This window comes from Pelobates fuscus, chromosome 11 (genome assembly GCF_036172605.1).
Source record: "Pelobates fuscus isolate aPelFus1 chromosome 11, aPelFus1.pri, whole genome shotgun sequence".
In the NCBI taxonomy this organism is placed as follows: domain Eukaryota; kingdom Metazoa; phylum Chordata; class Amphibia; order Anura; family Pelobatidae; genus Pelobates; species Pelobates fuscus.
In genome coordinates this window covers 2,722,701-2,866,879 of record NC_086327.1, presented here as the reverse complement: position 1 = coordinate 2,866,879, position 144,179 = coordinate 2,722,701, and the positions used below count along the sequence as shown (strand labels likewise).

Below are 144,179 nucleotides of genomic sequence, written 5' to 3'. Positions count from 1 at the left end.
TTATAAGGTGTTGGAACAGGTATGTGACACCACCTATATAATTGCCCCATGTACTGGAGCAGGCGGTAGACGCATGCTCCACGTTAACATGCTGAAACCCTATCACGAGCGGACCGAGGAAGTAACTGCTATATGTGCCTCAGCCGCCGAGGACCCAGATAATCTACCCCTACCAGACCTATTAGCTCAAGCGGGGGGCAACCCAGAATTAGGAGAAGTACAGCTAGGAGACAGGCTGAGTACTAGAGAGCGAGCTCAAATACTAGAGCTGATCCGAGAAAAAGGGGATACATTCTCCAACCAGCCCGGGTATACCCCGCTAGCTACCCACAGGGTAGAAACCCCAGGACAACAACCCCTTCGACAAACCCCCTACCGCATACCAGAATCTGTAAAAGATAATATGCGGAAGGAGATTGACGAAATGCTACAACTAGGAGTGATAGAACACTCAGATAGCCCATGGGCCTCTCCGGTGGTGCTGGTACCGAAGCAGGACGGGAGCACCCGCTTCTGTGTCGACTACCGGAAACTTAATGATAAAACCATTTCAGATGCCTACCCCATGCCCCGAATCGATGAGCTTTTAGATAAAATGGCCAGGGGCCAGTACCTCACCACAATAGACTTGTGCAAAGGGTACTGGCAGATCCCATTAGCCGAGGACGCCATCCCAAAGTCCGCTTTCGTCACCCCGTTTGGGCTATACCAATTTAAGGTGATGCCCTTCGGGATGAAGAATGCGCCGGCTACTTTCCAGCGGATGGTGGACCGGTTACTGGACGGATCCCAGGAGTATGCTTGCGCCTATTTAGATGACATAGCAATATTTAGCAACTCCTGGGACGAGCATTTGACCCATATAGGGGCCATCCTCGACCGCATCAGGGAGGCAGGTCTCACGTTAAAACCCAGCAAGTGCCACGTAGGGATGGCCGAAGTGCAGTACTTGGGCCACAGGGTAGGCAGTGGGCAGCAAAAGCCGGAACCCGCTAAGATAGAGGCCGTAGCTAAGTGGCCAACCCCTAGCGTTTTTAGGGACCGCCGGTTATTACCGTAAATTTGTACCTAATTATAGTGCCCTAGCCAAGCCCCTTACTGACCTCACCAAAAAGAACTTACCCAAAGTAGTGACCTGGAGCCCAGAGTGTGAGAAGGCATTCCAAGAACTGAAAACTGCTTTAATTCATGCCCCTGTACTGGCCGCTCCCGATCCAACTAAACGCTTTCTCGTTCATACAGACGCTTCTATGTTTGGATTGGGAGCAGTGCTGAGCCAGATCGGGCCCGATGGCGGCGAGCATCCAGTCGCTTACTTAAGTCGGAAACTACTACCCAGGGAAGTAAGCTATGCCGCCATCGAGAAAGAATGCCTGGCGGTGGTGTGGGCGCTCAAGAAACTACAGCCCTACTTATATGGACAACAATTTGCCTTGCTCACAGATCACAACCCGTTGGTGTGGCTAAACCGGGTGTCAGGGGACAATGCTAGACTACTGAGATGGAGCTTGGCACTACAACCATTTGATTTCACCATCCAGTATCGCCCCGGGAAACAAAATGGTAATGCCGAAGGGTTGTCCAGACAGACAGAACTCGAGAAATGATCTGTGAGCACTCCTCCGGACATCCCCAAGCCGATCCATTGGGATCAGACTGTGTATGCCGGCTTGGTTCTGGGGGAGCATTGTGGCAGAAGCAGCCACAAGAGACTGTTGCAAGTATTACATTGTACTTCAACTGTATGTCTAATGTAATCGGTCCCCGAACCAGAAACTCTTAGCCGGTTCGGGAATCGATTGAAGTACCGAAAGAAAGACCACCCTGCTGTGGTTTCAGCAGGTTTCAGCTGCAGCACGCACGGGTCAGTCGCTTTGTTGAACAGCACCACTTCACCACCAATGAGTGGGCCTCCATGCAAGCCCTGATGCCATGTTGCACTGTTTCGCGTACTCCACCAAAATGGCCAGTGCCGATGACGCCGTTCTCAGCCTTACTATCCCGCTTCTATGTCTCCTTGAAAAAAAAACGCTTTGGGCAATGATGGAACAAGATGTGGCACAGGAGGAAGAGGAGGAGGAAGAGGGGTAATTTCCACGGTTATCAGGCCAGTCATTCACAAGTGGCTCAGAGTGTGGGTTCCTGCACCAGCATAGGCCAGGTACACAATTGTCCAGCATCTCCACACTGTCCCATGGAAGCGTTCAGCTGTCCATCTCCCAAACACTGGAGAGAAAAAGGAAGTACCCCCCTTGCCACCCGCGATCCCTGGCCCTGAATGCCAGCATTTCAAAATTTGTGGCCTTTGAAATGCTGTCATTCCATCTGGTGGAGACGGACATTTTTAAAAACCTGATGGCGTTATTGGACTGCAAGAAATGCACTGCAGGCCACAAATGTTTCCTTTTTTTTTATGTAGTGATGTCCCGAACGGTTCGCTGGCGAATAGTTCCTGGCGAACATAGCATGTTCGCGTCCGCCACCGCGGGCGAAAACATGCGGTGTTCGGTCCGCTCCCTATTCGTCATCATTGAGTAAACTTTGACCCTGTACCTCACAGTCAGCAGACACATTACAGCCAATCAGCAGCACACCCTCCCTAGCAGACCCTCCCACCTACTGGACAGCATCCATTTTAGATTAATTCTGAAGCTGCAACCTTTTTTTTTTTTTATTATTTTTTTGTGCATATAAATGTTACAAGCAGATACTCCCCCCAGACACTCTGTATTACTGCAGATACTCCCTCCAGACACCCTGTGTTACTGCAGATACTCCCTCCAGACACCCTGTGTTACTGCAGATACTCCCCCCAGGCACTCTGTGTTACTGCAGATACTCCCTCCAGACACTGACACAGAGCAGAATAGGGACTGTTCCCCCTACAAAGGGTCACTTGGCAGATATGGATTGACACCTATCCTAAGGATCCCTGATAAACACTGACACGGAGCCCTCCATGGGTGAAGATGGATTAATTTTTTTTGCGCTCGGGTTTTTTATTTTATTTTTAAGTTCGACGGGTATGATGGTGTGGCAGAAGCAGCCACAAGAGACTTTTGCACTAAGTATTACATTGTACTTAAACTGTATGTCTAATGTAATCGGTCCCCGAACCAGAAACTCTTAGCCGGTTCGTGAACCGATTGAAGTACCGAAAGAAAGACCACCCTGCTGTGGTCGTGTGCCTCACCTTAGTGGAAGGCAACAATGTTGCAAATATTAGTAATTGGGTTCGTGTGTGGCCGTAGTTCGTATACCGAACACGTGGCGGCGGCCATCTTAACTCCCGAACAGCGGTGTTTGGTCGTCGAGCGTCTGGAACTAAAATCGGACGCTCGACTACCCAGACACCGCTCAGACCTCCAGAACAACGGAAACGTACGATTCAAACTACCGAACGGCCCACCGTTCGGTAGGATGAATTCCCCAGACTAGGGGATTCATCCGAACGCAGAATTAGAGCCGGATGGCTAAATGTTCGGTACTTTTTGTTCATTGAAATAGACCGACCGCAGGGCCAGAATTCATGGAGCTGTTTTCGGCTACCAAATCCCTGCGGTCGGTCAAAACTTTAACTGTCTGTAACTCCCGAACCCCTGGTCCGATCTGGGTGAATTTTGAGTATGTTGCTCACCGAGATCAGACCTACCAGGGGACCCCCTATTTGTCCCCGTATCCCCTGTATTTAGGGGACATCCAGAAAATGGAGAAAACTCTGTTCCCACTAATGAGTTTAACTGTTAATCTAAGGGGAGGAGAGGGAGAGGAGGTGACCACGATAGGATTGGATACTGTAAGTTACCTCCCTTGCATGGAAAAAAGACATAAAAGCAAATGTGTGAATAAAGCTGACAGTTGACTCCCAGACTATGTGTCGTCTAGTCCTTGGGGAGGTGGATTATGCTGTGTTCCTGTGATTTTGTATGCTGAATCTTTGTTCCCAGTGGAGAGCCATTGGAAAAGCCCCTGCCCCTCCGCTACAGATGGCTTTTTATTTGGCCTTTTTGGGGGCTGAAAAATAAAGATTTTAGAAAAAAGAAGACGTTGAATAGTAAGTTGAATTTTACTTTACAGGGTAGTAATTTTATTTCCCCCTCACTATTTTTTAGGGTAGGTAGGGGCTTTTTTATTTGGTTCTGTGACTAGGGGCTTGGGGACCTCTAGTCACCTTTGATGGGGGAGGGGGGGGATTTTCATTTAGGGCCCCCACACACTGCACACACTATACACACACACTATACACACACTGCACACACTGCACACACTGCATACACTATGCACACTCTACACACACTGCATACACTATACAGACACTGCACTAACTATACACACACTGCACACACTATACACACACTGCATACACCCTATACACACACTTCATACACACTATACACACACTGCATACACACTATACACACACTGCACACACAATAAACACACTGCATACACTATGCACACACTATACACACACACACTACACACACTGCACACAATATACACACACTACACACACTGCATACACACTGCACACACTATACACACACTATACACACACTGCATACACACTGCATACACTATGCACACTCTACACACACTGCACACACTGCATACACTATACACACACTGCATACACACTGCATACACTATACACACACTGCACTAACTATACACACACTACACACACTATACACACACTGCATACACTATGCACACACTGCATACACACTATACACACACTGCGCACACACTATACACACACTGCGCACACTATACACACACTGTGCACACTATACACATACTGTACACACTATACACATACTGTACACACTGCATACACTATGCACACACTATACACACACACTGCACACAATATACACACACACTGCATACACACTGCACACACTATACACACACTGCAAAGTGTGTGTTTATAGTGTGTGCAGTGTGTGTATAGTGTGTATGCAGTGTGTGCTTACTATACACATACTGTACACACTGCATACACTATGCACACACTATACACACACACTGCATACACACTGCACACAATATACACACACTACACACACTGCACACACTATACACACTATACACACACTGCATACACTATGCACACACTGCACACTCTATACACACACTGCACACCCTATACACACACTGCACACCCTATACACACACTGCATACACTATACACACTCTACACACTGCACACACACTGCATACACCGCATACACACTATATACACACTGCACACACTATACACACACTATACACACAATATACACACACACAATATACACACACTATACACACACTGCACACACTATACACACACACTATACACACAATATACACACTATACACACACGCTATACACACACAGCATAAACATACATTTAAAAAAAATTGCAGTTATTTTTTTGTGGGAAGGAAACTGACTGACTAAGACAGACCAAGACACACCAAGACAGACCACAGATTTTTTAAAAAAATTAACCCTTAAGGGCAAAAAATAAATAAATACAGACAGTACAAATGCACTGCTGTAACAGATCTGGCAGGGAAGGGGTTAAAAGGGGATTTTTATTCACTGCTGATACTTTTTACAACTCTCTGGAACACCTGCTGCAACAAACTATCACCATCTCTGTCTCTCTCGCCTCACAAAACGCTACAGAGGAGAGAGGGGCAGAAATCAGTGTCAATGTGAGTGTTTGTAACACCCACTTTGACAGCAGCCAATTGTGAGCGATCGTGGCTGTTACTATCTGCCTGGGATGCCGGGCAGATAGTAAGAACGGGATTTCGGCGGAAGCGATCTCTGATCGCTCCCGCCGCCCGTTTTCCATTATGACGGTTCAGGATCTCTTTATATCCAAGGCCGGATCGAATGTTCAATTAAAGTCTCCACATACTATGGTATTGTCAGGATCGGGACAGGGATCCAACACGCAGAGTACGAACAGGAGAGGAGTACGTATACCGGACCTTAGAATGGCCGGACTAACGTAAGGAGAAAGCAAAGAATGGTCAGAGACAAGCCAAGGTCGAGGGACCGAGAGAACAGGTAAGCGAGAGACAAGTCGAGGTCAAAGGACACGAGAGGTAAACAGGAACGATAGTACAAGCCGAGTCAAAACCAAATAGAACAATAGACATAAGAGCACTGAGGAACTAGACAAGCTAGAACCACGACAGGGCAATGAACCATTACACACATCCCTCTTTTATACCCTGGTTCTCTAATTGATAACTCCGCCCTTGCCGAGCCCTGATTCGTTTTTCCGAACTAGATTGACAGGTCGGGATGTGATTGCCGTCATGACGTCGGCTCCTGAACGTCGTGTCATAAAAGGAAGCGGGGCTATCGCGGCCGGCGTGGGAATGACTAAGAGAGGTGTGAGGATTGGATGAATCAGCCCCCCTGAGAGAACGGCCGTCGGGAAGTCTAACCTCCTCCGAGGTAGAGACTTCAGGTACCCTGACAGGTATGTCCCTTTTGTAAGGGGGCTATCTTATTTAAGGCTCTAGTTAAAAAGATAGTTTGAGAATTATTAGGTGCATAAATTGAAGCGATTGGGTTGTTATAGAAACAATATAATAGGCAAGGGTTTTCTTTTTATCAGAAGATAGTGTGTTGATTCCCAAAAATTGTTTGGATACCAGGGTTGGGCATAGATTAGTGTAAATAAACGCTGTTGTTTGGGGGTGAGGGATGTGGGTAACCTGTGATAACTTAATCGAGAAAAAGAAAAAAAAAAGTATGTAACTTTCCAAAACACCATAAAACCTGTTAATGGGGGGTACTGTTGTACCCGTGAGACATCGCTGATTACAAATATGTGCATTTTGTTGCAGTAAAACCTAACAGTATTATGACATTTACAGCTAAAATGTGAGGTGGAACTACAAATTAAAAAAAAAAAATCTAATTTCTCACAGTTTTTTTAATTTTATTCATAATAAATTGTTTCATATATAAATATTTTATATGAAATGAAAGCCCTGTTTCTCCTGAACAAAATGATATATAATAAGTGTGGGTGCATTTAATATGAAAGAGGTGAATTACGGTTGAACAGACATTTAGCGCAAATTCCAGTTTTTGTTTATATTTTGTTTTGATCAGAACGTGCACTATTGACTCCGTCCTGAAGGGGTTATCAAAATGACCTAACTATGTAAAATTATTACATAAATATATACGTAGAATTATATATATATATATATGTATATAACATTTTAAAATTATTTTTATTTATATATAGGTATATATATAGTGATATATACGTATATCTTCTTGTATATAGATATATATATATATATATATATATATATATATATTATTTCATTCTACAAGTATTTTGATATCAATATATATATATTAATTTTGAAATACAGGTGAGTCTCCATACCGCGATCCCTGGCGTGGGACCGCCTGCGGACGGGCAAGTACATAAGATCGCAGGGCGTTCTATGCCGCCCTACGGCTTTTAGAGACATTTAAATAAGGACGGCATAGAATGCCCTGCGGTCTTAAGGGGTTAAACATGCAGACGTCCAGCGTTGTTCTGACATTGTGATATCTGGACAGAATTCTGGCTTGGTCCGAATTGTTAAATCCAGACATTGTTAAATAGTATGATCAATGTCTGTATTCACAGCCTGAAGGAACTGTATCATTTTGCCATTTAGTACAGGGTCTTTGGACTTTAGAGAATAACCCTGACATTATTTGTATTATAGAATTATTTTTTGAACAAAAATATCAATTATTTTTAGTGTACCAATACTTTATTTTTCGTATATTTATTTCAGCAAAAACTGGTTTGGGCGCTGCTCCAACTGCCCTTATAGACAGGCTTCCACTGAACCACGCAATATGCAGCAAACAGAACAGAGAGAGACAGAAAGCAGGTCACACTGCCCTCATATCAGACGTGTTATCAGACTTTCTAAAAACACAGATTATCTAAACAGGTCACCTTGGAAAATGCTGCCAGTTAATGCCCGTCCCATCACCAGATGACGATAGGACATTGAAAATGAATATGAACTACGACCTTTATAGGATGAAACAAATATAAAAAGACCAAAGTATAAAAAGCTAATTACTGTATAGCAGCGACCTGTACAAATCGATCCAGGGTCCAAGATTTCACATCATACAAGGTGAGTTCCAAAATACTCAACAGACAAATAAAATGACAGCTGTCACCTCCTGGAAGACACATTCATCTAAAGGGACTCTTTATCCAGAACGGCTTTTCTATCATTTAAACAGGAAAGCGAGACAGAATAATAATAGTGAAACAATCGGCATAAAAAACAAAGAAATGATCCTGATGACGTTTGTGGGTATTTACGTTTCAGTGATTAGTCATAAAATAAGGAATTTTCATGATAGGAAATACAAACTTGCAAAAAATCAGGCTAGCGTTGCTGGGTTTGACAGGTTTATTCCAAAAAAGTAGATAAAGGTTCAGGCACTCCAGGATTAAAAAAAGGCAATTTATTAAACCCACAGCCAAATCACAATGTTTCGACCTATACGGTCTTTGTCTATATAACAATGTAACTATATAACTGTGAAACGTTGTGATTCGGCTAAGGGTTTAATAAATTGCCTTTTTTGAAACCTGGAGTGCCTGGACCGTTTTCTATTTTTTCTACTTTTTTGTTCTATCAAGCAATTGGTCTCTTGGTACTGGGACCGGCCTGGTTGCCCCCAGATTTACATTATCATGGGGATTGAGTGCAGTTCCACACCCCTATTTCTTGGCTAGGTTTTTCCATAAAGGCACACTGTAGCGGTTATGTAGTGTGGTGCCCTGGTGCCATCCCACAGTAAGTCGTCAAGCTATTGTAATACGGTTTGGCAACTTATCGTAGTCTTGCTAAAGCCTGCAGCTTCAACCCCTACTGCCCTACAGAGCTGGGCCATTCTCATTGGCCCCTCAGTGGGAGCAGAGACTATGGCTGCAGGCACCCAGATGGGACCTTGGTAAGGTGTACTAAAACACTAAGATATTGTAGTTATGGTGCTTGTGGTCTTCCATTAACAGGTATTTTGGGACATATAGCGTAGCACTGTTTGGACATGTTATTCTCTCAATATACTCTAGAAGTTATTCCCAAATAATAATATGCCTGTATATGTTATGGTGGCTGTAGAAAATCGTACTGACCGCACTAAATTCCCTATTAGAAAATTACAGATTATAAACAATCAATAGCAATGATTATTTCAGTATTCAGTGTTTTATTTTTGTAAATCACTTTTTACTATGGTTTTACAGTAAAATAGAGTGCAGAGGGGAAAAACAAAAAAGAAACATAATATTTATATAACGAAGCTTAGAATATAAACATTGTTATAGACACACCACATAGCAAATGCTGTCCATATATGATATTGGGAGTTTATGGGAACTTATAGCCAGGTTAATTGTTAAGGAACGCATAACATAACAATCAGTGTCATTACGAAACATTCCCTGTCTGTACCCTACATGGTACAACTTGGTTATCAATGGAGTAATCTCGACCTGTCAGTCTAGTGAGTGTTTTGTCAAAAGAGGTAAGAGAGAATTAATGGGAGAATTATGGATATAAAGTTACAATGCCCCCTATATTGTGTATGGGGTGGATTATATTTATCAATACTTTTAATTTGACAGCCAGCTATGTCTAAATATCAAACATTTTATTATGCAGATTATAGAAATAATATTTACTAATGATAAAAAAAAAAAACACAGAGCAATTCCAAATTTTCTAACATGTAACGCATAAACTCGACAAATACCCCAAAGAGCTTGCAATCTTTCTCTGTTTCCTTTGCTGTACGTTAAGATACTCTTCCTGATCTGTAACATACCGTGGGGTTACTGTATTCCAGATCCAAGATTGGAAAGATGAAGACAAACACAGTCTTTCTGCTCCTGGGTGTAGGTGAGTTTTATGAAATTCTAATATTGACGATGCAAATCTGGGGTTTTAAATGTGTTCAATAAATAATCAAAGTAGCAAAAAAAAAGAATTCTTTTAATCAATCTTAACATTCATTTCACCGTGTATTTTGTTCAGATATGTGATTTTAAAGTAATGACAAAATACAGTTTATTTTAAATGAAGCAATTTTCAGAAAGGTAATTTAAATAACTCTGACATAGCAAGAGGCCGAGGGATTAATTAAACATTGTTTGCAGTCCCTCTGAGAGCACTGCCTGAACTTATTCTAAGATACATTTATGTAACAGGAAGTCGAAAATGAAAAATAAAGTTACTTTCTCTGGTAACTAATATATCACATACTATTGTCATTAAGAAAATAGTCACCATGTTTATTCCTTAAAAAAGATATTTAACACACTATAGTCACCCAGATCACTTCAGCTCAATGAAGTTGTTTGGGTGCCAGGTCCCTCAGGTTTTCACCCTGCAGATGCAAACATACAGGGAGTGCAGAATTATTAGGCAAGTTGTATTTTTGAGGATTAATTTTATTATTGAACAACAACCATGTTCTCAATGAACCCAAAAAAACTCATTAATATCAAAGCTGAATATTTTTGGAAGTAGTTTTTAGTTTGTTTTTAGTTATAGCTATTTTAGGGGGATATCTGTGTGTGCAGGTGACTATTACTGTGCATAATTATTAGGCAACTTAACAAAAAACAAATATATACCCATTTCAATTATTTATTTTTACCAGTGAAACCAATATAACATCTCAACATTCACAAATATACATTTCTGACATTCAAAAACAAAACAAAAACAAATCAGTGACCAATATAGCCACCTTTCTTTGCAAGGACACTCAAAAGCCTGCCATCCATGGATTCTGTCAGTGTTTTGATCTGTTCACCATCAACATTGCGTGCAGAAGCAACCACAGCCTCCCAGACACTGTTCAAAGAGGTGTACTGTTTTCCCTCCTTGTAAATCTCACATTTGATGATGGACCACAGGTTCTCAATGGGGTTCAGATCAGGTGAACAAGGAGGCCATGTCATTAGATTTTCTTTTTTTATACCCTTTCTTGCCAGCCACGCTGTGGAGTACTTGGACGCGTGTGATGGAGCATTGTCCTGCATGAAAATCATGTTTTTCTTGAAGGATGCAGACTTCTTCCTGTACCACTGCTTGAAGAAGGTGTCTTCCAGAAACTGGCAGTAGGACTGGGAGTTGAGCTTGACTCCATCCTCAACCCGAAAAGGCCCCACAAGCTCATCTTTGATGATACCAGCCCAAACCAGTACTCCACCTCCACCTTGCTGGCGTCTGAGTCGGACTGGAGCTCTCTGCCCTTTACCAATCCAGCCACGGGCCCATCCATCTGGCCCATCAAGACTCACTCTCATTTCATCAGTCCATAAAACCTTAGAAAAATCAGTCTTGAGATATTTCTTGGCCCAATCTTGACGTTTCAGCTTGTGTGTCTTGTTCAGTGGTGGTCGTCTTTCAGCCTTTCTTACCTTGGCCATGTCTCTGAGTATTACACACCTTGTGCTTTTGGGCACTCCAGTGATGTTGCAGCTCTGAAATATGGCCAAACTGGTGGCAAGTGGCATCTTGGCAGCTGCACGCTTGACTTTTCTCAGTTCATGGGCAGTTATTTTGCGCCTTGGTTTTTCCACACGCTTCTTGCGACCCTGTTGACTATTTTGAATGAAACGCTTGATTGTTCGATGATCACTCTTCAGAAGCTTTGCAATTTTAAGAGTGCTGCATCCCTCTGCAAGATATCTCACTATTTTTGACTTTTCTGAGCCTGTCAAGTCCTTCTTTTGACCCATTTTGCCAAAGGAAAGGAAGTTGCCTAATAATTATGCACACCTGATATAGGGTGTTGATGTCATTAGACCACACCCCTTCTCATTACAGAGATGCACATCACCTAATATGCTTAATTGGTAGTAGGCTTTCGAGCCTATACAGCTTGGAGTAAGACAACATGCATAAAGAGGATGATGTGGTCAAAATACTAATTTGCCTAATAATTCTGCACTCCCTGTAGTTTCAGAGAAACTGCTATGTTTACATTTGGGGTTCAGCCAGCCTCTAGTGGCTGTTTTCCGGACAGCCACTAGAGGCACATTGCGATGCTGGAGGAATATTATGCCTCCATCGTGCAGCGCGTCCATAGGAAAGCATTGAGAAATGCTTTCCTATGGACACTTTGAATGCGTGCGCGGCACTTGCCGCACATGCGGATCCGCTGACGTCAGTGGGGGAGGAGAGGTGTACCTATCAGCAGTGTACCTATCAGCTAAGTTTTTTATTATTATATATTTTTCTTCACGGGTGTCCGTGTGTTTGTTATCTGGGGAGGAGAGGTACCTCGGCGCTGGATTAAAGGACCACTATAGGCACCCAGACCACTTCAGCTTAATGAGGTGGTCTGGGTGCCAGGTCCAGCTAGATTTAACCCTTTTTTTAAATAAACATAGCAGTTTTAGAGAAACTGCTATATTTATAATAGGGTTAATGCAGCCTCTAGTGGGTGTCTCATTGACAGCCGCTAGAGGGCTTCCGCGTTTCTCACTGTGATTTTCACAGTGAGAAGAAGCCAGCATCCATAGGAAAGCATTGTGAATGCTTTCCTATGGACTGGCTGAATGCACGCGCGGCCCTTGCCATGCATGCGCATTCAGCCGGTGACGGAAGAAGAGGGAGGAGAGGAGGAGGAGAGCTCCCCGCCCCGGCGCTGGAGAAAGAGGTAAGTTTAACCCCTTCCTCCCCCCAGAGCCCGGCGGGAGGGGATCCCTGAGGGTGAGGGTCCCCCAAGGACGACATAGTGTCAGGAAAACGGGTTTGTTTTCCTGACACTATAGTGATCCTTTAAGAATAAGTCTATAAAATATGGCGTATCACGTTGTCGCCTCTTTGACGTGTACTTATCATAAATCTTCTGACAATTTCTAAACATTCATTAGGTTCTGTGACAGACCCCTTTTGGAGTAACAGATACCATCTCGGAGAATTGCCTTTTTACCTGGATTATTGTGGACTTCGGGTACTTCTGGATCTGTACGGTATACACAGCCACGTGGGGAGAACATTGGGTCGCGGCCATTTTGACCGCACGAACTAGTGTCCGAACACTCACGAACTTTGCACACGACGATTTTCCACTTTACCGGTAACTTACACCCATGCTGTTCGACAGATCCAGAGTACCAAACTAGAGACACCAGATCCACGAGAGAGTTTTCGTTTATGTTATGTGGTTCCAGAGTAAATGGTGCAAACGTGTAGCTAGCGAACGGCCCAACCGATCTAGAGGATTTTCACGTATATTGTTCCCCTAGATCCCCGTTCCCTAATACACGTAGCACATTGTATTTCCGTTACATATTGTGTGTATTATTAAACATTATAATAACTGTGAAATATTCTGCCCGGTACAGTGGGAGGGATTCCCACTGTAAATGTATTATCTCCTCCGGATACGGGGAGGAGTTGTTGTACGGCATAAAAGCCCGAGCTGCAGAATAAAGATTATTCCTACTTTGACCCTCAACACAGAGTCTCGTCTCGTGCTTGGAGGGGATGGTTATTATACTGATTCGTATTCTCTGGAAACGTGTTTTGTTATAGCTGACTTCATCTTGGGGGAAAGGACACCTTCCTAGCGGCGTAAACCCCTACTACTCCGGGGTGCCGCTACAGGTTCACTCTGGCAGCCATGTTTCTATTGACCTTCAATAAAGTGAGGCAGGACAAGCAATGTTACAAGAGTAAAATCATTGAATTGGATAATTACTGTTCGTCTATTATTCTATAAATGAGAAATTCGGTACCGTTCACTAGAATTACAATTGTAGAGAATCTCTAGTTAAAGCTGCTGAACTGGACGCAGAGCTGACGGGGAGAATATTTTCTAATTTGACTATTTTGGCTGTAAATGTGAAATTCACTAAGAATTCCTGACGATTCTCGTTTTAGTAAATAACCGTGTTTCTATTTTCTCTGGATACCTGGCAATGCACAGATTATTGAATAACCCTGTAAGTTATAGCTTTTTCTGTATCTATCATTCTACAAGTGATGATGTCACTAACAGCAAAATGGCCACCCCCTGTACACGGATATTGTAACTTTCACAAAGGATTCTCACAGCATTTTGTAACTAATTCTTATTAGGTGTGATTAGTCTCTTCTGAGGTTATATTAGAATCAGATCTGTAAATGAGCAAGCTGTACTTTCATTATTGGGTTTGTTTAAGCATGCAGTGTTATTGCCGTCTGTATAATAAACTGATCTCCTGCTCTTTTAGTTCTGTGTCTGGCGCTGGTAAGTCAAGCTAACGAAGTAACAGGTAAGGAAATGTCCACCTATTAAACAGCACTGCTGAGATTATTCAGCAAAATCAATCAATCTATCTATCTATACAGTATCTCTCTCTCTCTCTCTCTCTCTACACATTATCTATCTATCTATCTATCTCTCGCTATCTATACATCTCTCTCTCTCTCTATCTATACAGTATCTATCTCTCTCTCTCTCTCTATCTATACAGTATCTCTCTCTCTCTCTATTTATAAAGTATCTATCTCTATCTCTCTCCTTTATTATCTGTCTACCCTCCTCACTTTAATTCTCCACTTCTTCTGCCTATCCTCTATAAATCCTGACGTCTTCCCTTCCTCACTTGTTCCCCCTCCTGTCTCTAATTCTTCATTTGTCCCCCTCCCCTCACTAATTCCCCATGTGTTCCCTCTCACCTCTCTAATTACCAACATATCCACTCTCACTTCCCACTTCTTTTACATTCTTCACCTTTATTACTCCACACTCGCTCCCCCTCCCCTCTCTAATCTCCTACTTGCCCCCTCACCTTTCTAACTCCCCACTCTAATCCCCTACTTGCTCCCACCCCTCTCTATTTCCCTACTTGCCCCCTCACCTTTCTAACTCCCCACTTTAATTCCCCACTTGCTCCCCCTCCCCTCTCTAATCCCTCACTTGCTCCCCCCTCTCTAATTCCCTACTTGCCCCCTCACCTTTCTAACTCCCCACGTGCTCCCCCTCCGCTCTTTAATTCCCCACTTGCCCCCTCCCCTTTCTAACTCCCCACTTGCTCCCCCTCCGCTCTCTGATCCCCTAGTTGCTCCTCCTCCACTCTAATTCCCCACTTGCCCCTCCCCTTTCTAACTCCCTACTTGCTTCCCCTCTGTTCTCTGATCCCCTGGTTGCTCCTCCTCCCCTCTCTAATTCCCCAGAAATTGAATAACCTTCCTAGCTAGTACAAAGGGAGAAAAGGCTGTGCCAATAAGAAAAAAGTCTCACTAATGTAACAGGATAAAATAGGGTGCAATCCTCAGGAGTTGGTAGTTGAAAAATTAAAATAAAATAAAAGTCTCACTAAATAAGAGGATAAAAGTGGGGGGCTGATCCTCAGGAGTTGATCCGTCCGGATGGTTAAAATATCCATATATATGAAAAGACAAAGGGAGATAAAAACAACCAATGGTGCAATACGCCAGAGTCCAGAAGTGGTATTGTAGAAATGACAGGTAATACACTCACATTTAGTAGAGCCATAACCAGCTCTGGCGTGGAGGGCGTGCAGTTGTTTGATTCCCACTTAAAGGATATACAGGAAGGGTGTGGTCATCAGTACAGTCTGGGTATCCACGGCTCCGAATAATAGTAAGAAAACAACAATAGTGCTCTCAATATGGTAAAAAATTAGATATAAATAATTAAAATTATACTCACAAATATAGAGCAGACATGACAGGTGTATAGTCGTTATTTGGGCAGTCGGAATCCAGGACAACCAACCCCATATCCTAACCCAATAACACACAGACACTAGGGAATATGGGAAAATGTGTCCACAGCTTTATTAACCAAATAATAATAATAACAATAACAATAATAATAATAATAATAATAATAACTTAACAAGTAAAACATGGGTCATTGCCCCCCATACTCCGACTCGCATCCTATTCCTTCTGTTAATATATAAAAGGCAATGACCCCCATATAAATAACACACACATATATATATATATATATATATATAACATACACCAACAATAATTCAATACACCAACTTAAAGTGCCAACCATCCATTAACCACGGCAGGGGTATACCCGGATACCCCTACCCACCAGGTTCTGAGCCAACGACAGGACTCGAAACCTATCAACTACCGATGACCACAACTTGTTTGTTTTCCATCACGTTCATCCTGGGGAGCCTATTTCTTCTCCTTCAGCTCCCCATCCCGCCGCTGTGAAAAAACGGGATAACCCCACACGTAACAAAACCAGGGAGGGTGGGTGGGACAAACTCAACCAGGTAGGAAATTAGAAATGACTCACCTAAAATGGCTGCCCATTTAAATAGCCAAACCTACTTACCCATAGCTCCACTCCTTGCTTACTTCCTCCTAACCCCTGTCAAGGCCTTTTTTCGCTTAGCTGCGCTCTAGCTACATGGGGCTACAATACTGCTCTATTGATAAGGCGTTGGAATGATCCCCACCTAGGATTTATTTGAGTGCAGGAACAGATAAAATAGCCAGGAAGGATAAAACTAAGTAAGAATGAATGTAATATACAACAAAAAGAAAATTGGTACAGCTTAGGTGACCAAAATACTTTTATTGCTAAAACACATAAATTAAAACCATAACGCGTTTCACCATATGTGGCTTCTTCAAATGGAGTAAAAACAACAACCTGGCAAACATTGTGTATATAGGAACATAATAAGATTAAAATTGGCGCCTAAAATTCAATTAGCCAATGGAAAAATAGGATTTGGGTAAAATATCAAACATAAATAAAAACCATACAGATTATTAGGAAGATACATATTCATATAGCTTTATTTTTTGTTTGAAACGAGCATTGGATGTATTAGAATTTAATGGTAGTAATGGGACATCTGACCTATGAGTCACAAAAGTCCCAGGGAGTTATGGGTAGTGTAGTTTATCTGGACGGGATTGCTTCCGCCCATAATTTTAATAAGCCGCCCGCACTCATTATCTGTGTGGTCGGCTAGCAGAGAAGATTGAGCACGTGATCAGTTTACATATACCTGATCATGTGTAGAGCATAATATATGCCGGACGCGTACTGAGCATGTGCGGCCGGCTAAGGGGGATGGATGGCGGAAGCGCCATGTTGTGGTTGGCGGCGAGAGCTGCAAACCACTTCCAAGGGGATGAATGGCAAAAAAAGCCATATTGTGGTTGGCGGCGAAAGCCAAAACCACATAATGGGATGCTAATTTAGTGTCGGTGGCGGCATATAGATAGGGGTAGTTATAACAAGGAAGGGGGATTTGTTTAAACTATAAACCTTATACATATAACTATCAGAATACATATAGTAGGATACGTATTGAACATATTTTAAGTGCATAAATATATAAAATAAAGCATATTAAAACATAATAATGAAATGGGCAGCCTGGTGGTAACATATAATAATCACAGTAAAAACCTTCCTCGCTATCCTATGGTCCCTAACTATCCCTTCTACCCCTGCCAGCCAATCAATGGCTAGTGATGTCACGAACCCGAAATTTTCGGTTCGCGAACGGCGAACGGGAACTTCCGCAAACGTTCGCGAACCGGCGGACCGGGCGAACCGCCATTGACTTCAATGGGCAGATGGATTTTAAAACCCACAGGGACTCTTTCTGGCCACAAAAGTGATGGAAAAGTTGTTTCAAGGGGACTAAAACCTTGACTGTGGCATGCCGGAGGGGGATCCATGGCAAAACTCCCATGGAAAATTACACAGTTGATGCAGAGTCTGGTTTTAATCCATAAAGGGCAGAAATCACCTAACATTCCTAAATTGTTTGGAATAACGTGATTTAAAACATCAGGTATGATGTTGTATCGATCAGGTAGTGTAAGGGTTACGCCCGCTTTACAGTGACAGATTAAACTTCCCGATGAACGCACCGCAAACAACCGCAAACAGTCCATTTGCACAACTGCAAACTCCCCATTTGCACATGTTTTAGTGCAAACTAGTCTAACTACTAATATAGTTGAAACATGCTACTTTTATTCATGCCAGACAACCATGCAGGCCAGACTAACAAACATGCCAGGGCGAATCATAGTCAGGGGCGGACTGACCGGTCGGGCACTTCGGACATGGTCCGAGGGCCCGGCCGGGAGGGGGGCCCGCCATCAGGGGGGCCCGGCCGCCCCTTTAAATGCTGCAGCCGCCTGAGCGCTCTCTTAAGAGCGCTCAGGCGGCTGCAGCTTCTCACCTCCCCTCCCCGTAGCGTGGCCGAGCTGCTCTGCGTCCGCGGTGCCGGCCGGAGTGATAGAAAGGTGCACACACACTGAGTGTGCACCTTCCTGTCAGTCCGGCCGGGTACAGGAAACAGAAACTCCTGTTCCGCGCGGAACAGGAGTTTCTGTTTCCTGTACCCGGCCAGACTGACAGGAAGGTGCACACTCAGTGTGTGTGCACCTTCCTATCAATCCGGCCGGCACCGCGGACGCAGAGCAGCTCGGCCACGCTACGGGGAGGGGGTAAAAAGAGAGAGGGAGGGAGGGGGGAGTTAAAAGAGAGAGGGGGCGGGGGTAAAAGAGAGGGAGGGGGGGGAGGGGGGGTTAAAAGAGAGAGGGGGTTGTTAAAAGAGATGGGTTAAAAGAGAGAGGGAGGGGGGTTTAAAAGAGGGAGGGGGGTTAAAAGAGAGGGAGGGGGGGTTAAAAGAGAGAGGGGTGTAAAAGAGAGAGGGGGGTAAAAGAGAGAGGGGGGTAAAAGAGAGAGGGGGGTAAAAGAGAGAGGGGGGTTGTTAAAAGAGAGAGGGAGGGGGGTAAAAAGAGAGAGGGGAGTAGGGGGGTAAGAAGAGGGGGAGGGAGAGGGGGAGGGGGGAGTAAAAGAGGAAGGGGAGAGTAAGAAGAGGGGGGAGGGGGGTAAGAAGAGGGGAGAGTAAGAAGAGAGGGGGGAGTAAAGGGGGTAAAAAGAGGAAGGGGAGTAAGAAGAGGGGGGAGGGGGGTAAGAAGAGGGGGGAGGGGGGTAAGAAGAGGGGAGGGGGAAGTAAGAAGAGGGGGAGAGTAAGAAGGGGGAGTAAGGAGAGGGGGAGGGGGAGTAAGAAGAGGGGGAGAGTAAGAAGGGGGGTAAGAAGAGAGTGGGAGTAAGAAGGGGGTAAGAAGAGGGGGAGGGGGGAGTAAGAGGAGGGCAATTGCCCCCTCCCCTGTCCGCAGGCACCGTGCGGGCAGCCGTCAGGGGAGGGAGGAAGAGAGGACCCGGGAGCTCAGCCTGCAGCTCCTCTGGGTCCTTCTTGCGCGAGCACAGATCGTTGCCGCGGTTACCACGGCAACGTTACGGCTCTTGCGAGAGTAAACTCTAGCCCTGGAGCTACGGGCTAGAGTTCACTCTCAACACTGTGACCACCAGGTATTCCTGGTGGTCGCAGTGGTGAGAGTGAACTTTAGCCCCATAAACACACTGCCCCCACACACCATACACATTCACACACTGCCCCCACACACACACCATACACATTTACACACATTGCCTCACACACACACACATACACTGCCCACCCATACACACACAGCCCCCCATACTAACATTGCCACACACATACACAGCCCCCTCGTACACACATTGCCCCACACACCCTACACATTCACCCACTACACCCCCTCACACACACTGCACCCCTTACACATTGCACCACTGCTCCTATACCCTACTACAGCCTCATATCCCAGCAGACCCCAGGTAAGTTGTCAAACTGTTCTTAAACGGTTTGACTACTTACTCTGGGAGGGGGGCCCGGCCCTCCTGGCACCATAACGACTACACAGAGTAGTAGTGGCTATTGTGCATGGATTATTTCTTTAAATAATCTACGAGTGCCCCAGTAGCCAGCAAGCCAGCCAACCAGCCCACAGGCTGGCCAGTAGACAGCCAGCCAGCCTACAGGCCACCAGTTAGGCTTAAAGCCAGCAAGCCACAGCCAGCCAGCAAGCCACAGCCAGCCAGCAAGCCACAGCCAGCAAGCCACAGCCAGCAAGCCACAGCCTGCCAGCCGCAGCCAGCAAGCCCACAGCCAGCAAGCCGCAGCCAGCAAGCCCACAGCCAGCAAGCCGCAGCCAGCAAGCCCACAGCCTGACGGCAGTAGCCAGCAAGCCCACAGCCTGCCAGCAAGCCCACAGCCTGCCAGCCGCAGCCTGCCGGCAGTAGCCAGCAAGCCCACAGCCTGCCGGCAGTAGCCAGCAAGCCCACAGCCTGCCGGCAGTAGCCAGCAAGCCCACAGCCTGCCGGCAGTAGCCAGCAAGCCCACAGCCTGCCGGCAGTAGCCAGCAAGCCCACAGCCTGCCAGCAAGGCCACAGCCTGCAGCCGCAGCCAGTAAGCCCACAGCCTTCCAGCAAGCCCACAGACTGCCAGCCAGCAACAGTAATTAAGGTAAGAGGAGCCAACTTGGCCTAGGTATCAGCTATGTTGTGTTGCTATATTGTGAATAGGAACCAGAGTGTTGGAGAGACCCCCCTCCAGGCCCCATTAGACTCCATTGTAGTCTCTAATGGGACCTGGAGGAAATTCTTTCTAACACACTCTCTAAAGGACACTGAGATAGCCTCTGCTAGAATGCTCCCCCCCTCCATGGCCCATTAGCCCTCAATTGTAGTCTCTACTGGGGCCTGGAGGCGACTGTTTCCAGCAGGGACACTGAGATGGCCTCTGTTAGAAAGACCCCCTTCCAAGTCTATTAGACTCCATAGTAGTCTCTAATAGGGCCTGGAGGGGATTCTTTCTAACACACTCTCTAAAGGACACTGAGATAGCCTCTGCTAGAAAGACCCCCCTCCATGGCCCATTAGCCCTCAATTGTAGTCTCTACTGGGGCCTTGAAGGGATTATTGCACTTTTGTTCCTTGTGTCTAAAGATTGTGTAGGGTGTGGCTGGAGGCGGTGCATGGAGGCGGGACATGGGTGGCGCTTGCTGCGGAGTATGGGTGGGGCCTGTAAGGGGGCCCTTGATTTATTTTGCCCGGGGGCCCTGAGGGTTCTCAGTCCGCCCCTGATCATAGTTAACCACCTCAGATAGTAACATGGCTCCCTCTATATACAGAGTAAACATGGCTCCCTCTATATACAGAGTAAACATGGCTCCCTCTATATACAGAGTAACATGGCTCCCTCTATATACAGAGTAACATGGCTCCCTCTATATACAGAGTAACATGGCTCCCTCTATATACAGAGTAACATGGCTCCCTCTATATACAGAGTAAACATGGCTCCCTCTATATACAGAGTAAACATGGCTCCCTCTATATACAGAGTAAACATGGCTCCCTCTATATACAGAGTAACATGGCTTCCCTCTATATACCGTGTAAACATGGCTCCCTCTATATACAGAGTAAACATGGCTCCCTCTATATACAGAGTAACATGGCTCCCTCTATATACAGAGTAACATGGCTCCCTCTATATACAGAGTAAACATGGCTCCCTCTATATACAGAGTAAACATGGCTCCCTCTATATACAGAGTAAACATGGCTCCCTCTATATACAGAGTAACATGGCTTCCCTCTATATACCGTGTAAACATGGCTCCCTCTATATACAGAGTAAACATGGCTCCCTCTATATACAGAGTAACATGGCTCCCTCTATATACAGAGTAACATGGCTCCCTCTATATACAGAGTAACATGGCTTCCCTCTATATACAGAGTAAACATGGCTCCCTCTATATACAGAGTAACATGGCTCCCCTCTATATACAGTGTAAACACGGCTCCTCTCTATATACAGAGTAGCATGGCTCCCTCTATATACAGAGTAAACATGGCTCCCTCTATATACAGAGTAAACATGGCTCCCTCTATACACAGAGTAAACATGGCTCCCTCTATATACAGAGTAACATGGCTCCCTCTATATACCGTGTAAACATGGCTCCCTCTATATACAGAGTAACATGGCTCCCCTCTATATACAGAGTAACATGGCTCCCTCTATATACAGAGTAACATGGCTCCCCTCTATATACAGTGTAAACACGGCTCCTCTCTATATACAGAGTAGCATGGCTCCCTCTATATACAGAGTAAACATGGCTCCCTCTATATACAGAGTAAACATGGCTCCCTCTATACACAGAGTAAACATGGCTCCCTCTATATACAGAGTAACATGGCTCCCTCTATATACCGTGTAAACATGGCTCCCTCTATATACAGAGTAACATGGCTCCCCTCTATATACAGAGTAACATGGCTCCCTCTATATACAGAGTAACATGGCTCCCCTCTATATACAGCGTAAACATGGCTCCCCTCTATATACAGCGTAAACATGGCTCCCCTCTATATACAGCGTAAACATGGCTCCCTCTATATACAGAGTAACATGGCTCCCTCTATATACAGAGTAACATGGCTCCCTCTATATACAGAGTAACATGGCTCCCCTCTAAATACAGAGTAACATGGTGTGGCGAAACCAACCTCGCCACTGGGCCCTGGAGAAGCCTGTTTGCTAGCCTCCTACCTGCTGACTATGGCCCCTGGGTTATTTGGGGCATATTGTACTGTATATTGCTGCTACTGGCCCTTTTAACAGCATCTATGGACATATTGGGACTTTTGGGACTACTGTCCCTTTAAGACTGTGATACATATTCTAGTGTACTGCCTGTAATATTATATGTGTATTAAGTTTAACCTGGGATATGTATGCAGCATTCACTGATTGTTCGGTAGAATCACTCCATTTATTATATTGAGTGAAACTACCGAACAACCAGACCACCCAGGAATAAGTGTGCCTCCAATTACAGTTTGCAACAATGTTGCAAACGGGTAATTGGCAATCATTGTAATGTATTCTTTGTCCTCTGGGTGGCCGCCATTCGGGAAACAAACACGTGGCGGCGGCCATCTTAAACTACCGAACAGCGGTGTTTTGCCGTCGAGTGTCTGGAACTAAAATCGGACACTTGACTAGGCAAACACCGCTGAGACCTCCATACTTCCAGAAATTCGTATGGAAACTACCGAATGACCCGCCGTTCGGTAGAAAGAACCCCATAAACAAGGGAATTCATTCAAACCCTCTCCAGGCTCTATAACACAGGCAATTCGCCTGTTTTCATTCCCTTGTTTGTGACCGACCGCAGGGCCAAAATGCATGGAACTGTTTTCGGATACTTTACCCATGCGGTCGGTCAAATCTTTGGAACCCCATATCTCACGAACCATTCATCCGAATTACTTGAATTTTGGATATGTTGTCCCCCTGAATAAGGGCTATCCAGCGATGCTGGATTTAAAGGTGTACCCCCGGGTTTTGGGGTACATCCAGAACTTGGCTGAAAAAGTGTACCGGATAATTGAGTTTAATGTTATCTGAGGGGAGGGGATGTGTGGGCTGAACCATGTATGTGATTGGTTATTTTATGCCTCCCCCTGGGTGTGGCCTGTATGTGGATTAGTGTAATAAAAGCCAGGCTGGATGAGCCAGTCCAGAGTTCCTGTTTTACCCTCAAAGTGATGTGTCGTCCCATTATTGGGGGAAGGATTTATTGCATGCTGTTCCAGTTGACTGCTAGGAGTACAAGCCTATTCGTATGGTTCCTATTCAATGGTCTACAGCATTCATATGCTTGGGAGAATTTAAAGGTTTCTCGGATTCGGTGATTGTGGTGTCTGCCAGAGTGCTTGGAGTCCTCAGGAAGCACTAGGAGCATCCATTAACGGAGGTACCCAGTCGGGGTGCCAGGCGATCCGTTACATTGGTGGCAAGCGGTGGGATGGCGTCCTAGTGTGAGGTAAAGCAGCTCGGAGACACAGTGCGTTTGGATTTACAATTGAGGGCGACGCTGGTGTGCATACAGCATCCCTGTTTACATAAAGATTTGGGAAAATGGGGTTCGTAGACCCCTGGGCAACACACACACCTGAGGAAGAGAGTGAATTAGAATGGAGAGATAATGCCCGGATAGAATTATGGTACGATGCCCTGGAGGAAGTCCAGTATCAACGGCAGCAGCGCCTTCCTGGTGTCGCATACCGGTTGGAGGAACAAATGGCCTGGCGGATGCCGCTTCTGGGAGACCAACCTGGAGGGCAGCGGGTAAGACAACTCGAGTACCTCGTGGAAAGGGAACTGAGCTTGGACACCTCATACCGGGCACTGTGGTGGTGCACTGTCCAGCCAGAGACGTGGAGGGCAGAGGGCATCCAGCCAGAGGGGGAGAACTACACGAGCCCTGGCCTGTTGTGGAAAGCCTTAGTGGAGGATGTCGACTTCGGCAGTCCAGCAGAGTCACGGTACTGGGCTATCTTTCATTACCAAGGTGAGATGATACAGGGCCCGAGATCTATTGGACTGGGACAAGACCTCCGCCGTTTCACTGCCATGGAACGAGAGCTGGAGATGGACTATGTAGAACTATTAAATTCCTGCCAGCCGCAGAGCAGGGACGCAGACCGGGAAAACTGGGTGGCAGACCCAGACCTGCTAGCCTACAGCTGGGAAAAGGTGGCTGAGGTACCCCCTGCTTCACTACCAGCTGCAGAAGTTGGGGACCTCATAGACTGGTCCTGGAGAGACCCACAGATGGCAGGTGAAGATGGGACCGAGATCTCTCTACCGGCCCTACAGGGATGCTGGGCAGTTGGCCCAGATCCCCAGCGGCAGTCTACGGTTCAGGGAGAGGAGCCTGTTATTACCTCTCCCCAGCGGCAGCACAGCTCACCAAGGGGAGACAGTAAGCCCCTCACCAGCGCAGATGGGACTGTGGTCTCTGCGCCCTGCCTACAGGGAGTACAGAGGGTCAGCCCTGATCCCCAGCGGCAGTCTACAGTGCAGGGAGAGGCGCCTGATACCCCCTCTCCCCACCGACAACCTAACCCACCAAGGGGAGACAGAAAACCCCTCACCAGCGCAGATGGGACCGTGGTCTCTGCGCCCAAGTTACAGGGAGCTGAAGGGGCCGTCCTCCCTCCCCAGCGGCAGTGTGATTTGTTGGGAATTGGGAGCCCAGTCTCCATTCCCCAGCGGCAGTGTGAATCACAGGGAATTGGGAGCCCAGTCTCCATTCCCCAGCGGCAGGCTGAGTTACAGGGGGCAGAGGTAGTTGGTCCTTCCCCCCAGCAGCAGAGTGATATGCCGGGAAGGCAGTGTGAAGTGCAGGGAGAGGAGAGCAGCGTCCTCCCTCCCCAGTGGAAGGCTGAGTTACAGGGGGCAGAGGTAGTTGGTCCTACCCCCCAGCAGCAGCATGATTGTTTGGGAATAGAGAGCCCAGTCTCTATTCCCCAGCAGCAGGACACTGAATTGGGAGGAGAGACAGTCGGTCTCCCTCCACAAAGACTGAAAGTAGGCATGGGAGAGGAGATTGTTACCACCTCTCCCCAGCGACGGATCATCGATGGGCAGAGTGTTCTAATGGGAGAGGAGCTGGTTACCACCTCTCCCCAGCGGCAGCTTAATGTACCAGGGGGAGACTGTAAGCCCCACACCTGTGCAGATGGGACCGTGGTCTCTGCACTTCCAGCACAGGGGGTAGGGACGGTCGGTCCTGCCCCCCCACAACAGGGCTGTTTAGCCAAAGGGGAGACAGTCTGTCTCCAGCAGCAGAGCTGTGTAACTAAAGGGGAGACAGTCGGTCTCCAGCAGCAGAGCTGTGTAACTCAAGGGGAGACAGTCGGTCTCCAGCAGCAGAGCTGCGCAGCTAAAGGGGAGGCAGTCGGTCTCCAGCAAGGCTCCAACCAGACTACTCCCGGGGTAGTGCTGGCACCAGGGCAGAGTACCGCTGGGCTCTGCCCACTCAGCAACCCACCAAAACAGCCTACCAGTCCCCCACACAGCCATGGTGAGGCACCTGGACCTGGACAAGTTTTTCTCTTACTCAGGTGTAGTAACCATTTATTGTGGGTGGGCTGTACTGCTGTTTTTGTTTTGTGGGTGGGCTGCTGGACTAACAAGGGCACTGACCGGCAAGAGGTCAGGTACCCTGTTAGTCTGTTTGGAAAAGGGGAGAAATGTGGCGAAACCAACCTCGCCACTGGGCCCTGGAGAAGCCTGTTTGCTAGCCTCCTACCTGCTGACTATGGCCCCTGGGTTATTTGGGGCATATTGTACTGTATATTGCTGCTACTGGCCCTTTTAACAGCATCTATGGACATATTGGGACTTTTGGGACTACTGTCCCTTTAAGACTGTGATACATATTCTAGTGTACTGCCTGTAATATTATATGTGTATTAAGTTTAACCTGGGATATGTATGCAGCATTCACCTGATTGTTCGGTAGAATCACTCCATTTATTATATTGAGTGAAACTACCGAACAACCAGACCACCCAGGAATAAGTGTGCCTCCAATTACAGTTTGCAACAATGTTGCAAACGGGTAATTGGCAATCATTGTAATGTATTCTTTGTCCTCTGGGTGGCCGCCATTCGGGAAACAAACACGTGGCGGCGGCCATCTTAAACTACCGAACAGCGGTGTTTTGCCGTCGAGTGTCTGGAACTAAAATCGGACACTTGACTAGGCAAACACCGCTGAGACCTCCATACTTCCAGAAATTCGTATGGAAACTACCGAATGACCCGCCGTTCGGTAGAAAGAACCCCATAAACAAGGGAATTCATTCAAACCCTCTCCAGGCTCTATAACACAGGCAATTCGCCTGTTTTCATTCCCTTGTTTGTGACCGACCGCAGGGCCAAAATGCATGGAACTGTTTTCGGATACTTTACCCATGCGGTCGGTCAAATCTTTGGAACCCCATATCTCACGAACCATTCATCCGAATTACTTGAATTTTGGATATGTTGTCCCCGTGAATAAGGGCTATCCAGCGATGCTGGATTTAAAGGTGTACCCCCGGGTTTTGGGGTACATCCAGAACTTGGCTGAAAAAGTGTACCGGATAATTGAGTTTAATGTTATCTGAGGGGAGGGGATGTGTGGGCTGAACCATGTATGTGATTGGATATTTTATGCCTCCCCCTGGGTGTGGCCTGTATGTGGATTAGTGTAATAAAAGCCAGGCTGGATGAGCCAGTCCAGAGTTCCTGTTTTACCCTCAAAGTGATGTGTCGTCCCATTATTGGGGGAAGGATTTATTGCATGCTGTTCCAGTTGACTGCTAGGAGTACAAGCCTATTCGTATGGTTCCTATTCAATGGTCTACAGCATTCATATGCTTGGGAGAATTTAAAGGTTTCTCGGATTCGGTGATTGTGGTGTCTGCCAGAGTGCTTGGAGTCCTCAGGAAGCACTAGGAGCATCCATTAACGGAGGTACCCAGTCGGGGTGCCAGGCGATCCGTTACACATGGCTCCCTCTATATACAGTGTAAACATGGCTCCTCTCTATATACAGAATAACATGGCTCCCTCTATATACAGAGTAACATGGCTCCCTCTATATACAGAGTAACATGGCTCCCCTCTATATACAGTGTAAACATGGATCCTCTCTATATACAGAGTAACATGCCTCCCCTCTATACAGGGGCGTACCTGGAGCATTTGGCACCCGGGGCGGATCCTTCATTTGGCACCCCCCTCCCCAACTTTGAAATGTAAAAAACAGCTGCAATTTTTTTTAAATGTATGTTTACGCAGTGTGTGTATAGTGTGTACAGTGTGTGTATATTGTGTGTTTAGTGTGTGTATAGTGTGTGTATAGTGTGTGTATAGTGTGTGCAGTGTGTGTATTGTGTGTGCAGTGTGTGTATTGTGTGTGCAGTGTGTGCATAGTGTATGCTGTGTGTGTATAGTGTGTATATGTGTGCAGTGTGGGTATATTGTGTGTTTAGTGTGTGGGTATATTGTGTGTATAGTGTGTGCAGTGTGTGTATAGTGTGTGCAGTGTGTGTAGTGTGTGTGTATAGTGTGTGCATAGTGTTTTCAGTGTGTGCATAGTGTGTATATGTGTGCAGTGTGTGGGTATATTGTGTGTTTAGTGTGTGGGTATATTGTGTGTATAGTGTGTGCAGAATGTGTATGCAGTGTGTGTAGTGTGTGTGTGTGTATAGTGTGTGCCTAGTGTATGCAGTGTGTGAATATTGTGTGTATAGTGTGTGTATAGTGTGTGTGTATATTGTGTGTAGTGTGTGTATAGTGTGTGCAGTGTGTATATAGTGTGTATAGTGTGTGCAGTGTGTGTAGTGTGTGTATAGAGTGTGCAGTGTGTATGCAGTGTGTGTGTATATTGTATGCAGTGTGTGCATACTGTGTACAGTGTGTGTATAGTGTGTACAGTGTGTGTATATTGTGTGTATACTGTGTGTATAGTGTGTGTATAGTGTGTGTGTATAGTGTGTGCAGTGTGTGTATGTAACGGATCACCCGGCACCCCGACTGGGTACCTCCGTTAAAGGATGCTCCTAGCGTTTCCGGAGGACTCCAAGCACTGCAGCAGACACCACAACCACCGAATCAGAGAAGCATATGAATCCTCTCAAGCCTCTGAATGCTGTAGACAGTTGAATAGGAACCATACGAATAGGTTTGCACTCCTAGCAGTCAACTGGAACCGCATGCAATAAATCCTCCCCCAATAATGAGACGACACTTCACTTTGAGGGTTAAAACAGGAACTCTGGACTGGCTCATCCAGCCTGGCTTTTATTTCCATCTCACACATACAGGCCACACCCAGGGGGAGGCATAAAATAACCAATCCGAGATATGGTACAACCCACACATCCCCTCCCCTTAGCCTGAGAGATAATCCACTTATTATACAGTTTAAAACATAACTTTTACACAATATCTGTAACTTCAAAACCATACATCACATTCACATAAAAATACATATCCACAATCAATCCATTCAGGGGAACAACATATTAAAAAATGGCATGGATCAGACCTGGGGTTCAAAAGTTAGTAAAGTATCTTTTAAAACCCCTAGCTTTCCAGGTTTACAGGGCCTTCTCTGTGCTGGAGAAGTAATTCAATTATCTCCCAGCACAGAGACAGACTCCATTAAGCACATGGGGACACAAAGACAGTAAAACACTTTAAAATACATAAATTCACCTTTTACACATAACACACAGACATTTCACCTATCCCCAGATAGCTGGGATCTGCGCGCACAAAACTACCGAATAGCGCGCATATCCTACTCACACAGTACAATTGCCATGGAGCTAAAGTCTTTTCCATAGTCTTTCATTATATGAATAGGCTCCATGGTATAGCTATCTGGGGTATCACATTCCCATAAAGTCTGGTCCATAGTCCAAAGGCAAGAGGCGGGCAATCAGCCCCCTCCAAGGACACGTGGCGAGGTCGGTTTCGCCACAATCCCCAAAAGTCCCAATATGTCCATCGATGATTTTAAAAGGGCCAGTAGCAGCAATATAAAGTACAATATGCCCCAAATAACCCAGGGGCCATAGTCAGCAGGTAGGAGGCTAGCAAACAGGCTTCTCCAGGGCCCAGTGGCGAGGTTGGTTTCGCCACAGTGTATAGTGTGTGCAGTGTGTATAGTGTGTGTGTATAGTGTGTGCATAGTGTGTACAGTGTGTATAGTGTGTGCAGGGTGTGTATAGTGTGTATATAGTGTGTGCAGTGTGTATAGTGTGTATGCAGTGTTTACGCAGTGTGTGTATAGGGTGTATTCAGTGTGTGTATAGTGTGTGTATAGTGTGTGTATAGTGCGTGCAGTCTGTGTATAGTGTGTGCAGTGTGTATGCAGTGTGTGTAGTGTGTGTATAGTGTATGTAGTGTGTGCATAGTGTGTACATTGTGTGTATAGTGTGTACAGTGTGTGTGTATAGTGTGTGCAGTGTGTGTATGCAGTGTGTATAGTGTGTATGCAGTGTGTATGCAATGTGTGTAGTGTGTGTGTATAGTGTGTGCATATTGTATGCAGTGTGTGCATAGTGTGTACAGTGTGTGTGTATATTGTGTGTATAGTGTGTGTAGTGGGTGTATAGTGTGTGCAGGGTGTGTATAGTGTGTGTGCAGTGTGTGTATAGTGTGTATGTAGTGTGTATAGTGTGTGTATAGGGTGTATGCAGTGTGTGTATAGGGTGTATGCAGTGTGTGTATAGTGTGTGCAGGGTGTGTATAGTGTGTGCAGTGTGTGTATAGTGTGTATGCAGTGTGTGTATAGTGTGTATGCAGTGTTTATGCAGTGTGTGTATATGGTGTATGCAGTGTGTGTATAGTGCGTGCAGTGTGTATAGTGTGTATAGTGTGTATGCAGTGTGTATGCAGTGTGTATGCAGTGTGTGTATAGTGTGTGTATAATGTGTGTATAGTGTGTGCAGTGTGTATGCATTGTGTGTATAGTGTGTATGCAGTGTGTGTATAGGGTGTATGCAGTGTGTGTATAGGGTGTACAGTGTGTGTATAGTGTATGCAGTGTGTGTAGAGTGTGCATAGTGTTATGCAGTGTGTGTGCAGTGTGTGCAGTGTGTGTGTATAGTGTGTGCAGTGTGTTTATAGAGTGTGCAGTGTGTGTATAGTGTGTGCAGTGTGTATGCAGTGTGTGTAGTGTGTGTATATTGTGTGCAGTGTGTATGCAGTGTGTGTAGTGTGTGTGTATAGTGTGTGCATATTGTATGCAGTGTGTACAGTGTGTGTATAGTGTGTACAGTGTGTGTAGTGTGTGTATAGTGTGTGCATAGTGTGTATGCAGTGTGTGTATAGTGTGTGCAGTGTGTGCAGTGTGTGTGCAGTGTGTGTGCAGTGTGTGTGTATAGTGTGTGCATAGTGTATGCAGTGTGTATAGTGTGTGCAGGGTGTGTATAGTGTGTATAGTGTATGCAGTGTGTGTAGAGTGTGTATAGTGTATGCAGTGTGTGTGTGCAGTGTGTGTATAGGGTGTATGCAGTGTGTATAGTGTGTGCAGTGTGTGTCTAGTTAGTGCAGTGTGTATAGTGTATACAGTGTGTGCAGTGTGTATGCAGTGTGTGTAGAGTGTGTATAGTGTATGCAGTGTGTGTGTGTAGTGTGTGCAGTGTGTGTATAGTGTGTGCAGTGTGTATCGTGTGTGCAGTGTGTATGCAGTGTGTGTAGTGTGTATATTGTGTGCAGTGTGTATGCAGTGTGTGTAGTGTGTGTTTATAGTGTGTGCATAGTGTATGCAGTGTGTGCATAGTGTATGCAGTGTGTGCATAGTGTATAGTGTGTGTGTATAGTGTGTACAGTGTGTGTATATTGTGTGTATAGTGTGTGCATAGTGTGTGTATAGTGTGTATGCAGTGTGTATAGTGTGTATATAGTGTGTATGCAGTGTGTGTATAGTGTGTGCAGTGTGTGTATATTGTATGCAGTGTGTGCAGTGTGTATAGTGTATGCAGTGTGTGTATAGTGTGTGCAGTGTGTGTATAGTGTGTAGAGTGTGTGCAGTGTGTGCATAGTGTGTGTGCAGTGTGTGCGCAGTGTCTGTAGAGTGTGTATAGTGTGTGCAGTGTGTGTGTGTAGTGTGTGCAGTGTGTGTATAGTGTGTGCAGTGTGTATCGTGTGTGCAGTGTGTATGCAGTGTGTGTAGTGTGTGTATATTGTGTGCAGTGTGTATGCAGTGTGTGTAGTGTGTGTTTATAGTGTGTGCATAGTGTATGCAGTGTGTGCATAGTGTATGCAGTGTGTGCATAGTTTATAGTGTGTGTGTATAGTGTGTACAGTGTGTGTATAGTGTGTGTATAGTGTGTATGCAGTGTGTATAGTGTGTATATAGTGTGTATGCAGTGTGTGTATAGTGTGTGTATAGTGTGTGTATATTGTATGCAGTGTGTGCAGTGTGTATAGTGTATGCAGTGTGTGTATAGTGTGTGCAGTGTGTGTATAGTGTGTGCATAGTGTGTAGAGTGTGTGCATAGTGTGTAGAGTGTGTGCATAGTGTGTGTGCAGTGTGTGCGCAGTGTCTGTAGAGTGTGTATAGTGTGTGTAGAGTGTGTAGAGCGGCGGGTGGGGGCCCTAAATGAACCCCCCCCCTCCCCCATCAAAGGTGACTAGGGGTCCCCAAGCCCCTAGTCACACAACCAAATAATAAAATAAATAAAGCCCCTACCTACCCCCCTCACCCTAAAAAATAGCGAGGGGGGAATAACATTTCTTTTTTCTAAAATCTTCATTTTTCAGCCCCAAAAAAGGCAAAATAAAAAGCCATCATACCCGTCGAACTTAAAAATAAAATAAAAAACCCGAGTGCAAAAAAAATTAATCCATCTTCCCCCATGGAGGGCTCTGTAACGGACCGTTTCACTTACAAGAGGATAAAACCCAGTTTAGGCGATAATCCCCTTTCCAGATGCACAGGCAGCTACTGTAAACACCATTCTCCCGACTGGAACCACACGAACACTGGAACAGCTGAACAAGAAAAGCAGACATCGGCTTACACTCTTGGCAGTCAGCATACAATCCCATTCCCCCAAAGACCGAGACGACACATCGCTTTGAGGGTTAAGCAAGACTCTGGACTGGCTCCTCCAGCCTGGCTTTTATTACAATAATCCACATACAGGCCACACCCAGGGGGAGGCATAAAATAACCAATCCGAGATATGGTACAACCCACACATCCCCTCCCCTTAGCCTGAGAGATAATCCACTTATTATACAGTTTAAAACATAACTTTTACACAATATCTGTAACTTCAAAACCATACATCATATTCGCATAAAAATACATATTCACAATCAATCCATTCGGGGGAACAACATACTCAAAAATTGCATGAATCAGACCAGGGGTTCAAAAGTTACTAAAAGTATCTTTTGGGCCCTGGCTTGCAGCATGGCACAATCTGGCTCAAACAGAAGTAAAACATCCCCACAATGCACCCCGGCTTCCTCCCTTCTGCCCTGGAGATAATTGGAGAAGTAATCCAATTATCTAGGACTAGAGTCAGACTCCATTAACCACATGGTTGCAAAAAGACAGTAAAAGACATAAAATTACATACTGATACATTTAACACATAAAACACACATTTCTACATATCCCCAGTTTAACTGAACACATAAATACCTACATAATATTAAGCAGGGTTAAAGTACCATGTTCTACAGTCTTAAAGGTACAGTATCACAAAAGTCCCAATAAGTTCACGGATGACCCTTAAAGGCCCAGTAGCAGTAATATAAATCATTACATGCCCAAATATAGTTTTTATAGAGCAATGTGTCCCGGGGCCGTAGTCGCAGGGCAGGAGGCTAGCAACCAGGCCTCTCCAGTTCACAGTGGCAAAGCTGGTTTCGCCACAGGCTCCGTGTCAGTGTTTATCAGGGATCCTTAGGATAGGTGTCAATCCATATCTGCCAAGTGACCAGGGCCGGACTGGCACACCGGGATACCGGGAAATTTCCCGGTGGGCCGCGGCACCTGGGGGCTGCTCAGGCAATGTATGTGCCACCGGGTGGCCGGTCCGGTGGCACATACTCTGAGGGGGCCGGCCGGCCGGCTGGCCGGCTGGCCGCATTGCACGCTGGAGCCGCCGGACCGGGTGGCAGCCTCGCTGGTCCGGCGGCACTCCTAATGCTGGGGGCTGAAGGAGGAGGGAGGAGCATGTCTCTGTACCATGCTCCCTCGCGGTTCCCACAATTCACAGCACAGGAACCGCGAGGGAGCATGGTACATTGACATGCTCCTCCCTCCTCCTTCAGGCTCAGCCCCCAGCATTAGAAGTGCCGCCGGACTGGCGAGGATGTATCGTGGAACGCGCTGCCCCCCCTGACTCCTCTCAGGTAGGGGGGTGGGGGGGCAAGAAAGAGACAGATGGGGGAGGGGTGTGTGCAAGAAAGAGACAGAAGGGGAGGGAGAATTGGGGGGGCAAGAAAGAGACAGAAGGGGAGGGAGAATGGGGGGGAGGTGCAAGAAAGAGACAGAAGGGGAGGGAGAATTGGGGGGGTGCAAGAAAGAGACAGAAGGGGAGGGAGAATGGGGGGGCAAGAAAGAGACAGAGGGGGAGGGAGAATGGGGGGGTGCAAGAAAGACAGAAGGGGAGGGAGAATGGGTGGGGGGTGCAAGAAAGAGACAGAGGGGGAGGGAGAATGGGGGGTGCAAGAAAGAGACAGAGGGGGAGGGAGAATGGGGGGGGGTGCAAGAAAGAGACAGAAGGGGAGGGAGAATGGGGGGGGTGCAAGAAAGAGACAGGGGGGGAGGGAGAATGGGGGGGTGCAAGAAAGACAGAAGGGGAGGGAGAATGGGTGGGGGTGCAAGAAAGAGACAGAGGGGGAGGGAGAATGGGGGGGTGCAAGAAAGAGACAGAAGGGGAGGGAGAATGGGGGGGGGCAAGAAAGAGACAGAAGGGGAGGGACAATGGGGGGGTGCAAGAAAGAGACAGAAGGGGAGGGAGAATTGGGGGGGGGGGGCAAGAAAGAGACAGAAGGGGAGGGAGAATGGGGGGGGCAAGAAAGAGACAGAGGGGGGAGGGAGAATGGGGGGGTGCAAGAAAGACAGAAGGGGAGGGAGAATGGGTGGGGGGGTGCAAGAAAGAGACAGAGGGGGAGGGAGAATGGGGGGGTGCAAGAAAGAGACAGAAGGGGAGGGAGAATGGGGGGGGGCAAGAAAGAGACAGAAGGGGAGGGACAATGGGGGGGTGCAAGAAAGAGACAGAAGGGGAGGGAGAATTGGGGGGGCAAGAAAGAGACAGAAGGGGAGGGAGAATTGGGGGGGCAAGAAAGAGACAGAAGGGGAGGGAGAATGGGGGGGCAAGAAAGAGACAGAAGGGGAGGGAGAATGGGGGGGTGCAAGAAAGAGACAGAGGGGGGAGGAAGAATGGGGGGGCAAGAAAGAGACAGAAGGGGAGGGAGAATGGGGGGGCAAGAAAGAGACAGAAGGGGAGGGAGAATGGGTGGGGGGGTGCAAGAAAGAGACAGAGGGGGAGGGAGAATGGGGGGTGCAAGAAAGAGACAAGGGGAGGGAGAATGGGGGGGTTGCAAGAAAGAGACAGAAGGGGAGGGAGAATGGGGGGTGCAAGAAATAGACAGAAGGGGAGGGAGAATGGGGGTGGTGCAAGAAAGAGACAGAGGGGGAGGGTGCAAGAAAGAGACAGAGGGGGAGAGAGAATGGGTGGGGGGGTGCAAGAAAGAGACAGAGGGGGGGTGCAAGAAAGAGACAGATGGGAGGGAGAGTGCCACAGGGAAAGGAGGGAGAATAGAGAGACAGAGGGGGGAGAATAGAGAGACAGAGGGGGAGGGAGAGTGCCACAGGGAAAGGAGGGAGAAAGAGGCAGAGGGGGGAGAATAGAGAGACAGGGGAAGAGATATGTGGGGGAGAGAGAGAGAGAGAGAGACACATGGAAAGGGGGGGAGAGACAGAGGGGAAGAGATATGTGGGGGAGAGAGACAGATGGGAAGAGATGTGTGGGGGGAGAGAGACACATGGGAAGGGGGGAGAGAGACAGAGGGGAAGAGATATGTGGGGGAGAGAGGGGGGAAGAGACAGAGGGGAAGAGAGATGTGGGGGAGAGAGACACAGGGAAAGGGAGGAGAAAGAGACAGAGGGGAAGAGAGATGTGGGGGAGAGAGAGACACAGGGAAAGGGGGGGAGACAGAGGGGAAGAGAGAGACAGGGAGAAAGGAAAGAGACACACAAGGGGAGGGGGAAGAGAGAGACAGGGAGAAAGGAGAGAGACACACAAGGGGAGGGGGAAGAGAGAAACAGAGGGAGAAAGGAGAGACACACACAAGGGGAGGGGGAGAAAGGCAGAGGGGGAAGAGAGAGACTGGGAAGGAGAGGGGAGACTCCTCCCCCCCCACGAGGCTCTCCCCTGGTGGTCGCAGTGTTGAGAGTGAACTCTAGGCTCATAGACACACTACCCCCACACACACACCATACACATGCACACATTGCCCCCCACACACATTCACAGCCCCCCACACACACATTCACAGCCCCCCCATACACACATTTCCCCACACACCCTACGCATTCACACACTACACCCCCCCCCCCCCCCCACACACACATACACGGAACCTTTCACACACACACTGCACCCCTCACACATTGCACCACTGCTCCTATACCCTACTACAGCCCCATATCCCAGCAGACCCCAGGTAAGTTGTCAAACTGTTCTTAACCCCTTAAGGACCAAACCTCTGGAATAAAATGGAATCATGACATGTCACACATGTCATGTGTCCTTAAGGGGTTTTAAACGGTTTGACTTCTTACTCTGTGAAGGGGTCCCGGCACTCCTTGCACCATAACCACTACACAGAGCAGTACTGGTTATTGTGCATGGATTTTTTCCCCTCCCGGGATCAGGCTCTGGATCCTCCAATGGTATATGACATGTATATTAATGTGTGTATTAGTTATATACATATATATACATACAGAAATATATGTTGTACCTTGCACACAAGCTAACCTTCTTTAGCAAATAAAACCGGGTGCATTACCAGGGCCAAATGTCCATAAATCCAAAGTAAATGGCTGATTGAATCCTGATGAAAGTCCACAAGAGGGACTGAAACGTCGATTTTTATGGAACTGGAATAAAAGTTATATTTTAAAACGAAGTACCCGTAAGTGCAGCCATTTACTTTGGATTTATATATATACATATATACATATATATATATATATATATATATATGTTAAAAGGCCTGAACTTGTGGAGGCCTGAATTTGTGGGAGGAGTAAGTCCCCTACTTAAACTCCCAGCCCCTACTCACCTCTGCCTTTCAGCTGATTGTTTTGTCCCCATAGCAACCAGCACTTCCTGTCCAGCTTCCCTCCAGAATTTTTTCCTGTTTCCAGCAGTCAGACGTCCTGACCAGTCCTCTGTCCGTTTGAGGCCTTCCACTCGGTTCCCAGTCAAGGTACCCGGTTTCCGGTCACGAGACCGGCACGTTCACGTAAGTTAGGCGTAGGAAATAGCGCCCCGCTATTTCCCGCCCATTCGGGCCTAAAAACGTAGGGGTAGGCTCCCTCTATCATATTCGTACAAATACTCGCTTTTTTAACCGATTTCAGTGTTCACGCCAAAACAAACGAACGCTCGGCACTTTATCACTGCTTTTACATATTCGTACGGAAACTACCTAATCTATTATTATTTATATACACAGTAATATTATTACGGGCATTCTCTTATTTCCGTTTGGTCACCCAGGACCAATCTGTTTCGTACGATTAAAACACAAACACCTTGCTCTAAATCCATATTCGGCTAGTTCTTATTCAAATAGGCTACAGTATGCACTAAGTTCTATTTCACGAATTCTACTTTTCGTTACGTATATTCCCTGTTCGGTCATATTGCTACTGATACCTTTTTTTGTCAGTTTGGGGATATAATTAGCTTGTTTAAAAATCTGCCTTGTAATTTTCTTTCTATGTTAACCAGTTAATTTGTTTTACTACTTTTTAAAATATCCACGTCTATCATAAACGTACGGTTTCTATACACTGTGGCAGGATGGCCAGGCTCGTCACAAACTTCAAATGCAACAGTCAGGATAAAATAGTACTGCAGTTTGTCACTTTCCACAATATATACAAGGTTGTGCTCTTCCACAAAATAAAACAAAAGAAAATAAATCCTACTCCAACTTGGAGACTTACTAAACAACAGTATTATAAACTATTCAACTGGCCAGCTAATCTAGTTCCCAGTTTTAAACAAAATGAAATACAGCACTTTAAGCAGGTTTCACACAGTACCTTTGTCTCAGGCTTAACTGCCTCCTCTCTCCCAGCTGTTAGACTCTCTGATGTCTTCAGAGGCTAACCTTTTAAAACCCTAGTGCTGGTTAATTACATTCACCTGGTATATAACATTCAAGGGGTGACTCCCACCAATTAACCCCATCATGCTGGGAATAGAGAGCACTCCAATCTATTACTAACATAGAAAGCCTCTCTGACCTTGCCACAACACATATTTACCTATTAAACACTTCATTTTGTCACATATACTAATAAATACTGTTTATAAACACAATATCCGGCACATAAACGTCTGTACTATTCATTTTCCATATAATCACGCTGTCACATATTTTTGGCTTTACAGACTGCATCGGTTTCTCGCTTTTTCTGCGCTAAAGTTGTTTATTTCAAGGTCTTTTATTACAGGAACAGGTATTGTATTTTATCACTTTGCATTATAAAGCCATAGGCCTAAAATGTTTACATATTGGGTTTTATTACTTACCTCCACACCTGTCGTTAACTATGGAATTTTTCTTCGGTTAACCCTTAGCTCCAGTATTAGTCTAGGCTTCCCCCGGTTCTACACAGTTAAACCGTTTCGCATAACGTAATTTCTTTATGTCAAACCAAGGTATAGTTCACAACTCGTTTGTTACTACACCTCATATAAAACCTATCACGGTCTCAAGTTCATTACTACTTTTCCACAGGCTTACGCCCACGGTACGTTAATTCTTTACTATTATTTCTACTCAGACATACGGTCATACAGCCATCAGGCTCCGGAAAACACCAAAACCTGACCCGGTACTCAGCCATACCTTCAGGTACTTACGTCTATACCCAAATACGTCCAATCGTCACCCCAAGGCCTCATCCAGCCTTCTCACAAATATCTATTTCAGCCCAGACACACACTTAAACCTTCCAGATCCCTCAATGCAGGATCTCACGTTGCGCCCCTAACAAACAACCTACTCCCAATTCAAATCATACGCCACCACGATACGCATAAATACGTCAACATCTGTCTTAAAGCCTCAGGACTCTTCCTCAAGGACAGCATTAGACGAGACTTACCACACTTATTACCACCAGAAGGTTCCAGATACCATTCGCAAGAAGTCAAGGTTAGTATCTACACAACATTCCAGTCCTTTCACCTTATCCTTAAATATACAATCGAACTGGCTACAGGGTCTAGGCTAATGCCTTAGCGCACCCTATCAGAAAACCCGTCCCAGCGAGGCCTTCCATCCCCCCCCACCTCAACACGGAGGTACGGCCCCACGCCCAAATCATAGCTACAAGCCTCGCATGCCCTACTACAGGGCGCTAGTCAGGGCCTCACCTGTCACGGCCACACGTTTTGATTTCTCTCTACTGTCACCGAGAGGCCAACATCCCGCCACCACGTCTGTGGCAACTACGTCATAAGCCAAATCATAGGTAGAGCCTCTCACCGCCACTTGGCATTAGCAGGGCCTCACCTATCCAAACATTCAACAGTTAAGTTTTTCGCTTTGGCATCTAGCATTACAGTCCAGTTCTTCCATATACACCACCCCACATACCCCGCCTACTTACCTTACGCCCCTTCTAATATATCTTTCACATAATCATTCCTTTTAGAATGTCCCAAGAACCTATTCCAACCAAAGAATTGACAGAAGAAACTCCATTCACGCCTACCAGACCCGGGTCTCCAGGCGAATCACTCACTCTTTCAACCCCCACGTCCTTGAGAGCATGGACTATTCCCAAAATTACGACCGAGCTTAGGCTCAGGGGAATCCCCTTTCCGGCCACAGCTAGGAAGGCTGAACTTTATAGGCTACTTACTCACCAAGCCCCCGAGCCCAGGCCAGGGACTAGCTCTCAAGGACAACCACCAAGCAACAGCACGGCCACCCAGGATACCCTGGCAGAGATCTTGGCCAATCTACAGACCCTCAATAGCAGGCTATCTAAGGTGGAAAGCGCCATCTCCTCCCCAGGTACTACCACGGTAGTCCCAGTCGCTTTCACGGCTGTACCTACTATACCAACATGCCCTCCTATACTCCCCCCTCCAGCACCGGGCACAGCCATTACACCATTTGAGTCACCAGCACACTCCGTCCCTGACTCTATCAGGAAAGATATCCTAGACGGGAAGGATGTGTGTCTGGTGTCCTTGCTCATAGCCTCACAGGATGTACTTGAGAACAAGGCATTCAATTACGGTGATATCTCTGTGGTGCTCAAGACAAGGGATCCCAGGCTTAATCATCTGGTGGATTATCTCACCACAGGGTTCACTATAGGGTTTCTCACGGGTATTGTAGCCATTCCCCCAGGTACACTAGAATGCCCTAATCTCCAGTCAGCACGTTTAGACCCAGTCTCCATAGACACTCTCATTGCCTCTGAAATCATCAACGGTTTCATGATCGGCCCCTTCACCTCTTCACCATTCTCCTCCTGGCGCACTAACCCCATTGGTATTGCTATTCACAAATATTCTAAAAAAAAACAAAACAAACAAACAAAAAAAAAAAAAGTCTAATTATTGATTTATCGGCACCGCACTCCTCTTTTGTTCCAAGCATAAATGCACTCATTCCAGCAGACGAATTCTCACTTCAGTACGTAACCATCGACGACGCCATACAGTCCATCATATCATCTGGTAATCGACCCTGGCTTAGCAAAACGGACATCACAAACGCGTTTAAATTACTACCCATGCACCCCTCACTCTGGCACTTACACGGTGTTAAATGGCGAGGGAAATATTACTTCTCTACACGACTCACTTTCGGTTCTCGAAGCAGCCCCAAACTGTTCGACATTTTCGCAGAGTCACTATGCTGGCTGCTTCTGAACGTCACCAGGTGTCACTCCATTATCCACTACCTCGACGACTTTTTACTAATAGAGCCAGGGTCACCTTCACCCACAGCAATCAGAAGCACTACTGCACTATTTTCCACACTTGGAGTCCCTTTGTCCACAGCCAAAACTATAGGCCCCACAACTAAATTGACCTTTCTGGGGATAGAACTGGACTCGGTTAACCTCAGAGCTAGCCTCCCCCACGACAAACTGTCACGTTTGAGAGGGGAGATGACTTGTTCCTGCGGAATGATGTTTGCACTAGAAAATAACTTCAGTCCCTTCTCGGATCCCTGAACTTTGCGATGCGCATCATTCCGCAGGGAAGGTCTTTCATATCCAGACTCCTTTGCCTGCTGCACGGAGTTCCGGACTCTGGCACAGTTTCTTTGGACCCCCACGCCAAGGCTGACTTAGCTATGTGGGGGAAGTTTTTGAAGGACTGGAATGGAATCTCCATGTTTATTCCCCCTCTCTCCACCTCTTCACCCATCATCCACACAGACGCAGCAGCCAATACCGGTTTTGCAGCCATTTTTGGGAACCACTGGTTCAGGGGCCATTGGCCCACTGATACGGATGCCTTGCCAGGATTCAGAGAGACCTCAGCACTATTTGAAATTTATCCCATTGTGGTGTCCGCACACACCTGGGGTCATCTCTGGTCTGGCAAGGCAGTCAAATGCTACTCTGATAACTCGGCAGCTTGCGAAATCGTGAACAAAGGGCGATCATCTTCCCTGACCATCATGCGGCTGATTCGCAAGCTGACCTGGTTGGCAGTTTCACTTAGTTTGTTTTCACATCCCGGGTATTCACAACACGGCCGCTGACGCTCTTTCTCGTTCTCAATTTCAGGCATTTTCTCAGGCACTCCCAACGGCTCACCTACAACCATCCAGGACACCACGGTTCCACGATCTAATCCTGGATTAAGCACACTCTTGAACCACGCTAGAGCACTCACTCACCAAGCATTATCACCAAACACGGCTATCACTTACAATAGGGCTCTTAATATATTTAATAAATTCACAGCAGAGTTCGGTTTACAAGGTGACTTCTCTATTCAAACCATGGTGGCTTTTGCCTCTTTTTTCCACCTACACCTTAAACTATCTCACAACACCATTAAACTATATCTCACGGGGGTCCAGCACCACAGCCTCACCTTTTTTTCCTAACAACACACCTTTCCTGTCTTCATACCCCGTCAAAAAGGTTTTGAAAGGAATATCAAAGGTTTCACCTCCACTCTCTACCATTAGATTACCTATAGATGGGCCTATCTTCAGGTCACTTAGCAATCTCCTTGACACAGCCCCATTCGACATCGGCACAAATACGGTGATCAAATCTGCTTTATATCTCGCTTTCTACGGTTTTCTCAGACCTAGAGAGTTCACCGTAATTTGTCAAGGAGATACGAAGCTAAGACTTAAAATATCACACCTCACTAAAATAGAGGATCACTACCAACTTTCGATCCCTACAACTAAAACCAACCGGTCACTACACCCTACTATAATTCCTCTCTTCCCTACTGATAATGCCTGGTGTCCGGTAAAAGTACTAGACCACCTACGGTCAACTCTGCACGGTCACCTACTGGACTCTCCGCTCTTAACACTACAAGGGCACCCGTTAACCACAGCAAAATTGATGGTTCATATCAGAATTCTGTTATCTAAGCTCGGACACAACCCGATTGCATTCTCTAGGCACTCCTTCCGTATAGGAGCAGCCTCTAGCACTAACACACCGGTCCATATCATCAAGAGACTGGGGCGGTGGAAATCCTCCATATATACTGCATATATTCCACAGCCGGAGAAAGAGCTTCGCCAAGCTTTCAGCAACTTGGTTTTGTAAAAAATGCAATAAAGTGTGTATCTTTTTGCCCTCTTTTATTTACAGGCCCACTCGTACGTTGGTTTCGGCACACCACAACCAACTTTGCTCACAGTTACTATCCATTACGTATTTAAATTCCGAGCACAAATATATATATATATATATATATATATATATATATATATATATATATATATATATGTCACAACTAGTAATGTGGTCCAGCACGCAGAACTTATGTAAACATATACATAAGTAAGAAAAGGAAAATAATAGGATAGAGCGTAAACCGGACCTTAGAATGGCCGGACTAATACGCTAGAGACAGAGAATGGTCAAAGGGAAAGCCGAGGTCAAGGAAGCCAGAAAATACTCAATACCGATAAAACAAGCCAAGTCAGGGAAACCAGAGATCAGAATAACCAGGGAAACGCCAAGGATCAGGATACCAGGAAATCAGAAACACAGAATCAGCACTCTCAGGAAACCAGGAAACTGAAACCACGACATGGCAAAGTACTAGGGTGAATTAGGGGTTTAAATACCCCTCTCTAAGCTATGATTGGTCAGAGGGCGACCTCTGACCCCAGAACGTGCGTGTGCGTTGACGTCGTGACGTCACGCACACGTTAGTATAATTCTCGGGGGCGGGGCTATCCTTAGACGCGACCACGTGGTCGCGCCATATTGGATTCGGGCGTGATGCCCGGAAGAACTACACGCGCGGTTCCCGGCTCGCCGACGAGCAGGTAAGCTCGTGTAGTCGGAGCGGTCGTGCCGGTCGGGCACGACCGTGAGGCTCGGCGGGCCGGTGACCGCAACAGTACCCCCCACTCGAAGACCGCGCACCGAGCGGGAAGGACCCGGCTTAAGAGGAAAGCGGTTGTGAAATGACCGGATAAGACGGGGCGCATGGACCCGGTCAGCAGGAACCCAACAACGTTCCTCGGGACCATAACCCTTCCAGTCAACGAGATAGGACAAGACACCTCTGGATAATTTGGAGTCCATGATAGAACGGACTTCGTATTCCTCTTGATCACCCACTACCAAGGGCGGAGGAGGAGTGGATACCCTTGTGTAGCGATTGCAAGTAAGGGGCTTGAGCAGAGACACATGGAAAGTATTCGCTATTCTCATATGAGCCGGTAGTGCCAAAGTATAGGTCACTGGATTAATACGTTGGGTAACTCGAAAGGGACCAATGTACCGAGGGGCAAATTTCATGGATGGGACCTTAAGCTTGATATGTCTTGTGGAGAGCCACACCCTGTCACCTGGAATATAGATAGGATTAGCGCCCCGTTTCTTGTCAGCTTGGACCTTCGCTCGTAATGAGGCTTTTTGCAGAGCTGAATGGACGGAATCCCAAGTATCATGAATCGAATCTAAACGGGTGTTCAAAGCGGGGATTTCTGTGTCTGAGAATGCAGAAGGAAAAACAGTGGGGTGATAACCCTGATTAACAAAGAATGGACTGTGATTAGAAGATTCATGAGTGGCGTTGTTTCTGGCGAACTCAGCCATGGGTAAGAGCTCGTACCAGTTAGATTGATTGGCATTTATAAAACAACGTAAATAGGCTTCTAAAGACTGATTCGCCCTCTCTGCTGCTCCATTTGTTTGAGGGTGATATGCTGACGAAAAGGAGAGTTCGATGCCCAATTGTTTGCAAAAGGAACGCCAAAACCTAGAAACAAACTGGGTACCTCTGTCAGATACTATGCTTTTGGGTACACCGTGCAACCGAAAGATCTCTCTCAAGAATATTTGAACTAGATCTTGAGCAGATGGTAATTTTTTAAGTGGGACGAAATGTGCCATCTTCGTGAATCTATCAATGACCATAAGGACTGTATTAAACCCGTTTGAACTGGGTAGATCCACAATGAAATCCATGGCCAAGTGGGTCCATGGAGCACTAGGTATGGGCAGTGGTTGTAATAGTCCAGGAGGTGACCTGGGAGGAACTTTAGAAACAGCACATATTTGACATGCCCCAACATAATCTTTGACATCGTTTCTAAGAGCAGGCCACCAAAATCTCCTGGAGATGGCAGAGAGAGTTTTATGGACTCCAGGATGGCCCGCTGTGAGGCTGTCATGGAACAAATCTAGTACCTTCTTTTGAAACTGAGGTGACACATACAGTTTGTCCGGAGGTTTACCCACAGGTGCCTGAGTTTGATCTGCTATTATGGCACAGAAGAGTGGAGAAGACACTTCGGAAACTGTAGTGGCAATGAGGCATTCAGGAGGTACAATAGGATATATCACCTGTTCCGGAACTTCATCTGTCTCAAACTGCCGAGAAAGTGCATCTGCCTTGGTGTTTTTAGTACCAGGTCTGTATGTAATTACGAAATTGAATCGGGAGAGGAACAATGACCACCTAGCCTGACGAGAGGACAGTCTCTTAGCGTCCCCAATATAAGCCAAATTCTTATGATCAGTAAAGATCAAAAGTGGCTCTTTGGAACCTTCCAAGAGATGCCTCCATTCCTTAAGGGCAAGTACAATGGCCAAAAGTTCCCTATTCCCTATGTCGTAATTCCTCTCTGCAGGTGTGAGTTTGCGAGAGTAAAATCCACAGGGATGTAAAGGCGTATCAGGACTCTCTCTTTGAGACAGAATGGCTCCAACTCCTGTCTCTGATGCATCCACCTCTAGGATAAATGGTTTGGATGGATCAGGATGGGTCAGGACAGGTGCTGAGGAAAATAAAGATTTTAATCGTTCAAATGCCTCTCTTGCTTCTTTGGGCCAAGATATACAATTTGCTCCTTTTTTTGTTAAATTGGTTATAGGGGAAATCACGGAGGAAAATCCCCTTATGAATTTGCGGTAGTAATTCGCAAAACCTATAAAGCGTTGAGTAGCTTTAAGGCCCTTGGGTAATGGCCACTGTAAGACTGCCTCCAGTTTACGAGGATCCATCTGGAAACCAGACGGAGATATAACGTATCCAAGGAATTGTATCTCCGTTTGGTCAAACTGGCATTTCTCCAGTTTACAGTAAAGGCCGTTCTGTAACAGGGTTTTCAGTACAATTCTCACATGTTCGTGATGTGTCTCTAGGTCTGGGGAATAGATGAGAATGTCGTCCAAATACACTAGAACGAACATGTGAAGGTACTCTCTTAGGACATCGTTGATAAAATCCTGGAATACCGCTGGAGCGTTACATAATCCAAACGGCATAACCAGGTATTCGTAATGTCCCATTCTGGTGTTAAATGCGGTCTTCCATTCGTGACCGTCCTTAATTCTGACTAGATTGTAGGCACTACGGAGATCGAGCTTGGTAAAGACTCGAGCTCCCTTTAATCTGTCGAATAGCTCTGATATAAGGGGAATAGGGTAGGCATTTTTTATGGTAATCCTATTCAATCCCCTATAATCAATACAAGGGCGTAGGTCTCCTTCTTTTTTAGAGACAAAGAAGAATCCAGCCCCGGCTGGTGAGGAGGACCTACGGATATGACCCTTTCTGAGAGCATCCTTAATATATTCCTCCAAACAAAGATTTTCCTGGGGGGACAAGGCATAGACTCCTCCCTTGGGAGGCATAGTCCCTGGTAATAAGTTTATAGTACAGTCATAAGGTCTATGAGGAGGTAACCCTTCTGACTGGACCTTGTTAAATACCTCTTTCAAATCCATATACTGCTGTGGAATTTGTGTGGTCAAGGGAGGTGTAACAGGAACATTAATGGTGCCAATAGGTTGTGGGATTTGCTTAAAGCAAACACCTTTGCATCTCTCACCCCAACTCACAATCTCTCCTTCAATCCAATCCAAATGTGGATTGTGTTTCAGGAGCCAAGGGAAACCGAGTATTATCGGAACTGTAGGTGAAGATATAATTTGAAAGGTCATTTCTTCAGAGTGGAGAATACCCACTGAAACAGTGATTGGCAGAGTTTCGTGTGTGATGAAAGGCTGGGTAAGAGGCCTTCCATCAATGGCCTCGACTGCTATAGGTTTCTCTTTATGTCTTAAGGGCAGGAGATGTTTTGCAGAGAATTCTTTGTCTAGGAAATTCTCCGCTGCCCCAGAGTCAATCATAGCCTCACACTGAACAGTAGTGTTCTTGAAAGATAAGGTTACTTTGACAAGGAAACGGTTCTTAGTCAATTTAGGGGACATATACATCACACCTAAGGTCGGTCCCCGTACGTGCCTTAGGTGTGCAAGTTTTCCGGCCGAACCGGGCATGACGATCTTAGATGTCCCTTCTTGCCACAATACAAACATAACCCCTCGTTACGTCTGTGTTGTCTCTCTGCCTCAGTGAGTTTAGCGCTACCCAATTGCATGGGTTCAGGTTCCGGAAGAGGCGTTTGGCTACTCACCACTGGGTTAGAGAAACGAGGGGCTATGGACAAATTAGAACGTCTGTTACGTTGTTTGTTTTTCTCTCTCTCTCTGAGCCGGTTATCAATGTCTATCATGTATGCAATAAATTCGTTAAGATTAACCGGAAGGTCTCTAGCTGCAGTCTCATCTTGTATACTCTCAGCTAGACCCTCAGAGAAAGCAGCCACCAGACCACTATTGGTCCAATCAACCTCAGATGCTAATGTCCTGAACTCTATTGCATAATCGGCTACAGAACGACTGCCTTGCTTGATTCTCATAAGGGCTTTGGCAGCGTTCTTCTCCCTGCCTTTAGGTTCAAGCGTAGCCTTAAAGGCCGTAAGAAAAGTATTGTAATCACGGGCTACTGCGTCACCACTTTCCCATAAGGGGTTAGCCCAGGTTACGGCCTTTCCTGTTAATTGGTTCATCAGATAGCCAATTTTCGATCTATCTGTTGGGAATGAACCTGGGGAGGCCTCAAAGTGGTATTCAATTTGGTTTAAAAAAACTCTGAATTCCTTGGAATCACCTCCATAGCGAGGGGGCGGTGACAAGGTTATGGACGGTGGTTTATGTGGTACGGGAACCACTACAGGTGGCGGAACCACAGGTGGTACCGGAGGAACCTCTAAATAGGCAGTCCTCTGGAGCAAGGTCTGAAATGCCTGGGCAAATTGGTCTAACCTGTGGTCCATATCCTCCACCCTACTCTCACATGCGATCATATGCTTGCATAGTTCTGCAGGATCCAAGGCCATGTCGTAATGTCACAACTAGTAATGTGGTCCAGCACGCAGAACTTATGTAAACATATACATAAGTAAGAAAAGGAAAATAATAGGATAGAGCGTAAACCGGACCTTAGAATGGCCGGACTAATACGCTAGAGACAGAGAATGGTCAAAGGGAAAGCCGAGGTCAAGGAAGCCAGAAAATACTCAATACCGATAAAACAAGCCAAGTCAGGGAAACCAGAGATCAGAATAACCAGGGAAACGCCAAGGATCAGGATACCAGGAAATCAGAAACACAGAATCAGCACTTTCAGGAAACCAGGAAACTGAAACCACGACATGGCAAAGTACTAGGGTGAATTAGGGGTTTAAATACCCCTCTCTAAGCTATGATTGGTCAGAGGGCGACCTCTGACCCCAGAACGTGCGTGTGCGTTGACGTCGTGACGTCACGCACACGTTAGTAGAATTCTCGGGGGCGGGGCTATCCATAGACGCGACCACGTGGTCGGCGCCATATTGGATTCGGTCGTGATGCCCGGAAGAACTACACGCGCGGTTCCCGGCTCGCCGACGAGCAGGTAAGCTCGTGTAGTCGGAGCGGTCGTGCCGGTCGGGCACGACCGTGAGGCTCGGCGGGCCGGTGACCGCAACAATATAAATAGAAAAATATGCCTTTTATATTTACACTAACATATTTAAAATGAAGCGCGCACCCACAGGACTTCAATATAAATAAGATAACGTAAATTTTTTACAGTTGTGCCGTACATACATTCACTATTTCAGTCCCATTACCAAGCTTTCCTTAATATGTCAAGGTAGTTGGACTGAAACATTGATTACATGCACGTCTGCTTAAAATAAATCTGCACTTTTGTTTATTTTGAAGCCTATGAGTGCTTTTCTTTACGTTGGAGTAATAGTTTTTAATTTTAAGTTATCTTTTCTAACTCTGTATCTGCACACTATGCTGGCGCGATGCATTATGGGGCTGGTAAATATTTTTTTCCAGGGCTGCTTTTAATTCCCAGTCCGTCCCTGCAAGTGACCCTATGTAGGGGGAACAGTCCCTATTCTAGTCTGTGTCAATGTCTGGAGGGAGTATCTGCAGTAACACAGAGTGTCTGGGGGGAGTATCTGCAGTAACACAGGGTGTCTGGAGGGAGTATCTGCAGTAACACAGGGTGTCTGGGGGGAGTATCTGCAGTAACACAGGGTGTCTGGAGGGAGTATCTGCAGTAACACAGGGTGTCTGGAGGGAGTATCTGCAGTAATACAGGGTGTCTGGAGGGAGTATCTGCAGTAACACAGGGTGTCTGGAGGGAGTATCTGCAGTAATACAGAGTGTCTGGGGGGAGTATCTGCTTGTAACATTTATATGCACTAAAAAAAAATAATAATAAATTGAAAAAAAAAAATGGTTGCAGCTTCCGAATTAATCTAAAATGGATGCTGTCCAGTAGGTGGGAGGGTCTGCTAGGGAGGGTGTGCTGCTGATTGGCTGTAATGTGTCTGATGACTGTGAGGTACAGGTTCAAAGTTTACTCAATGATGACGAATAGGGGGCAGACCGAACACCGCATGTGTTCGCCGCGGTGGCGGACGCGAACATGCTATGTTCGCAAGGAACTATTCGCCAGCGAACAGTTCGGTACATCACTATCAATGGCTATTAGAATGGTAATGTCCAAAATGGTGGCAGTAAAATGGTAGAAAGAGAGTGGACACGGCTATTCCTTCAGCATAGACGCACAGTAAAAAGCAATGCTGACACAAAGGGAAAAATAACCAATATGTTATATGTTTGGGAGTGAAGGGGTTAACGTGCTTTGTAACACATAGGTTTACATTTAAAATTGTTGAATAAGCTCTACAAATGATTTAATATTTATGGATAGACTTTTAAAATGATTAAATATGAAATCAAGGCGATAATCATATAGTCACACAGTAAATATATAAGAATTCTAACAGTCCTTTCTACTCTTTCTTGCTCCAAGATGCCCACACCTTTTATCAGACCGACCACTTTATCATGAGAGTAAATTCAGTTCTAGCCATAAGCAATAAGAACCCAGCTCTGAAACAGGTAGTTAGATTTGTTCTTCCTCTGTCTCTAGAGACCCCCCTTCCCTCTAACTTTGGCGATAGATTTCATGGCTTTCATTTTCATTGCTCAGTTTCATGTTAATACAATTATATTAAACATAACTCCCATATTTACAACCTCTTAGATCCTTACTATATCCTACAAATATCCTTTGTGTCTGTTTTGACAGTTATTGTCTATAATGCATTCTTCTGTTTCAGTACCCTGTAATCAGCCTAATGTAATTTATAAAACGTGCGGCACGGCTTGTCCAATCACATGTGCAAATATGAACCACCGGCCAGCAGCGTGTACTTCACAATGTGTAGAAGGTTGCTTCTGTAAAAAAGATTACTATGCAAACAGTGTGCGAAGGTGTGTCCGAAAAAGTGAGTGCAGCTAAACAGACTGCGCGCAGAGGGTGTGGCCAGCAACGCTGATGAAAGTTCCCAAGAATAAAGATATGTGGATTAAGGATCTTACAACACATTAAAATGCTAAAATACAATAGAAATCCTTTGTATTGTTTTCTGCTTTAGATTTATGAGAGTTATGAATCTGTGTAATGATGTTCTGCGAATGACAGTGGATGTTCTATCTCTGCTCTAAACCACTAAATAATGCTTATTAGAGCGCAAACCCTGGGATAAGACAACGGGTCCACGTATTAAATAAAACAGCAACAAACACATCTTCTGTCCTTATATCTACACGGTCACTTATTTTGTAAAGTAACAATGTAGATATAATGCTCTGTATTGCTGTGTGAAATGTATGACAAGCACATACAGTGAGTTAATTAAACGAGGTATAACAAGTATCATTATATAGGTTATAGTCCAATATGTGCACATATATACGCACTTTAAAAATTGAATGGATAATGGTTCAGCTTTCAAAGAACCTCAGATAGAAAAAAACAAACAGTTAATGCCACGTCAAGTTATAAGTAAATTATAGCGAACTAACTCAGAGCTCTGCTGTATCGCACTAGGACGGTACAATCCTCCGTTTTAGGATACATGAGTCTGAAGAAGCCCTGTTGGTAGAAAATTACTTCTCAATAAAATTAATTAATTGTTTGATATATCAAAGTCCTATGTATTATTTTAAAGCTGACTAACTTCCTCTTTCTCTATAGTGAGGATTATAACACCAAGACTTTGCACTACCAGAGCACATTTTTGTTCTAAAAATTTGAAATAGGATAAAAAAATTTGTAAAGATATAATTGTATTTACATACTACACCTTCACATTTTCTTTGGTTTTACTTCCTATATATTGGATTTTTACTGAATGTATTCATCATATACCACAGTGGATCTTTAAATATCCTGAGACGGTAATTGTACCATCAAACTGATATACAGCAGAGCTCTTAGTAGCTCAGCAAAGTGTGAGTTAGTTCTCTATATAATTTAACGATAACTCAAAGTCTGTTTGTTTTTTCCTTCTGAAGTTCTTTTGACAAAAATAATCATATATACAGGCACTCTTTTATCCGTATTGGTGCAAGGCATCCAGCTAGCCCATTAACCGCCTAATAATCATAAAACAATAAATGATACCGCACTCAATAATTTTGAAAATGTTATGCTCTATTTAATAATTTGTGAATTTCATAAGTATTTAAATATGTACAAAAAAAGAGAAAAAGTAATAATTTCATAAGGACAATGTATCCTGTAGCAACCAATATAACTCCATGTATAAAAAATCCCTCCAAGAGCTAACTCACTTATACACATCAAATGCTGAGCTGCATTATATTATTGGAAAATCCAAAATTGAGGTATAGATGGTTCTGACAAGAAAATATATACAATAGTGGAAAAAATTTAAAAAAAATTAAAAAATGATTTATGTATTCATCATATACCACAGTGGATCTTCAAATGTCCTGAGACGGGAATTGTACCATCAAAGTGATATACAGCAGAGCTCTTAGTAGCTCAGCAAAGTGTGAGTTAGTTCTCTATATAATTTAACTATAACTGAAAGCCTGTTTGTTTTTTCCTTCTGAAGTTCTTTTGAAGCTGAACTATTATCCAATGCACACATACAACTTGCACACATAGAACTTGCCGATATTGCAATATTCTCTACGGCTGTGATATACCTGTTGGTACTTGTATTCGGTTAGTTCCAGATATGTTCAGTCCAAGTCACACCAGGAACCTGGATGTGTAAACAAACATAATGAACCAGCCTTTATTAAATTGCAATGTCCCAATCATACAACGATGGAACCGATGTACGGAGTTGCAAAATGATAATAAATTGGGCAATTCATGCAGGCCCTGCTTGTTTAGGGACCAGATTGGGATCCATAAAGGGTTATAACTATTACAAAAGATCATGAACTTAATTCCAATGTAGTGAAAGAAAAATAAAACACTTTAATACAATATTAAAACATATATATGTCATTTAGCTTAGCCAATTAATGATGGTGAGCAGCTGATAAGAGTAAACACAAACCCCCCCAAGACACCTGCAAGCGGTCAGTACTGACTATTTAGTTCCTGGCAGCTCTTTAAGACGGTCACTAAGCTGTCATTATTTCTGTGATCTCACTGCTATCAGCAAAGGAAGCTAAATGTTACACTGAACAATGTTTTTATTTAAAAATAAAATCTGTAAAAATCGTTTTAGAAAATAATGATAAGGCCATGCAGACGAGACGTGTTCAGTTAGAGCTCCTGTGTCTGATTCTGAATATTGGGGACTATTCCTGGGCCACTCGTTTTTACCAACTGCAGTCAGCATTCCTCCTGTCACACGGACATTGCTGCATCTGGGGATACCTCTTATACCTCTTATGGATTGTCCAAATTAAGGCCTGTGGCCTACACGAGTCTAAGCCGTGGGGAGACAGCTGCTGATGGAGAATGAATTGTTTTACCGATGCAATGCTTAGTGAATAGACATACAGAGCTATACATATATATATAGATGTATTGCATACTGAGACATGGATTTAATAACATATATTATCCTGTATTTACAAATACCTGGACAGGTCTTCCTCGATGGCTTGTGGTGGGAGGGGGCGAGGGAATAGAAGTGAAAATGGAGGTAAAGGTCCACAGGTGTAATTAGTACATCTGGAGATACTTTGCCTAACTCTCATCTGCAGTACCAGAGAAAAGGGGACTTGGCATTGATACAGGTAATTAAAGGGTTTAAAAAGCGCCTTTTTCTTGGTTAAGTCTTTCCACGTCTGCAGTGGTTAAAAGTAAGAATTTTCTCTCTTGGCTGCAATTGGTACTCCCCTTTTTTTTCTGTAGATTTCCTGTAATACATAATGTTATATGAGAAAATTATACTGTTTGCACAGAACGTCTATAAATTGGTTAATTATGTCTTCTGTTGGATACACCCCTATGTAAACTGTGTTCATAAATACGCTGTACCTGCATTAAAAAATAAATTACTATTTTTCTTGAACTTCATAATGACTGGTGTACATGAATTGTTCTCTGCAATGAACATACAAAAAGATTAAGGAAAGCAGTATGTGTTATGGCATAAGTCCATGGTAGCATAAAGGTTGCACACCCTGTAAGATTTGCAGCCTAACAAGTGGGGGCTCGTCCGAGGACGAGGATTGTGAACCAGCAGTAAGTACAAACTTATTGACTTCTTTTGTCTTTCTTTGTCTGCTCACAGTTTTCTTTCTTGAACCTGTCTTAGGCTGAAAGAAAGATCTGTCTGTTGGACAGATAGTGAGAGGTTGATAACAGGATCGTCCATTTGACTCTGTACCAGATTCAATATAGACTCAGGATTTCTTGAGATCTTGAGATCTGGATGAGAGAGAGCTAGCTCTGTGGAAGAGGGGGATTTATAAGTTTGGTACACTTTGTTCCCTGTCAAGAAGTGGGTACGGGAGCTGCCCCCTGTAGCAGAGCTTCCTGTACCGCGGTTGGGTACCTCTGCCGACGGATGCTCCTAGTGCTCACTGAGGACTCCAAGCACTCCACCAGACACCATCAGCACCGCAGTCCCCACGCACAGTATTACAACTTGGCTGGGAACTTGCCGCCCTCCGCCATTCTGAACCCAAGACCAGGATCCAGCTTCCAGTGGCTGAAGCTCTCCTACCCCAGAGAGGGTAGCAGGAACAGCTCTTAAAATCCCAGGGGAGTATAGGGATATAGCATTCCCCAGGGTAGATGCAGCCTTTTTCCCCAAACATGAGCTGAGGCTCTATGTTGAGGGTAAACAGGAACTCAATTTTAATGAAGGCACATTGGCCTTTTATGCAGGTTTCCCAAAAAAGGTGACGCCCAGGTGGACCTTGTTGTGCACAGGGACACAAAGTGAACAAGCCAATAAAAACAATGTGACAATGAATGACACTCCCACATATAGTACACAAACCCTCCCCTCTGCCTGTGATATAATTAAGGCAGATAATGCATTAACATAATTATCCCCAGGCAAAAAACCCAACATATTTTACAAAGTATAAAAAGTACCCCAAAATACAACATTTCCCCATACATCCCCTGATAGCTCTGATCTGGGTGAACAACATATCCAAAAATCACCCAGATCAGAACAGTGGATCAGGCAACTCCTAGAAGTCTCTTTTTGACTGACCGCACACATGGTTTCATGCTCAAAACAGTTCCAGAGAATTAGGCTGTGTGGCCGGTCTATTTTAAACAGTCAAAGTACCGTTCAAATTACCAAACGGAATGGTGAATGACCATAGTCAATCTGTGTCCCTTGTTCGTGGGCTTCGACTCACCATACGCCATTCGACTTCCGTTCAAATAGTCGAAGTTCCATGGAAGTGCCACTTAGAAAGCTTGAATTTGTTCCTGTGAGTAGTCCAAGAGGCAGAAACAATATCTTTAACCCACAGTTCACCACAGGGCCTTAGTCATAGAGTAGGAGGCTAGCAAACAGGCCCCTCCAAAAACTAGTAGCAAGGTCACTTTCGCCACACCTCCCATCTTGACATCAATCTAGTCAGTCAGGGAGACTCACAGTGAGTCTATATATGTATTTATTGTCTGTTTAGCTAGTTAGGGGGGACTTAAAGTTAGGTACACTTTGTCCCCTCATTGGATTCAGTGGAGAAGGGATCTCCTACGTTAAAAGTGTATATTCATGCTATTTTCCATGGTCTCTGTAACAGAGCTCCCTGTACTGGGTACCTCTGCCAAGGACCGCTTCCTAGCTGGAACAGAGGACAAACCGCAGCACTTCTGCCTACAGTCGCTGTGGCTTGACTGGGATCCTGGAACCGCTCCCTCCTTGAGGGAACTCACTCTATTCACCCACAGGCATTAGTCTTTACAAGGACTTTTCCTGTTGAATCCTCCACACTGGAACAGTTAGCCCTTTCCCCTCCCATTAACCAGACAACACATCGTTCTGGGAGTACAAGCTGGAATATGTTTATTGGCAGCTCTTATGTGCAGGTCCCCATGCAAGGGGCACTCCCCCCTGGACCTGAGAGTAGACCACAGTAAAAACATACACACAATTACATTGGCTTTCAGGTCCAGGACACTCCCATACAAAACAAGATAATCCCTCCCCTCTGCCTGGGAGATAATTGAGTTGGGGACTGTACAAAACTCAATTATCTCCAGGTACAAAAAACACACATTTCCCAAACACCCCAAAAGTACCTTAAAAATACATAAACACCCTTAAATGTTACATCCCCTAATAGCACCGATCTGAGTGACCAACACATCCAAAAATCATCCAGATCAGTTTAGGGGTTCAGGATTGTCCTGGAAGTCATAATTTGACCAACCGCACGCATGGCCCTATTGTCATGGCAGTGACCCCTACACGCAGATGTAAATTAGAAAGTGACGTGTACCGGACCATAGAATGGCCGGACTTAAACGCCAAGGAGTAGTCAAATGCTAAGAGTCAGGGGAGTACGGAAAGCAGGCACACGAGAATAACCAAGCCAAAATCAGGAAACCAGAGAGCAGAATAGTCAGAAGGAAAAGCCAAAACTCAAATACCAGTAAATCCAATAAAGGATCTCAAGAACACTAAAGGGAACTATCAAGAACCACAATAGGGCACTGAACAAATGAAAAAGGCACCTTTTTAAAGTGTGTGTCATGGCACAGCCTGAGCCCTGCAGACAGCAATGCATGGGGACCCCTTTAAAATACCTGGCTGGGTTTGAACTCACAGCTCCAGCATCCCAGTCAGGTTCTCTTCCTTGATGTCCACCAGGGGGCTTCAGTTTATGTTTGCATTATTCTGCTTCCTGACCCCTTGCCTGGATTAACCTCTTCAGGACTGGACTGTTTTTGCGATGTTTGTACGTTAAGGACCAGAGCTTTTTTAACACTTTTGTGGTCTTTGTGTTTAGCTGTAATTTTCCGCACTCTCATTTACTGTTCCGATACAAATTATATATTGCTTTTTTCAGGACAAAAAGGGCTTTCTTTACATACTATTATTTTTATCATGTCATATAATTTAGTTTAAAAAAATAAAAATAAAATATGGTGAAAATAAAAAAAAAAAACAAGTTTTCAACAAGACTTCTACTTAAAAAATATTTTACTGATCTACAAAATCGAATGAAACAAACTGCTAAATAGATTAAAAATGTTGTCCTGAGTTTAAAAACACCCAATGTTTACGTGTTTTTGTGCTTTTATTTGCAAGTTATAGGGCTATAAGTACAAGAAGGAAATTGCTGTTTTAAAATGTACATTTTTCAAATGTATCAATAGTGACATTGTAACACTGTTATGTCATAAATCTCCAAAAAACACCCCACATGTATATATTTTTCTTAAACTAGATAACCCAGGGTATTCAGCTAAGAATATTTTGATACTTTCTATGCAGCCATTTTACCACAAACCTTTGCCAAACGTTGCATAGGTAGTTTATGTTTTTTTATTTTTTTCACATACATTGCAATTCAGGTATAAATTCACAGATTCTGTTAGGTGTCACTACCAAACAACACCCCAATATGTGTTCAGCAACATCTCCCGAGTACAGGGATACCCCCCATGTATAGGTGTGTTGGGTTGTTTGGGGGCTAAAAGGCCACATTTTGCAGGTGCGCATATCAGCTTCCCAGCTTGGAATTTTGACATGTAGTCAACCTGCATGCATGTCCTATTTGGGACATTTTTTAAGCCGGCCAATATATTTTACCCCCATCAAACCATATATTTTTGAAAAGTAGACACCCTAGGGTTTTTCACATGGTGGTAGAGTACAGTGATACCCCCATGTATAGGGTTGCTGGGTTGTTTGGGGGCCAAAAGGCAACAATCAGAACTTGTACATGTCAGTTTTTCAACTTGATATATACGTATGCTTGGACTATCTTCAGTTTGACATATTTTTGCACCCCCCAGTTAATGGTACCATCATAAAAGTATATATAGTATATATTTTTTATAAAGTAGACATCAAAGGTTATAGAAGATGGGGTGTTTTGACTTCTTTCCCCCAACCATTTTGCCCCCCAAAAAAACAGAGAAATGTAGTGGTAATTTTTTAATTCTGTTTTTTATGCATACGTCATCTGGTTTTGGCCAGCTGGTTATGTGTTACTGACAGAAAACTTGTTAGACCAAAATGTGCAGGTAGCAAATGTACATTTAGCAGCAATCTTTAAACTGACTCCTTCAAATAGAATCTAACTGGAGATTTGGGGGAAGGAAACTGACAAAAAATGTAAAATAAAAATTCAGGAACACTTCTTACAACTGTTCTGTGTGGTACAGCTTGAAACATGTTCCTACACACAGTCCTGGTTTCGAAGGGCAATCAAAAAAGGGGTGTCGAAAAGAGGTGTCTGTCCATTTCCCGGTTTTAAAACAGACCTGGCAACGTTTCTGGGGTTTTTTTTTTCTAGCAGTTGGCGGTAACTTAAAAATAAAATGTCTGGACTCAGCTTGCACCGTTGTTGGAACTTGTCCATCTCCATAAATTGTTAAAGAAATTATTTTCAACTGAAATTTGAGAAAGGTGGTTTTCCCTGGATAATTTTTTTTAAAAAGCAAAAATGAGTTGTGGGTTGCTATTTGCATCAGATAGATAGCCACCTTTTTATACCATGCTTTGGTTTTTCATAAATAAGATATGGCTGCATCAGCTGATCAGCCAAATCAACACCCCCCATGTACTTATTATATGCCCTGATGCAAACCGGTTTGGACTCTACTCTGCCCCGGACAGAGACGTCTGACATGCGTTCGTCATGAATGGTGGTTAGCATGTTGACATCCTTCCTGTCCCTAAATTTTAGTGCAAGCACTTCAGCTTTGTGAAATGCTTTACATTCGCCTTTATGTAATTTTGCCTCTATGAGAGATCGTGGAGAAGTCTTTGGAATTTTTTTTGGCAGTGCGGCAGGCCAGTGTCTGTAAACCATAAAGTGCTTTAAACAGATGGACACTACTATAAAAAATATCCACATAAAGGTGGTAACCTTTATTAAACAAGTGGTTTAGTAGGTCCCATACAAGTTTCACACTTTTCCCCAGGGAGTCAGGACAGCCAGGAGGGTCCAGTTGATTATCTTTCCCCTCATATACACGAAAGGCAAACGTGTATCCACTTTCGCTCTCGCATAGTTTGTACAGTTTTATGCCATACCTAGAGCGCTTTGAGGGGATGTATTGTCTGAACCCTAATCTCCCTTTGTATTTCATTAGCGATTCATCTATGGATAAATTTTGTTAGGGGGTATAAACATCCGAAAATTTGTCCTGAAAATGGTCTAGCAGTGGGCGTATTTTATGAAGCCTATCGTATTGGGGGTGATCTGTAGGGTGACAGAGGGTATTGTCACTGAAATGTAAAAATCTCAGCAGTAACTCATATCTGGCTCTAGGCATAGTTTGGGAGAATACTGGACTAGACATTATTGGGTTGGTGCTCCAGTATGAGAGAATCGATGGCTTCTTTATAATCCCCATGAGCATTGTAAGAGCCCAGAATTTTTTAAGCTCTGGGACATCTGTGGGATGCCAGTCATGCTCTCTGACTGTATAGCTACCTGGATTGTTATCAATAAATTGGGTAGCATACAAGTTAGTCTGGGAAGCAATCTCCCCCCAGATGGTATCCCCTAAAAATAGTTCTACATACTGCATTGGGGAGAAGCCATCCACATTAACATTAATGCCTGCGTTGGCACTAAAAGGGGGGACGTTGGACTCGGCTAACGTGTCAGAAAACTGACCTGGGTCAAAATCTGACGCAGGGTCAGTGGCGTCAGAGTCTGACGCCAAGAAGGCATATGCCTCCTGCAAGTTATACATATGCTGCATGTTTTACACACGACTAAAACAAATTACAAACACACACATTTTTTTTATACTTTTTTTTTTTTTACTAAAACAGACTAAACAGCAATCCCTAAACTAACTCCTGTCACAAAAATCTAATGGAGATTTGGGGGAAGGAAACGGACTGACTAAGACAGACCAAGACAGACCAAGACAGACCAAGGCAGACCACAGATTTTTAAAACAAATTTAACCCTTAAGGGCAAAAAAAAACAAAAATACAGACAGTACAAATGCACTGCTGTAACAGATCTGGCAGGGAAGGGGTTAAAAGTGGATTTTTATTCACTGCTGATACTTTTTACAACTCTCTGGAACACCTGCTGCAACAAACTATCACCATCTCCGTCTCTCTCGCCTCACAAAACGCTACAGAGGAGAGAGGGGCAGAGATCAGTGTCAATGTGAGTGTTTGTAACACCCACTTTGACAGCAGCCAATTGTGAGCGATCGTGGCTGTTACTATCTGCCTGGGATGCCGGGCAGATAGTAAGAACGGGATTTCGGCGGAAGCGATCTCTGATCGCTCCCGCCGCCCGTTTTCCATTATGACGGTTCAGGATCTCTTTATATCCAAGGCCGGATCAAATGTTCAATTAAAGTCTCCACATACTATGGTATGTCCCTTTTGTAAGGGGGCTATCTTATTTAAGGCTCTAGTTAAAAAGAAACTTTGAGAATTATTAGGTACATAAATTGAAGCGATTGGGTTGTTATACAAACAATATAATAGGCAAGGGTTTTCTTTTTATCAGAAGATAGTGTGTTGATTCCCAAAAATCGTTTGGATACCAGGGTTGGGCATAGTTTAGTGTAAATAAACGCTGTTGTTTGGGGGTGAGGGATGTGGGTAACCTGTGACAACTTAATCGAGAAAAAGAAAAAAAAAGTATGTATAAGAACTCTCGAAAAAGAGAGTGTACTGTGGAATGGAATAGAAAGCCATTCTATATAGCCTCCATTAAACACTCCAATAGGAGGTCGTGTGGAGCAAGCCATGCTCCAGAGCCAGCATGTATGGTTTAGTTGATCTTCCCTTTATATATTTTTTTTCTTTTTTTTTTCTTAGTTTGTACACAAAACATATGTGTGGGATCCCGTGTCCCCCAGAGCCCTTACCCCACCACTCATTAAGGACGTTTACATTGAAAAAAAAAGTGTTATTATTAAGTTCCTAATATTAGGGATTAATCCCCAAATCATAATTTAAAGCAGTTATACCTCAGTTTGTGCATCAGCCTGTGCGCTTTTAGATTATGGTATCCCTTTAAACGAAGGACAGAGATCGGTTAACAGCTCCTTTAAAACTATAAGGGTTTACCTTAGTTTTTACTGTTATATTATGTGCTAAGCCAATAGTCATCTATTAACTTTTTCAACTAAGCTTTTGCATCAGCTGCACTGTACATTTATATTTAAGGTGTTCAAGTTTATATATATAGCCCAAAGAATGTATTTACATATTTACAAAGTATGTTTGTGAATTTACCGGTCTTGTAAGCTTCATTCCATCTTCTTGTTGCAAGCGGTACTCTCAAGCTGGTACAAGGGCACTTATACGAGTAAAATCTTTTTTTTTCTTTTTTTTTCTTCCTTTTCCCATAAGGTGTTAGCTTCTTCTAGAGTCTGTCATTAATACTCAAAGCCCACAATGTCCACAATGACTATAAAATCAAAAAATGAGATAGAGGAGTGTGAAGTTTTAGTGCTTCAATTACAACACTCCAGGGTTTATACAGCCGAGCTTCATAACTTTTCTGTCGACTTTCTCTTTTGGCTTTTTCATGATTCTTACTTCAGTGATGATGGTGGTTGTCCTGCCAGTGTCCATTCTGGACGGATTTTTTTCAATGAAGATTTTAGAGTTTTTAAAACTGCATGCACAGAGCTGGAGTTAAAGTTTGAGAGTCTTGAGAGTTCATAATGCCCCATTCCCTGAGGGTATCAATACCATTTTCAGGGTCGGTTATAGTGGTAAGTTTGCCGTTTCTCCATATTAATAATTTAGTGGAGAACCCTCACCAATTTTCTCGCAATGTTTTGCTTATTACAGAGAATTCCTTCCTTCTGACCATAGTCAGAGCTGATATATCTGCAAATATAGATATTCCAGCACATGGAGACGGTAGCGTCGGAAGGGCTCTGACAGCCTTGAGAAGTGTCTCCTTAGATTTAAAATAATAGAAACGAACTATCACATCATGCGGTGTTTCCACTGCAAGGTGAAGGGATCTTGGAAGTCTATGAGCCCAATCCAATTCCCAAGCCGGACCTATAAACGCTGGTTCCAGAGTTGAGCACATGGATACAACAAAAGCTTGAAGCTGGTGTATTTTGACCTATTCCTCTATACCTGGAGGATCTGTCCTCCATGTCTGCCATTTTATTCCAGAAGTTTGAAGTTTTCCAGTTCCAACTTATGGAGTTTGTCCGTCACCTCCTTATGGGCGATGCATAGTTCATCCACTTTATGCTCTAAAAGATCTGTGTGATCTCCAAGCTCAGCCAGCTCTTGGTGGATGCCGGAAGTAATGGCTGTGAAGTCCGCCCTTATCGTGTCCCTTAACTCACGGAGTGCTTGTTTAAGGTAATCTTTTGAGATTTGGCTATCTTCTGTGTCACATTGCGATAAATCTGCTGGTTGCTTAGTGATCATGTCTGGCGATTGAGCAGGGTCGGGGGATTGAGCTTAAATACCCTTGTTTGCCTGTCTCTGTCGTTTCTTCCTATTTTGCCGAATCTGGCCGGTGAGTTTGGTCTGTTTGGAAGGTGGCATTTTCACAATCCCTTGTCAACCCACCTTGCACCACCACACAAAACTTGTCGGTCTAAAAATTAAAAAAAAAATATGTGGTTCTGTGCTTGAATTATGAGCTGGCTCAGTACTGGCTCAGTGAAGCACGGAGCTCCTACTCCATGCGTCCGATCAGACCAGAAGTCAGACAGAAGTCTTGTTTTCATTCCATATCACTTTGGATCTGAAGACCCCATGAAGGTAATGCTCCCCTATTTGTTGAATGAGCCTGGGCACCATTAGATCTAGCAACAGAGGACCTTATAGTCAATGAAGAAGGAGAAATATCTGTGGATCCAGTTGCTGTAGTTCCTCCAGTGGCGGAAGAAACAAAATGTTAACAGATTGTCAGAGCCTGTGTGAAGAGATTCCTTTCCATTTAGAAAAGATACAACTCTTTTGTAATGTCCTCCTTTATCTTTTGTAATGTCCTCCTTTATTTTTTGTAATGTCCTCCTTTATTTTTTGTAATGTCCTCATATTGTGTTCAGCTACATCTGCTGAGTATAACGATACCCCCATTGTATGTCTTTGGCACTATTCTGTAAAGCTACAGTGCCATATAGGAGACAAGGCTAGTTCAGTTTCTATAGTTAGAATTTTCGTAGATGGATTTGACGGCCTATGTCTCATTTTAGGGTATTATACCAATGTGACTGTTCAAATACCCCACAAAGGGCTTTTATTTGATAAAGCAGACACCCCAGGGTATCTTATATGTTGTAAATTGTGCCTTAACTTGTCACCATTTTCTCACCAATTTATGTCAATGTTTATGGTGGGGGAGTGGGGGTGGCATTTTTACATATATGTTGCATTTTGTTGAGTATTTCTTACATTTAATATGTACCACTGTCATAAAAATCCCCAAATTATACTCAGTTACATCTTCTGAGTAAAACAATATGCCCAATGTATGACCTAGACACTATTTTGTGAAGTTACAGTGTTGCAAAAGAAACGTGACAAGTTCAGGTTTTTAAGTGTGAATTTTCATGGAGGGTAGGGGTTAAACACTTGCTCTTCTCACTGCCAAGGGTTTCTTTTCACTACTTGCCTGCTGGGTCATAGTGTGACCAGCAGACAAGTAGTTCAGAATTTTTTAACCACTTTATAAATGTACAAGTTGTGATCAAAACAAAACGTAAACAAAACCTGGCATTTGCGTTATATGTCTGTCCAACCGCAATTCACCTCTTTCATATTAAATGCACCCACACTTATTATATATCATTTTATTCAGGGGAAAAAAGGGCTTCCATTTAACATCAAATATTTAGGTATGGAAGATAATTTAATATGAATAAAATATAAAAAAATGGGAGAAAATAAGATTGTTTTAAATTTTCTTAGTTCTGCGTGACATTTTAACTGTGAATGTCATAATACTGTTTGCTTTTACTGCAATAAAATACACATATTTGTATTCAGCGATATCTCATGTGTAAAACAATACCTCCTATGTACAGGTTTTATGGTGTTTTGGGAAGTTACAGGGTCAAATATAGCGTGTTAAATTTTTCATTTTTTTCACATTGAAATTCGCCAGATTGGTTACGTTGCCTTTGAGACCATATGGTAGCCCAGGAATAAGAATTACCACCATGATGGCATACCATTTGCAAAAGTAGACAACCCAAGGTATAGCAAATGGCGTAAGTCCAGTCTTTTTTAGTAGCCGCTTGGTCACAAACACTGGCCAAAATTAATGTTAATATTTTAAAAATGCAAAAAACTAATTTGAACGCCAATTTTGGCCAGTGTTTGTGACTAAGTGGCTACTAAAAAAGACTGAACATAACACATTTGCAATACCCTGGGTTGTCTACTATTGCAAATGGAATGCCATCATGGGGGTAATTCTCATTTCTGGGCTACCACACCGTCTCAAAGGTAACATTACTAATCTGGCAAATTTCAATGTGAAAATGGAATGTTCTATATTTGACCCTGTAACTTTCCAAAACACCATAAAACCTGTTAATGGGGGGTACTGTTGTACTCGTGAGACATCGCTGATTACAAATATGTGCATCAATCCTGGGCTACCGTACGGTCTCAAAGGCAACATAACCAACCTGGCGAATTTTAAAGTGAAAAAACTGAAACGCAAGCCTTATATTTGACTCTGTAACTTTTGAAAACACCATAAAACCTGTACATGAGGGGTACTGTTATACTCAAGAGACTTCGCTGAACAAAAATATTAGTGTATCAGAACAGTAACACGTATCACAACAATTATATTGTCAGTGTAAGTGCCATTTGTGTGTGAAAAATGCAAAAAAACATATCACAGTCACTGAAGATATCGTCGTTGTAATACATTTTACTGTTTTGAAACACTAATATTTGTGCTCAGCGAAGTCTCCCGAGTAAAACAGTACCCCCCATGTACAGGTTTTATAATGTCTTAGAAAGTTACTGGGTTTAATATAGTGCTAGAAAATTCCCTGAACTTTGTCAGGCAGGCCCTGCAAATTGTAATTAATAAAATGACCTAATTATGTAAAATTATTACATAAATATATACGTAGAATTATTATATATATATATACACGTCTGTATATATATATATATATATATATATATATATATAACATTTTAAAATTATTTTTATTTACATATAGGTATATATATATATATATATATATATATATATATAGTGATATATACGTATATCTTCATGTATATATATATTAATAATTATTATTTTATTCTACAGGTATTTTGATATCAATATATATATATTAATTTTAAAATACAGGTGAGTCTCCATACCGCGATCGCTGGCGTGGGACCGCCGGCGACCGGGCAAGTACATAAGATCGCAGGGCGTTCTATGCCGCCCTACGGCTTTTAGAGACATTTAAATAATGACGGCATAGAATGCCCTGCGGTCTTAAGGGGTTAAACATGCAGACGTCCAGCGTTGTTCTGACATTGTGATATCTGGACAGAATTCTGGCTTGGTCCGAATTGTTAAATCCAGACATTGTTAAATAGTATGATCAATGTCTGTATTCACAGCCTGAAGGAACTGTATCATTTTGCCATTTAGTACAGGGTCTTTGGACTTTAGAGAATAACCCTGACATTATTTGTATTATAGAATTATTTTTTTAAATTGACTCTTAGAACAAAAATATCAATTATTTTTAGTGTACCAATACTTTATTTTTCGTATATTTATTTCTGCAAAAACTGGTTTGGGCGCTGCTCCAACTGCCCTTATAGACAGGCTTCCACTGAACCACGCAATATGCAGCAAACAGAACAGAGAGAGACAGAAAGCAGGTCACACTGCCCTCATATCAGACGTGTTATCAGACTTTCTAAAAACACAGATTATCTAAACAGGTCACCTTGGAAAATGCTGCCAGTTAATGCCCGTCCCATCACCAGATGACGATAGGACATTGAAAATGAATATGAACTACGACCTTTATAGGATGAAACAAATATAAAAAGAACAAAGTATAAAAAGCTAATTACTGTATAGCAGCGACTTGTACAAATCGATCCAGGGTCCAAGATTTCACATCATACAAGGTGAGTTCCAAAATACTCAACAGACAAATAAAATGACAGCTGTCACCTCCTGGAAGACACATTCATCTAAAGGGACTCTTTATCCAGAACGGCTTTTCTGTCATTTAAACAGGAAAGCGAGACAGAATAATAATAGTGAAACAATCGGCATAAAAAACAAAGAAATGATCCTGATGACGTTTGTGGGTATTTACGTTTCAGTGATTAGTCATAAAATAAGGAATTTTCATGATAGGAAATACAAACTTGTAAAAAATCAGGCTAGCGTTGCTGGGTTTGACAGGTTTATTCCAAAAAAGTAGATAAAGGTCCAGGCACTCCAGGATTAAAAAAAGGCAATTTATTAAACCCACAGCCAAATCACAATGTTTCGACCTATACGGTCTTTGTCTATATAACAATGTAACTATATAACTGTGAAACGTTGTGATTCGGCTAAGGGTTTAATAAATTGCCTTTTTTGAAACCTGGAGTGCCTGGACTGTTTTCTATTTTTTCTACTTTTTTGTTCTATCAAGCAATTGGTCTCTTGGTACTGGGACCGGCCTGGTTGCCCCCAGATTTACATTATCATGGGGATTGAGTGCAGTTCCACACCCCTATTTCTTGGCTAGGTTTTTCCATAAAGGCACACTGTAGCGGTTATGTAGTGTGGTGCCCTGGTGCCGTCCCACAGTAAGTCGTCAAGCCATTTTAATACGGTTTGGCAACTTATCGTAGTCTTGCTAAAGCCTGCAGCTTCAACCCCTACTGCCCTACAGAGCTGGACCATTCTCATTGGCACCTCAGTGGGAGCAGAGACTATGGCTGCAGGCACCCAGATGGGACCTTGGTAAGGTGTACTAAAACACTAAGATATTGTAGTTATGGTGCTTGTGGTCTTCCATTAACAGGTATTTTGGGACATATAGCGTAGCACTGGACATGTTGTTCTCTCAATATACTCTAGTAGTTATTCCCAAATAATAATATGCCTGTATATGTTATGGTGGCTGTAGAAAATCGTGCTGACCGCACTAAATTCCCTATTAGAAAATTACAGATTATAAACAATCAATAGCAATGATTATTTCAGTATTCAGTGTTTTATTTTTGTAAATCACTTTTTACTATGGTTTTACAGTAAAATAGAGTGCAGAGGGGAAAAACAAAAAAGAAACATAATATTTATATAACGAAGCTTAGAATATAAACATTGTTATAGACACACCACATAGCAAATGCTGTCCATATATGATATTGGGAGTTTATGGGAACTTAAAGCCAGGTTAATTGTTAAGGAACGCATAACATAACAATCAGTATCATTACGAAACATTCCCTGTCTGTACCCTACATGGTACAACTAGGTTATCAATGGAGTAATCTCGACCTGTCAGTCTAGTGAGTGTTTCATCAAAAGAGGTAAGAGAGAATTAATGGGAGAATTATGGATATAAAGTTACAATGCCCCCTATATTGTCTATTGGTTGGATTTTATTTATCAATACTTTTAATTTCACAGTCACTATGTCTAAATATCAAACATTTTATTATGCAGATTATAGAAATAATATTAATTAATGATAAAAAACACCACACAGCAATTCCAAATTTTCTAACATGTAACGCATAAACTCGACAAATACCCCAAAGAGCTTGCAATCTTTCTCTGTTTCCTTTGCTGTACGTTAAGATACCCTTCCTGATCTGCAACATACCGTGGGGTTAATGTATTCCAGATCCAAGATTGGAAAGATGAAGACAAACACAGTCTTTCTGCTCCTGGGTGTAGGTGAGTTTTATGAAATTCTAATATTGACGATGCAAATCTGGGGTTTTAAATGTGTTCAATAAATAATCATAGCAGCAAAAAAAAGGAATTCTATCAATCAATCTTAACATTCATTTCACCGTGTATTTCGTTCAGATATGTGATTTTAAAGTAATGACAAAATACAGTTTATTTTAAATGAAGCAATTTTCAGAAAGGTAATTTAAATAACTCTGACATAGCAAGAGGCCGAGGGATTAATTAAACATTGTTTGCAGTCCCTCTGAGAGCACTGCCTGAACTTATTCTAAGATACATTTATTTAACAGGAAGTCGAAAATGAAAAATAAAGTTACGTTCTCTGGTAACTAATATATCACATACTATTGTCATTAAGAATATAGTCACCATGTTTATTCCTTAAAAAAGATATTTAACACACTATAGTCACCCAGACCACTTCAGCTCAATGAAGTGGTCTGGGTGCCAGGTCCCTCAGGTTTTAACCCTTCAGATGCAAGCATAGTTTCAGAGAAACTGCTATGTTTACATTTGGGGTTCAGCCAGCCTCTAGTGGCTTTTTTCCGGACAGCCACTAGAGGCACATTGCGATGCTGGAGGCATATTATACCTCCATCATGCAGAGCGTCCATAGGAAAGCATTGAAAAATGCTTTCCTATGGACACTTTGAATGCGCGCGCGGCACTTGCCGCACATGCGGATCCGCTGACGTCAGCGGGGGAGGAGAGGTCCCTCGGCGCTGAATTAAAGGACCACTATAGGCACCCAGACCACTTTAGCTTAATGAGGTGGTCTGGGTGCAAGGTCCAGCTAGGTTTAACCCTTTTTTTAATAAACATAGCAGTTTCAGAGAAACTGCTATGTTTATAGTAGGGTTATGCCAGCCTCTAGTGGCTGTCTCATTGACAGCCGCTAGAGGGCTTCCGCATTTCTCACTGGGATTTTCACAGTGAGAAGACGCCAGCATCCATAGGAGAGCATTGAGAATGCTTTCCTATGGACTGGCTGAATGCGCTCGCGGCCCGTGCCGCGCATCGCATTCAGCCGGTGACGGAAGAAGAGGGAGGAGAGGAGGAGAGCTCCCCGCCCGGCGCTGGAGAAAGAGGTAAGTTTAACCCCTTCCTCCCCCCAGAGCCCGGCGGGAGGGGGTCCCTGAGGGTGGGGGCACCCTCAGGGCACTATAGTGCCAGGAAAACGAGTATGTTTTCCTGCCACTATAGTGGTCCTTTAAGGTAAGTGGCTGAAGGGGTTTTAACCCCTTCAGCCCAGCGGGAGGGTAACCCTGAGGGAGCGGGTCCCCCAAGGATGACAGTGTCAGGAAAACGGGTTTGTTTTCCTGACACTATAGTGATTCTTTAAGAATAAGTCTATAAAATATGGCGTATCGCGTTGTCGCCTCTTTGACGTGTACTTATCATAAATCTTCTGACAATTTATAAACATTCATTAGGTTCACTCTGGCAGCCATGCTTCTATTGACATTCAATAAAGTGAGGCAGGACAAGCAATGTTACAAGAGTAAAATCATTGCATTGGATAATTACTGTTAGTCTATTATTCTATAAATGAGAAATTCGGTACCGTTCACTAGAATTACAATTGTAGAGAATCTCTAGTTAAAGCTGCTGAACTGGACGCAGAGCTGACGGGGAGAATATTTTCTAATTTGACTATTTTGGCTATAAATGTGAAATTCACTAAGAATTCCTGACGATTCTCGTTTTAGTAAATAACCGTGTTTCTATTTTCTCTGGATACCTGGCAATGCACAGATTATTGAATAACCCTGTAAGTTATAGCTTTTTCTGTATCTATCATTCTACAAGTGATGATGTCACTAACAGCAAAATGGCCACCCCCTGTACACGGATATTGTATTTTTCACAAAGGATTCTCACAGCATTTTGTAACGAATTCTTATTAGGTGTGATTAGTCTCTTCTGAGGTTATATTAGAATCAGTTCCTGTGAATAGGCAAGCTGTACTTGGGGTTTGTTTAAGCATGCAGTGTTATTGCCGTCTGTATAATAAACTGATCTCCTGCTCTTTTAGTTCTGTGTCTGGCGCTGGTCAGTCAAGCTAACCAAGTAACAGGTAAGGAAATGTCCACCTATTACACAGCACTGCTGAGATTATTCAGCAAAATCAATCTATCTATCTATACAATATCTCTCTCTCTCTCTCTCTCTCTCTCTCTATATATATATATATATATATATATAGTATCTCCCTCTCTCTCTATCTATACAGTATCTCTATCTCTCTATATAGTATCTCTATCTCTCTCTATCTATACAGTATCTCTCTCTCTATACAGTATCTCTATTTCTATACAGTATCTCTATCTCTCTCTATATACAGTATCTCTATCTCTCTCTATTTATACAGTATCTCTCTCTCTCTCTATTTATACAGTATCTCTCTCTCTCTCTCTCTCTCTCTCTCTCTATCTATACAGTATATCTCTCTCTATTTATACAGTATCTATCTCTCTCCTTTATTATCTGTCTACCCTCCTCACTCTAATTCTCCACTTCTTCTGCCTATCCTCTCTAAATCCTGACGTCTTCCCTTCCTCACTTGTTCCCCCTCCTGTCTCTAATTCTTCATTTGTCCCCCTCCCCTCACTAATTCCCCATGTGTTCCCTCTCAGCCCTCTAATTACCAACATATCCACTCTCACTTCCCACTTATTTTACCTTCTTTCTCTAATTCTTCACTTCTCCCCCCTCCCCTCACTAATTCCCAACTTGTCCCACCTTTTCTCTCTAACTCCGCACTTGCTTCCCCTTCCTTCTCTAATCCCCAGTTGTCCCTCCTCCCCTCTCTAATTCCCTACTTGCTTACTCACCTTTATTACCCCCCACTCGCTCCCCCTCCCCTCTCTAATCTCCTACTTGCCCCCTCACCTTTCTAACTCCCCACTCTAATCCCCTACTTGCTCCCCCTCTCTAATTCCCTACTAGCTCCCTCACCTTTCTAACTCCCCACTCTAATTTCCCACTTGCTCCCCCTCCCCTCTCTAATCCCCCACTTGCTCCCCCCTCTCTAATTCCCTACTTGCCCCCTCACCTTCCTAACTCCCCACATGCTCCCTCTCCTCTCTTTAATTCCCCACTTGCCCCCTCCCCTTTCTAACTCCCTACTTGCTTCCCCTCTGCTCTCTGATCCCCTGGTTGCTCCTCCTCCCGTCTCTAATTCCCCAGAAATTAAATAACCTTCCAAGCTAGTACAAAGGGAGAAAAGGCTGTGCCAATAAGAAAAAAGTCTCACTAATGTAACAGGATAAAATAGGGTGCAATCCTCAGGAGTTGGTAGTTGAAAAATTTTAAAAAAATAAAAGTCTCACTAAAAAAAAGAGGATAAAAGTGGGGGTGTGATCCTCAAGAGTTGATCCGTCTGAATGGTTAAAATATCCGTATATGTGAAAAGACAAAGGGAGATAAAAACAACCAATGGTGCAATACGCCAGAGTCCAGAAGTGGTATTGTAGAAAAAACAGGTAATACACTCACATTTAGTAGAGCTATAACCAGCTCTGGCGTGGAGGGCGTGCAGTGGTATGATTCCCACTTAAAGGATATACAGGAAGGGTGTGGTCATCAGTACAGTCTGGGTATCCACGGCTCCGAATAATAGTAAGAAAACAACAATAGTGCTCTCAATAGGGTAAAAAATTAGATATAAATAATTAAAATTATACTCACAAAAATAGAGCAGACATGACAGGTGTATAGTCACCATTTGGGCAGTCGGAATCCAGGACAACCAACCCCATATCCTAACCCAATAACGCACAGACACTAGGGAATATGGGAAAATGTGTCCACAGCTTTACTAACCAAATAATAATAATAACAATAATAATGATAATAACTTAACAAGTAAAACATGGGTCATTGCCCCCCATACTCCGCCCTCGCATCCTATTCCTTCTGTTAACATATAAAAGGCAATGACCCCCATATAAATAACATATATAACATATATATTATTCCAATACACCAACTTAAAGTGCCAACCATCCATTAACCACGGCAGGGGTATACCCGGATAACCCTACCCCACCAGGTTCTGAGCCACCGACAGGACTCGAAACCTATCAACCACCGATGACCACAACTTGTTTGTTTTCCATCACGTTCATCTTGGGGAGCCTATTTCTTCTCCTTCAGCTCCCCATCCCGCCGCTGTGAAAAACAGGATAACCCCACACGTAACAAAACTAGGGAGTGTGGGTGGGACAAACTCAACCAGGTAGGAAATTAGAAATGACTCACCTAAAATGGTTGCCTATTTAAATAGGTCTAAAATGGTTGCCTATTTAAATAAAATACTTTTATTGCTAAAACACATAAATTAAAACCATAACGCGTTTCACCATATGTGGCTTCTTCAAATGGAGTAAAAACAACAACCTGGCAAACATTGTGTATATAGGAACATAATAAGATTAAAATTGGCGCCTAAAATTCAATTAGCCAATGGAAAAATAGGATTTGGGTAAAATATCAAACATAAATAAAAACCATACAGTTAGATTATTAGGAAGATACATATTCATATAGCTTTATTTTTTGTTTGAAACGAGCATTGGATGTATTAGAATTTTATTGTAGTAATGGGACATGTGAACTATGAGTCACAAAAGTCCCAGGGAGTTATGGGTAGTGTAGTTTATCTGGACGGGATTGCTTCCGCCCATAATTTTAATAAGCCGCCCGCACTCATTATCTGTGTGGTCGGCTAGCAGAGAAGATTGAGCACGTGATCAGTTTACATATACCTGATCATGTGTTGAGCATAATATATGCCGGACGCGTACTGAGCATGTGCGGCCGGCTAAGGGGGATGGATGGCGGAAGCGCCATGTTGTGGTTGGCGGCGAGGGCTGCAAACCACTTCCAAGGGGATGAATGGCAAAAAAAAGCCATATTGTGGTTGGTGGCGAAAGCCAAAACCACATAATGGGATGCTAATTTAGTGTCGGTGGCAGCATATAGATAGGGGTAGTTATAAAAAGGGAAGGGGGATTTGTTTAAACTATAAACCTTATACATATAACTATCAGAATACATATAGTAGGATACGTATTAAACATATTTTAAGGTGCATAAATATGTCAAATAAAGCATATTAAAACATAATAATGAAATGGGCAGCCTAGTGGTAACATATAATAATCACAGTAAAACCCTCCTCGCTATCCTATGGTCCCTAACTATCCCTTCTACCCCTGCCAGCCAATCACTGGCTATTAGAATGGCAATGTCCAAAATGGTGGCAGTAAAATGGAAGAAAGAGAGTGGACACGGCTATTCCTTCAGCATAGACGCACAGTAAAAAGCAATGCTGACACAAAGGGAAAAATAACGTGCTTTGTAACACATAGGTTTACATTTAAAATTGTTGGATAAGCTCTACAAATGATTAAATATTTACGGATTTATGGATTAAAATGATTAAATATGAAATCAAGGCCATAATCATATAGTCACACAGTAAATATATAAGAATTGTAACATAGTCCTTTCTACTCTTTCTTGCTCCAAGATGCCCACACCTTTTATCAGACCGACCACTTTATCATGAGAGTAAATTCAGTTCTAGCCATAAGCAATAAGAACCCAGCTTTGAAACAGGTAGTTAGATTTGTTCTTCCTCTGTCTCTAGAGACCCCCTTTCCCTCTAACTTTGGCGATATAGTGCATGGCTTTCATTTTCATTGCTCAGTTTCATGTTAATACAATTATATTAAACATAACTCCCATATTTACAACCTCTTAGATCCTTACTATATCCTACAAATATCCTTTGTGTCTGTTTTGACAGTTATTGTCTATAATGCATTCTTCTGTTTCAGTGCCCTGTAAGCAGCCTAATGCAATTCATAAAACGTGCGGCACGGCTTGTCCAATCACATGTGCAAATATGAACCACCCGCCACCAGCGTGTACTTTTCAATGTGTAGAAGGTTGCTTCTGTAAAGATGGTTACTATGCAAACAGTGTGCGACGGTGTGTCCGAAAAAGTGAGTGCAGCTAAACAGCCTGCGCGCAGTGGGTGTGGCCAGCAACGCTGATGAAAGTTCCCAAGAATAAAGATATGTGGATTAAGGATCTTACAACACATTAAAATGCTAAAATACAATAGAAATCCTTTGTATTGTTTTCTGCTTTAGATTTATGAGAGTTCTTAATCTGTGTAATGATGTTCTGCGAATGACAGTGGATGTTCTATCTCTGCTCTAAACCACTAAATAATGCTTATTAGAGCGCAAACCCTGGGATAAGACAACGGGTCCACGTATTAAATAAAACAGCAACAAACACATCTTCTGTCCTTATATCTACACTGTCACTTATTTTGTAAAGTAACAATGTAGATATAATGATCTGTATTGCTGTGTGAAATGTATGACAAGCACATGCAGTGAGTTAATTAAACGAGGTATAACAAGTATCATTATATAGGTTATAGTCCAATATGTGCACATATATACGCACTTTAAAAATTGAATGGATAATGGTTCAGCTTTCAAAGAACCTCAGAAAGAAAAAAAACAAACAGTTAATGCAACATGAAGTTATAAGTAAATTATAGCGAACTAACTCAGAGCTCTGCTGTATCGCACTTGGACGGTACAATCCTCCGTTTTAGGATACATGAGTCTGAAGAAGCCCTGTTGGTAGAAAATTACTTCTCAATAAAATTAATTAATTGTTTGATACATTAAAGTCCTATGTATTATTTTATAGCTGACTAACTTCCTCTTTCTGTATGGTGAGGATTATATCACCAAGACTTTGCACTACCAGAGCACGTTTTTGCTCTCAAAATTTGAAATAGGATAAAAAAATTGTAAGATATAATTGTATTTACATACTACACCTTCACATTTCCTTTGGTTTTACTTCCTATATATTGGATTTTTACTGAATGTATTCATCATATACCACAGTGGATCTTCAAATGTCCTGAGACGGGAATTGTACCATCAAACTGATATACAGCAGAGCTCTTAGTAGCTCAGCAAAGTGTGAGTTAGTTCTCTATATAATTTAACGATAACTGAAAGTCTGTTTGTTTTTTCCTTCTGAAGTTCTTTTGAAGCTGAACTATTATCCATTGCACACATACAACTTGCACACATAGAAGTTGCAGATATTGCAATATTCTCTACGGCTGTGATATACCTGTTGGTACTTGTATTCGGTTAGTTCCAGATATGTTCAGTCCAAGTCACACCAGGAACCTGGATGTGTAAACAAACATAATGAACCAGCCTTTATTAAATTGCAATGTCCCAATCATTCAACGATGGCACCGATGTACGGAGTTGCAAAATGATAATAAATTGGGCAATTCATGCAGGCCCTGCTTGTTCAGGGACCAGATCGGGATCCATAAAGGGTTATAACTATTACAAAAGATCATGAATTTAATTCCAATGTAGTGAAAGAAAAATAAAACACTTTAATACAATATTAAAACAAATATATGCCATTTAGCTTAGCCAATTAATGATGGTGAGCAACAGGTAAGAGTAAACACAAACACAAACACAAACCCCCCAAGACACCTGCAAGCGGTCAGTACTGACTATTTAGTTCCTGGCAGATCTTTAAGATGGTCATTAAGCTGTCATTATTTCTGTGATCTCACTGCTATCAGCAAAGTAAGCTAAATGTTACACTGAACAATGTTTTTATTTAAAAATAAAATCTGTAAAAATCGTTTTAGAAAATAATGATAAGGCCATTGTCAGGGTACCTGTGGTCTCTACCTCCGAAAGAGGTAGAGACTTAGCTGTTCCTCCATCCAGACGGTCTGATGGCTCCCTTCCCCGCGGTCTATCCGGTCATGCTAGGCCGGCCGCGAGGGAGTGACTGCCTTTTACAGCATCTAGGCAGGAAGTAGTCATCAGGACACTCCCCCGGAACGACCTGTCAGTCAATTACTGCAGGACCAATCAAGACGCCTCGGAGGCGTGGTTACTGCTCTGAACAGGGTATTTAACAGAGCTTCTTTCATTAGCTCATTGCCCTGTCGTGGTTCTAGCTTGTTCTAGTCACTCAGTGCTTGTGTATTCTATTATCCCTTTTGGTTTTGACCCGGCTTGTTTACCTTACTCTGCTTATCTCTGTTACCCTTGATTCGGCTTGTCTCTTGCTTACCTGTCTTCTGTTACCCTCGACCTCGGCTTGTCTTTGACCATTCTATACTGTGCTACTTACGTTAGTCCGGCCATTCTAAGGTCCGGTATACGTATCTGGCTACTGTTTGTACTCTGCGTGTTGGATCCCTGTCCCGATCCTGACAGCCATGCAGACGAGACGTGTTCAGTTAGAGCTCCTGTGTCTGATCCTGAATATTGGGGACTATTCCTGGGCCACTCGTTTTTACCAACTGCAGTCAGCATTCCTCCTGTCACACGGACATTGCTGCATCTGGGGATACCTCTTATACCTCTTATGGATTGTCCAAATTAAGGCCTGTGGCCTACACGAGTCTAAGCCGTGGGGAGACAGCTGCTGATGGAGAATGAATTGTTTCGCCTATGCAATGCTTAGTGAATAGACATACAGAGCTATACATATATATATAGATGTATAACAAACTGGAGGTATAGGCGCTCACTATATAGTAGAACAGGCTGCGGTATACAATACAAGGATTACCAAAAACCTTGTGTGGTGAGATAGACAAAAACAGGATATAGCGTATACTGCGCCTAAATTTTATACATACATACATAGACCTTGGAGGAAGCGTAGTGAACCTCAAAAAAAGAAAAAAAACAGATGATAGTGCAATGCAGTATAATACAATTGAGAAATCAAATGGAAAGTAACTATAGGAAAACCACTCACATACGCTAGAGCTATTAGAGCTCTGCTATATAACGCGTGGACGGTATAATCCCCGTCTAAGGATGTATGGTGGCAATGGTGTTGCTAGTCTTCCAATTGATGGTGATATATGCAGGAGACATAAACAGGAACTCCAATGGTGCAGTAAGTACTCATATATATATAATAAGAAAAATGTGAAAATGTACTTACATTTTCTAGAGCAGAACCTGCTCTAGTATAACAGCATGGGTGGTATAATCCCCACCTAAGGATATAGATGATGGCAGGATTCAAGCCAAAGAAGAGGAAATGAATAAATAGAATATAAGATAGAAATGAATCCAGAGACAAGGTGCAAATAGATATAATCTATAGGTGAAAAGCTGCCACTCAAATAGGCTCACCCCAGTAAAGCCTAAGAAACAAAGGATAAGAACAAAAGGGGAGGGTGCAAATCCCCCCTAGTGAGGGCGCTAATCAATACTGACAAGTACGTAAATATATAGAAGTATCAAAATTTATTACCATAGAAAGAATACAATGAAATAAAATACTGGGCAATATAAAACAGAGAGTAGTAACAAAAAAAACGTGCTATAAAGGCGCTCAAATAATAATGGAATGAAGAACCTAGTTCAACTAAGCAGCTCAACACACGTGAAGGTACCTCCAAACCTTAACACAATAACATGCGGAACAGTGGGGTGATGAGAGTAGAAAGGTCACAACAAACAAGACCCAGTGGAGCGCTAAAAAAATAAAACAAACTAACTCACCCTTATATTAAGGGATATAAATGTAGGAAAATCTAGAGGGAAAGAGATATAATAGAAACGATGGTGTAGTATATATGGACTGGATGATTTTAGAGAGAAGAGTTATATTGTAACAAACTCACATGGTACAGAGCCTGAAAGAGATAGGCTCAACTCATAAGCGCAGGGGTATTATAAAGCAAATACCAGGCTTCTTCAATGGCTGTGTGTCAATCCTCAAAGAAAGGGAGAAAGAAGGACAATGGACCGGAGTCCTAGTGTATTATCCTCAACCCCAAAATGGTATCTGAACAAATACAAATACTTGCTCACCTTTAAAAGAGCCAATCCGAACTGGGCTCTCAGTTTGATGAATAGTGTGCCTTTAAGAGGGCACTACTCTTCTTGTTAGCAGGAAATGGATGCAGGTCGTGGACTCAGATATAAAAAAATAAATTTATTATAAAACACTTACATAAAATGCAAAATAAAAAGCTCCCATAAATTGATGGTGCAGAAATGAGTCCTCTTCCGAGACGCGTTTCACCTTATGCAAAAGGCTTTTTCAATCGCTGTCCTGCTTGTGTTTCCCGCTGGTTAAATACCCAGAGAGTCCTTTCCTATTGGTTCCTGGTGTCTTCCGGTTTGCCGAATATGGTAAGGGATATTTCAATCAGCTGTTGTGAAAGTTCGTAATACCGGAAGTGACGTATCGCGCTTACCGCAACGTCACTTCCGTTTCGGTCGTAGCCGCCATATTTGTCATTGGCAAGCCCCGAACTCACTCATTGCATTAGTGTATTCAACATAGCATAGACGAACATAGAGGGAAAGAGAAAGGAGATCAGTTTTCATCTTGACTCCATAAATATACTCGATAAGACAATAAGACAAATGAAATAAATGTAAAAAAAGGAATATGATAAGTTCCTTTTGTTTAAACAGCAACATATCTTTGCTGTGTGAATAAATTGCCATTTTTTAACCTTTTGCATCAAATGTTGAATGCATAAGTAAATCTCCAATGTCATTTCTACTTTAAAGGGATACAAAATCAATTCGTTCTTAACGAGATATAAGTGTATAAATTATAGGCAAATTTCATTCACATGGAATAATCTGTTTAATAATCATATATAGAAAATATTTGAGTATTTACAAACATATTCAGTAATGTCATTGTCTTAAAGAGGTACACTAGTAGTTATTTGTTAAAAAACAGTAAATGGAGTCACAAACTTAATAGCTCATCATAGTAAAGGTCATGGGATGGCTGAGATGAAAGGCAGAAAAAATGAAATAAAAGGTAAATAAATCTATAAAAAATGACAAAGCTCAAAGTCTTGGTTAAGACCTCTAGGGTGTAAAGTATCTAAATCAAAAATCCATTTCATCTCAGCCTTACCCATTTTCCTTACTAGATCGTCACCTCTCCAGTCCGTGACTACTTTCTGGATGCCCATAAATTGTATACCTTTTGGGTCACTGTTATGTATATTTTTAAAGTGAAGTGATACGTTGTGCTTTATGAATCCGTTTCTTACATTTCTGACGTGCTCCTGTATTCTCACCCGCAAAGGGCGTATTGTCCGCCCAATGTATAAGAGGCCACAAGGGCACGTCAGCATGTATATTACTCTTTTGGTATGACAAGTAATGATGTCCTTTATTTTATAGTTCCTCTTGGGATCATTAGGGTCCGCAAATTCCCTAATTACTCTTTTAGGATTGCTGGTATTCCTGCAGGCCCCACAAACCCCACAACCATAGAAACCTTTAGACTCATTAAAGGGGTTTAAAGCTTCTTTGGCTCTAGTTGAATTGTTATTAGAGAGACTATTCCTTAAGTTGGAGACCCCCCTATAGATAATTTTAGGCTGTTCCGGTAGGAGAGTATTTAGTATCTCATCATTTTTGAGGATAGGCCAGTGTTTCTGAATTGCTTTTTTAACCTGTTGGCTCTGTATGTTGAAATCGCAAATGAAGGCCAATTCACTATCTACAGAGGTAGTTGGTTTTACTTTATATTGTAAGAGAGATTCTCTTTCTCTGAGACTTATCTCCTCATAGGCGTTATCTAGTAGCTGTTTGTCATAACCCTTATCCGAGAAGTCCGTCATGATTTTCTGTGCTTGATTGTGAAACACAGTAAAATCAGTGCAGTTGCGTCGTATTCTAAGAAGTTGTGCCTTCGGTGCATTAAGGAGCCAGGGTGAGTAGTGGCAACTGTTGCCTTCGGTGTAACTATTTACATCGACCTTTTTGAAAAAGGTACTGGTCTTGATGGTGTTACTCTCGATAAAAATGTTGAGGTCGAGAAATTCAACAGCGTTCTTACTGCTGTTTTTGGTAAGCTTAATATCCCAATCGTTGTCTTCAATATATGAAAAAAGAGGTCGAGGGATTCACTGCTGCCCTTCCAAACGAAAAAAAAAGATCATCGTTATAATACATTTTACTGTTTTGAAAAATATACAAAGAAAGGTGAACAGCGCTAGCGGTATACACAGATGTATATATATTTACATACGTAATTGGAGATATTCCTCGATGGTATAGCTTAAAAGAAAAGAACAGAATGCAATAATAGTGCAATATGTATTGCTGATATAGTGGATGATAAAAAATTATATAAAATTCTCACTCACACTTTTAAGAGCTTTATAAGCTCAATGTCAAGAGCCTGGACGGAATAATCCCCGTCTATGGATTTCTTGGTGTGCAATCTTCTAGATGAACTTTGTAGGTGTGAGGTTTCCGTGGTATATGGAAAAAGAGAGTACAAAAGACCAATGGTACAGATAGTAGGTGTATATGCAGTGCAAACAAAAAGAGAACCTACTTACATAGACTAGAGCAATGGACCTGCTCTAGTTTAAACAGCTTCAGGTGGAACAATCCCCACCTAAGGATGTACTGGACCCAAATGTAGCAGCAGCAGGATGAGGTAGGAAGTAGGACTAAAATTAGACTGGGTAATGTAAAAATGTATATACTTTATTTTATCAAAAAATATTTTTAAAATTGAATAACAAATATATAAAATACCAGTCAAGATAAAATTTTAAAAGTCCGTGGTTCTTCCTCACTTAACGCGTTTCGCCTTGGCTTTTTCAGTACATTTGGGTCCAGTACATCCTTAGGTGGGGATTGTTCCACCTGAAGCTGTTTAAACTAGAGCAGGTCCACATGCTTTCCTATGTGACCGGCTGAATGCGCGCGCAGCTCTTGCCGCGCGTGCGCATTCAGCCGACGGGGAGGAGAAGAGGAGGATCGGAGGAGGAGAGCTCTCCGCCCACCGCTGGAAAAAGGTAAGTTTTAAACACTTACCGGTAAGTTTTAAACACTTACCCCTTTCCAGAGCCCGGCGGGAGTGGGTCCCTGAGGGTGGGGGCACCCTCAGGGCACTCTAGTGCCAGGAAAACGAGTATGTTTTCCTGGCACTAGAGTGGTCCTTTAAGAAAAGGACCTCCAAGGTGGTATTCTCTGAGATTTTACCTGTGCCACGCGCTACAGTGGAAAGGCAGCAGGAGATTAGAGAGGTCAATGTGTGGCTTAAGTCTTGGTGCAGGATGGAGGGTTTGGGGATTTAGAGCACTGGGCCGACTTTGCAATTGGGTACAACCTTTATAGTAGTGATGGATTGCACCTAAACGGGAGAGGGTCTGCAGTGCTGGGGTATAGGATGGCTAGAAGGTTGGAGGAGATTTTAAACTAGTAGTAGGGGGGAGGGTCATAGCAATTTACAAAATGGAGATAGGACAGAAAGGAGATGGGCTTTAGCACAGTATAAGGGGGGTGGAGACGCGGGGAGGGGCAAGCTCAGAACAGAGAAGCTAGGTAATGTTGATAATTCACAAAAAGTACAAGTGACTTATGATATTAAATGTATGCTTACTAATGCAAGGAGCCTAAATAACAAAATGGGGCAACTAGAGGCAGGTGCTACCACAATTTATTTGAGGACAAAGTAAAACAGCAAACGTTTCGAGCAGCAGCCCTTTCTCAATGCTAATGTCCTACATTATATGATAGATAACCACAATATATACAAAAAAAAATAGTGCTTACATAACCCAAAAGTGCCACCCACAGATAATCAAATCTAGAAGCAGGATCAGATGTGCAGTACATTTCCATCACTCTGGCATGTTTGATGATTCCAATCACTTCCTGGATCAGAAGAAACGTGCGTGATAAAGTCATCACATTAAAAAAAAAAGTTTTTTAAGTCTGGAAATAATAGCAAGACAGCAATTAAAGCTATCAAAACAACACACAAACATCAGCAAGTGATGGAAAAAACACACTTATGACCATCAAAGCAATCAATGCAACATTCTCTACTATAATAAACAAATACTTGAGCACATACACAGAAAGTTAATTTTAAAAAAGCTCCAGGGCCTGAAGGTATCCATCCACGAGTACTTAAGGAACTAAGTGTAGAAATAAGTGAACCTCTGTTTTTAACCCCTTAACGCCGTTACGGCATTCTATGCCGTCGCGGCTTTAAAGGGCTTTAAAGCCATTGCGGCGGCATAGAACGCCGTAACGGCTTGCAGCCCCTGGAGAAGAGATGTACTCACCTCTGCCGAGATCCTCTTCTGGATGGCTGCCTGACAGCCCAGGCAGCCCCCCCCACAGCAAATCAGGCCCCCAGGGGCCATGTGATCGCTCTCAAAGAGCGATCACATGGCCCCCTATAGCTGGCTGTGGATCTGCCAGCAGGGGGACTGTCTAAAATATCAGACAGTCCCCCTGCTGGTAGGTAGTGTAAAAAAAAGATATTAAACATATTATAAAATAAATTAAATGCATTTTTATATATATAATATATGTATATATTATATATATAATATATATACATATTATATATCTGTAACGTCATACATAATGTATTTTAATATTAATATATATATTAGTATCAAAATACACTATCAAAAATACAGTATCAAAAATGTGGTTAGAGCTGGGCAGTGGAGAACATGCATTCCCCAAAAAACTTACTGAAAATAACAATTGTCACTTGATTTGTGAATAAAAACGACATTTAGAGACTGTACCCTAACCATCAATCATATTTTTCTGTTACCGTTTATCTCTTTTTTTGTTTCCAAGGGCAGAATTTAGAATATTGAAACCCCTCAAGAAACATGTTCAGCATTACACAGTTTGGTTAGTCCGTATTTCAGGTATATTTTGTCTGAGTTCGACTGAACACTCGATCGACCCTAATTCGGCCAAATCACAGTTTGATCCAAAACAAATCTCCAAATCTAACAATAATAGGCTTAAATTCTTCATTACTATTTTACAGCTTGAATTAGAGACAGGGAGTTTGTAGCTGAACCAATAACGTTATGAATAATATATATCTGAATAAACTTGTTTGGATCGAGCAAATTACCATGAAAATGAAATAGTAATTAAATCACACCTACTATTATTACTACATAAACTTGCCACATAGTCCTAATTATATATCATCTCTTTAGATCCAGTGATGTCACTAACTGGTTTCTAAATGCCGTTTAGTCATAGAAAATCATTGGCAAATTTATATTTGCCACATTTTACGTTTAAATGATTATTTGATCGTATTTAGATAAAATGAATGTGAGATCAAAAACGAGGTAAATATATTAACGAGACATAACACTTTCTTTGTATTTTCATTTGGTTATTAAGGTTTCGGTGAACTTAAAAAGCAACAAAAGTTTGTGGTAATTTTTGTAAACTTTGTTGACATGTCAAAGCACGAGAAGGCTTTCATGAAGGATTTCCCACCTGGGAATTTCAGTTGGCGGAGAGTCCTCAGTGGTTGAAAATTGACTATATTTAGTGTGTAACGGTTTTCATTTGTTGGCGTTTTATTTTCTGTTTCTTTTTTTTATTTTGAATTGTGGCTATACTATAAGAAATTATGGATTTCAATTGGGGCTGAAGAAAAGAAAACTTTGGAGCATTAGCATGATCGAATCGATATGTATTAAATATATTTTCCCCTCACTATTATTGAGTTGAAGGTAGTGAGTATGGATTTTTTCATTAGGGTGTGGTTAGGGACTCAGGGACCCCTAGGTACCAGGAGAGAGAGTGATTGGATCTAAATGTTTGGGTGTTAGACAGCGTCCACCAACTCTTATGTCATTAATACCCCCACACAAATCCCATGGGTGGTGTGTAAGGATTGGACAATGGCATACTCACCCCTCTTATTGATTTTGAATAACTTCAATCTGTCCCACGTGATGATATTAATAGCCCTGCCACAGGGCAAATGAGTGATCACATCGCCCCCTATAGCTGACTGTGGATCTGCCGGCAGGGGGACTGTCTGAACTATGAGACAGTCCCCTGCTGGTGGGAAGAATAAAAATAATAATAATTAAACATATAAAAATAAATTCAATGTGTATATATATATATATATATTTATATATATATATATGACGTCATACGTAGTGTCTTTTGATGTTAATATAAGTACATATATTAGTATTAAAATACACTTAGAATGAAGTTACATATATATAAGATATATATATATATATATATGTAACTTCATTCTAAGTGTATTTTATATATATCTTATATGTATAATAAATATATAGATTATATTTATATATATATACATATAATTACAATAATAAATAAATACAATTATAAAATAAAAAAAATTATAAATACATATGTAATTTCATTCAAACTGTATTTTGTTATTAATATATATATATATGTAACAAAATACACTTAAAATGGCATTCTATATATACATCTATCTATATAAAAAATAAAAATAGCCGCATATATATATATATATAATTACATAAAAGATTACATTAGTATACACGTAGAATTTAAATACATATATATGTATATATATTAAAATTCTACATGTACATTTAAGTAATCTTTTAACATAATTATGTGATTTGATTAATTATAATTTGATTGACATGCCTGACAACACAGGGAGAAAGTGCAGAGAATTGCATTTGCAAGCACTATATTTAACCCGGTAACTCTCCAAGACACCATAAAACCTGCACATAGGGGGTACTGTTTTACTCGTGAGACATCGCTGAATACAAATATGTGCATTTTATTGCAGTAAAAGCGAACAGTATTATGACATTCACAGCTAAAATGTAAATTTTTTTTTAAATCTTAATTTCTCACAGTTTATTTTATTTTATTCATAATGAGTTATGTTTCATATATGAATAGTTCACGAGCAATTAAAGCCCTGTTTCTCCTGAACAAAATGATATATAATAACTGTGGGTGCATTTAATATGAAAGAGGTGAATTACGGGTGAACAGACATTGAGCGCAAATTCCAGTTTTTGTTTACGTTTTGTTTTGATCAGAACGTGTACTATTGACTCCGTCCTGAAGGGGTTAATTTTTTTTTTTTATTATTAAATGTAGCAGCTGTTTTGCAACTGCTTGCCAGCTACTAAATGATCTGGGAGCCTCATATGCAAAATCCAAACATTGCTAAATATTACAATACAAATGCAGGAAATGGTTTTGCATGGTAATTAAACATAATAGCTGTGATTTATTTATTTCTTTGGAATGTATCTCATTGTTTCATTTAACCTACTTTTAATAACATTAAACAAATAGTTCAGGAAATAATACAATTTCACAATAAATACTGGTTTGAGACGGTTTTTATTAACTGATGACTCATTGTACAATATGTATAAAACACCAGGTCTCACTCGACCAATCACCACAGATCTGGAATTGGAGACTGAGTGCAGGTAAGATACTCTCCATACTGTAATATGTTCTTATCGAATGACTGTAATAAACAGACTATTAAACCAAATTATAGTAAGAAAGAACAGATATTCTTAGTTACATAGTTACATAGCTGAAAAGAGACTTGCGTCCATCAAGTTCAGCCTTCCTCACATATGTTTTTGCTGTTGATCCAAAAGAAGGCAAAAAAACCCAGTCTGAAGCGCTTCCAATTTTGCAACAAACTAGGAAAAAATTCCTTCTTGACCCCAAAATAGCAGTCAGATGTCTCCTTGGATCAATCAGCTATTACCCCACTAATTAGAAATTATATCCCTGTATGTTATGTTTCTGCAAGTATTTATCCAATTACTGTTTAAACATCTGTATGGACTCTGACAAAACCACCTCTTCAGGCAGAGAATTCCATATCCTTATTGCTCTTACTGTAAAAAAAAACATTTTCTTTGCCTTAGATAAATTTCCAGCCTAAATGTGTGACCTCGTGTCCTATGTATAGCCCTGTTTGTAACGGACCATTTTGCACACAAGAGGTTAAAAACCATTTAGGCGATATTCCCCTTTCAGATAGACGAGCAGCTACTGCAATCACCAATCGCCCGAACTGCAAACATATGAAAACTCCAACTCCCGAACAGGAAACACACGAATGCTGTAAACAGCCGAACAGGAAAAACCATACGAACAGGTTACACTCCTGGCAGTTGCACTGTAACAGCATACTAATCCAATTGCCCCCCCCCCCCCCCCCCCCCCAATTACGTGACAACACTTCGTTTGAAGGTCAAGCAGAACTGATTTACTGGGGCTACCTGCCTGTCTTTTATGCAGGTCTCCCACCTGGTGGACCCTCCCCTAGGCTACCAGATGGAAAACTGGGACACAAAGGGTAAAAGGACCAATCACAAGCTTACACATTTAAACAGATCCCACAATGCATTGCAATCCTTTATCTCTGTCCTGGAGATAATTGGGAAGTAATCAGAGGCAAAACTCCATTAGCCACATGTTAGCAAAAAGACATAAAATTACACAGGGTTACAATTACTACATAAAACATATACATTAAACATATCCCCAGATAGCTTAGATCTGAGCGCACATTATTACCGAATGGCGCTCAGATTACATACATACAGTTCAATCGCCATGGAGCCAAAGTCTTTCCCATAGTCTTTCGGTATACGAATGGGCTCCATGGCTTAGCTATCTGGGGTAACATTGCTCACATAGGGAAAATAAAAGGTTTTTAATACAGGGCCATAGTCCAGCGGCAAGAGGTGGGCAACTAGGCTTCTCCAGTGGCCAGTGGCGAGGTTTGTTCCGCCACACTGTTTATTAATAGATTCCCAGATAATGGTTTGTACTGGCCCCTATTATATTTGTATAATGTTATCATATCCCCTCTGAGGAGCCGTTTTTCCAAACTAAAGAGATTTACATTTTTTTAACCTTTCTTCGTAAATAAAATGCTCCATTCCTTTTATCAATTTTATAGCTCGTCTCTGCACTTTTTCTAGTGCCATGATATCCTTCTTTAGAACAGGTGCCCAAAATTGCACAGCATATTCAAGGTGTGGTCTTACCAGCGATTTATAAAGAGGCAAAATTATGTTTTCATCCCGAGAATTTATGCCCCTATTTATACATGACAAAACCTTACTGGTCTTAGCAACTGCAGATGGACATTGCATATTGCTGCCTAATTTGTGGTCTATAACAATTCCCAAATCCTTCTCGTGTGTGGTTATCCCTAATTCACTACCATTTATGGCAGGGGTGGTCAATCTTGTAACAAATAAAGAAGTAGGGATGCGAAACCAGAGATACACTTCTAAGGTGCAGATATAAAAATCTATACAACCTTTCAATAGCGAAGTAGGCGATATCTATATAAAAATAAATCGCACATAGTGTATTACAGAATAAACATAGAGGACACACAGGATGATAATGTGGAACTCACAAGATTGCAGTGATAATCAAGCCCATCATCCTCAGTCAGAAAATATCTTCAGAATATATGAAACACAATCTAGACGAAACGCGTCGGATTATACTATTTGGGGGACTTACTTTGTATGCTGTCACTACCACCTTCGGAGTGGATTTCATGCGTTTTTATTTGGACCCTGTTGAAAAATAGAAGATTGTGTTTCATATATTCTGAAGATATTTTCTGACTGAGGATGATGGGCTTGATTATCACTGCAATCTTGTGAGTTCCACATTATCATCCTGCGTGTCCTCTATGTTTATTCTGTAATACACTATGTGCGATTTATTTTTATATAGATATCGCCTACTTCGCTATTGAAAGGTTGTATAGATTTTTATATCTGCACCTTAGAAGTGTATCTCTGGTTTCGCATCCCTACTTCTTTATTTGTTACATTATTGTTTTTGGTGTTGTAAGAGGGCACACTTTTTGGTAGGTTTGCTGTCTTTGTTTTTTAGTGGTTGGGGTATCTTCATTGCCTTAGGGGTGGGCAATCTGCGGCCCTCCGGATGTTTTGGACTACATCTCCCATAATGCTCTTAGTGCCATAATGCTAGCAAAGCATCAAGGGAGATGTAGTCCAAAACATCTGGAGGGCAGCAGATTGTCCACCCCTGATTTAGGGTGTAAGTTGCTTGTGCATTCTTGACCCCGAAGTGCATAACTTTGCATTTCTCTAAGTTAAATTTAATCTGCCATTTTAGTGCCCAGTCCCCCAATTTATCCAATTCTGAATGCAATTCTGATTCTAGTAATTAAATATAAAGATATCTGTTTATGTTTCTCTGAAATTATTAATATAATCAGATTCTTCACAAAGTGACACTGTTTAGATTTCTTTAGGTTATTTGTATGTTTTTTCCAGCTTTGATTTATCGTACTGAAATCAATCATTCTTGTGATATACCCACTGAGGGATACACACGTTTTGTTCACATAATATCCACACGTGTGTACAGTGCATATATGCAGGGACGTTTTAGCCGCGAGGCAAACAAGACATTTGCCTTGGGCGGCATTTTCCAGGGGGGGTGGCAAAAAAAGCCGCCCCCAAATGCCCAGGGCAAATGTCTTGTTAGCCTTGCGGCTAACTGACAAGACAGGCGGTCGGCGCTGGCGAAGGAGCACTTTCCCCTGAGCGCTTTGCTCAGCTCCCTCGCACGCTGCAGACTGAAGCCGGGAGCTGGAAAGTGATGTCATATTCCGACTCCAGGTTACCGGCATCACTCTGCGGCGCGCGAGGGAGCTGAGCACAGCGCTCAGGGGAATGTGTAACTATATAACTATGACACGTTGTGATTCGGCTAAGGGTTTAATAAATTGCCTTTTTTGAAACCTGGACCGATTTCTATCTTTTCTACTTTTTTGTTCTATCAAGCAATTGGTCTCTTGGTACTGGGACCGGCCTGGTTGCCCCCAGATTTACATTATCATGGGGATTGAGTGCAGTTCCACACCCCTATTTCTTGGCTAGGTTTTTCCATAAAGGCACACTGTAGCGGTTATGTAGTGTGGTGCCCTGGTACCGTCCCACAGTAAGTCGTCAAGCTATTTTAATACGGTTTGGCAACTTATCGTAGTCTTGCTAAAGCCTGCAGCTTCAACCCCTACTTCCCTACAGAGCTGGACCATTCTCATTGGCCCCTCAGTGGGAGCAGAGACTATGGCTGCAGGCACCCAGATGGGACCTTGGTAAGGTGTACTAAAACACTAAGATATTGTAGTTATGGTGCTTGTGGTCTTCCATTAACAGGTATTTTGGGACATATAGCGTAGCACTGTTTGGACATGTTATTCTCTCAATATACTCTAGTAGTTATTCCCAAATAATAATATGCCTGTATATGTTATGGTGGCTGTAGAAAATCGTGCTGACCGCACTAAATTCCCTATTAGAAAATTACAGATTATAAACAATCAATAGCAATGATTATTTCAGTATTCAGTGTTTTATTTTTGTAAATCACGTATTACTATGGTTTTACAGTAAAATAGAGTGCAGAGGGGAAAAACAAAAAAGAAACATAATATTTATATAACGAAGCTTAGAATATAAACATTGTTATAGACACACCACATAGCAAATGCTGTCCATATATGATATTGGGAGTTTATGGGAACTTATAGCCAGGTTAATTGTTAAGGAACGCATAACATAACAATCAGTGTCATTACGAAACATTCCCTGTCTGTACCCTACATGGTCCAACTTGGTTATCAATGGAGTAATCTCGACCTGTCAGTCTAGTGAGTGTTTCCTCCAAAGAGGTAAGAGAGAATTAATGGGAGAATTATGGATATAAAGTTACAATGCCCCCTATATTGTGTATGGGGTGGATTATATTTATCAATACTTTTAATTTCACAGCCACTATGTCTAAATATCAAACATTTTATTATGTAGATTATAGAAATAATATTTATTAATGCTAAAAAACACCACACAGCAATTCCAAATTTTCTAACATGTAACGCATACACTCGACAAATACTCCAAAGAGCTTGCAATCTTTCTCTGTGTCCTTTGCTGTACGTTAAGATACTCTTCCTGATCTGTAACATACCGTGGGGTTACTGTATTCCAGATCCAAGATTGGAAAGATGAAGACAAACACAGTCTTTCTGCTCCTGGGTGTAGGTGAGTTTTATGAAATTCTAATATTGACGATGCAAATCTGGGGTTTTAAATGTGTTCAATAAATAATCAAAGTAGCAAAAAAAAGGAATTCTATCAATCAATCTTAACATTCATTTCACTGTGTATTTCGTTCAGATATGTGATTTTAAAGTAATGACAAAATACAGTTTATTTTAAATGAAGCAATTTTCAGAAAGGTAATTTAAATAACTCTGACATAGCAAGAGGCCGAGGGATTAATTAAACATTGTTTGCAGTCCCTCTGAGAGCACTGCCTGAACTTATTCTAAGATACATTTATTTAACAGGAAGTCGAAAATGAAAAATAAAGTTACGTTCTCTGGTAACTAATATATCACATACTATTGTCATTAAGAAAATACTCACCATGTTTATTCCTTAAAAAAGATATTTAACAGACACTATAGTCACCCAGACCACTTCAGCTCAATGAAGTGGTTTGGGTGCCAGGTCCCTCAGGTTTTCACCCTGCAGATGCAAACATAGCAGTTTCATAGAAACTGCTACGTTTACATTTGGGGTTCAGCCAGCCTCTAGTGGCTGCTTTCCGGACAGCCACTAGAGGCACATTGCGATGCTGGAGGAATATTATGCCCCCATCGTGCAGAGCGTCCATAGGAAAGCATTGAGAAATGCTTTCCTATGGACACTTTGAATGCGGGCGCGGCACTTACCGCGCACGCGGATCCGCTGACATCGGCGGGGGAGGAGAGGTCCCTCGTTGCTGGATAAAGGTAAGTGGCTGAAAGGGTTTTTACCCCTTCAGCCCAGCGGGAGGGGAACCCTGAGGGTGAGGGTCCCCCAAGGACGACATAGTGTCAGGAAAACGGGTTTGTTTTCCTGACACTATAGTGATCCTTTAAGAATAAGTCTATAAAATATGGCGTATCGCGTTGTCGCCTCTTTGACGTGTAATTATCATAAATCTTCTGACAATTTATAAACATTCATTAGGTTCACTCTGGCAGCCATGTTTCTATTGACATTCAATAAAGTGAGGCAGGACAAGCAATGTTACAAGAGTAAAATCATTGCATTGGATAATTACTGTTAGTCTATTATTCTATAAATGAGAAATTCGGTACCGTTCACTAGAATTACAATTGTAAAGAATCTCTAGTTAAAGCTGCTGAACTGGGCGCAGAGCTGACGGGGAGAATATTTTCTAATTTGACTATTTTGGCTGTAAATGTGAAATTCACTAAGAATTCCTGACGATTCTCGTTTTAGTAAATAACCGTGTTTCTATTTTCTCTGGATACCTGGCAATGCACAGATTATTGAATAACCCTGTAAATTATAGCTTTTTCTGTATCTATCATTCTACAAGTGATGATGTCACTAACAGGAAAAATGGCCACCCCCTGTACACGGATATTGTAACTTTCACAAAGGATTCTCACAGCATTTTGTAACGAATTCTTATTAGGTGTGATTAGTCTCTTCTGAGGTTATATTAGAATCAGTTCCTGTGAATAGGCAAGCTGTACTTGGGGTTTGTTTAAGCATGCAGTGTTATTGCCGTCTGTATAATAAACTGATCTCCTGCTCTTTTAGTTCTGTGTCTGGCGCTGGTCGGTCAAGCTAAGGAAGTAACAGGTAAGGAAATGTCCACCTATTACACAGCACTGCTGAGATTATTCAGCAAAATCAATCTATCTATCTATACAGTATCTCTCTCTATACAGTATATATATATATCTCTCTCTCTATACAGTATCTCTCTCTCTCTATACAGTATCTCTCTCTCTATCTATACCGTATCTCTCTCTATCTATACAGTATCTCTCTCTCTCTATACAGTATCTCTCTCTCTCTATACAGTATCTCTCTCTCTATCTATACAGTATATATATATATATCTATCTATACAGTATATATCTCTCTCTATCTATGCAGTATATATCTCTCTCTATCTATACAGTATCTCTCACTCTCTCTATTTATACAGTATCTCTCTCTCTATACACAGTATATCTCTCTCTCTATACACAGTATATCTCTCTCTCTATACACAGTATATCTCTCTCTCTATCTATACAGTATCTCTCACTCTCTCTATACAGTATCTCTCTCTCTCTCTATACAGTATCTCTCACTCTCTCTATACAGCATCTCTCTCTCTCTCTCTCTATACAGTATCTCTCTCTCTCTATACAGTATCTCTCTCTCTCTATACAGTATCTCTCTCTCTCTCTATACAGTATCTCTCACTCTCTCTATACAGTATCTCTCACTCTCTCTATACAGTATCTCTCTCTCTCTCTCTATCTATACAGTATCTCTCTCTCTCTCTCTCTCTATACAGTATCTCTCACTCACTCTATACAGTATCTCTCACTCTCTACCTATACAGTATCTCACTCTCTCTCTCTCTCTCTCTCAATCTATACAGTATCTCTCTCTCTATTTATACAGTATATCTCTCTCTCTATCTATACAGTATCTCTCACTCTCTCTATTTATACAGTATCTCTCTCTCTCTACCTATACAGTATCTCTCTCTCTCTCTCGATCTATACAGTATCTCTCTCTCTATTTATACAGTATCTCTCTCTCTCTATCTATACAGTATCTCTCTCTCTCTCTCGATCTATACAGTATCTCTCTCTCTATTTATACAGTATCTATCTCTCTCTCTCCTTTATTATCTGTCTACCCTCCTCACTCTAATTCTCCACTTCTTCTGCCTATCCTCTCTAAATCCTGACGTCTTCCTTTCCTCACTTGTTCCCCCTCCTGTCTCTAATTCTTCATTTGTCCCCCTCCCCTTACTAATTCCCCATGTGTTCCCTCTCACCTCTCTAATTACCAACATATCCACTCTCACTTCCCACTTCTTTTACCTTCTATCTCTAATTCTTCACTTTTCCCCCCTCCACTCACTAATTCTCAACTTGTCCCGCCTTTCCTCTCTAACTCCCCACTTGCTCCCCCTCCCTTTTCTAATCCCCAGTTGTCCCTCCTTCCCGCTCTAATCCCTACTTGCCCACTCACCTTTATTACTCCCCACTCGCTCCCCCTCCCCTCTCTAATTCCCTACTTGCCCCCTCACCTTTCTAACTCCCCACTCTAATCCCCTACTTGCTCCCCCCTCTAATCTCCTACTTGCCCCCTCACCTTTCTAACTCCCCACTCTAATTCCCCACTTGCTCCTCCCTCTCTAATTCCTTACTTGCCCCCTCACCTTTCTAACTCCCCACTTGCTCCCCCTCCGCTCTCTGATGCCCTAGTTGCTCCTCCTCCACTCTCTAATTCCCCACTTGCCCCCTCCCCTTTCTAACTCCCTACTTGCTCCCCCTCCGCTCTCTGATGCCCTGGTTGCTCCTCCTCCCCTCTCTAATTCCCCAGAAATCGAATAACCTTCCTAGCTAGTACAAAGGCAGAAAAGGCTTTTATCAGACCGACTCACTTTATCATGAGAGTAAATTCAGTTCTAGCCATAAGCAATAAGAACCCAGCTCTGAAACAGGTAGTTAGATTTGTTCTTCCTCTGTCTCTAGAGACCCCGCTTCCCTCTAACTTTGGCGATATATTGCATGGCTTTCATTTTCATTGCTCAGTTTCATGTTAATACAATTATATTAAACATAACTCCCATATTTACAACCTCTTAGATCCTTACTATATCCTACAAATATCCTTTGTGTCTGTTTTGACAGTTATTGTCTATAATGCATTCTTCTGTTTCAGTGCCCTGTAATCAGCCTAATGCAATTTATAAACCGTGCGGCACGGCTTGTCCAATCACATGTGCAAATATACACGACCCGCCAGAAACATGTACTTCACAATGTGTAGCAGGTTGCTTCTGTAAAGATGGTTACTATGCAAACAGTGTGCGAAGGTGTGTCCGAAAAAGTGAGTGCAGCTAAACAGTCTGCGCGCAGTGGGTGTGGCCAGCAACGCTGATGAAAGTTCCCAAGAATAAAGATATGTGGATTAAGGATCTTACAACACATTAAAATGCTAAAATACAATAGAAATCCTTTGTATTGTTTTCTGCTTTAGATTTATGAGAGTTATGAATCTGTGTAATGATGTTCTGCGAATGACAGTGGATGTTCTATCTCTGCTCTAAACCACTAAATAATGATTATTAGAGCGCAAACCCTGGGATAAGACAACGGGTCCACATATTAAATAAAACAGCAACAAACACATCGTCTGTCCTTATATCTACACGGTCACTTATTTTGTAAAGTAACAATGTAGATATAATGCTCTGTATTGCTGTGTGAAATGTATGACAAGCACATACAGTGAGTTAATTAAACGAGGTATAACAAGTATCATTATATAGGTTATAGTCCAATATGTGCACATATATACGCACTTTAACAATTGAATGGATAATGGTTCAGCTTTCAAAGAACCTCAGATAGAAAAAAACAAACAGTTAATGCCACGTCAAGTTATAAGTAAATTATAGCGAACTAACTCAGAGCTCTGCTGTATCGCACTAGGACGGTACAATCCTCCGTTTTAGGATACATGAGTCTGAAGAAGCCCTGTTGGTAGAAAATTACTTCGCAATAAAATGAATTAATTGTTTGATATATTAAAGTCCTATTTATTATTTTATAGCTGACTAACTTCCTCTTTCTCTATAGTGAGGATTATATCACCAAGACTTTGCACTACCAGAGCACGTTTTTGTTCTCAAAATTTTAAATAGGATACATTTTATTTGTAAAGATATAATTGTATTTACATACTACACCTTCACATTTCCTTTGGTTTTACTTCCTATATATTGGATTTTTACTGCATGTATTCATCATATACCACAGTGGATCTTCAAATGTCCTGAGACGGGAATTGTACCATCAAAGTGATATACAGCAGAGCTCTTAGTAGCTCAGCAAAGTATGAGTTAGTTCTCTATATAATTTAACGATAACTGAAAGTCCGTTTGTTTTTTCCTTCTGAAGTTCTTTTGAAGCTGAACTATTATCCAATGCACACATACAACTTGCACACATAGAACTTGCCGATATTGCAATATTCTCTACGGCTGTGATATACCTGTTGGTACTTGTATTCGGTTAGTTCCAGATATGTTCAGTCCAAGTCACACCAGGAACCTGGATGTGTAAACAAACATAATGAACCAGCCTTTATTAAATTGCAATGTCCCAATCATTCAACGATGGCACCGATGTACGGAGTTGCAAAATGATAATAAATTGGGCAATTCATGCAGGCCCTGCCTGTTTAGGGACCAGATCGGGATCCATAAAGGGTTATAACTATTACAAAAGATCATGAATTTAATTCCAATGTAATGAAAGAAAAATAAAACACTTTAATACAATATTAAAACATATATATGTCATTTAGCTTAGCCAATTAATGATGGTGAGCAGCAGATAAGAGTAAACACAAACACAAACCCCCCAAGACACCTGCAAGCGGTCAGTACTGACTATTTAGTTCCTGGCAGCTCTTTAAGACGGTCACTAAGCTGTCATTATTTCTGTGATCTCACTGCTATCAGCAAAGGAAGCTAAATGTTACACTGAACAATGTTTTTATTTAAAAATAAAATCTGTAAAAATCGTTATAGAAAATAATGATAAGGCCATGCAGACGAGACGTGTTCAGTTAGAGCTCCTGTGTCTGATTCTGAATATTGGGGACTATTCCTGGGCCACTCGTTTTTACCAACTGCAGTCAGCATTCCTCCTGTCACACGGACATTGCTGAATCTGGGGATACCTCTTATACCTCTTATGGATTGTCCAAATTAAGGCCTGTGGCCTACACGAGTCTAAGCCGTGGGGAGACAGCTGCTGATGGAGAATGAATTGTTTTACCGATGCAATGCTTAGTGAATAGACATACAGAGCTATACATATATATATAGATGTATTGCATACTGAGACATGGATTTAATAACATATATTATCCTGTATTTACAAATACCTGGACAGGTCTTCCTCGATGGCTTGTGGTGGGAGGGGGCGAGGGAATAGAAGTGAAACCAGTGTTTAAAAACACAATGGAGGTAAAGGTCCACAGGTGTAATTAGTACATCTGGAGATACTTTGCCTAACTCTCACCTGAAGTACCAGAGAAAAGGGGACTTGGCATTGATACAGGTAATTAAAGGGTTTAAAAAGCGCCTTTTTCTTGGTTAAGTCTTTCCACGTCTGCAGTGGTGAAAAGTAAGAATTTTCTCTCTTGGCTGCAATTGGTACTCTCCTTTTTTTCTGTAGATTTTCTGTAATACATAATGTTATATGAGAAAATTATACTGTTTGCACTGAACGTCTATAAATTGGTTGATTATGTCTTCTGTTGGATACACCCCTATGTAAACTGTGTTCATATATACGCTGTACCTGCATTAAAAAATAAATTACTATTTTTCTTGAACTTCATAATGACTGGTGTACATGAATTGTTCTCTGCAGTGAACATACAAAAATATTAAGGAAAGCAGTATGTGTTATGGCATAAGTCCATGGTAGCATAAAGGTTGCACACCCTGTAAGATTTGCAGCCTAACAAGTGGGGGCTCGTCCGAGGACGAGGATTGTGAACCAGCAGTAAGTACAAACTTATTGACTTCTTTTGTCTTTCTTTGTCTGCTCACAGTTTTCTTTCTTGAACCTGTCTTAGGCTGAAAGAAAGATCTGTCTGTTGGACAGATAGTGAGAGGTTGATAACAGGATCGTCAGTTTGACTCTGTACCAGATTCAATATAGACTCAGGATTTCTTGAGATCTTGAGATCTGGATGATAGAGAGCTAGCTCTGTGGAAGAGGGGGATTTATAAGTTTGGTACACTTTGTTCCCTGTCAAGAAGTGGGTACGGGAGCTGCCCCCTGTAGCGGAGCTTCCTGTACCGCGGTTGGGTACCTCTGCCGACGGATGCTCGTAGTGCTCACTGATGACTCCAAGCTCTCCACCAGACACCATAAGCACCATCAGCACCGCAGTTCCCATGCACAGCATTACAACTTGGCTGGGAACTCGCCGCCCTCCCCCATTCTGAACCCAAGACCAGGATCCAGCTTCCAGTGGCTCAACCTCTCCAGAGAGGGTAGCAGGAACAGCTCTTAAAATCCCGGGGGAGTATAGTGATATGGCATTCCCCAGGGTAGATGCAGCCTTTTTCCCCAAACATGAGACGTGGCTCTATGTTGAGGGTAAACAGGAACTCGATTTTAATGAAGGCACATTGGCCTTTTATGCAGGTTTCCCAAAAAAGGTGATGCCCAGGTGGACCTTGTTGGGCACAGGGACACAAAGTGAACAAGCCAATAAAAACAATGTGTCAATGAATGACACTCCCACATATAGTACACAAACCCTCCCCTCTGCCTGTGATATAATTAAGGCAGATAATGCATTAACATGATTATCCCCAGGCAAAAAAAACAACATATTTGACAAAGTATAAAAAGTACCCCAAAATACAACATATCCCCATAAATGTTACATCCCTTGATAGGTTTGATCTGGGTGAACAACATATCCAAAAATCACCCAGATCAGAACAGGGGATCAGGAAACTCCTAGAAGTCTCTTTTTGACTGACCGCATGCATGTTTCATGCCCAAAACAGTTCCAGAGAATTAGGCTGTGTGGCCGGTCTATTTTAAACAGTCAAAGTACCATTCAAATTACCAAACGGAATGGTGAATGACCATAGTCAATCTGTGTCCCTTGTTCGTGGGCTTCGACTCACCATACGCCATTCGACTTCCGTTCAAATAGTCGAAGTTCCATGGAAGTGCCACTTAGAAAGCTTGAATTTGTTCCAGTCAGTAGTGTTAAAAGTGTATATTCATGCTATTTTCCATGGTCTCTGTAACAGAGCTCCCTGTACTGGGTACCTCTGCCAAGGACCGCTTCCTAGCTGGAACAGAGGACAAACCGCAGCACTTCTGCCTACAGTTACTGTGGCTTGACTGGGGTCCTGGATCCGCTCCCTCCTTGAGGGAACTCACTCTATTCACCCCCAGGCATTAGTCTTTACAAGGACTTTTACTGTTGAATCCTCCACACTGGAACAGTTAGCCCTTTCCCCTCCCATTAACCAGACAACACATCGTTCTGGGAGTACAATCTGGAATATGTTTATTGGCAGCCCTTATGTGCAGGTCCCCATGCAAGGGGCACTCCCCCCTGGACCTGAGAGTAGACCACAGTAAAAACATACACACAATTACATTGGCTCTCAGGTCCAGGACACTCCCATACAAAACAAGATAATCCCTCCCCTGTGCCTGGGAGATAATGGAGTTGGGGACTGTACAAAACTCAATTATCTCCAGGTACAAAAAACACACATTTCCCAAACACCCCAAAAGTACCTTAAAAATACATAAACCCCCTTAAATGTTACATCCCCTAATAGCACCGATCTGAGTGACCAACACATCCAAAAATCATCCAGATCAGTTTAGGGGTTCAGGATTGTCCTGGAAGTCATAATTTGACCAACCGCACGCATGGCCCTATTGTCATGGCAGTGACCCCTACACGCAGATGTAAATTAGAAAGTGACGTGTACCGGACCTTAGAATGGCCGGACTTAAACGCCAAGGAGTAGTCAAATGCTAAGAGTCAGGGGAGTACGGAAAGCAGGCACACGAGAATAACCAAGCCAAAATCAGGAAACCAGAGAGCAGAATAGTCAGAAGGAAAAGCCAAATACCAGTAAATACAATAAAGAAACTATCAAGAACCACAATAGGGCGCTATTATAGTGTGTATTATAGTGTGTGTCATGGCACAGCCTGAGCCCTGCAGACAGCAATGCATGGGGGCCCCTTTAAAAAGGGGCTTCAGTTTCTGTTTGCATTTTTCTGCTTCCTGCCCCCCGTGCCCTGGATTAAGCAGTGCTGACCCACCTGCAGCCCTTTTCCAATTAGGGTCAGCTGCAACTAATTAGCAGGCTGTTAAAGCCAGCCCTGCATGAAACCTAGTATCTTGTCATTTTGCCCGTTTGGTGTTTCCTGACGGATCTTTGCTTTGCTACTGACTAATTTCCTGGACTCTGACCTCTGCCTGATTGACCAACTTTGTTACTCCGCTGCCAGCCCTGACTTCTGCTTCTCGCCTGACCCTGCCTTTCGATTTTCCCTTAATCTGTACTGTGTTTTGGATTTTGCCTGCTTCCTGATTCCTTGGACAACTGCTACAGCCTGCTTCCTGACCTAGTTCCAGATTAATCGTTTACTTCTATATGAATAGAATAGGGGAAAATCTGCTAAATGCAAATAATATAAAGAAACATAGTGTATAACTGTGTGGGGACTGGCACTGATATGTATTCACAATTGGTCACTCACAAATTTGTAGAGTTAAAACAGCCTTGAGTGGTATCTTTTCCTTCAGTGTCCAATACGTTGTCCCTTCTCACATATTCATCAGCGAATAGATATATATGTCTCAAAAGAGAAGAATATATACAGAAATGTAGTGCACTTCCAGAGTATAGTAAAAAATTATTTAATGACTTACATTCAAGTATAAAACAAACAGCATGTCACCATAAAGCGTCCTACGCGTTTCGTCCTTGGATTGGACTTCCTCAGGGACTTGGTGAAGTAAAGTGCAATAAAGATAATAACAGCAATAAAAACTAACCCTCCCTCAGTCTTTATATACATCCCCATTAAGTGTTGAAAGTCTTTCAGCTGTTGTTCAATTTCCGTTTCGGCGGTAAGGAACCGGATGACGTCATCGCGTACATGACGTGCGTTCCACCTTGCGTTCCACAGACCCGGAACCGGATGATGTCATTGCTTGTATCGCGTGTGTTCCACCTTGCGTTCCACAGACCTGGAAGTGGGTCGCGATCTCTGGTCTGTCTTTCTTGTTCTAATACATTGACTCAGGACATATATAAATGAATGGACAAAACGTAGAAGGGGAGGAGATAGCAATTAAAATAATTCTCTGGATGGCACTACAGCAACAAAATAAAATACAATTGAAATAGTTGTGCATTTACAATGTGATCTATAATGATAGATATATATATATCTATCCCATTAATAAAGCGAATTACAGCGAAAAAGACAGACCAGAGATCGCGACCCACTTCCGGGTCTGTGGAACGCAAGGTGGAACGCACGCGATACACGCGATGGCGTAATCCGGTTCCGGGTCTGTGGAACGCAAGGTGGAACGCACGTCATGTACGCGATGACGTCATCCGGTTCCTTACCGCCGAAACGGAAATTGAACAACAGCTGAAAGACTTGAAAACACTATAAAAGCTGAAAACACTATATTATGGATTGCAATTGGGGCTGAAGAAAAGAAAAATTTGGAGCATTAGCATGATCGAATCGATATGTATTAAATATATTTCCCCCTCACTATTATTGAGTTGAAGGTAGTGAGTAGGGATTTTTTCATTAGGGTGTGGTTAGGGACTCAGGGACCCCTAGGTACCAGGAGAGAGAGTGATTGGATCTAAATGCATACTCACCCCTCTTATTGATTTTGAATAACTTCAATCTGTCCCACGTGATGATATTAATAGCCCTTCCACAATGCAAAAGAGTGATCACATCGCCCCCTATAGCTGGCTGTGCATCTGCTGGCAGGGGGACTGTCTGGACTATCAGACAGTCCCCCTGCTGGTGGGAAGAATAAAAATAATGATAATTACACATATAAAAATAAATTCAATGTGTATATATATATATATATATATATATATATATTTATATATATATGACGTCATACGTAGTGTCTTTTGTTGCTAATATAAGTACATATATTAGTATTAAAATACACTTAGAATGAAGTTACATATGTATTAAGGCCTTTTGGCCTGTAATTGTGGGAGGGGCGTATGACACACCTCTTCCCTACTTAAGGGACACCCCTTACCTGGCTCCATATCGTTCGAGGTCAGCGCTGCATCATTTCCACTTCCGGGTCATCCAGACGCCATTTTACCTGATTACTCCATGAGGTTTTTTAAGCAGAGCTGTGTCAGGAATCCAGCCACAGGCTTTTCCGGCCTACCACCTTCTTTCTTCAATCCATCGCCGTGGATGGTGTCCAAGTGACTCACAAACTGTAAGTCAACCTACCCGTTATGCCAGGCATCAGTCCCACGGCACCATGCACGGGTCAGGTCCTCACTTTACGGCTGCATTTTGTCTAAGTCTGTTCTAAAACCATTGCATGTTCATGCATATCATTCGTTTAAACCCCCTACCGGTCTTTGGGTGTACTACAGGCTTCTTAGACATTATCGCATTTCATGTACAAACCACTGCATTTTCGCCTACACACTGACCCCTACCGGTCATTCAGTCTACTACAGGCTTCTCAGACATTATTGCATTTCATGTACAAACCAACGAACCACTGCATTTTCGCCTACACACTGACCCCTACCGGTCATTCGGTGTACTACAGGCTTCTCAGACATTATTGCATTTCATGTACAAACCATCAAACCACTGCATTTTCGCCTACACACTGACCCCTACCGGTCATTCAGTGTACTACAGGCTTCTCAGACATTATTGCATTTCATGTAAAAAACAACCTTGCTTCATTTAAACGATTGTCATTTCGGTTTGTGTTTTCTGGTCGGCACTTATTCATAGTATATTCTATGCACGATTGCTGTTCGCATTAAAATGCATACGGTTAAGCTATTCATGCTAACTTCTGTTTCCCTTCATACTAAGATTCGGTTATTCTGCTATGTATTCACATAGATCTTTTTCGTGAGTTACATTTCATCATTTTATGTATTTACATTTGGTTAAAAAGTTGCTTGGTTAAATAGACAGACCATTTTCATGCTATTTTTAAGGTATCACTTATTACATCAAGGGTATGAAACCAGCTAACATTTCTGTATAGACATTGGACTCCCACGCTTACTGGAGTTTTTTTTATAATTATCCATTTCATTACAATTAAATCAGCCTACGTTACAGGCCTCATTTCTTTGTTGTTAACCATGACACAAGGATTTAATTCCTTTTCATGCATACTCGGGTTGAATCACACGTACTGATCCAACCAATCATACGTTTCCTGCACAGTTATCGGTTAAACTTTAAAATACTTATTTTACACGATCTTAGGTTGTCTATTTTGTTTCAGTTTGCTTATTATATATATATGGTTTTAATAATAAGTTATTTTATTTTACAATGCAGATATTACATGTATATTACTGTTATGGTTAGCCTACATTACGGCTCCTTTTTCTGTCATGCTCGTACGACATACCACGAGTTCAAGGACACGGTCCTATTTTCAAAGAGTATAATGGAGATATGATGTTATTACAACCATGTACATTACGATTACATGGCACTAACTATTCAGGCCATTTCTTATCATACTCATACGATATACCACGAGTATATAAGAACACGGTCCTACCTTCCACAGAGGGTTTCGGGTTGAATCACACGCATTGGTTCAACCACTCATACGTCACGTTACAACATTTTCTGCATAGATTGTCATTTCACATAATTTCACATGGCATTTACAAACTCAGGCCTTTTCTTGACACACTCAGGCGACGTAACACGAGTATTCAAGAACACGGCATATACGTCTCACAAGACTTTCGGTTTTTGAATCACACGTTCTGGTTCATACATTCATACGTCACTTTACAGCAACATTTATGATTCTGCATATTGTTACTTCACATTAAAAAGTCCCTTGCATTCCCAGATCAGTTTAGTGACATGCATATCATCTGATCACCTTCCATATATACACATTACACGGCCAATCCCCTGCTGCCAGGTATCGGACTCAGCGTAACGCTTGTCACCAAGCATGGGCAGTCATGTCACTATCATACTCATAGATTTTACACCTCCCACACATACTGCTAGAAGCCTAATCCCAGCCTATACAGATTACACAGGTCTCACAGGATCCATTCTCACTCGATCCCTTTTTAGGTTTATCCAGGTTTTCATACCTGTCGAATCTCAAAACTTCATACATACTACCAGGTACGTAAGCCTGCTCACGTTGTAGTTCACATACGTTTCATTCTTCTAGGCCATAGAGTACTGGCAAGTTAGGGGTATAGGCCCAAATAGGTACCTCCCTTCTTGGCATTTCTGCCTATCGTTTAGTGGTCCGCGAGGCCAACACCCCGCCTCAACGTTTCGGAGGCAAACGCCATCGGGCCACACGTGAGTAAGCCGCCTCGCAATATTATAGAGAGGGCCTCACCTGTCACTCCCTCCCCCTGTTTTCTTTTACTATCACTGAGAGGCCTACGATTCCTGCCACTACGACGGGTGGCCTCAATAACCCCTCGCGCCAACTCATAGACAGAGCCTCTCATAGCCACTTGGCAACTAGCAGGGCCTCACCTGTCACAAACAAGATTAATTTTTCGCCTTTCAGGCCTAGTTAGCCTGCCAGTATCACCCCTGGGGAATCGGTCACTACACCCCTTACCATGGCTGGGTCGGCCGCTGCGACCCCTCCAGCACTGGTTGAGTTGCAATCACTTTCTCCAGCCATCTGTTTCAGGGCACATGCTAAATCTGTGTCCAAATAAAATGTATCCCAAAACTATACTTAACATCAATAAACATTTCTGTACTTACGACATTACTGCCACATCATCCATCTAGACATTTGGTGGAATTCATTATCTCGGGTCTATCAGAAGGATTCACACAGGCCTCATACACATGCCTTCCGGAATCCTGGAATGTCCTAATTTACAATCCGCACAACAAACCCTACAGCGGTGGAGGCACTCATAGCCAGGAAGTGGCAGAGGACTTCTTATGGGGGCCCTTCCAGTCCCCTCCGTTCACCACATGGCGGACAAACCCCATCGGTATTGTCACGGGGAAATCTTCTCACAAACAGAGACTTATCATTGATCTATCAACACCTCACACCTCTGCCACTCCTAGTCTGAACTCCCTCATACCCTCTGAGGAATTTTCACTGCAATATTCCACCATAGATCACGCCATTACGGCTATCATGCAGGCAGGGGCCGGAGCATGGCTCAGTAAGACTGATATCACAATGCTTTCAAGTTACTGCCTATCCACCCTACACTGTGTCACCTGCATGGTATCAAGTGGGCAGGGAACTACTATTTTGCTCACGTTTAACATTTAGGTTCCAAAGTAGTCCGGCCATTTTCGACGTATTCGCCGAAACCCTATGCTGGTTTTATTAAATATAGCCAGATGCCCTACAGTTATACATTATCTGGATGATTTCTTACTGGTCGAGGAGAATATTTCCCCTCCCAGTAGCCTAAAAGAAACCATCAGTCTATTCGAACAGGTGGGTGTCCCAGTCTCCTCCACCAAGACTGAAGGACCAGATACCTTCATCACATTCCTGGGTATCATACTAGACTCAGCCACCATGCAAGCTAGCCTGCCACGCCCAAGGTAGAAAACATTCTGATCAACATAATCTCTACATACAACTCGGTACTTGCAACCGCAAGAATTAGTCTCTGCTTGGGTCACTGAATTTTGCCATTCGCATCATACCTCAAGGCCGGGCTTTCATCTCACAACTCCTTTACATGTTTCCCACTTTTAGACATGATGGACACAGGTCACCCCTGGATACCCAAGCCACGGCAGGCGTAATTATGTGGAGAAAATTTTTAACCACCTTGAATGGTAAAAGCATGTTCCTTCCAAAATTGTCTGACTCCTCACCTACCATTTGGTCAGACGCGGCGTCTACCACAGGTGTTACAGCATTTTTTCAGGAACGAATGGCTTTGGGGCAGCTGGCCTTCAGAAGTTCAGGACCTGGAGGGTTTTTACACTACCTCAGCTCTGTTTGAGATATATCCCATCATGACGGTTGCCGTGGCATGGGTGCATTTATGGGCAGGTTCGTCTGTACGTTGCTACTCAGACAACCAAGTAACTTGTCACATTATAAACAAGGCCGATCCAAATCACTGACTATTATGAGATTCTTGAGGAAACTCACTTGGCTGGCTGCATGTCATAATTTTCTCTTGTTTTGTATTCATGTTCCAGGTGTATGTAACACTGCTGCTGACAATTTGTCTCGCTTTAATTTCCAGGCTTTTCGTCAAATACTCCCGTCAGCCGCACTCACAGCCATGAACACCCCACTATTCCACCATCTAGTAATGGACTAGATGCTATTATGCAACATAGCAGAACATTGTCCCAATTAGCACTGTCTACTAATACCCGGGAAACTTACGATAGAGCTTTCATTTGATTTAAAGATTCCTTTCTGAACACAACATCTTACAACCTTTCATCGTGACATCCTGGTTGGGCTTTGCTTCTTTTTGCCACCTCAAACTCAAACTATCAAACAACACAATCAAACCATATCTGACAGGCATCCAACATCACATGCTAACTTTACAACCAGACAAATCAAGTGTCCTCCTACCAATTAAGAACACCCTTAGGGGTATTCAGAGATCCGAACCCCCACGTACGGCCCAGAGGCTACCCATAGATTTCCATATTTTTAAAGACTTATACAATTCACTAGATTTAAACCCTTTGCCAACAACACAAACCTCATCGTTAAAACCGCCATATACGTAGCCTTGTTTATGGTTTCTTGAGACCAAGAGAATTTACCGCCATCAGCACAACACAGTCCACTCACATCCTACTTCATTCACACTTAACAAAACACATGGACTATTATATCTTGACTCTGCCTCACTCCAAAACCAGTCAACATGCATTTTCAGTAGAGGTTAAGTACTATCCTACTCACAACAGGTGGAGCCCCGTCCAACTACTGGACTCATATACCCAGCATAACAACGAACCACCATCTCAACCACTTTCAGTCTACAAGGTTCGGTACTCACTACCACCACCTTTATGACACACGTCAGGTCTTTACTTGCACAGCTGGGCCTCAAATCAGCTAACTATTTGGGCCACTCCTTCCGCATAGGAGCGGCCTCCACAGCATCCAGTGCAAACATTCCAGTTCATGTTATCAAGTCACTAGGGCGCTGGAAATCATCGGCTTACTCTAGATACATACCTAACCCGGTACAAGAAGTAAGAAATGCCTTTCAAGACATGTCTGGTTAAAGTATGTATATTGCTGGTATGTAATAAATTTGATTTTCTACTTTTGCCCTCTTTATTTACAGGCCTACCTCATCGTCGGTTCCGGCACACCACAACCGACTTGCTCTTTTAATACCATCAGTGTTTGTATCTTCTGTACTATCATGAGCCCTTAACACAAGTATTAAGGCCTTTTGGCCTGTAATTGTGGGAGGGGCGTATGACACACCTCTTCCCTACTTAAGGGACACCCCTTACCTGGCTCCATATCGTTCGAGGTCAGCGCTGCATCACCCTCCCACCCACTCCTCATTATTAACTCCTTTTCTCTTTACATTTCTTCTTGGTGGGCCCTCTTTTTATTTACAGGCCTACCTCATCGTCGGTTCCGGCACACCACAACCGACTTGCTCTTTTAATACCATCAGTGTTTGTATCTTCTGTACTATCATGAGCCCTTAACACAAATATATATAAGATATATATATATGTAACTTCATTCTAAATGTATTTTATATATATCTTATATATATAATTCATATATATATAAATATTTATTTATATATATATATATATATATATATTATATTTATATATATATATATATTATATTTATATATACATGTATAATTACAATAATAAATAAATACAATTATAAAATAAAAAAATAAAAAATAAAAAAAATTATATATACATATGTAATTTCATTCATACTGTATTTTGTTATTAATGTATATATATATATATATATATATATATATATATATATATATATATATATATATATATATATATGTAACAAAATACACTTAAAATTACATTCTATATATACATCTATCTATATAAAAAATAAAAATAGCCGCATATATATATATATATAAAATTACATAAATGATTACATAAGTATACACATAGAATTTAGATACATATGTAGAAAGGCCATTAGGCCTGAATTTGTGGGAGGAGTAAGTCCCCTACTTAAACCACTAGCCCCTACTCACCTCTGACGTTCGAGTTCAAGTGTTCCTCGATCTACTTCCGGTTCACGGGTTTCCTGGTTCACGTCACTTCCGGTTCGGGCATCTGGTGTGTTGGCTGCACGGCTAAACTCCTCCGGTTTCGGCGGTCCGGCTTTTTAGCTACACGTGAGTTACATTCCGGTCCCCACCACACCGCACTGTGGTCTCACCGGGGGGCCGGAACACACATGCCGGAAATCTTACCAGGGACCACCCGGTCCCCTCATGTCAGCATCCATGCGGCCACCCGTCTGGGGGGTCCTACACCCCCCCCCCCCATGTTAGAAATCTTACCAGGGACCACCCACGATTCCCTCATGTCAGCATCTATGCGGCCACCCGTCTGGGGGGTCCTACCACCCCCTCACAAACTTAAAACTTCGGTACAAACTTTAATCTGTCAAAATTAAATATACATACATACATACATTTGGGGATTTTCTCTTCCAGTTATAAAGCTATAAATTGTATAAATATGTGGGAAAGGGACGATGCCAGTAAAGTTTACTATAATGCTAGACATTTATAGATTGGGAAAACTTTCATTCATACATTCATTGCATTTTCCTGTATCTGTTCACATACCTAGTTTTGGCCTGTTATCACCACCTAGTGGTTGTTTATGGTATTCTCTGTCCTATTCTGGAAAAAATGCAGCTTCCCTGCACTAAACTACAGCAGCAGCTACTAGCACAATATTATACCATGGCTTTACGTACAAGTCAATCTCAGTCCTGTTAAAACATGTTCCTTTGATCTCCACAGATTATACTTTTGTCATATATTTCGTCAAATAATTGCAAAACTGGGGTTCTTCGCCTTAAAAAATCCTGGTTGTCATTCTACAATAGCACCAACCATCTGCTCCTTCCATATTGGAAAACCCTGTTTTCTTGTTCTTTAACCCCTTAAGGACACATGACGTGTGTGACATGTCATGATTCCATTTTATTCCAGAAGTTTGGTCCTTAAGGGGTTAATCAAGGTATAGTACTTATTCTTTAGCTCCTGGTTTGTTAAAAAATCAGACAGTTATCACTTTACTTTTCTACTCATACTACGTTCATACGATACGCCCACTCAGATTTACATCTGGCCCAAAAACCCTTAGGTTCTTCTACGATAGCATCTACAGCTTTGCCTCCCCAAAAAATATCTGAAATTATGGTTCCTGCCCCTTATACCCAGGTATAGTATTTTCTTCAAACTTCTGTATTTGTTTTACTTCAGTTTTGTTCTTAAGGCCTCAGACAGCCTTCACTGTTCACTCGCCACTCTCTCATATCACTCGTCCACGCCCCCCAGTAATGCGTTACGCGCTCATACGCCACGCTCAATCAGATCTACATCTGTCTCATAACCCCTTAGGCCTTTTCTACGATATCACCAACCGCCGGGTCTCTCTTCCACAAATACTCAAAGCCCAAGTCCCCGGGTATAACCACTATCAAGGTTAGTATCTCACCATCACACAATTCGCCAATCTACCCCATAGAACTGGCACACAGGGTCTGGGCTACAGACCTTGCTCACCGAGGCATTTACAGACCCCGCAAAGCCATCTCCCACCTCAACACGGAGGTACAGCCCCACGTCCAAATCATAGTTAAACGCCTCATTCGCTCTTCTACAGGGCCGTAGTCAGGGCCTCACCTTTCACGGCCACACGTTTTGAACCTTTTAAATATCATCGAGAGGCCAACATCCCGCCACCACATCTGTGGCAACATAGTCACCTTGCCCAAATCATAGATAGAGCCTCTCACCGCCACTTGGCACTAGCAGGGCCTCATCCGTCACTAGTAAAAGCTAAGTTTTTCGCTTCGGCAATAACCTTGCAGTCCAGTTCATCTGAGGAATTCCCACCCCTTGTAATAATTCTCTCAGAAGCCCCTACTAAATCCAACTAATTTAATTTATTTCTATAATGTCACAAGATACATCTACTACTGACAATTTGCCTGCCGAGGACATAATATCCACTCCCATCAGACCAGAATCTCCAGGCATATCTCTCGCCCCTTCTACCCCTACGTCTTTGAGAGCATGGACTATACCAAAAAATTACGGCCGAACCTAGGCTTAGAGGCATCCCCTTTCCGGCTACGGCCCGAAAGGCGGAACTATACAGACTTTTGTCCCACCAAGCCCCTGAGCCTAGGCCAGGCTCTAGCTCTCAAAGTCAACCATCTGGCGCTGGCACCACCACCCAGGACACCCTTGCTGCAATCCTGGCCAATCTGCAGACCTTAAGCAGCAGGTTAAGCAAGGTGGAGAGTGCCATAGCCCCCTCAGGTAACCCTCCTGTCCTCTCAGCCCTCACCCCGGCAGGACCTATGGCACCAACACCCGTCCCTACTTCCCCCTCCAGCTCCCGCCTCAGTTACGTCTCCTTTCATGTCACCAGCTCACTCCGTCCCAGACTCTATTAGGAAAGAAATCCTAGATGGGAAGGACGTGTGTCTGGTGTCACTGCTTATCACATCCCAATGACGTGCTGGAGAACAGGGCTTATACTTTGGCGATTGCCCTTCTATGGCTGATCCATCTAAATGCTATTCCGACAATTCGGCAGCTTGCGATATCAATAACAAAGGCCGCTCATCCTCCCTTACCATTATGCGACCGACCCGCAAGCTGACCTGGCTTGGCAGCAACCATCCAGTATTCCCGGGTATTCACAACACGGTCGCTGATGCTCTGGCTCGATCTCAATTCCAGGTATTTTTTCCAGGCGCTCCCGTCAGCCCACCATCAACCATCCAGAACACCGACGTTTCACGAGTTAAACATACTTATGCACCACGCTAGGACTCTCACACACCAAGCACTATCACCAACACAACTATCACCTGCAATAGGGCACTTACCATCTTCAATTAATTCACAGCGGAATTTGGATTACAAGGTGATTTTTCTACCCAAACCATGGTGGCTTTTGCCTCTTTTTCCACTTACACTTAAAACTTTCACACTATACAATCAAATTATACCTCACGGGGGTGCAGCATCACAGCCTTACTAATTTCCCTTACAACACCCCTTTTGTTTTTCATCCTACCCCATTAAGAAATCTTAAAGGGCATCTTTAAAGTTTCGGTTCCAGTTATCACCACCAGACTTCCAATAGATGGGCCTATCTTCAGACTACTCAGCAATCTCCTTGATGAATCCCCATTTGATTCGAAACACAAACCTGGTGATCAAATCGGTTATCTATCTAGCTTTTATGGGTTCCTAAGACCTAGGGAATTTACGATGGTTTGTCAAGGAGATACCACACACAACCTTAAAACCTCACAACTCACTAAAGTAGACGATTATTACATTCTCACTATTCCATCTACCAAAACTAATCATTCACCACACCCCACTATCATCCCTCTCTTCCAACAAACAATGCTTGGTGCCCAGTTAAGGAACTAGCCCACCTACGGTCTACAAATAACGCACGATTTGCAAACTCACCACTCTTGCAACTACAAGGGCACCCACTCACTACAGAAAATTCACCACGCATGTTAGAATTTTTTATTGGGGTAATTGAGTTACAACCAGCTTCATCCCCCGGGCATTCCTTCCGCATAGGAGCCGCTCCAGCAGCTTCTAGTTCTAACACTCCAGTCCACATCATTAAAGACTGGGTCGTTGGAAATCCTCTATATACAATACGTACACTCCACGACCAGAACGAGAGCTTCGCCAGGCCTTCAGGAATTTAGTCATGTAAACAAATGCAATAAAGTGTGTTCTTTCGAACTTCTCTTTGCCCTCTTTTATTTACAGGCCCACTCGGACGTTGGTTTCGGCACACCACAACCAACTTTTCATATCAATCAAATATCCATTTCATATTAAATTCCGAGCACAAGTAGAAAGGCCATTAGGCCTGAATTTGTGGGAGGAGTAAGTCCCCTACTTAAACCACTAGCCTCTACTCACCTCTGACGTTCAAGTGTTCCCCACCCACCAGCAACCTTAGAACATACAATTCTCCTTGGTGGGCCCTCTTTTATTTACAGGCCCACTCGGACGTTGGTTTCGGCACACCACATTTTCATATCAATCAAATATCCATTTCATATTAAATTCCGAGCACAAATATGTATATATATTAAAATTGTACATGTACATTTAAGTAATCGTTTAACATAATTATGTGATTTAATTAATTATAATTTGATTGACATGCCTGACAACCCAGGCAGAAAGTGCAGAGAATTGAATTTGCAAGCACTATATTTAACCCTGTAACTCTCCAAGACATCATAAAACCTGTACACCTTTTCACACAAAAACAAATTTGAACGCTAATTTTGGCCAGTGTTTGTGACTAAGTGGCTTCTAAAAAAGACTAGACATACCCCACTTGCAGTACCTTGGGTTGTGTACTTTTGCAAATGGTATGCCGTTATGGGGGTAATTCTCATTCCTGGGCTACCACACCATCTCAAAGGTAACATTACTAGTCTGGCAAATTTCAATGTGTAAAAAATTATAAATGTTATGTGCTGTATTTGACACTGTAAATTTCCAAAACACCGTATAAGCTGTTCATAGGGAAAACTGTTTTACTCGTGAGACATCGCTGAATACAAATATGTGCATTTTATTGCAGTAAAAGCGAACAGTATTATGACATTCACAGCTAAAATGTCAGACGGAAATACAATTTTTTTTTAAATCTTAATTTCTCACAGTTTTTTATTTTATTCATAATGAGTTATGTTCCATATATGAATAGTTCACGAGCAATTAAAGCCCTGTTTCTCCTGAATAAAATGATATCTAATAAGTGTGGGTGCATTTAATATGAAAGAGGTGAATTACGGTTGAACAGACATTTAGCGCAAATTCCAGGTTTTGTTTACGTTTTGTTTTGATCAGAACGTGTACTATTGACTCCGTCCTGAAGGGGTTAACTTTTTTTTTCCTATTAAATGTAGCAGCTGTCTTGCAACTGCTTGCCAGCTACTAAATGATCTGGGAGCCTCATATGCAAAATCCAAACATTGCTAAATATTACAATTCAAATGCAGGAAATGGTTTTGCAAGGTAATTAAACATAATAGCTGTGATTTATTTATTTATTTGGAATGTATCTCATTGTTTCATTTAACCTACTTTTACTGACAGTAAATAAATAGTTCAGGAAATAATACAATTTCATAATAAATACTGGTTTGAGACGGTTATTATTAACTGATGACTCATTGTACAATATGTATAAAACACCAGGTCTCACTCGACCAGTCACCACAGATCTGGAATTGGAGACTGAGTGCAGGTAAGATACTCTCCATACTGTAATGTTCTTATCGAATGACTGTGTAATAAACAGACTATTAAACCAAATTATAGTAAGAAAGAACAGATATTCTTAGTTACATAGTTACACAGTTACATAGCTGAAAAGAGACTTGCGTCCATCAAGTTCAGCCTTCCTCACATATGTTTTTGCTGTTGATCCAAAAGAAGGCAAAAAACCTGAAGTGCTTCCAATTTTGCAACAAACTAGGAAAACATTGCTTCTTGACCCCAAAATAGCAGTCAGATGTCTCCTTGGATCAATCAGCTATTACCCCACTAATTAGAAATTATATCCCTGTATGTCATGTTTCTGCAAGTATTTATCCAATTACTGTTTAACCCATTAAGGACACATGACATGTGTGACACGTCATGATTCCCTTTTATTCCAGAAGTTTGGTCCTTAAGGGGTTAAACATCTGTATGGACTCTGATAAAACCACCTCTTCAGGCAGAGAATTTGGTATCCTTATTACTCTTACTGTAAAAAAAAACCCTTTTCTTTGCCTTAGATAAATTTCCAGCCTAAATGTGTGACCTCGTGTCCTATGTATAGCCCTGTTTGTAACGGACCGTTCGTTTTGCACACAAGAGGTTAAAAACCATTTAGGTGATATTCCCCTTTCAGATAGACGAGCAGCTATTGCAATAACCAATCTCCCGAACTGCACATGAAAACTCCAACTCCCGAACAGGAAACACACGAATGCTGTAAACAGCCGAACAGGAAAAACCATACAAACAGTTTACACTCCTGGCAGTCGCACTGTAACAGCATACAATCCAATTTCCCCCAAGAACGAGACAACACTTCATTTGAGGGTCAAGCAGAACTGATTTACTGGGGCTACCTGCCCGGCTTTTATGCGGGTCTCCCACGTGGTGGACAATCCCCTAGGGGACCAGATGGGAAACTGGGACACAAAGGGTAAAAGGACCAATCACAAGCTTACACATTTAAACAGATCCCACAATGCATTGCAATCCCTCCTCTCTGTCCTAGAGATAATTGAGAAGTAATCCAATTATCTCCAAGGACAGAGGCAAAACTCCATTAGCCACATGTTAGTAAAAAGACATAAAATTACACAGGGTTACAATTACTACATAAAACCTATACATTAAACATATCCCCAGATAGCTTAGATCTGAGTGCACATTATTACCAAATGGCGCTCAGATCACATACATACAGTTAAATCGCCCTGGAGACAAAGTCTTTCCCATAGTCTTTCGGTATACGAATGGGCTCCATGGCTTAGCTATCTGGGGTAACACCGCTCACATAAGAAAATAAAAGGTTTTTAATGCAGGTCCATAGTCCAGCAGCAAGAGGTGGGCAACCAGGCTCCTCCAGTGGCCAGTGGCGAGGTTTGTTCTGCCACAATGTTTATTAATAGATTCCCAGATAATGGTTTGTACTGGCCCCGAATATATTTGTATAATGTTATCATATCCCCTCTGAGGAGCCGTTTTTCCAAACTAAAGAGAATAAAAATGTTTAACCTTTCTTCGTAAATAAAATGCTCTATTCCTTTTATCAATTTTGTAGCTCGTCTCTGCACTTTTTCTAGTGCCATGATATCCTTCTTTAGAACAGGTGCCCAAAAGTGCATATTCAAGGTGTGGTCTTACCAGCGATTTATAAAGAGGCAAAATTATGTTTTCATCCCGAGAATTTATGCCCCTATTTACACATGACAAAACCTTACTGGCCTTAGCCACTGCAGATTGACATTGCATAGTGCTGCCTAATTTGTGGTCTATAACAAGGCCTAGGGCAGCTCAAAACCAGGATACACCACTGCGTTTATGTGTTCGTGTGTCTGTACAGGTGTGTTTTTAATACATATATATGTACACATGTACTGTTGTAGGTATAAATCCTCCTGTGTTCCTCTGTAGCAATCACCAATATAACTCTCTGGCACCAACATATAACACCCACCCCTCACCTCAATACAAATAATTGATTTACTAATATAAACCTTTCGCATTCATATCATATAACACCTAGCCCTCACATCCATAGGAATAATTTATTAACTAATTTATATCTCTTGCACTAACATATAACTTCTTACTTTCACCTGTGTGTATGTGCAGGTGTGTTTTTTGATACATATGTATACATGTACTGTTGTATCATCACCCACAGATCTTGCATTTGAAGACTTCCATTTCAGCTTGCCCGGTGCAACGTCAGGCAGATAATCCACCGTCCCAAAAACTTTAAAACATATATAATTCAGCATTTTAGTTAGACTACGCTAACTTTCTTCATGATCCGAAGAAGGTTAGCTTAGTCTAACTGAAACGTTAACAAAGTTATATCAATTTAAAAGTCCTTGGAGTGTCGCTGGTTTGGAAGGCGCATGAACAGTTGTACATATAACTCCTGCCCCTCACCTCAATATAAATAATTTATATTACTTTATAATGATCTAGTGATTATTACTCACTGCACTAACTGATTTATCTTATTACTGCTGTAGGTTTCTTCTTTCATTGAGATCAGGATGACGAGCCGTCAGTTGTTGGTTCTGGGGCTGGTGATTGGTATGTACTAAGAATTAACGTTATTAATTTGTTAAACAACGTAAAGTGATCACATATTACAAGGTATGCTTTACAAACTGTGCATACCTTGTAATATGATCAACTAATTATTTATTAAATATAAATGTCTTAAAGAAGTTCTGAGTAACCTGTGTTTATTCTGGGGATAGTTGGCGTCCTACAGCAGACAGTTGAATCCCAGCATTCCCCATTCCGAGCTCAATGGATTCTGGGAACTAATTAGCTCATTCAAGAAAATCTCTGGCTTCCTGTTGGTCAATGGAAGTTTATATTCTCAACCTCCATTTCATTTAAGTTTAGTAACAACAGTCCGAGAGATAACTAACTGTAACTTAGTTACATAGCTGAAAAGAGACATGTCCATCAAGTTCAGCCTTTCTCACATATGTTTTTGCTGTTGATCCAAAAGAAGGGGGAAACAAACATTTTGAAGCACTTCCAATTTTGCAACAAACTAGGAAAAAATTCCCTCTTGACCCCAGAATGGCAGTCAGATTAATACTTGGATCAAGAAGCTATTACCCTACATTTGAACAAATATATCCTTGAATATTCTGTTTTTGCAAGTATGTATCTAGTTGCAGTTTAAACATCTGTATGAACTCTGATAAAACCATGTCTTCAGGCAGAGAATTCCACATCCTGATTGTTCTTAGAGTAAAAAAAACTTTCCTTTGCCTTAGACTGATCCTCTTTTTTCTAGTCTGTGACACAATTATTTCTGAATTTAAAGGAATTCAAAGCTATTAAATCTCACAGGATAATTATTGAAACAGCTATATTTTGTGAAAGTGAACTCAATATAAATATGTTTAGAATATTCTTTAATATCACAGGTTATTTTGGATTTGAAATCTGCTGATCTAGATTTTCCGCCTCACTCAAATTATCTAGAAAATTGAACATACATATACAGTTGGCAAATACGTGGTTGGGAAGGTGTCAAGGTGTATTCTGCCCTTATAATTCCTGGGTGGGGGGTCGTGGGACATTTTACCAATCTCATGGTGTTAAGCCTCTCTTTCTTTCTTTGACAGCAATTTCCTTTGCAATAATTGGGAAGCTGGATGCTACATCTGTTCGACCAAGTAAGTGAGAAAACATAAAACTATCACATTGTATTTTACATTTATTGAGAGTTTAGCACACAGTAACTTTATTAGGTAAAGACACACTCTGAAAAACTACAAAATATCCCATCTCTGGATAAGCTCAGATCTAGAACTACATTGTTTCAAACCAGGAACTAGCTGAGAGCTTTCAGCCAATCCCTGTGCGTGTTACTGATTACTGTCTGTATGTTGTGAGAAGCCTTCATTCACGTGGGCGAGTGCGTCATTTCTCTCCTGTGAATAAGATGGGGCTGGATGAATCTAACAAACCCGAACGTCACTTCCTAGTCTGTCAACAAGACTGAACAGAAGTGATCGAGCCAGAGGCCAAATAGTCACTTCTCCACAGAGCAATAAGATAATGGCTGATAATTCTAAATGGGGGTCCTAGAGGGAATAAGTGAAATTAGGGACATGTGTCTGGCTGATGAATGGAGGGTCCCTTTAACTTTATGTTACATCCAGGTATTTTCTTATATGCAGTTAATCATCGTTGAGCTTCCCAGTCTAGTTACAGCCTGGTCTGTGTCTGGTCAGCTAAACATTGTCCAATTATTGTGTCAGATCGAATGACCAGCACATGTCCTTTATTAAATATAAATAACCGTAACTATAAAGCCAGTCAATCACTGTTTAGTTTCACATTATCGTGTTTAAATAAGAGAAGAAGGTTTTGATGGCAAATGTCATTTGATTATTTAGTCAGTTTGTTTTGTTTATTTCTTACAGTCACCCTTTGCTCTGTTAATATAATAAATATTAGGTAGAAATGCAGTCATAGTGGGGTAACAATCTACAAATGGCGCAATCAGCAGGAAAGTCCCAATAGTGTCTATAACGATTGTCCCTGAATTTCTTTAGTTGTATCTTTATCAGTCGATCTCAGATTTATAATCTCTCATCTTAAATGCTGCTGTACCCCTAATCAACACGGAACGTCCTCTCACCCTAAATGTGATCACTGCAGTTAGATGATACTATTACCCGGGGTTCCCTAATTCTGACACTATCTGTGGGTACAGCTAGATACCCTTTAATACTAAACATGGATTACCTAACTGTCACAATGGGATAATTAACCCCTATTTTCAGTAGATGGTGTATCGTACCAAGTTGTTAAAATGACAGTCTCATGAATGGCGCTGTGATGACACTACACTCTTATACACACAGGGAATCACTAGCACTGCTATAAGAACTCTGGGCAAGTTATAAGACCCATTTTAATGTCACTATATATAAAAATATACTGAAATAAAATAACAAAGATTTCCTCACTCATTATTACAAAAACAGAAAATCTAAGATAAGCAGCAGACACCACAAACAGCCAGACTGCTCAGAGAGTGGTCAGTGTCCTGTCCCCCTCAGGGCAGAGATGGACGAGGGTACAATGTGACAAACTCATCAATTGAATATCTATAAAATTGTTATCAGGTTCTTCTTCATCTCTTGTCTCTGGTTATATTCTGTACGTCTGTTACTAGTTATCTAATATTCCCATTCAGTTATTGTAACTTGCTGCACAATGTGTTAACACCTTATAAATGCCACTAATACAATATATAAATCAAGAGATTTCATAGGACTTTATCAGAGCCATCATTGACTGAGCATTGAGATAAACCCACCCTCTCATTGTGTCATCATTCTTCGCTAGTTCTCTCCAACTACACCGGTTTCTCTAACAACGGGAATGAAAGGGATTCTGTCCTTTATCTACTTACCTTTATATTAATGTATCATCGTTAGAATAAATCCCGTATTTTATAGATGTTTTGATATTTCTGGTGTAGTTGAAATGTTACAGTTATTGTTATAGTGTAGGAGAGTTACAGTAAGTGCACTCGGTAGGTAGTTAGTGTTATATATAGAGATAATACAAGCACGGGGACAATAACATCCTGACCTGTAAATATTGAATCCATTGTGTCAGACATTACGCTCATGGGCGTCCACAGGAATTTTTCCAGGGGGGGGCATAATTGTAATGACATCGATGCTTGGCCCCTTTATGACAGTGTCATGAAGGGGAGGAGCATAGTGATTATCACATAAAGCCAGGGTGAATAGCGTTTTCACAACTATGGTGTCAGGAATACATGTTTGTATTCCTGACACTATAGTGTTCCTTTAAGCAAATTAAAGGAACATTCTGGTCACCATAACAACTTCATCTAAATGAAAATGCTATGATGCCAGGAAGCCCCTGGGTGCTCTCTTTCTTTTAAGGGTTTAAACCGCTCTCAAATGGTTTAACCCCAAAGGCTTCCTCCAGCTCCAGGTCCCTCAGTGGTATTCAGCATCTGAAACGGAGTGTCAGGAAGTGCAGATTGACGTCAGGCATGGGTGCTGCTGATTGGCTAGAGTCGACAGTTGACGCTCTAAGCCAATCGCTAGTTCCCGGTTCATAATTTTTAAAAAAAAACTTTTTTATGAATGGGGAGCTACTGATTGGCTTAGAGTGCCAGCTGACCGCTCTAGCCAATCAGCAACACCCCTACCCAGCGGCACTCTGTGCTTCCTGACACTCAGTAAATAAAAGTCAACACATTAACACTGATATTTTTTTTTACCTGGGGAGATGAGAAGGTCCAGAGTTTCCCTGCCAGGCCCAAGTACCAAAGCCTTATGATGTGGTGTCCAGAATAAAGTGGAGGGTTCACTTCATCTGTACTTCCTGCTCCAATCTCCTTTTCTTCTCCTTCATTTGACAGTCTTCTTTTTCTTCTGACATTGTCTTATACACAGTATATATATTTGGCTCCTTCTGCTCCTTTCTCATTCTGATCCCTTTCTGCTCCTTCTCCTACTTTAGCTTTGTGTTCCTTGCTGTCCCTTTCTGCTCCTTCTTCAACTTTACCTTCGTGCTCCTTCTGATTCTTTCTGGTCCTTTAGCTTTGTGCTCCTTCCGTCCCTTTTTGCTCCTTGCATACCCTTCCTGCTACTTGCTGCCCCTGCTCCTTGCAGACCCTTCCTGCTCCTTGCTGCCCCTGCTCCTTGCAGACCCTTCCTGCTCCTTGCTGCCCCTGCTCCTTGCTGACTCTTCATTTAGCCCCCCTCCCCCCATGCCTCACTTGCCTAATCTATAGGCTGCCCCCCATGCCTCACTTGCCTAATCTATAGGCTGCCCCCCCCATGCCTCACTTGCCTAATCTATAGGCTGCCCCCCAATGCCTCACTTGCCTAATCTATAGGCTGCCCCCCATGCCTCACTTGCCTAATCTATAGGCTGCCCCCCCCATGCCTCACTTGCCTAATCTATAGGCTGCCCCCCATGCCTCACTTGCCTAATCTATAGGCTGCCCCTCCACGCCTCACTTGCCTAATCTTTAGGCTGCCCCCCATGACTCACTCGCCTAATCTATAGGCTGCCCCCAATGCCTCACTCCCCTAATCTATAGGCTGCCCCCATGCCTCACTTGCCTAATCTATAGGCTGCCCCTCCACGCCTCACTTGCCTAATCTTTAGGCTGCCCCCCATGACTCACTCGCCTAATCTATAGGCTGCCCCCAATGCCTCACTCCCCTAATCTATAGGCTGCCCCCATGCCTCACTCCCCTAATCTATAGGCTGCCCCCCATGCCTCACTCCCCTAATCTATAGGCTGCCCCATGCCTCACTCCCCTAATCTATAGGCTGCCCCCATGCCTCACTCCCCTAATCTATAGGCTGCCCCCCATGCCTTACTCCCCTAATCTATAGGCTGCCCCCCCATGCCTCACTCCCCTAATCTATAGGCTGCCCCATGCCTCACTCCCCTAATCTATAGGCTGCCCCCCATGCCTTACTCCCCTAATATATAGGCTGCCCCCCATGCCTTACTCCCCTAATATATAGGCGGCCCCCCATGCCTTACTCCCCATATATATAGGCTGCCCCCCATGCCTTACTCCCCTAATATATAGGCTGACCCCCATGCCTTACTCCCCTAATATATAGGCTGACCCCCATGCCTTACTCCCCTAATATATAGGCTGCCCCCCATGCCTTACTCACCCAATATATAGGCTGCCCCCTCATGCCTTACTCCCCTAATATATAGGCTGCCCCCCATGCTTTACTCCCCTAATATATAGGCTGCCCCCCATGCCTTACTCCCCTAATATATAGGCTGCCCCCCATGCCTTACTCCCCTAATATATAGGCTGCCCCCCATGCCTTACTCCCCTAATATATAGGCTGCCCCCCATGCCTTACTCCACTAATATATAGGCTGCCCCCCATGCCTTACTCCCCTAATATATAGGCTGCCCCCCATGCCTTACTCCCCTAATATATAGGCTGCCCCCCATGCCTTACTCCCCTAATATATAGGCTGCCCCCCATGCCTTACTCCCCTAATATATAGGCTGCCCCCCATGCCTTACTCCCCTAATATATAGACTGCCCCCCATGCCTTACTCCCCTAATATATAGGATGCCCCATGCCTCACTCCCCTAATCTATAGGCTGCCCCATGCCTCACTCCCCTAATCTATAGGCTGCCCCCCATGCCTTACTCCCCTAATATATAGGCTGCCCCCCATGCCTTACTCCCCTAATATATAGGCGGCCCCCCATGCCTTACTCCCCATATATATAGGCTGCCCCCCATGCCTTACTCCCCTAATATATAGGCTGACCCCCATGCCTTACTCCCCTAATATATAGGCTGACCCCCATGCCTTACTCCCCTAATATATAGGCTGCCCCCCATGCCTTACTCACCCAATATATAGGCTGCCCCCTCATGCCTTACTCCCCTAATATATAGGCTGCCCCCCATGCTTTACTCCCCTAATATATAGGCTGCCCCCCATGCCTTACTCCCCTAATATATAGGCTGACCCCCATGCCTTACTCCCCTAATATATAGGCTGCCCCCCATGCCTTACTCACCCAATATATAGGCTGCCCCCTCATGCCTTACTCCCCTAATATATAGGCTGCCCCCCCATGCTTTACTCCCCTAATATATAGGCTGCCCCCCATGCCTTACTCCCCTAATATATAGACTGCCCCCCATGCCTCACTCCCCTAATCTATAGGCTGCCCCATGCCTCACTCCCCTAATCTATAGGCTGCCCCATGCCTCACTCCCCTAATCTATAGGCTGCCCCCCATGCCTTACTCCCCTAATATATAGGCTGCCCCCCATGCCTTACTCCCCTAATATATAGGCGGCCCCCCATGCCTTACTCCCCATATATATAGGCTGCCCCCCATGCCTTACTCCCCTAATATATAGGCTGACCCCCATGCCTTACTCCCCTAATATATAGGCTGACCCCCATGCCTTACTCCCCTAATATATAGGCTGCCCCCCATGCCTTACTCACCCAATATATAGGCTGCCCCCTCATGCCTTACTCCCCTAATATATAGGCTGCCCCCCCATGCTTTACTCCCCTAATATATAGGCTGCCCCCCATGCCTTACTCCCCTAATATATAGGCTGCCCCCCATGCCTTACTCCCCTAATATATAGGCTGCCCCCCATGCCTTACTCCCCTAATATATAGGCTGCCCCCCATGCCTTACTCCACTAATATATAGGCTGCCCCCCATGCCTTACTCCCCTAATATATAGGCTGCCCCCCATGCCTTACTCCCCTAATATATAGGCTGCCCCCCATGCCTTACTCCCCTAATATATAGGCTGCCCCCCATGCCTTACTCCCCTAATATATAGGCTGCCCCCCATGCCTTACTCCCCTAATATATAGACTGCCCCCCATGCCTTACTCCCCTAATATATAGGATGCCCCCCATGCCTTACTCCCCTAATATATAGGCTGCCCCCCATGCCTTACTCCCCTAATATATAGGCTGCCCCCCATGCCTTACTCCCCTAATATATAGACTGCCCCCCATGCCTTACTCCCCTAATATATAGGATGCCCCCCATGCCTTACTCCCCTAATATATAGTCTGCCCTCCCCCATGCCTTACTCCCCTAATATATAGGCTGCCCCCCCATGCCTTACTCCCCTAATATATAGGCTATTTTAACCCCCCCCCCCCATATCCCTCACTTCCCTGATCTGTAGGCTGTCTCTGGCTGCATGTGTTGCTCCCCTGCGGTTACACTCAGCTGAGAGAAGCAGGGATAGATGCAGCTTCCTGTCCCTGTCTCTCTCCATACACAGCGCCACCTACTGGCCGGCGCCGGTATTGCAGTTTAAATCTCACACGAAAAATAGCAGAACAAGCTGAAAAATTCAGGGGGGGGGGGGGCAAGTGCCCCCCCTTGCCCCCCCCTGCGGACGCCCATGATTACGCTCATTATATTTCATGTTATTTAATTCAGATTTCTAACAAATATTCTAATTCATTCCCTGCAGTATGTCCTCCTGGCAAGATTTTTAGATGTGCCAATGATTGCGCAGAATCCTGTCAATATTTAAACGGCAACAAAATATGCACTATGGATTGTGCCTTTAAGTGTGCATGCCCAGCAGATACTTACCTCCAAGACAATACCTGCGTTCCTGCCTCCCAGTGCCGCGTTGACTGCTTTCCAAACTCGCACTTTGACCATTGTCCAGGCTTCCAGGAAGTATACTGTGACACCCTGAAGAAGGAGCGGGTGCCAAATAACAAGTGCTACCCTCGTTGTGTCTGTAATGAGGGATACGTCTTATCAGAATTCAAATGTGTGAAAATTAGTGAATGTCCAAAGAAAGGAAAATAACACTAAATGATGAAAGCTACTCAATAAAGAGAAACTATTGACAAAACTACCTTTGAGTCCATTTTATTAGATGTTTGTAGTGTCAGTCTATAAATACCATGTGTGTGTTTAATCTCTTAGGGATTTTGATAAATGTTTATAGAAAACGAGACTCACGTTTGTCAGGGCTAGCATTAAGGGAACTAACTCCGAGCCCAGAGCTTTTTGCTTTTACTTGCACCATGTCTATTAAATCCAAACTAACTGAAGAAAATGCACGTTTATAAAGATTTAACGATTACAGAGTAACACATTATCCAAAATAATAAAAACAATTGCAAAAGAATGTGATTTATTTACTAGAAAGGTTATCTAACCAGAGAGAAGACAATACATCAGGGTCAAAATCAATATAGATTGATGCAACTATAGATAACTCTGGCTAAAAATATGAATTTAAAAACCTAAATAAGATGAGCAGTGACTGATTTAATAAAATAAATGTAAAATTTTAATATTTTAATATGAATTAAAAGTATTGTTGAAATCTAATAAAGAGAAGCTGAAAATGTAAACCTAAACGTTATTGAGAGTATGGATATAAAACTAGCCTTCGATTAGGCATGAAAATTTTATAATTTAACCCCTTTTCCTAACGCAATTTGTGATCCGTATTTAGTCCATACATTTAGCAGATAACAGCAGGTTTATGTAGAAATTGAAGTTAGAAAAATACATAAAATTATACACTTAGAATTTTTCTTACTTCGTCTTATACTGAAATATGAACTGGTCAAACATTTTTAGTGATAATTTTACTTCCCATTTTGTTCAATATTTCTGTTACGGTCTAAAATATTAACATGGAAACTGAAATACCATTTTGTCACATAAAGCTTTTCTACAATAGAACATTAAATAACTTTTTTGTGGAAAGGAAAAAGATCTAGATTGGGCTAAATATACATTTAACAAAAATAAAGGTAATATGGACTGTACGGATCGATGGACTGTACCCGACTGGGTACCTCTGTTGATGGATGCTCCTAGCGCTTCCTTAGGGCTCCAAGCACTCCAGCCGACACCATAACCACCGTAGACTCCTCCAGAGAGCAAGGCAGGAACAAGCTCTTACAAGAGCTTAGTAGAGAATTAGCAAGAGAGTATGACAAGCATAGCAATCCCTTGTAGCAGATTCCCCCACTAAGAGACGGCACTCCAAATTGAGGGTGAAGTAGAACTGCAGCTTTTAATCCAACACTCTGCTTTTATGCCCATTTTACAAACATAGTATTGCCCACAGGGTTTTGAAGAACAACCAATCAATACATTACAACACAGCTAAACACTCCCATTCATACCAGCAGAAATCTTCCCCTCTGCCTGTGATACAATTATCTCAACACAATAGACTAATTATCACAGGCAGAAAATATACAGTTTTTACACAATATTAATAACTTTCAAAATATACATGCCATTCACATAAAACTTACATTTTCAGAATCAGCATACTCCAGGTACAAACATACTCAAAAATCATACAATTTCCTCCAGTGGTTTAAAAGTTAGGTGTGGTAACTTACTTATCTCCAGTACAGGGCATATCTCCATTTACAACAACAGTAAAATACCTAAAAAATACATAATTCCCATTATATTGAACAGAACCCCCAAATTCACCTATCCCCAGATAGCTTGGATCTAAGCGCTCACTATATCCGAACAGCACTCAGATCCCAAAAACACAGTCAACTCGCCATGGGGTTAAACCATAGCAAGGGCTGATGGAGGGGCAAAACAGCAAGTTCCAACTGGTCCGTCAGTGTCCCTGGGAAAACGCCCTGCTGGAAAACAATAGACAGGAAACGGGGGAGGGGCACACCTTCCCATATATTCAAAGGGGCAGAAAAAGTGTTTCAAAATGCAATAAGCCAAAATAAGTTTCTTAAAGGGCAATACATTCCAGGGGCCATAGTCACATGGCAGGAGGCTGGCAATCAGTCTTCTCCAATTCCCCGTGGCGAGGTTGGTTTCGCCACACAGATCTTTCAGATATTGAGAAATACTATAAATCTATACATCTGACTAGAATAATAAACTGGAATAATGGGAAAAATCCTGGATTAAATTAGAACAAAATGCATGTAATATCCCCATCAAATTAGTTACTTGGCTATATAACATTCACCTGGTTCTCAAAGATAGTCAGCATCCTATTGTTATGTGTACCTATGAAATTCTGAAGGAAATAAATAAAAAAGAAAATATTATCTCCAAAAATTATTTAAGGACCCCTCTTATTTTCAATTAGGAATTTCCCAAAGAGGTAAAATACCCCAATATTGGTCACTTCCTAAATGAATACAACAGACCAAATAAACAACACGATTATAGTTTTCAGAGACATTATATAGAAACTCAAATTCGACACTATATAACAACTCTAAAACAAAAAGCCCCTATATCAAAAACATTAACTTTAAAAAAAAAAAAAAAAAAACTGTATTGTACACAGGAATCCTGGACTGGATTGATATATAAAGTACATAGAACGTTAAATAAAATGAAACATCTAATAAACCTTATTATATCAGGAAGTGGGAGATAGATTTCGGGTTAACACTCAAATGAACAATGGAATAAAATTGCAAAAAAAAATCACATAAATGTTCATTATCTATAACAATACAGAAGAACTCATATAAGATCTTGGCTAGATGGTGTAGGGCAGGGGTAGGCAACCTTCAGCTCTCCAGATGTTGTGGACTACATCTCCCTTGATGCTTTGGCAGCAATATGGCTTTAAAAGCATTATGGGAGATGTAGTCCAAAACATCTGGAGAGCCGAAGGTTGCCTACCACTGGTATAGGGTCTCTAGAAAAAAGTAATATAGATAAATGCTGGCGGTGTCTAGAAGAGGAGGGTATATATATACATATCTGGTGGTCATGCACCCTTATAAGACCCTTCTGTGGGATAAAATTATAAATATTATAAAACTGATAGACGATTGGGAGCTTAATATAAATGCTTCTTTGATTTTAAATCCCAATACAAATCAATCAGCACGGTCTTATGTGAGTTCTCTAACAATTAGACTAATACATTCTGCCAAAATACTAATTCTAAATACTGGAAACAATAACAGTTATTTGACCTTCTAACTTCTAATTTCATATACTATATTTTTTTTATTTATTTATAATAAATACATTTTATATGTTACTTCAACAAAGTCCTTTGATCCTTAAAGAATCATCATTGGGGTGGTGCCATCCCCAGCAAAACTCTGCATATTACCCTTAGAGCCAGGAATTGAAGGCTCTAAAGAAGGTGAGCTTAATACCTATTATTGGTTATTTACTTTATAATTCTGCATTACTACACATTGATTGCTTTTCTCTTTTTTTCCCCTCCAGAGGAAAACGTTATCGAGAAAGTGGTGTGTTGCTGCCATTAGAGCAAAAAAAACATTTCTTATGGAGCCAATATCATATAGGCTCTGAACATGTGAGTGGTTTTAGCCATTTATATACAATAGATTGTTATTTTTAGACTATCTACACTATTGTTGCTCCTTTTTTTATTTCACGTATCTTCAAATTTACTGATACGCTGTATTTGCGAGGTAAGTTAAAAAACCATCTACACATGGTGAATCTTCACAAGCGCTCCACTAATAGGTATATATTTTATAACATTCTATTTATAGCTTTCAAACTGTTCAAGATTTATAACATATTATTGAGCTCATAAAAATGATAACAGAACAAAATTAGATCTAAATTATACAAATACATTATAAAAGGCAAATAAATTAAGTGGGCAATAGACCCAGGACTGATAGAAAAAGTAGTGGAGAGGTTGGAGCAGGAACAGAGGAGAGGGATGGGGGAAAAGGGAAAAGTATGTGATTTTACTTGTTTATAGGTAGCTATACATTGTACAATGGAATGATGTAAACGGTTCCACATTAAAAATGTACGCTATCTGTGCTATATGTCTACTAATACTAATAAAAACATATTAAATAAAAATAATTTAAAAAAAATACAATTTAGCCCACATATTATTTTAACCTTTATTTCCCGAAAGAAAGCACTCAGGATGTATATCCAGCTAAAGGTATTTAAAATCATCATTTGCTTATAAATAAACCATTGCTTCTCCATTAAGCGTTCTCAAACCAGAATATACATAACTCCAGGGCTTGAAAAATGTGCTTTGAATCTAGGAACCAGCTTAAAAAAAGTTTTTTTTTAAACTTACAAAGCTTTATTTTCAATTACAAAAATGCAATTCTTAAAGAGACACTATAGTCACTAGGACCACTGCAGTTTAATGTAGTTGTTCTTGTTCTGTTAACCTGTCCATGCAGGCTTTTCAATGTAAACACTTTCTTTTCAGAGATAATGCAGTGCTTACTTTGCTGCCTAGTGAAACCTATAGTGACTGCACCTACATTCAGACGCTGATTGGTGCCGTGTTTTTCAGTGGCTTTTCAATACTTTCTTATGGGAAAGCACTGGATTGGCTGAGATCATTAAGTTTGAATATCTCAGCCATAGAGGTGGGGCCTAAACACATATTCATACCATGACAGACACGCACATACCACAACAGACACACAAACACACATACCAAGACAGAAACACATACCATGACAAGCACATATACACTGATAGACACACACTGACAAACAGACACCCACACACACTGACAGACACACACCATGACAGACAGACACAATGACAGAAAGACACACACATACCATGACAGACACACATACAACGACAGACACACTGACAGACACACACACACATACCATGACAGACACACATACACACACACACACACACATACCATGACAGACACACATACCACGACAGACACACTGACAGACACACACACACATACCATGAGAGACACACATACCATGACAGACACACACACATACCATGACAGACACTCACATACCATGAGAGACACACACATACACTGACAAACACACATTCACTGACAAACACACATTCACTGATAGACAAACACACACACTGACAGCCACACCCAGATTATTATATGTTTTATTTCAATCTAAGTCCACCCAGCCTCCCTACCTCTGCGAGAGCTTGACTGGATTGGCTTTTCTGGGGACCAGTGGGCGGCCATCTGTGGGAGAGTGGCAGTGGGCAGCGAAAGAGCTATGATCTCCTTTCTCTGCTCCCTCATTCACCACTAAGCGATGCAGAGGCTAGAGTGATGTCCTATTTAGGCCCCGGAATCACTAAGTGGCGCATGAGGGAGCAGAGCAGGTAGATCACAGCTCCCTCGCCACTAGCCAACAGTATGGGCAATTGCCTGCCCGCCTCAGAGGGAATGGGCTTACAAATCTCAGGCTGAGATTTGTTGAGACCTGCATTATTCACCCTGCCATAATTACTTTAGGAACATTTTCACTCTCTTTTTGTACATGTCTTTTAATTGTTCTTTTAATGTTTTTGGTGTAATAAATGCATAACCGCTCACATCCCATAAAATATAATGCTGGTAGGCGGGTAAAAAGGCAGCCCCCAAGTAATGTGAGTCAAGTCACAGACACCACCCTAGTAGGCAGAGTCTCCCCTAAAAGGGGCAGATTTTCCCAGGGAATTGCCAGGTCAGACTGCAGTGAAAGCTCACCAGACAGCTTGTCAATCAAGCCCGCCCAGGGACGAATGGCAGGCCATGCAGGGAGTTCTGTTTCAATGCTCTATACAGCACCTATTGCCCTGAGCATAGCACACACGTGTAATTAATGATGCACTCACGCTTTGCTTTCTGGGGACAGCGCCTTGGTGTTTCTAAAAACAGGACAAAGGGGAACAAAGTCAGGAGAGTTTGAGAGGACCTTGAAATCAGAACAGTCCCATCTAAATTATGAGTGTTCGGAGACATTTTATGGTGGGATACGGTCAGGGGATTCCAGGCACCACAACTATTTCAATAAGACGAAGTGATTATGGTGATTAAAGTGTCTCTTTAAGCATACACTGAGAGCATTGAAAACACTCACACATGTAGAACACCACAGAATCTTCCACACGTGTGTGACAATATTATGTAACACGCTTGTGTTTGTGCTTGTAAGGCATTGTTACTGTTTTATTGCAATATCCCATAGATTAATTAACTCCTAGGAGGTAGTTAGCTAGCAGGGTGGTAAAGGTAATTGAATATAATAGGTGTGATTTGTTTCTTTGGAATTGTGTCATTTAACCTACTTTTACTGACAGTAAATAAATAGTTCAGGAAATAATACAATTTCACAATAAATACTGGTTTGAGACGGTTATTATTAACTGATGACTCATTGTACAATATGTATAAAACACCAGGTCTCACTCGACCAATCACCACAGATCTGGAATTGGAGACTGAGTGCAGGTAAGATACTCTCCATACTGTAATATGTTCTTATCGAATGACTGTAATAAACAGACAAACCAAACGGGACTAAGATGGAATAGAGATTCTCATTCTAGTATTTAAAAATAAAGATATCTGTTTATGTTTATCTGAAATTATTAATATAATCAGATTCTTCACAAAGTGACACTGTTTAGATTTCTTTAGGTTATTTGTATGTTTTTTTCAGCTTTGATTTATCGTACTGAATCAATCATTCTTGTGATCTACCCACTGGGGGATACACACGTTCTGTCCACATAATATCCACATGTGTGTACAGTGCATATATGTGTATGTGTGTCTGTACAGGTGTGTTTTTGTACTGTTGTGTCATCACCCACAGATCTTGCACTCGACTACTTCAATTTCAGCTTGCCCGGTGTAACGTTAGGCAGATAATCCACCTTCCACAAAACTGTAAATTCATATATAATTCAGCATTTTAGTTAGACTAAGCTAACTTTCTTCATAATCTGAAGAAGGTTAGCTTAGTCTAACTGAAACTTTAACAAAGTTATATCAATTTAAAAGTCCTTGGAGTGTTGTTTGCTTGGAAGGCGCATGAACAGTTGTACATTTAACTCCTGCCCCTCACCTCAATATAAATAATTTAATCATTGATATAAATCTCTCGCACTAACCTTTAACTCCTACCCCTCACCTCATTATAAATAATGTATTCACTAATATAATCCTCTCGCACTAACATATACACTATATACACTATGTATTATAATGATCTAGTGATTATTACTCACTGCAATAACTGATTTATCTTTTTACTGCTGTAGGTTTCTTCTTTCATTGAGATCAGGATGACGAGCAGGCAGTTGTTGGTTCTGGGGCTGGTGTTTGGTATGTACTAAGAATTAACGTTATTAACTTGTAAGTGATCACATAGCGCTTTACAAACTGTGCACACCTTGTAATATGATCAGCTAATTGTTTATTAAATATAAATGTCTTAAAGAAGTTCTGTGTTACCTGTGTTTATTCTGGGAATAGTTGGCGTCCTTCAGCAGACAATTCAATCCCAGCATTCCCCATTCCAAGCTCAATGGATTCTGGGAACTAATTAGCCCATTCAGGGAAATCTCTGGCTTCCTATTGGTCAATGGAAGTTTATATTCTCAACCTCCATTTAAGTTCAGTAACAACAGTCCGAGAGATAAATAACTGTAACTTAGTTACATAGTTACATAGACTGAAAAGATAATTCATCGATGAAGTTCAGCCTTCCTCACATGTTTTTTGCTGTTGATCCAAAAAAAAGGCATAAAAACCCAGTTTGAAGCACTTCCAATTTTACAACAAACTAGGAAACAAATTCCTTCTTGACCCCAGAATGGCAGTCAGATTTATCCTTGGATCAAGCAGTTGTTACCCTACATTGAAAGATTATATCCTTGAATATTCAGTTTTTGCATGCATGCATCTAGTAGCTGTTTGAACATCTGTATGGACTCTGATAAAACCACTTCTTCAGGCGGAGAATTCCACATCCTGATTGTTCTTACAGTAAAAAAAACCTTTCCTTTGCCTTAGACGAAATCTTCTTTCTTCTAGTCTGTGACACAATTATTTCTGAATTTAAAGCATTCAAAGGCTATTAAATCTCACGGGATAATTATTAATACAGCTATATTTTGTGAAAGTGAACTCTATATAAATATGTTGAGAATATTCTTTAATATCACAAGTTATTTTGGATTTGAAATCTGCTGATCTAGATTTTCTGCCTCACTCAGATTATCTAGAAAATCGAACATACATATACAGTTGACAGATACGTGGTTGGGAAGGAAAGGGTTTAACGTGTATTCTGCCCTTATAATTCCTGGGTGGGGGGTCGTGGGACATTTTACCAATCTCATGGTGTTAAGCCTCTCCTTCTTTCTTTGACAGCAATTTCCTTTGCAATAATTGGGAAGCTGGATGCTACATCTGTTCGACCAAGTAAGTGAGAAAACATAAAACTATCACATTGTATTTTACATTTATTGAGAGTTTAGCACACAGTAACTTCATTAGATAAAGACACACTCTGGTTTATTTACCAGTAGTTCTTTTTAGCTTATTTAGGATTACAGAACAAAATGCACAATAAAAACATGTAAAAATCTGAAAAACTACAAAATATCCCATCTCTGGATAAGCTCAGATCTAGAACTACATTGTTTTAAACCAGGAACTAGCTGAGAGCTTTCAGCCAATCCCTGTGCGTGTTACTGATTACTGTCTGTATGTTGTGAGAAGCCTTCATTCACGTGGGCGAGTGCGTCATTTCTCTCCTGTGAATAAGATGGGGCTGGATGAATCTAACAAACCCGAACGTCACTTCCTAGTCTGGCACCAAGACTGAACAGAAGTGATCGAGCCAGAGGCCAAATAGTCACTTCTCCACAGAGCAATAAGATAATGGCTGATAATTCTGAATGGGGGTCCTAGAGGGAATAAGTGAAATTAGGGACATGTGACTGGCTGATGAATGGAGGGTCCCTTTAACTTTATGTTACATCCAGGTATTTTCTGATATGCAGTTAATCATCGTTGAGCTTCCCAGTCTAGTTACAGGCTGGTCTGTGTCTGGTCAGCTAAACATTGTCCAATTATTGTGTCAGATCGAATGACCAGCACATGTCCTTTATTAAATGTAAATAACCGTAACTATAAAGCCAGTCAATCACTGTTTAGTTTCACATTATCGTGTTTAAATAAGAGAAGAAGGTTTTGATGGCAAATGTTATTTGATTATTTAGTCAGTTTGTTTTGTTTATTTCTCACAGTCACCCTTTGCTCTGTTAATATAATAAATATTAGGTAGAAATGCAGTCATAGTGGGGTAACAATCTACAAATGGCGCAATCAGCAGGAAAGTCCCAATAGTCTCTATAACGATTGTCCCTGAATTTCTTTAGTTGTATCTTTATCAGTCGATCTCAGTGAGATTTATAATCTCTCATCTAAAATGCTGCTGTACCCCTAATAAACACGGAACGTCCTCTCACCCTAAATGTGATCGCTGCGGTTAGATGATACCATAACCCGGGGTTCCCCAATTCTGACACTATCTGTGGGTACAGCTAGATACCCTTTAATACTAAACATGGATTACCTAACTGTCACAATGGGATAATTAACCCCTATTTTCAGTAGATGGTGTATCGTACCAAGTTGTTAAAATGACAGTCTCATGAATGGCGCTGTGATGACACTACACTCTTATAAACACAGGGAATCACTAGCACTGCTATAAGAACTCTCAGCAAGTTATAAGACCCATTTTAATGTCACTATATATAAAAATATACTGAAATAAAATAACAAAGATTTCCTCACTCATTATTACAAAAACAGAAAATCTAAGATAAGCAGCAGGCACCACAAACAGCCAGACTGCTCAGAGAGTGGTCAGTGTCCTGTCCCCCTCAGGGGAGAGATGGACGAGGGTACAATGTGACAAACTCATCAATTGAATATCTATAGAATTGTAATCAGGTTCTTCTTCATCTCTTGTCTCTGGTTATATTCTGTACGTCTGTTACTAGTTATCTAATATTCCCATTAAGTTATTGTAAATTGCTGCAGATTGTGTTAACACCTTATAAATGCCACTAATACAATATATAAATCAAGAGATTTCATAGGACTTTATCAGAGCCATCATTGACTGAGCATTGAGATAAACCCACCCTCTCATTGAGTCATCGTTCTTCGCTAGTTCTCTCTAACTACACCGGTTTCTCTAACAACGGGAATGAAAGGGATTCTGTCCTTTATCTACTTATCCTTATATTAATGTATCATCGTTAGAATAAATCCCGTATTATATAGATGTTTTGATATTTCTGGTGTAGTTGAAATGTTACAGTTATTGTTATAGTGTAGGAGAGGTACAGTAAGTGCACTAGGTAGGTAGTTAGTGTTATATATAGAGATAATACAATCACGGGGACAATAACATCCTGACCTGTAAATATTGAATCCATTGTGTCAGACATTACGCTCATTGTATTTCATGTTATTTAATTCAGATTTCTAACTAATATTCTAATTCATTCCCTGCAGCATGTCCTCCTGGCAAGATTTTTAGATGTGCCAATGATTGCTTAGATTCCTGTCCATTTGTAAGCTTCAACAAAATATGCACTATGCATTGTGGCTTTAAGTGTGCGTGCCCACCAAATACTTACCTCCAAGACAATACCTGCGTTCCTGCCTCCCAGTGCCGCGTTGACTGCCCTCCAAACTCGCACGCTGACCATTGTCCACGCTTCCAGGATGTCCACTGTGAAACCCTGAAGAAGGAGCGGGTGCCAAATAACAAGTGCTACCCTCGTTGTGTCTGTAATGGGGGATACGTCAAATCAGGATCCAAATGTGTGAAAATTAGTGAATGTCCAAAGAAAGGAAAATAACACTAAATTATGAAAGCTACTCAATAAAGAGAAACTATTGACAAAACTACCTTTGAGTCCATTTTATTAGATGTTTGTAGTGTCAGTCTATAAATACCATGTGTGTGTTTAATCTCTTAGGGATTTTGATAAATGTTTATAGAAAACGAGACTCACGTTTGTCAGGGCTAGCGTTAAGGGAACTAACTCCGAGCCCAGAGCTTTTTGCTTTTACTTGCACCATGTCTATTAAATCCAAACTAACGGAAGAAAATGCGCGTTTATAAAGATTTAACGATTACAGAGTAACACATTATCCAAAATAATAAAAACAATTGCAAAAGAATGTGATTTATTTACTAGAAAGGTTATCTAACCAGAGAGAAGACAATACATCAGGGTTAAAATCAATATAGATTAATGAAACTATAGATAACTCTGGCTAAAATATGAATTTAAAAACCTAAAGAAGATAAGCAGTGACTGATTTAATAAAATAAATGTAAAATTTTAATATTTTAATATAAATTAAAAGTATTGTTGAAATCTAATAAAGAGAAGCTGAAAATGTAAACCTAAACGTTATTGAAAGTATGGATATAAAACTAGCCTTCGATTAGGCATGACAAGTTTATAATTTAACCCCTATTCCTAACGCAATTTGTGATCCATAACTAGTCCATACTGTAACGGAACCGCTGGCACCCCGACCGGGTACCCTCCGCTGACGGATGCTCCTAGTGCTTTCCGAGGTCTCCAAGCACTCCACCAGACACCATAACCACTGTAGACTCCCACGAACCGCCGCAGCTTGGTTGGGGTCTCGCCACGCTACGCACTCTGGACCTAAGACCAGGGTCTAGCTTCCAGTAGATGGACCTCTCCGAATTCCAGAGAGCAGGAACAGGAACAAGCTCTTAGCAGAGCTCAGCGATTATACCCTGGGGAGTATAGTGATTATAGCAATCCCCAGAGTGTAGTTCTCCAATCCCCCAAACATGAGCCGAAACTTCATGAAGGTACAAGATGATCTGAGGTGCTAGCACACCCAGTTTGCTTTTATTTCCATCTTACACATAAAAGACCGCCCACAGGGGCGGGGTAAAATAGCCAATAGCATAACGGTTGCAACCCACAGGTTCCCTCCCCTCAGATAACCAGTTAACATAATTATTACAGCCAGGGAAAATACAGTTTTTATACATGTGCTATAACTTTAAATCCATACATCCAATCTTCATAACAATTACATATTTGGAATCAGCACACTTTAAACATAAACACTTCCAAAAATCAGACAAATCCCTCCAGTGGATCAAAAGTTAGCTGGAGGTCCCTTTATGACCGACCGCAAGCACATTTTCCTGCCCAAAACAGTTCCATAGATTTGGGCTGTGCGGCCGGTCAATTTCATGCCGAAAAACGACATTTCGCCATTTCGAACGGGACTTAGTCTCTGGAGCTGAAAAACGAAGTGTAGGAGAAGGTAAGGGTCAGCGGTGTTCAGCAAAATGTGTAGCCGATTTCAGTTCCACAGAATCTTTAGCATACACCACTGACCCCGTTCGACTGAACCAAGATGGCCGCCGCCACGTGCAATTAACCTGCAGTAACCTCACAGCCTGGGAGGTAAATTGCCTGCACACTTTAACTTCTGGGTGGTCCGCCTGTGTGGTACTTGGTTCAGTAAGCCCTATTTACTGAACCAAGTGGGGGAAAGCCAGGGGCAAGTTATTTTACAGGTCTGGGGACATAGTCTTAAAGGAGCATTGTTCACCAAAGTTACAAGATGTCCCCAGACGGTTCTTAAAGGGCCATACACACCGAATAAAAGTCCATACGTTTTCAGGGGCCATAGTCTTAAAGGGTATTGTTACCCAAAGTCTCAATATGTCCCCAGACAGTTCTTAAAGGGCCAGCAGCAGTACAATAAAATACCATTCACTGTGCTTAAAGGGCCAGCAGTCGCACAATAAAATACAATATGCCCAAATATAGTTCTCTAAACGTACCCATTTTCCAGGGGCCATAGTCAGCAGGTAGGAGGCGGGCAAACAGGCTTCTCCAATGCCCAGTGGTGAGGTTGGTTTCGTCACACATACATTTAGCAGATAACAGCAGGTTTATGTAGAAATTGAAGCTGGAAAAGTACATAAATTACACACTTAGAATTTTTCTAACTTCATCTTTTACTGAAATATAAACCGGTTAAACATTTTTAGTGATAATTTTACTTCCCAATTCTTTCAATATTTTCGTCAAGGTCTAAAATATTAACATGGAAACTGAAATACCATTTTGTCACATAAAGTACGTGGGACAAGAAACGATGAAACAAATCTGTGATTTTCTCTATTTATGAGTAGTAATAAGGAATCTAATTGAATTCTTAGAAATGCAACTTTATAAAAATGACCTAAAACAATATAAAAATATTGGGGTACACACATATCGTAGGTACATTAAAACAAAAGTATTATACAGGGCTTTGCAAGCCTCTACGGCATCTTTCCAATAACCAGTATTATGTAGTCCATTTTTTAAATTCACTATTTTATCAGGTTTATTTATAATGATATTTCAGAGAACGATGCTGTATATTTATTGCTCCTACCTGGCTCACAATGCAGTATTTCTAGATCATTACATTCATGTAATGAGTTGTAACAGGTAGACATTTCAATAGATGGGAAAATATTATGTAATTAGTCTGCATGTTCATAGTGCAAACATATGCAAAGCCCTTCATTTTGGATATCAAAGGATCGAAAGGCTTCAAAGAATGGCACAAGGATGATCTCACAATTTCATTACAGTTATTTATATAGCGCCAACCTCTTCTCTAACTCTCAGTCTCGCTGCCTAGGTGTTCTCTTTGATTGCAGCCTCTCCTTCACCCCTTACATTCACTCGCCAAATCCTGCCACTTCTATCTCAATAACATTGCGCGCATCCACCCCTACTTAATGCCGAATGCAACTAAGGTGCTGGTTCATGCCGCTATCATCTCTCGCCTTGACTACTGCCATCCACTTCTCAATGGTCTTACATATTCCCAGTTAACCCTGCTCAAGTCAATGATGAATGCGGAGGCAAGGCTCATCTTCCTATCCGCTGCACCTCCTATACCTGTCAGTTCTGGTAAGACACATAGCTTAATTAAGAATTGTAGATTATACTAGCTTTAGTAAGACTATAATCTTAATTTTATTAATGACAGGAGGCGAATATTTGCTTAAGTCTCTCTTTACTGGAACTCCACAGCAGCAAATTAACATGAGAAAACAATCACAAAAAAAGCAAGGAAACTTTAAAAGTACCCTCCCTATCAACTACTTCCTCTTTCAAGCTGTGACAAAATAGAGTACATGAACGAAGAAGAACTCAATATAACTAGGCAGAAAAAACAAACAAAATCCGCCGATGACTGTCCTCCAAAACTTGAAATGAACGTGCATCAGTAGCTGAACCCTTGAACTTTATCCTGAAGAAGATCTGGAACTTGGACCCGTAGCCGATCCAATAAACTGAAACGAGATAAACAGAGTCGAAAACTCAGATTAGTGAATAAAATGTACTGTGAAAACATGAATAGCCATAATCAATTACTGACAGTACAACATCCCAGAAAAACACTTTGACTTCCCCTACATAGACAATAACCTGACCTATCTTACCACAGTCCTGGAGAACAGACTAACACTAAAAAAGGTAAATAAAAGCAAACAAAAATAAGGGAAGGGAGAAACTGGGAGGGAAATATTCGCCTCCTGTCATTAATAAAATTAAGATTATAGTTACACTAAAGCTAGTATAATATACACTTTTATAACATGGTTCATATTTGCTGTTTTAACTCTCACACAGCAAAGCAAATGAAGCATGATCCGAGGATCTAAAATAAAATTGGCGAAAGGTCCTCTTGAGACCAGTCAGCTGAATGCATGATGTCCTGAATGGAGGCGCCCGCCAGGAAGGCTTCAGAAGCCGCCGCAGCTCTAACCAAATGCGCCGCCGAAATTGCTGATCTCACCACATTAACCGAACAATCCGATCATCCCAGGTCAAACAGGTGAGGCAGAAAGTTCAGCATGCTGGTTACAGGGCCCGTAAAGAGATCGGTATCCTGTTCCAGACACCGACGACACCAGGAGCTCCATGCTGATAAATAACATCTCCCTAGTCCCAGGGGCCCTGGAGTCCCGGAGGAGGTCCTTAGCCAACTGCGATAACGCCTCTACATTCCAGGCTCCCCTGAAAGAGTCCAGGCCACCAAAAGCAAGTGGCCATCCCTCACGAGGGGATGAGGATTGCCCCGGGAGTCCGAGAGGAGCATCAGAGGGGATGGCAGGATCAGTGGATCCCAATGGGACAGATCCAGGAGCTCCAGAAACCAGGCTTGATTCTGCCATAGCAGAGTCAGTAACACCAAAGACACACACTGACGTCGAACTTGCAGCAATACCCTGGGGATCATAGCAAACAGAGGAAACGCATAATCTCCCCTTGAAGGTCATACTTGAAGAAAAGCGTCCACCGCTGAGCACGCCAGATCCGGGAGCCAGCTGAACTAAAAGGACTAAAAACTAAAAGGTTGACCGTGAATTAGCCCCTCTGGTCCGCGAGCCCTAGGAAGATGGGACAAAGGAGCTTCCAATCGCTGGTGTCCCTCCAATGTCTGGAGAACCAATCCGCCATCAGGTTCAACGCCCCCGGCAAATATTCCGCCTGGAGGGTGATGTTGCGCTGGAAGCAGAAGCTGTAAATCTCCTTTGTCACCTCCGAGAGTGTCCGAGAATGGGCTCCTCCCAAGCGATTGATGTATTGCACCGCCGAGACATTGTCCATCCGGAGGAGGATGCAGCAATCCAAAAGGTGGTTTGCCAGACTCCGAATCGCAAATAATCCCGCAATCAGTTCCAGGCAGTTCATGTGGAACTCCGACTCCCTCTCCGACCACGGTCCCCCCGTGGAGCTTGTCGCGCAGGTGGCTCCCCAACCCCAAAGACTCGCATCCGACACCAACACAAAATCTGGAGTCAGACCAAAGATTGCCTTGCCGTTCCAGGCCGACATGTGAAGGAGCCACCAGTGCAGTTCGGTCTTCGCGTCCGGAGAAGGAGGAATCATCTGGTCGTAAGAAGGTCTCCTGCGTAGAAAGTGGGCCTTCAGCCGCTGAATGGCCCTGTAATGAAGCGTGCCTGGGTATATCGCCTGGATCAAGGTAGACAGGAGACCCGCTACTTGAGCCAACTTTCGCAGTGGGATCCAGTCTTGACATAGGATCCTCCTTATTTCCTTTTGAATGGTTGCCATCTTGGATAGAGGCAATTGCATTACACATTCTTTCGCATCTACATCGAAACCCAAGAACTCTACCACCTAGGAAGGAGAGAGAGCTGACTTCTCCTGGTTGACCATGAACCCCAGGTGTTCGAATAAGGAGACCGCAGAGTGCGTTTGACACTTTAGTCTGGAGGGCTCCTTGCAGAAGTTCAGCAGGTCGTCCAGGTTAACGATTCAACGAATGCCTTTTGATTGGAGGCGGGCAATCACCAGAGTTTGGTGAAGCACCACGGAGCAAAGCTGCGGCCGAAGGGAAGGCAGGGGAAGACAGGTGAATTGGCAAGGTCTGCCTTTCCAGAGGAAGCGGAGGAATATGCGGCGTCAACAGGGACTGATAGGTAGGAGTCCGGCCGGAGGAGATCCCGTAGGAGATGGATGCCCTCCATCTTGAAAGGATGATAGACAACGAAGGTGTTAAGGTCCCACAGGTTGATTACCGGCGGAATTCTCTGGACTTTTTTCACAGCAGAAAAATCGAGCTGAAAAAAACTTGTCTGTCCAGAGCCCACTGTACTGCGCCCATGTCAAACAGACCCTGAATCTCCGCATCTATCAGGGTCCAGTCCTGCGGAAAATGGAACTCGCGGAAGGCGAACCTGAGTCGGAATAGAATGAAAATCTATGACATATCCCCGTACAGTCTGAAGAACCCATGCGTCTGAGGACACCTCCCGCCACCTGCACCTGCAGTGAAACAGTCTGCCCGCATGCAACAGGGGGAAGGGAGAAATGGCAGGATTTGCTCTCACCTGAAGAGAATCTTGTACATCCTCTGGCACGATTTCCTCTACCTCTGTCCGACCTCTGAGAGTAGAAGGGCTGGGCCTAGTAGGAGGGGAAGAACCATGGTCCACGGGATCCTCGACGGCCATTAGGCCAGAAGCGCCTGGAGACACGACCCCGCTGTCATCCAGCCCTGCCAAAAAGCCATGAAGTCTGCGGGTGAAAGACCCTCTTCATTGAGGTCTGAGCCTTGTCCAGGGACGTGAACAGGTTCACATGTTTGTGTACCAGGGAATCTAATTCCGGGGTCGTGGCAACCTTATTCAGCAGTACAGGCCTAGGACATTCAGTCCGAGGTTTTCTGCGAACCTCCCAATCCAAAGGTCTGCGGACCCAGTAATGCACGAATTGTGCCAAGTGATCGGGAAGGGACCATTCGGAAGACCTGGGGTGTCAAATGGCCTGCGGGTTGAACAGGGGTTCGCCCATGGCATCCAAGAAAGTGACTTTGTAGTACCCGCCGCCCCAGGCGTGGAGGCATCCTCAGCCTCATGGTGCCACTTAGGGTCGTCCACAAGGTCCTTGTCCCATTCAACTTCCTCCTCCACCATTCATCCAGGATGGCCATAGAAGAGGAGGTGGTGTGTATAGAGGCCCCCACCCCCGCACCTGACAAGCAGGCCATGATGCTTCGCCGGAGCCTTGCTTTTCCAGGAGTGGGATTCAGGGCCTTCACCCTTCCACAGATGCCACATAAATTGTAGTAAGCAGGGAAGGCCGAATGGCAGAGGAAGGTGCAGACCCAATGTGACCCCCCACCATCAATCTATGACAGTATATATATATGAAACAAGACAGTATAAACACAACAACCATATATGGTCTTAAAATAATTTAGACATACCCAAAAAATAACATGCATATACCTTTAAAACTTTTAAAATGTAATACTCTCTATCACCTAGGATAGACTGGCACTGAGCCGACATCCCCAGCTCGCGCCTCGAGGTCACGCCTCGAGGTCGCGGGAGTGCTAGGAGGCTGGGAGCAGCCACTCCCACGTGGCCAGCTCGCCCTCTCACTAACGGACACTAACGGACATGAGGCTTGAAGGAGAGGTTCTAATCAAAGAGAACACCTAGGCAGCGAGCCTGCGTGGTGGAGCTGATGGTAGCACCGTTGACTTGGAGGGAGACAGACACAGGAGTAACAACACTTGAGGGAGCAAAGACCAGAATTTCAGTTTTGGTCAAGTTGAGTTTAAGGAAGTGGGCAGCCATCCAGTTAGAAACAGCAGAGAGACAGTCAGAGACACTAGTCAAGAGGGATGGGGAGAGATCAGGAGAGGACGGGTAGATTTGCGTGTCAACTGCATAGAGCCAAAGGAGCTAATGAGTTTACCAAGGGAGGCAGTATGGAGAACAGTAGGGGACTGAGGACTGAACTTTGGGGGACACCTAGCTATAATTTATAGCTTTCCCTCCCCTCATCTTGCTTCCTCTCCTGCAACTGTCATCCAAAAAATACAACTTGTGAACTATTCTAGCAACCTACTTTTCTATTGTAGGACATCCATCTTACCCTTACCTCTTGTGGTTTAGTTTACAAGAAATTGATTTGTTTGCAATGGCACTGATTCTCCTTCTCCTGTATCTCCATGATATTCACAATTTATAATAAGCAAAGTGCAAATACAAAATGCAAACATCTGTGAAAGCAGATCACAAGTTTTATACAACTTTTGCAGGTTGTCATGGTGAAAAAATATCCTTAAAGCCCTAACACTTTCTATTCAGACAGGGGTGGCAAACTAGCATGATCAATTTCTGTACCTGTTGAGCTGATAAAGTGTTATCAGGGCTGTAACGGCTACCCAGGTAGTAAGGGGGTATCAGCCGTTGGAGATGTCCTTTTCCTGGCAAACTACTGTGTAGTAATGGAGTTCTTATTCCCATCCACAAGATCCAAGGGTAGATTCAGGCATCCTATAAACTGGAGCAGAGTAACGGTACAATAAATACCCTTAAAAGAACGAGACGAGGCTACGTTTTGAAGGGTCAAGCAGAACTGAGGTTTATTGACAGGGGTCTCCTTTTATGCAATGCTGCCCTGGAAAGGGCTACACCTTCATAATTATCACAATACCCAATCACAAACATGGTACAACCCACACGTCTCCTCACCTCAGATAAACATTTAACATAATTATAACACACACAATTTTACCCAAGTTCTGGATGTACCGCAAAACTAGGGGGTACACCCTTAAATCCAGTATACCAGATAGCCCTTGTTCAGGGGAACAACATATTAAAAATCCACCCCATTCGGATACAGCGTTCGGGAGTTATGGGTCTTTGAAGTTTTGACCGACCGCACAGACTTTCTAGCCGAAAATAGTTCCACAAGTTTTGGCCTTGCGGTCGGTCCCCGTTCGTGCCTTGAAAACCCACGAAAATCTTGCCATCCACAGTTATCTTGAAGTTCGCCGGAATCCCCACGCATAGTTTAATTTTTCTACCGAACGGCTGGCCGTTCGGTAGTTTCAGCACGAATCCACATTGTCATGGAGGTCTCAGCGGTGTTCGCCTGTTTGCGTATCCGTTTTTAGTTCCACGCGATTGACGGCAAACACCGCCGTTCGTGCGTAAGATGGACGCGAACACGTGCAAAGTCCCGAAATGGCGGCCACCTATACTTTACACAAAGGATTTGTTTTCTTGGGCAATAGTGGTTCATTTGTATATCCATGGTATGCAATTGGTAAAGAAGTCCAGGCAGAAGTTGTAGTCCTGTTACAAGGGCTATTTACTGAAGTGAGAATTCAAAATAAATTCAAATGTTCAAACCTCATCAAACACCCTCACCAATAAGTGTCCCTGGGCAAGACAGCTAGCGATATATATCACGGTGGAAGGAGAAGATTTGGGAGCAGCACCTAGGGTTAATATAGTGCAGTAATTAACACAAGCAAAAGTGGAGGAGAAAAATAAATGCACTTACAAAAAAATGGAGCTAGTAACCTCCTCTGGGAAGCCCCTGGGTGGTATGAGCATATGCTGGTGCATCTCTTGATCTCCAAATATAATCCAGGACTGTAAAAGGAACTCAGGAATTTAGTAATTTTAAGTGTTGTTTGTATTTAAAACTAAGTAAAATAGGAAGTGCACTCACACTTTTTGAACCTAATATGTGGCTCCTTTAACAGCATGGAATGTGCGCCCTGTGACACAGAAACAGATATATGCAATAATCCAACAGTATGTGTTAAATGCAATAATGTGTTGGCTCTTTAGTTACTTAGTATTAGTAAATTTGGCTGAAAGACCAATTTAGGTCTTCCAGCCTTTTGGTAGATAACTCCCTAATACCGTGGGAATTAGGGAGTTATCTACCAAGCGGCTGCAAGAGAAGTTCCGAAATTCCGAAGTGCCTAATTGCCGAGGTCCCGAAGGTCCGAAATTACCGAATTTCTGAAGTGTCAAAGTACCGAAGTGCCGAAGTTCCGAAGTGTCGAAGTGCCGAAGTCCTGAATTTTGGAATGCCGTACCGAAAATGTTTCCAATGCACATGCCTAGTTGGCTCTTTACTTACACTATTTAGTTTATACTGTACTTATGTTGCAATTCAAAGTAACCAAAATATAGAAGAAAATAGACTCATATAGTGTTACAATTTCCTAATTAAAGGGACAATAATTTGCTGGTGTTCCACTCATGTTTTTAAGACTTTTTTTTTTTCAATGTTTGGATTTTTATTGAGATTTTTCAAAATAACGTACAATGGGGGTACAGAAAGGAAGAAGGGAGTGGGGTGAAGATGCAAAATATACATATATACAAATATATAAACATATATATATATATAACGCAGGCAGCACTATCTTTCAGTTGTACAGGTTATTTATAAATACATTCGAAGAAATCCGAGCAATTTCAAATAAACGAGTTCAGATAGATTGAATCATATGACTTAAAGTTTCAAAGGCATTCAAAGACCACTCGTGATTGCACTACAACAGCAAGCGAGTAAAGTATGTATAATGGGGCATATGGAAACACGTGGTGTGTCTTTGGAGGTGGTAAATCAACAGACAATAGAGTGCCCAGATTACAATACGTGACTTAGAGGTGTGGTGTTTCTAACTGGGTAGTCTACCCGTTTTGACGGAGTAGGCAGCTGTATAAGTAGCGTGGGCTTCAATGAAGCGGTAGACTACTAACTGTTGGTCTAAGTTTGCCCGTTGTACGATTCCTTGCGCACATGGTATGGAGCATTGTATGCTAGGAGTGAATTGCTGAAAACCGTCACAATGTCTTGATATTATGATATGGATGGAAGTCCTTATCAATATTCGAAAGGATTGTAAACATGGTTAGTGCTGAGCTGCAAGCAACTTCAATTAAATGATATTGTGTGGGTGAGCGGGGACATAGGGTTAAGGAATATGGTTTAACCTGAGGGTAGAGAGTGGAGGGGGGGAGAGGGAGGGTTGGGAAACCACTAGTGTTTATGACGTTCAGGTGTGGACATAATATGTGCATTATAAAGTATCACATCAGTTTAACAAATTGTTCGTAAGTGGTATCCCAGTTTTCCCAATGTTCGTTGAATTTGGAAATGTTGCCTCTCTTGGCCCATTCCCTTTCGTAACAATAGACGGTGTTTACTCTGTTGATTAATTCTTGTAGAGAGGGGACAGTATTACTTTTCCAGTGAGTTACAATGCAGAGTTTGGCTGTTATTAAGATATTAATAATCGCTACTTTTAAGGGGGTACAGAGTAGTTCAGGTAGTAGGTGGAGTAAGCAGCCTGCTGGGCTTAAAGACATCTGCATGTTATATAGTGAGCGTATAACATTTTCCACGTAGTACCAAAAGGTTCGAAGTTTCGAGCAACCCCAGAAAATGTGTAGGATTGAGCCTTGTTCCTTGTTACATCTCCAGCATGTGGAGGTGACGTCCGGATAAATTTTGTTCAATCTACTGGGAACTAAGTACCACCTCATTAAAACTTTGAAATATGCTTCCCATAGAGTGACACACTTCGTGGACTTTTTAGTTAATGCTATAGCCGCTAGCCAATCTTCTATAGGAAATTCTGCTCCCAAATCTTGTTCCCATTTTAGCATGTAAGGAAGCTTAATAGATGTGTGGTTTGCTGAGTGAGCTAAATAGCATAGGTTTAGAAATTTTTTAGGGAGACGGGTTCTGGCAGACATATAGCAGTTGTGGCCTATTGTGCTAAGTGACGATAGATCTAAGTGTGAGACAGCAGCGGTGTTCAATATATGTTTTACTCTTAAGTAAAGGAAAATATCTCGGTGTGGTAGATTGTGAGAGGTCTGTAAGTCAGGGAAGGTACGAAGACCTTTGGAGTCATATAGTGAATATACATGGGTTAGACCATGTAAAGGCCAGTGATGTATGGATAGGTCTGGTGAAATTGCTGTAAGAGCTTTCAATGGAGCTAGGTAGATCAATTCTTCTTTAGGACATAG

The 144,179-nt window shown here is 42.4% G+C and overlaps 3 protein-coding genes and 1 long non-coding RNA gene across 4 annotated transcripts; all 4 read left to right on the top strand.

Moving 5' to 3' along the window:
• The first annotated feature begins 9,897 nt into the window (after positions 1-9,897).
• Positions 9,898-49,847, top strand: LOC134577350 (uncharacterized). Its single transcript, XR_010085989.1, has 3 exons — positions 9,898-9,957; positions 14,292-14,333; positions 49,770-49,847. It is a non-coding gene; the product is annotated as an uncharacterized LOC134577350 (long non-coding RNA).
• Positions 49,848-66,933: 17,086 nt separating this feature from the next.
• On the top strand, positions 66,934-93,007 carry LOC134577679 (von Willebrand factor-like). Its single transcript, XM_063436540.1, has 9 exons — positions 66,934-66,984; positions 69,038-69,079; positions 72,849-73,020; positions 81,717-81,790; positions 82,287-82,397; positions 84,325-84,373; positions 88,959-89,011; positions 90,590-90,631; positions 92,726-93,007. Exons 1-9 carry the CDS (start codon positions 66,948-66,950, stop codon positions 92,905-92,907), a joined length of 762 nt encoding a protein of 253 aa, XP_063292610.1. The 5' UTR covers positions 66,934-66,947; the 3' UTR covers positions 92,908-93,007.
• A 2,526-nt stretch (positions 93,008-95,533) lies between these two features.
• Positions 95,534-121,831, top strand: LOC134577386 (SCO-spondin-like). Its single transcript, XM_063436098.1, has 4 exons — positions 95,534-95,586; positions 113,909-113,972; positions 115,031-115,081; positions 121,433-121,831. The coding sequence occupies exons 2-4, from the start codon at positions 113,933-113,935 to the stop codon at positions 121,780-121,782; spliced, it is 441 nt and encodes a 146-aa protein (XP_063292168.1). The 5' UTR covers positions 95,534-95,586; positions 113,909-113,932; the 3' UTR covers positions 121,783-121,831.
• A 6,336-nt stretch (positions 121,832-128,167) lies between these two features.
• Positions 128,168-132,679, top strand: LOC134577344 (zonadhesin-like). Its single transcript, XM_063436049.1, has 4 exons — positions 128,168-128,188; positions 129,004-129,067; positions 130,118-130,168; positions 132,281-132,679. The coding sequence occupies exons 2-4, from the start codon at positions 129,028-129,030 to the stop codon at positions 132,628-132,630; spliced, it is 441 nt and encodes a 146-aa protein (XP_063292119.1). The 5' UTR covers positions 128,168-128,188; positions 129,004-129,027; the 3' UTR covers positions 132,631-132,679.
• The last annotated feature ends 11,500 nt before the right edge of the window (positions 132,680-144,179 follow it).

What these genes read in the sequence shown, in the direction of transcription:
- LOC134577679 (XM_063436540.1), top strand. Translation starts at nt 66,948, where the DNA reads ATGAAGACAAACACAGTCTTTCTGCTCCTGGGTGTAG. An exon ending in TTGGTTAGTCCGTATTTCAG is followed by an intron (nt 81,791 to 82,286) that starts GTATATTTTGTC and finishes TTGGTTATTAAG; the next exon opens with GTTTCGGTGAACTTAAAAAG. An exon ending in TCAAGCTAAGGAAGTAACAG is followed by an intron (nt 90,632 to 92,725) that starts GTAAGGAAATGT and finishes CTTCTGTTTCAG; the next exon opens with TGCCCTGTAATCAGCCTAAT.
- LOC134577386 (XM_063436098.1), top strand. Translation starts at nt 113,933, where the DNA reads ATGACGAGCCGTCAGTTGTTGGTTCTGGGGCTGGTGATTG. An exon ending in GGTTCTGGGGCTGGTGATTG is followed by an intron (nt 113,973 to 115,030) that starts GTATGTACTAAG and finishes TTTCTTTGACAG; the next exon opens with CAATTTCCTTTGCAATAATT. An exon ending in TGCTACATCTGTTCGACCAA is followed by an intron (nt 115,082 to 121,432) that starts GTAAGTGAGAAA and finishes CATTCCCTGCAG; the next exon opens with TATGTCCTCCTGGCAAGATT.
- LOC134577344 (XM_063436049.1), top strand. Translation starts at nt 129,028, where the DNA reads ATGACGAGCAGGCAGTTGTTGGTTCTGGGGCTGGTGTTTG. An exon ending in GGTTCTGGGGCTGGTGTTTG is followed by an intron (nt 129,068 to 130,117) that starts GTATGTACTAAG and finishes TTTCTTTGACAG; the next exon opens with CAATTTCCTTTGCAATAATT. An exon ending in TGCTACATCTGTTCGACCAA is followed by an intron (nt 130,169 to 132,280) that starts GTAAGTGAGAAA and finishes CATTCCCTGCAG; the next exon opens with CATGTCCTCCTGGCAAGATT.